Source organism: Marmota monax, unplaced genomic scaffold, assembly GCF_021218885.2.
Source record: "Marmota monax isolate L192 unplaced genomic scaffold, Marmota_monax_Labrador192_F-V1.1 WCK01_AAM20220418_F8-fsc00082, whole genome shotgun sequence".
Classification (NCBI taxonomy): domain Eukaryota; kingdom Metazoa; phylum Chordata; class Mammalia; order Rodentia; family Sciuridae; genus Marmota; species Marmota monax.
The window spans coordinates 3,388,444-3,532,622 of record NW_026695207.1 but is presented as its reverse complement, the minus strand read 5'-3'; the positions used below and the strand labels follow the sequence as shown (position 1 = coordinate 3,532,622).

The 144,179-nt window shown below is 47.1% G+C and overlaps 2 protein-coding genes across 2 annotated transcripts; one reads left to right on the top strand and one right to left on the bottom strand.

The window, feature by feature from the left end:
* Positions 1 to 57,133: 57,133 nt before the first annotated feature.
* Positions 57,134 to 90,341, bottom strand: Nsun2 (NOP2/Sun RNA methyltransferase 2). Its single transcript, XM_046430363.2, has 19 exons — positions 90,183 to 90,341; positions 89,910 to 90,067; positions 89,310 to 89,414; positions 85,862 to 85,967; positions 83,082 to 83,153; positions 82,201 to 82,285; positions 80,655 to 80,847; positions 80,198 to 80,272; positions 78,956 to 79,086; positions 68,170 to 68,243; positions 67,565 to 67,695; positions 67,069 to 67,165; positions 64,352 to 64,533; positions 63,983 to 64,075; positions 63,446 to 63,581; positions 62,697 to 62,777; positions 62,415 to 62,553; positions 60,784 to 60,823; positions 57,134 to 58,107 (listed from the first exon to the last, which is right to left on the bottom strand). The coding sequence occupies exons 1-19, from the start codon at positions 90,276 to 90,278 to the stop codon at positions 57,825 to 57,827; spliced, it is 2,277 nt and encodes a 758-aa protein (XP_046286319.1). The 5' UTR covers positions 90,279 to 90,341; the 3' UTR covers positions 57,134 to 57,824.
* A 690-nt stretch (positions 90,342 to 91,031) lies between these two features.
* On the top strand, positions 91,032 to 128,052 carry Srd5a1 (steroid 5 alpha-reductase 1). The gene is made up of 5 exons (XM_046430343.2): positions 91,032 to 91,312; positions 113,776 to 113,942; positions 116,401 to 116,502; positions 121,756 to 121,906; positions 125,677 to 128,052. The coding sequence occupies exons 1-5, from the start codon at positions 91,032 to 91,034 to the stop codon at positions 125,741 to 125,743; spliced, it is 768 nt and encodes a 255-aa protein (XP_046286299.1). The 3' UTR covers positions 125,744 to 128,052.
* Positions 128,053 to 144,179: the final 16,127 nt, after the last annotated feature.

Genomic DNA, 144,179 nt, shown 5'->3' with positions numbered 1-144,179 from the left:
GGCCTCACTTCTCAGGACATTTTAAGGCACAGAAAGTTACATTCAGATCCAGGGTCTTCAGCTAATATATTGTGATACTGGGAGCAGAAATGAGAACCCTGTTCCCCCTGGTTACACTGCTTTGGAAATTCAAAATGTATCTACATAAACACACGTGAGATGCAGCTAAGAAGTAGGCATGATCTTGGAATGTGAAGGAAAATCATGTATATATGCATGTAATTATACATATAAATGATGCACATGTAATATGGAATGTGTGTGTATGTGTGTGTATTGAATAGTGGCCCAAGAGGATATATTCATGTCCTAAAACACAGAGTCTGTGAATGTGACTTATTTGAAAAATTAGTCTTTGCAGATGTAACTAAAGATATCAGAATGCTAAGATCACCCTGGATTTAGTCTGGACCCTAAATCAATGCCAGGTCCTTACAAGAGAAAGGAAATTTTGAGAAGCAGAGATAAAGTTGGGAAGTCCCAGGAAATGGGTGGACATCACTGTGACACTCCATACCCCAAGAGCACCAAGGGCCTCCCTAAAGACAACCGTGTTACACTCTGTTCCTGAGAACTCTACAGGCAAATTTCTGTAATTTTAAACCACCGTGCTAAAAAGTACCTCATGGGAAAAGAATAAAAGGAAGAAATAACTTCTCCCAGTGAGCAGAGCATGCTCACTTCAAGCCGTGTTCTCTCATATAATTATTTAGTCTGACTGTGGAGGACACAAATTTGCTTAAAATATAACTTAGTTTGTCAGAATCTGTCTGTTTGGGCTGCTATAACAAAGAATAAAGGATTGGTGGCTTAAACAATTGACATCTATTTCTAATAGTTCTGGAAACTGAGAAAGTCACGGTCAAGATGAAGGAGTCTGCAGATTCTCTATCTGGAGGAGACCCCCTTCCTCATTCTCATCTGGTGGAAGCAGAACACTCCGGGCTCTCTCAAAATGGCACTAATCCCATCACAAAGGCTCCCTCTCAGAATAATCCTGATTCCCTCCCAAAGCTCCTGCCTCCCATTACAATCACTGGGGCTGAGAGCCAGGCAGGGTTGCAATGTTTGAATGTTAAGGGGACACAGACATTCAGTCCATCAAAGACCACAACATCAGAAAAGTATTTACTATCAGGCTCACAACAATAAGCAAAGGTCTTTGTTGATGGCTGGAGAATTGCATCTGAAACACACTGAACCACTTTCAAAGTGCCACTCAAACCAGGACCTCTTCAGATGATGGACTTCCTGTTTTGGTCCAAAGGAAGCATTAACCTCCAAAGGAGTTCCCACCCCGACTAGGAAGGAGTAGAAATGATGGTCAAGGGGAAATTTGGATTCTCTTGGGGGCCCGATTGTTGTGACATGACTCTTTGAGGGTAAGGATCAAATGGGATAATTCTTTTGATTCAATTTATTGGGAGTTTCTGGTTCATTTGGTTAATCATTTCTTATTTTTTTGTCTGTTTGGACTTGCCTTTAGAGTCTTCTGCCATAGAGCTGGTATAGTAATGAAGGCCATTTTGCTTATCTTGCTTGGGTGGAAGAAGTCAGAAACCACATGGGATGCAGGAGATGGATGAATGATGGATGAAGTGGATGTGCAGGTGGGTGGATGGGTGGGTGGATGAATGAGTGGGTGGATGGAGAGGGTGGATGGTCGATGGATATATAGGTGGAGTGGCTGGTTCAGCCTGACCTCTGGCTTTATGTGGAAACAGCCTCTATTTTCCCCTTCTCACCTCCAGCAGGATTGATCTTTCCATGGGGCCTTATGTTCTTAGGCTGTGAGGTCCAGGGAAAGGACAGACAGGCAGATCCTCCTGCTTCCAGAGCACCGAGTCCAGAGGCACCCGGGAGCGCTCTGGCCTCGTGGGAAAGCGCCCCAGCTCACCAGTCCTCGGGCTCCTCTATGTACCAGGGCAAGGCTCACACCAAGAGCTCCACTTGCCTCTGCCTTAGTGTCCCCTCAGGGTCCAGGTGGTCCAGACCAGAATTTAGTGTCCAGTCCCATTTGTCACATTCTTAATCACCTAATCCCTCAAAAGATACTAGTAATGCTAACTCAAAAATCTCAGGCATATGGAAATGTGTACTTTTGGCTTCATGTCATGCCAAAATTGCTGTTTGGGCAAAAAATAATAAAAAATGTAAAATAGAAATTGCTAGATACTATGCTTCTGTATCAATTTGGTTCTTACATTTTTTTCATTCTTGTTCTTTTAATAAGACTTTTCGTCTATCGTTATTGTCTACTGGTAGAACAGGGTTTAAAATTTCACCCTCTTAGGACACTTCTGCCCTACTTCAAATATACCTTAGAAGCACAGAGCAGGGTGTCCCTCTTCTCCTAAGTCCCTGGGTTCTGGGACAGAAGGCCACAGGTAAACACTGGGTCTTTTTACTGGATGTTCTCTGGCACATGGCATTCTGAAATGGCCCTGTCCCTGTGACAGGCTCAGGAAGAGAGGCTGGGCCATGGGAGACGGTGGCTGCTGGAGGGAGGGGAGAGTCAGAGCCACCCTCAGGCTCTAGGTTAGACACTGGACCCCCATTGTCCCCTTTACCTCTCACATGAGATCACTAGTAGTGTCACATGCAGGGGACACAGGTGTCTACACCTGGGAGGAGAGGAGAAAAGTCAGAGGGCCAAAGTCCCCCCCTGCCTCCCATAGCACAGTGACAGAGCCCAGCCGAGCACAGGTTCCACAGGACTCCTCCCTGGAGCTAGGCAGATTAACTGGTAACCTGAAAGTCATTTCTTTGAACTTCACCCTTTAAATCCTTGAAACTCTGGGTGCCGGGGTTCTAGTGACATTGACACTTTCTTCTGTTGGGAGTGAAGACCCCAGTGGTGCAATGCTCTTAGGCTCGGGGCAAGGAGGGAGGGGCCTAGAGAGAAAGTGAAAGCTTGCCCAGAGCCAGGAAGACAGACACCACAGGTGACCTGAAGGTGACCCCAGTGAGACATGCTCTGGTAGAACCCTCTCCCCTTGAGTGGGGCAGGCCAATAGCACATGGAAAAGGTAATGGGATTTCACCTGATGTCTTTCACTTGATGGCAAAGATGAGGAAATTTTGACGGTGTAGTTAAGGCCTCTAATCAGTTGACTTAGAGAGATTCCTGTGGGTGGGTCGGACCTAATCAGATGAGGCCCTAGAAGGATGCCTTGAGCCTCCCTGAAAAGAGATCATTGTGGTCTAGGCTGTAACTCAGTGACAGGGCACCTGCCTAGCATGAGCCTGAGTGGACTTCCCAGCCCTGAAAGACAGAGAGAGATTCTCCTGCTGTCCTTGAAGGTATGAGCTGCCAAGTCATGAGGGAGACACATGGCAGGGCACTGTAGGGCCTCTTGGAGCTGAGACTAGCACCCAGGTGACAGCCAGCAAAAACAGAGACCTCCGTCCTACAGCTTCAAGGATCTGTGTTCTGCCAGAAACCTCCTGAGCTTGGACACAGACTGAGCTCCAGCAAAGAGCACAGCCCAGCTGATGCCCTGGCTGCACATTGCCATGTCCTGCCCAAGGACCCCGCTGGCCCATGAGCCTGTCCTCCTGGCCTGTGCAGATGGGGAGGTAATAAACGCCTGCTATTTTCAACTTTGGCATTTGTGACTGGTCACACGGCAAACCTCCCATTCTGTCCTGATTTATCCCTACCCCAGACCCAGAACTCAAGGAGGAAGAGAAGGTCACTGGTTTTGGGCCCACATAGATAATCCATGATGATCTCGAGATCCTTAATTTGATCACGCCCGCAGAGACTCTTTCTCAGGTCACAATCACAGGTTTCAAAGTTTAGGACATGGATAGAACCTCTGGCCTCTATTCCACCCACTTTGGGCATCGTTGTCAGCAAGGATGTGGTCCCCAGGCCCACGTCCCAGCCCCATCTGCCTCCATCTGCCGACAGCAGCCCTTCTCTCCTCTGTGATCTGCTGACCACCCTCATCCCTAAGTGCCCACTGCCCCATGAGCATCACACCCGAATACCAGAAGCCCAGTTAGGCTCAATCGCAAAGTGTCCCTCTTCTGGGAAGGGGAAGGGGCCCGGAGGCAGCCTCCAGGTAAGCAGGAGGTCAGTTCCCCATGGCCAGGGACAGAGGGGCCACTGCTCCTCCACTGGACACTGTCAGGGGAGAAAGGCATAGGCAGGGCTGGGTGGTTCTGCTTGGTCTAAAGACCCACAAAGGCGTTTTATTAGGAAGCCCCAGGGTGACTCTCCAGGGGGTAGTGAGTCACCGTGCACCTTTTCCCTTTAATTGGATTTTTCTCTAGCTAGTTTGTTCAAAGTCCTTAAATGTTTGCTGTGTCAGGGCCCACAGCCCCAGGCCTGCCACTTGGTCCTGGCTCATCAGCCTCCTGAGAGGGCTCCCAGCCTGACTGGGAACAGATGTCTTGGGGCAATTAGAGCACAGAGGGAAGAGAATTTGGGTTTAAAAAATCAGTCTTCTCAAAGCTCTGTAAATGCATCACCAATAACCCTGAAGATCATCATTGCTAGACTCTGAGAAGCAAGCCTCCTTGGTCCCCCAGACCCCAACCCCTCCCATTCCACCCCCAGACCCCCCACCTCCCACTCCAGCCTGTCTCCCCCACCCCAGCCCACCAGCCCTGAGGCAAATACAGACCAGCCACTCTCAGAGTCTCTCTCTGCAATAGAAAGTCAAACCTCTCCCAGCACAAGGCACCTCCCTCCACTGCACAAGTGACCTCTGCCCCAACAAGGAACACTCACATCCCTGGGGCTGAGGTCCAATCTCACCCTCCAGCCAGAATTCAGCCATGTGCGCTGTCTGGGTCTGTCTGTCTCCCACTCAGGAGCTTCTGTAAGGCCTGGTGAAGACTTAACAGAAAGAGGAAACTTCTTAGTTAGAGGGAGCTGAGGACGGCCACCTGAGATGGGAGAGGCTGACCCGCCTCTCCTGAGGCTGGCAGTGTCTGACTGCAGGCAGAGGCGTAGGGCAGCGCTGCGCCCTGCCACCTGCTCAGCTTCCCAGAACTCACACAGGCCAGGACTAAACACGACACCGACTCATATGTCAAGTAATCGAACTGCACGTGGGATCGGAGTCTCTCCCAGGGCCACTGTTCCTAGGGGTCTACTGGAGGCCTATGCTCAGGTTGGGTGACATGTGGTGTTGTCATTGGGTGTGGAGGCCTCGTAGCTTACTGGGTCTGCTGGTGCCTTGTCATCCCAGGACCCACATAGAAGGCTGGCATTTCTCAGCCACAAGTAGAACCCAGGCAGCCGCACAAGCAAGACCTGTGCAAAAAATCCGTCTAGAGCCCGCCCTATAATTTACTTTCTCTCATTTTTCTGTTTCTTTCAAAAGCTCCTTTTGCTTTCCCCCATTCTGAACACTGGGTGGAAATAGGGATGCTCAGTAAAAGGCTCTGATCCTGCTTGGGGTCACAGAGCCCCCATCTGCATTTCACACAGGACACAGCAGGGCCCATCCTAACCCAGAGAGCCCGGCAGGGAGCGGGCTGCGTGGGCCTGGACATGAGAGAGCTCACTCAGAACGGCCCAAACTGTCCACTTGAGCCGCCTGATGTTCTATTTATGTGGGTTCCTTTTCTTTCCTTTTCAGTAAGGGAAAGCAGGGTATTTCCAGCATTTTTTTTTTAACTTAAAAGGAAAAAATACAAAAAAAAAAAAAAACCAAAAACCAAAAAGAGGGTGGGGGAGTGAGAAAGCAGAAGGGGGAGAATGACTGCGGATGGGGAGGCTGGGGCCTCGGCACCTGAAGGAGCTGCTCTGCTGCTGTCACAGAACCAGGGCTGCTGTACCCCGAGGCCTGGCCGCGGGGAGTGGGCGGGGCAAAGGGAGGCACCCACGGGACAGCAGCCCCAGGAGTACCACACAAGGGTGTGACACACCTCATCAGGCCCTGAACCCGCCCACCAGTGACTCGGGGCTGCCAAGGAGGTCCTGTGAGGGCAGGCGTCCTCCTCCAGGTGACCAGGCTCCTCCTCAGGTGACCAAGCGTCCTCCTCCAGGTGGACAGGCTCCCTCCTCCAGGTGACCAGGCTCCTCCTCAGGTACCCAGGCTCCTCCTCAGGTGACCAGGCTCCTCCTCCAGGTGGACAGGCTCCTCCTCAGGTGACCAGGCTCCTCCTCCAGGTGGACAGGCTCCCTCCTCCAGGTGACCAGGCTCCCTCCTCCTCAGGTGGACAGGCTCCCTCCTCCAGGTGACCAGGCTCCCTCCTCCTCAGGTGGACAGGCTCCTCCTCCAGGTGACCAAGCTCCCTCCTCCAGGTGACCAGGCTCCTCCTCAGGTGACCAAGCGTCCTCCTCCAGGTGGACAGGCTCCTCCTCCAGGTGACCAGGCTCCCTCCTCCTCAGGTGGACAGGCTCCTCCTCCAGGTGACCAGGCTCCTCCTCCAGGTGGACAGGCTCCCTCCTCGGGTGGACAGGCTCCTCCTCCAGGTGGACAGGCTCCCTCCTCAGGTGGACAGGCGTCCTCCTCCAGGTGACCAGGCTCCTCCTCAGGTGACCAAGCGTCCTCCTCCAGGTGGACAGGCTCCTCCTCCAGGTGACCAGGCTCCCTCCTCCTCAGGTGGACAGGCTCCCTCCTCGGGTGGACAGGCTCCTCCTCCAGGTGGACAGGCTCCTCCTCAGGTGGCCAGGCTCCCTCCTCCTCAGGTGGACAGGCTCCTCCTCCAGGTGGACAGGCTCCTCCTCCAGGTGACCAGGCTCCCTCCTCAGGTGACCAGGCTCCCTCCTCAGGTGACCAGGCTCCCTCCTCCAGGTGACCAGGCTCCTCCTCAGGTGACCAGGCTCCCTCCTCAGGTGGCCAGGCTCCCTCCTCCTCAGGTGGCCAGGCTCCTCCTCAGGTGGACAGGCTCCTCCTCCAGGTGACCAGGCTCCCTCCTCAGGTGACCAGGCTCCCTCCTCAGGTGACCAAGCGTCCTCCTCCAGGTGGACAGGCTCCCTCCTCCAGGTGACCAGGCTCCTCCTCAGGTGGACACGCTCCTCCTCCAGGTGGACAGGCTCCTCCTCCAGGTGACCAGGCTCCCTCCTCCAGGTGACCAGGCTCCCTCCTCAGGTGACCAGGCTCCCTCCTCCAGGTGACCAGGCTCCCTCCTCAGGTGACCAGGCTCCCTCCTCAGGTGACCAGGCTCCTCCTCCAGGTGGACAGGCTCCTCCTCCAGGTGACCAGGCTCCTCCTCCAGGTGACCAGGCTCCCTCCTCAGGTGACCAGGCTCCTCCTCAGGTGACCAGGCTCCTCCTCAGGTGACCAAGCGTCCTCCTCCAGGTGACCAGGCTCCCTCCTCCAGGTGACCAGGCTCCCTCCTCGGGTGGACAGGCTCCTCCTCCAGGTGGACAGGCTCCTCCTCAGGTGACCAGGCTCCCTCCTCAGGTGACCAGGCTCCCTCCTCCAGGTGGACAGGCTCCTCCTCCAGGTGGACAGGCTCCTCCTGAGGTGACCAGGCTCCCTCCTCCAGGTGGACAGGCTCCTCTTCAGGTGGACAGGCTCCCTCCTCAGGTGGACAGGCTCCCTCCTCCAGGTGGACAGGCTCCTCCTCCAGGTGGACAGGCTCCTCCTCCAGATGGACAGGCTCCCTCCTCAGGTGACCAAGCGTCCTCCTCCAGGTGACCAGGCTCCCTCCTCCAGGTGACCAGGCTCCCTCCTCGGGTGGACAGGCTCCTCCTCCAGGTGGACAGGCTCCTCCTCAGGTGACCAGGCTCCCTCCTCAGGTGACCAGGCTCCCTCCTCCAGGTGGACAGGCTCCTCCTCCAGGTGGACAGGCTCCTCCTGAGGTGACCAGGCTCCCTCCTCCAGGTGGACAGGCTCCTCCTCAGGTGGACAGGCTCCCTCCTCAGGTGGACACGCTCCCTCCTCCAGGTGACCAGGCTCCTCCTCAGGTACCCAGGCTCCTCCTCAGGTGACCACGCTCCCTCCTCAGGTGGACAGGCTCCCTCCTCAGGTGGACAGGCTCCTCCTCCAGGTGGACAGGCTCCCTCCTCCAGGTGACCAGGCTCCCTCCTCGGGTGGACAGGCTCCCTCCTCCTCAGGTGGACAGGCTCCCTCCTCCAGGTGACCAGGCTCCCTCCTCGGGTGGACAGGCTCCTCCTCCAGGTGGACAGGCTCCTCCTCAGGTGGACAGGCTCCTCCTCCAGGTGGACAGGCTCCTCCTCCAGGTGGACAGGCTCCTCCTCAGGTGGACAGGCTCCTCCTCCAGGTGGACAGGCTCCCTCCTCCAGGTGACCAGGCTCCTCCTCAGGTACCCAGGCTCCTCCTCAGGTGACCACGCTCCCTCCTCAGGTGGACAGGCTCCCTCCTCAGGTGGACAGGCTCCTCCTCCAGGTGGACAGGCTCCCTCCTCCAGGTGACCAGGCTCCCTCCTCAGGTACCCAGGCTCCTCCTCAGGTGACCAGGCTCCCTCCTCCAGGTGGACAGGCTCCTCCTCAGGTGGACAGGCTCCCTCCTCAGGTGGACAGGCTCCTCCTCAGGTGGACAGGCTCCCTCCTCAGGTGGACAGGCTCCTCCTCAGGTGACCAGGCTCCCTCCTCAGGTGGACAGGCTCCCTCCTCAGGTGGACAGGCTCCTCCTCAGGTGGACAGGCTCCTCCTCCAGGTGGACAGGCTCCTCCTCCAGATGGACAGGCTCCCTCCTCAGGTGGACAGGCTCCTCCTCAGGTGACCACGCTCCCTCCTCAGGTGGACAGGCTCCTCCTCCAGGTGGACACGCTCCCTCCTCAGGTAGACAGGCTCCTCCTCAAGTGGACAGGCTCCTCCTCAGGTGACCAGGCTCCCTCCTCAGGTGGACAGGCTCCTCCTCCAGGTGGACAGGCTCCCTCCTCAGGTGGACAGGCTCCTCCTCAGGTGGCCAGGCTCCTCCTCCAGGTGGACAGGCTCCTCCTCAGGTGACCAGGCTCCCTCCTCAGGTGACCAGGCTCCCTCCTCCAGGTGGACAGGCTCCTCCTCCAGGTGGACAGGCTCCTCCTGAGGTGACCAGGCTCCCTCCTCCAGGTGGACAGGCTCCTCCTCAGGTGGACAGGCTCCCTCCTCAGGTGGACACGCTCCCTCCTCCAGGTGACCAGGCTCCTCCTCAGGTACCCAGGCTCCTCCTCAGGTGACCACGCTCCCTCCTCAGGTGGACAGGCTCCCTCCTCAGGTGGACAGGCTCCTCCTCCAGGTGGACAGGCTCCCTCCTCCAGGTGACCAGGCTCCCTCCTCGGGTGGACAGGCTCCCTCCTCCTCAGGTGGACAGGCTCCCTCCTCCAGGTGACCAGGCTCCCTCCTCGGGTGGACAGGCTCCTCCTCCAGGTGGACAGGCTCCTCCTCAGGTGGACAGGCTCCTCCTCCAGGTGGACAGGCTCCTCCTCCAGGTGGACAGGCTCCTCCTCAGGTGGACAGGCTCCTCCTCCAGGTGGACAGGCTCCCTCCTCCAGGTGACCAGGCTCCTCCTCAGGTACCCAGGCTCCTCCTCAGGTGACCACGCTCCCTCCTCAGGTGGACAGGCTCCCTCCTCAGGTGGACAGGCTCCTCCTCCAGGTGGACAGGCTCCCTCCTCCAGGTGACCAGGCTCCCTCCTCAGGTACCCAGGCTCCTCCTCAGGTGACCAGGCTCCCTCCTCCAGGTGGACAGGCTCCTCCTCAGGTGGACAGGCTCCCTCCTCAGGTGGACAGGCTCCTCCTCAGGTGGACAGGCTCCCTCCTCAGGTGGACAGGCTCCTCCTCAGGTGACCAGGCTCCCTCCTCAGGTGGACAGGCTCCCTCCTCAGGTGGACAGGCTCCTCCTCAGGTGGACAGGCTCCTCCTCCAGGTGGACAGGCTCCTCCTCCAGATGGACAGGCTCCCTCCTCAGGTGGACAGGCTCCTCCTCAGGTGACCACGCTCCCTCCTCAGGTGGACAGGCTCCTCCTCCAGGTGGACACGCTCCCTCCTCAGGTAGACAGGCTCCTCCTCAAGTGGACAGGCTCCTCCTCAGGTGACCAGGCTCCCTCCTCAGGTGGACAGGCTCCTCCTCCAGGTGGACAGGCTCCCTCCTCAGGTGGACAGGCTCCTCCTCAGGTGGCCAGGCTCCTCCTCAGGTGGACAGGCTCCTCCTCCAGGTGGACAGGCTCCCTCCTCAGGTGGACAGGCTCCTCCTCCAGGTGGACAGGCTCCCTCCTCAGGTGGGCACGCTCCTCCTCAGGTGGACAGGCTCCTTCCTCAGGTGGACAGGCTCCTCCTCAGGTGACCAGGCTCCTCCTCAGGTGACCAGACTCCCTCCTCAGGTGGACAGGCTCCTCCTCAGGTGGACAGGCTCCTCCTCAGGTGACCACGCTCCCTCCTCAGGTGGACAGGCTCCTCCTCAGGTGACCAGGCTCCCTCCTCAGGTGGACAGGCTCCTCCTCAGGTGGACAGGCTCCCTCCTCAGGTGGACAGGCTCCTCCTCAGGTGGACAGGCTCCTCCTCCAGGTGGACAGGCTCCTCCTCCAGGTGGACAGGCTCCCTCCTCAGGTGGACAGGCTCCTCCTCAGGTGACCACGCTCCCTCCTCAGGTGGACAGGCTCCTCCTCCAGGTGGACACGCTCCCTCCTCAGGTGGACAGGCTCCTCCTCAAGTGGACAGGCTCCTCCTCAGGTGACCAGGCTCCCTCCTCAGGTGGACAGGCTCCTCCTCAGGTGACCACGCTCCCTCCTCAGGTGGACAGGCTCCTCCTCCAGGTGACCAGGCTCCCTCCTCAGGTGGACAGGCTCCTCCTCAGGTGGACACGCTCCCTCCTCCAGGTGACCACGCTCCCTCCTCAGGTGGACACGCTCCCTCCTCAGGTGGCCAGGCTCCTCCTCGGGTGGACAGGCTCCCTCCTCAGGTGACCAGGCTCCTCCTCAGGTGGACAGGCTCCCTCCTCAGGTGACCAGGCTCCCTCCTCAGGTGGACACGCTCCCTCCTCAGGTGGACACGCTCCCTCCTCAGGTGGCCAGGCTCCCTCCTCAGGTGGACACGCTCCCTCCTCAGGTGACCAGACTCCCTCCTCAGGTGGACAGGCTCCTCCTCAGGTGGACAGGCTCCCTCCTCAGGTGGACACGCTCCCTCCTCCAGGTGGACAGGCTCCCTCCTCAGGTGGACACGCTCCCTCCTCAGGTGGACACGCTCCCTCCTCAGGTGACCAGACTCCCTCCTCAGGTGGACAGGCTCCTCCTCAGGTGGACAGGCTCCCTCCTCAGGTGGACACGCTCCCTCCTCCAGGTGGACAGGCTCCCTCCTCAGGTGCCCAAGCGTCCTCCTCAGGTGGCCAGGCTCCTCCTCAGGTGGCCTGGAGCAGATTCCTCCATGGTGAGCATAAACCTAAAAAGATGCCAAACAATCTACAGCTGAGACAGCAGCAGGCAGGCCCGAGGCCCATGGAAAGGCACACCCTGTGGCCACCGCAGAGGTGTCCAGGGTGGGGTCATGAAGACACAGGTCTGGTCTGGGTGGTGGAAGAACATAGGCCCAAGGATGTCCTAATGGAACTCATGCCCCTCATGAGGGTGCAAATCGGGGCTTGAGACGGGGTTTGTGCTGAATCGTTGATGGGCCCAGCGTCAGGTCAGGGTCAGGAGAGGGAGGCAGGGCTCAGGATCAGAGCTGTGAGAACAGAAGGAAGAGCCTGGAGTGACACAGGAAAGAGCCAGGGGCGAGGCACACGGGCAGCGCCAGGCTGGGAAGGGCCAGGAGGGGACCTACCCTAGGAGCTCCTGCCACTGCCCACTTGAGGGTTTGTGACCTCCAGACCCCCAAGATGACAAGCCTGTGCTGCCCTCGGCCTCTGTGTGTGTTGTCTGCTGCCTCAAGAAACCACAACAGCTGGCCCCCCAGAAGGGGCACAGGTCCCTGCAGGCATCCTCAGGAAGGGCCTGGACAGTACCCAAACATCCAGCAGTGCCAGGGCTGTGTTCATGGTTATCCAGGTGGCCATCACACAAGGGAGCCCTGGGAGATGGGGTGAGGAGCCTCAAGAGGCGGATGGTCCAAGGAGAGGTTAACAAAGAGGTTTTAACAAGAGCAGGTCAGTGACAGGGTCCCCAAGACACAAGGGAAGACTTGGGTCAGGGAGCACCTGAGCCATGTGCGCCCCAGTCCTGAAGGCGGGGGAAGCCTCAAACCTGACCACCTGCCAAGCCCGGGGATTGATAACACAGCCCTGTGTGCCCTGGCAGAAGCTGGCCAGGGAGGTAAAGACGCACTAGATGGGGCAGAGGGCAACTGCGGTCAGGTGGGGTTCGTGGGGACTCAGCTTCCACGATCCAAGTCACTCCTGACTTTGGACTGCCTCAGCAGGTCCATGAGATGGATTAGAACAGAGGCAAGATAGCTGGCACTGCTGAGGGACAGGGTGTGGCCAGCTTCAGTCCAGAGGACAGGTGCTCCGGGCAGGCAGGGGGAGGGGCTAAGCTGTGATCTTTCAGCCACAGGAGCCATGGTGCAGGAGTGGGCAGAAGACAACACAGGCCATCGGCTGGGACTGGGGGCAGAGGCTGAGCTTCCTCCTGCTCAGGCCAAGGGGGGCCCCACCGCCCCTGAGCCCCTGCACACACCCCCACCTCCCAGATGGCCTCCCTCTGACCTGTGGGCCTCATGGACAGACCTGCACATCACTGGGGAGGACCACAGAGTGAGAGGCTCCTAAGAGCCCCCAGTGCCTGCTTAGGGTCACCCTGGGAAGATTCCAGAATCCAGACCAATAGGAGAAGCTCTTCCAGAAAAGAAAAAGTGAATAAATGCTGACTCAAGTTCCTGCATGGGTCTGTTCAGAAATGACTGCCCTATAACTCCCAGCACGTAATTTTATAAAACCTTTGTTATGGTTTTGATGTGAGGTGTCTCCTGAAAACTCACACGTGAGACAGCGCAAGAAGGTTCAGAGGAGAAATGACTGGGTTGTCAGTCAGTGATCAGTCCCCCGATGGGATTAACTGAGTGGTGACTGAAGTGGCGGGGGTGGCTGGCGGAGGTGGGAATCGGGGCGTGCCTTGGGGTGTGTATTTTGTGTCTGGCGAGTGGAGTCTCTCTCTTTGCTTTCTGACCACCGTGTGAGCTGCTTCCTTCTGCTACACTCTTCCCCCCACAATGTTCAGCCTCACCTGAACCCTGAGGCCTCAGGTCCCCATTTCCTCCACAGGACCTCTGGAGTGGACGGTGGTCAACAGTCAGGGTATTACCCAGAGGCCTCCTGGCAGCAATTGTGGTGCTTTAATATTTGAAGAATGGTCCCTAAAAAGAGGAAGCAGCCCTTCACGGCCCTTCACGTGTCTGCCCGTGAGATAAGGGAGGCTAGCAGAGGAAGAGCTCTCTGTGAAGCAGGGCTGTGGACAAGCGAGAAGCAGCTCTTGGAAAGTGCTGAGCTCCCAACACAGGGGCATCCAGTTGCCATATACCCATCAATGAGGGCTCCCCTCTCCCTGAACCACGTGGTGGGAGGGGTGAGTCTGAAAGCCCCTTTCTGATTCCGGTATCCATGCCAAGACATTGGCAGCCTCAGTATCACAGACAGGGCAAAAAACATGAGGCCCCACCATCTTGGAAAGGCAAGAGACTGCTGGCGGAGAAGGAGAGCCATGGACTGGAGGGAGCCAGCCCCAGGTCCAGAGAGACAGAGCAAGATCCCAGAGGACAGCATCCCAGACGGCAGGAGAGAGTCTCCACTTGGCCTGTGCAGAATTCACTCTCCCCTGATCGGCGGCTGTTAGGGGCAGAGGTGCCACCTGGCCTGGCCCAGCTTGGCTTCGCCCATCCACAGGACTTGCGTGCCCAGGCGCCCCTGGCCGGCTTGGGGAGCATGGGGGCCTCCATCTTCCATGTGGCAACTCTGGGTGGAAATAAGTAACAATGGTGAGGAACGAGGATGATGTCTGAGAGGTGACAGGTGGGTGAAGACGGTATAGACATTAGTCTAAGAAAGGTGAGACCAAGCCATTTCTTGATTTTCTTTAAATCCATTCAAACTTTGGTCCTCCATCTTCCATGTGGACAGAACCTGAATCCCAGCCTAGCCCTACCCTAGGACCTCACACAGCCAGGGCACAGAAGGTTATGGAGTCTCCGCTGGGGTGCCTGTCCGGGCACTGTGAGCACACCCACCCCCAGCCCAGTACAGCCCTCCATGGGGACGCCTGAGACCCCTTGTGAAGGCCATTCTCACTGAGAACAGAAGCCCCCAAGTGGCCATCTTCCCAGGGGTCCCCAGGTCCCCTGTGTACTGTCTTCGAGGTCTACTTCCCTTCTGAACACCCAGCAATCCTCCACCTTTATCAATGGCAGCCGGGAGTTGCTTACAAATGACTTCTGCTTTTGACCATGAGCTATAAGTCACCCCCTCCTGCTTGGAGAAGAGAGGCGGCCTAAGAACCAGGTCACCCCATCAAAAAAGGAAGGAGCACCAAAGGAGCTGTTCAGGGAAAGGACTGCTACTCACATCCCTGGAGCCAGTGCAGGGGTCAGCGTGGGCAAGCGCCCTCACCAGGTGGGCATAAGGTGTGGCCGCCTTAAGTGAGTTCCCTGGGCTTCCCAGCAGGTGATGCAAAATCAAAACACCACCCTGTGGCAGAGGTCTGGAGAGCTGGCCCTCCCCTTGTGATGGTTCATGTGTCAGCGTGGCTGGGCTTTGGTGTCCGCTATTTGGTCAAACCCTAGGCTGAATGTTCCATAAAGGTATTTTTGATGTGATTAACATCATAGCAGTGGACTTCAGGTAAAGCAGATTGCCCTCCATCACGCGGGTGGGTGTCATACAATCAGTTGAAGGCCAGAAGAATAAAGACTGGGGTTCCCTGGGAAGGGATTCTCCACACAGCAGCATAGGAACCCCATCTTAGACTCCAGACCCAAGACACACATCAGCTCTTCCCTGAATTCCAGTGGGTTGATTCTGCCTCAGGTAAACCCCGGTTGTCTCCCTATCTACATGCAGGTGCTTGTGAATTCTCCAGGTGCCTCATACGCATGGTCAGAGAGTTTGGGGAAGAGAAACCACTTGGAGCCACTTCACTATGCTCTTGGTCGCAGGCCAGGCATCTGTGCTCAGGATGGGATGTCACCACCCAGTGCAGTAAGCCTTGTAATGTAGGGACAGCCTGAGGGCTGAGTGTGAGCTGCATCTCAGTGCTCTCCGTCACTGGGCCACTTCGCGGCGAAACCAGCCAAGCAATTTACTTGGATGCAAACAGTGACAGAGAAAATGTGTTCAGTTTTTAAGACATTATAACCCACTGAGTGATCGGTGTGTCATTGTCTCCTGTGAGAAAAAAACTTGAAAAAGATGACTTTACACTGCTAATACAAGGACATTGCTGGAGTATTAGAGAAATTCATTGCCCCAAAAGTCTAATCCAAACAAGAATCATCCATTCAAGGGTCCTCACGGTGCCCTCAGCTCCAGCGAGCTATTGAAATATTTAGAAGGATTTGCTTGTATCCACCTGAACACACCTTGCTCTTTTGGAGTTTTTACGCCTTCCCCTCGATACTGAGGCCAGGGTCAGTGCAGACAAGGCGCGGAGTAAGGGATGGTGGATGAATCATGGCTGGGGACAGAAGGGGCCAGCTGAGGCCCCGTGTCTATGCCAGACAAGGTTGGGGTCCACGAATTCCTCAAGAGAGACCCCCTGGCAGCCCCTCAGGGTTTGCGAAGCCATGGAAGGCAGACTGGCTTGGAGGGAGACTCTACCAGGATGGAGGGACCCGGGGGACAAGGAACTGAGGGTGACCTGTGAACAGGAGCAGCAGAGCTCCTCGTTCAGCAGCCCACAAAGAACAGAATGTGACAACAGTCGCCAGGAGTGGGCAGCTGATCCTTCTCCTGCTGATCGTTGACATAACTGAAGTCCAAATGGCAACTTGATCAGCAAGGACCCCGGAAAGTCTCCTCCTTCCCGGTCCAGGCAACTGTGATGGAAAGTCAGGAGCAGCTTGAGCAGCCAAGGTTGGGGTAGTTTGTAATGCAGTTAGGAATGACCCGTGACCCCCCCCCCCCCAAGCAGAGCGAGGCCTGCCCTCTGGTCTCTGGACTTGGATTTTCACTGCAGAGATGGTCCTTCTTGGGCAGGACCGAAGCCCAGGCATCTGGGTTTCACTTATGTCAAGTGACTCCAAGGAGCTGATGTAGACTCAGCCTGAGCGGAGGGATTAGTGCCCAGGGCGCCTCAAGCCACAGGTGAGCAATGGGTGCCCCTTTGTGGTAGGCAGCCCTGAGCTGCAGAACCAGCCTCTCTGGGAGAAGGCCCTGAGGTCTGCAAGGCCTCGGGTGTCATAGTTCTATGGTGGAATGATTAAACCGAATCAGATGCTCCTCCCCTCTGTGATTTTAAAGCCCTGGAGGGAGACTCCTGCCTGCGACCCTCTTTTCTGGAGGCTGCGGAAGCCTCCACACTGGTATTCATCCTTGGTCATCAGGGACCCTGGCCCCACCTGCCTCCGTGGGGCAGGTTTGTGAGGTGCTGCCCGTTCAGCTTCGTTGTGGAGTTCCAGGATGATGGGAGCTGAACCGGAGCAGAGATCTCAGCTGGGTGGGAACAGCACAGACCCTCCCAGACAGCCTGAAGCTGGCTGGCTCACCACAGCATGCCCCAGGACAATGTCCCTCCTAGTCACTGAGTGGCCACTCAAGGGTCTCACATCTGTGGAGGTCCCTGGATAATGAACACACCACACACACACACACACACAGCATGAGCCACAGGAGAGCAGAAACAATTCATCCCCCCAAGGATGGATGCCACAGGCCGGGAGCTGGTCAGGGCCTGGCTCCTCCTTACCCCTGGGGCATCCTGCACTTTGGGGGATAACTTGATGACAGACCCAAGGCCCTCCTCAGGGACCAGCATGAGCCCGGCCTCACCTGTTGCTGGTGGGAATGTGAATGACGCAGGCACTGGGGAGTCCAGCAGCTCCTCCGAGCGGGATCAGGGCTACCACGCGGTGCGCTGGGTGGTTGTGTCCCCTCAGTGCGTGTCCTCAAATCCTGACACCCAGGGTGACGGCATCAGGAGGGAGGTCACGAGGTCATGAGAGTGGAGCCCTCAGGTGCCACAGTCTGGCTAGGCACAAATGCCGCAGTCTGGCTGGGCACACAATCACGAGCCACCACACAGCTTGTAGATTCAAACAGCAACTCTTTATTCCCGAACTCACACCAGCCGTCTACAATCACGTTCTGGGGAAATCCACGTTCTCTGCCCAAATCCACGTTCTCTGCCCAAATCCACATTCTCTGCCCAAATCCACCTCCACTGGGCTTCTATCTCCAAAATATACTGTCTAAATCCCGTGAGAACTCAAGGGGAACTCAGGCAGCAGGATACGCCCTATTCCCAGCAGGAATAATCTTAAACCTTAAACCTGGAACCTAAACTGGGAACGCCCTAAACACGATTATCTTAAAACCGGGAACACCCTAATCTGCCTTGGTCCTTGAGCAAGGTCACCTACATTCAATGTCACTGCAACATGTCAGCAACATGGGGTACGCTGGCAAGGAAATTGTCATACCTACTTGGCTAATGGCTCCCAGCACTCAGGAGGGCATCAGGGCCCTTATCAAAGAGGCCCCCCTCAGCATGTCGCAGATACTCTGTCTCACAGAAAGGGAGTGTGGACCTCCGTGACATCTACGAATCCTTCATACCGACAGCCAGGTGAGTGCAAGATCGGGTGACTGGAGTTGACAGTCTACTAAGTTGCCACAGAAAACTGATCATCACAGTGTGCCTGCTCCACAGTCTGCCCAGAGCCCTGGAGACGACTCGCTGTGCCTCCATCCTGCCCCACGGCCTCCATCCTGCCCCATGGCCTCCATCATGCCTCATGGCCTCCAGCCTCCTCCATGGCCTCCATCCTGCCCCATGGCCTCCATCTTTCCACACAGCTGCTGCCCTTCCACATCCATAAAAAACACTGTGGTGAACACCTTCATGCAGACAACCTGTCCGCAGATTCCCTTAGGGACCTTGCTTCGGCTCTTCAGAATCCCACTATAGGTGCAGCGCTGATGGCTGTAGGTGCACAGATACTTTGTTTCACTAAGTTCTGGTGGATTGCTCTGTGGCATGACCACAGCTGTCTACACTGCCTTCCCAGCAGGAGTGGGAGGGGCTTCTAGCCCCCAGCCCAAGAGGCCCACCCAGCTTCACACATTTTCAAGTCAGCGGGTGTGAAGTGAGAGCCTTGGTGAGCTAGCGGATGGTGCTTCTTAATTTGCAAGCCTTAATTACCAATGGCTTCAAAAGGCTCTGTTTTTATATGTCTTTGAAGTCCCTTCTGTAAATGGGCTCTTCGTACCCTTCGCTCATTTTTCTGTTGGGATTGGGGTTCCTTCTTTTCCTGACGTCAGGGCTCCCTGTGATCTCATGGGTGTAGACAGCCCACGCTGACAGGGATCTCTGTGACGGAGAACTGCATGCATCAGCACTTTTCCCTGTGTGTATTCCAGGGTTTCTCCAGTGATCCCCTGTCCACTCTATGATAAGGACACACATTTACCTTGTCTTCTATGACCTGGGGGAGGTGCCCCAGTTGTGTGTCACACTCCCATGTGTACAGGGTCTCTCTGAGTCGGTCTTCTGTTTCACTCTTCCTTTCTGTCCTTAGAAAATACCATGTTGCTCTTATGACCACCTCCTTATATAATGCCCTAATATCTACCATCATGGTTTGGAAATGGGGTGTCCCCCCAAAAGCTCATGTGTGAGACAACACAAGAATCTTCAGAGTGAAGCATTTAAATCATGAGAGGTCTGACTGCATCGGTGGATTAACCAATGATGTGGGTGAATTGGGCAGTAATTGTGGGCGGGCAGGGTGGGGCTGGAAGAAGTGGGTCACGTGGGTGTGACTTTGAGGCCTATATTTTGTCCCTGGGGAGCAGAGCTGCTTTTCTCCTGCATGACCTCCTGCCGCAATGTCCTGCCTCCCCTCAGGCCCAGAGCTGTGGAGTCGGCTGACCCTGGACGGACAGTGGACTGCTGCCCTCCTCCCTGGGGCTGGGTTCTGTTCTGGTGACGAGGAAGCTGTTCCTGCTCCAGAGAATGCCCAGGACTTTAGCAAGGCTGGCTTCTCCAGGGCCCGAGGACAGGGAAGCTCACTTTGGGAGGCCTTAAAAGGGTGCCACCCCTCCACTGTGTCTGCTGATGTCTCAGGTTGTCACTTCTTGCCCTGAGGTGCCAGGCTAGTGCCTTCTAAGTGGCCCTGCAGACAAGGAGAGCCAACACCAGCTGCCTCGGGACCGGTCCTCTGTCGCCCACTCCCAGGAATCCCGGCCTCTGGGCCAATGACACTCATGCGGAGGTGCAGCTTCATTGTCTTCTGGGAGGGTTACATGGGTCTTGGCAGCACGTCACTTACGTACATGACAATGAAGCTCACACATACCCGGTGCAGACAGTTTGGAAACTCCTCTGCACAAGGAAAGAACAGTCAATTCCTCTCGCCACAGGCACCGTAACATTGCAAGGCACGACCCGTCTGGCTTCCATGGTGTCTTCTGAGCTCCCTCCCCACAGCCCCACTCCCAAATCTCTGCACAAATGACACCACTCAAGTCCTACGACTCCTTCCTGCTGTACTGGCCAGGGCCTCAGCTCCTGGTAGCTTATGATGGTCCACTAGATGTGTCCACTTGCCTGGACCCTTAGGTGCCCACACACTAGGTCACACTTCATGCTGGGAGTGTTGGGAGGGTGCTTTTGGATGATGTTCTCATTCATGTTAATAGACAGGGTGGAGCAGATGACCCTCCCAATGTGGGTCACCCCAGCCAAGGCCTGAGGAGTTCTTCCATCTCAGGGACCTTCAAACTGGGACATGAGCACTTCTACCCTCTCCAGACTTCACCTGAGCCCGTCTTGCATTCTACAGGTCCTTGAGTATGATCACCTCCCTAATCATGTGAGCCAGCTCATGGCAATAAACACGCACACATGCGCTTGCACACACAGGCGCACACACACACACATACACACACTATTGATTCCTTCCCTGGAGAACCCTGACTCATGACAGCCAGCATCAGCACTTCCTCACCACCTCTGCCCCTGCCCCTTCACTGTGGTCACGTCACTTTTGGTGGCCTCACGGTGTCATCATTAGCAGGAGTGAATAAGAGGAAAAAACTCCTTCGTGTCCTTTGATTTCTAACATTGTCTCCAGGTTCCATGAAGTCTGTACCCTGGTCTGTCTTGGCTGCTGCTTATTATCAAGTGCCTTGTTCTTGGCATGGTAGGCGCTCACGAGCAGGTGTGGATGGAGGGAGGGAGGGAGGTTTGAGAGGGAGGTGGGAATTGGGGGCCTGGCTCTGGGGTACATATTTGTATCTGGTGAGTGGAGTCTGCTGTCTGATGATCATGTGAGCTGCTTCCCTCTGCCACACTCTTCCACCATGATGTTCAGCCTTACCTCCAGCCCTGAGCAATGGAGCCGGCCTTCTATAGACTGAGACCTCTGAAACTGAGCCCTCAAATAAACTCTTCCTCCTCTACAGTTGTTCTGGTTGGGTCTTTTAGTCACAGCAGCAAAAAAAAAAAAAAAATGACTAAAACAGCACCATCCACCCCTTACCTGGACCATGAAACTTCCTCCTGATCTGGAGCCAGCACCCATCCCCCTCACCAACCTCACCGCCTCGAGCCCAGACCCCTCCTGCCCCAGACCCGCTAAGTTGTGGCTGGATTTGCCTCCTTTTCTACAACCATCAAAATGGACTCTCCCCTCTGGGCTCTCCGTAACCGGCCAGCTAATGAGGTGGAGAGATGAGTTGAAGGGTTAGGGCTAGAGGAAACTTCATGGGATTTCCCTCTGCTGTGGGTGGGATTGTGTCCCCCAAACAGATATGTTGAAGTCCTAACCCCTTATACCTTTGGATGTGACCTTTTAGGGGAATGGGCTCTTTGCAAATGTCATTGAGTTAAGGTGGCCCTAATCCAATGACTGGTGTCCTATATGGAGAAAGAACTGGACACGGACCCAGAAAGAGGATTCGTGTGAAGATGGAGGCAGGGACTGGAGTGGCAGATGCTGCCACAAGCCCAGCACAACAGGGATGGCACAGAACCAGCCACAGCAGAAAGAGGCAGGAAGGACTCTGCACGGAGCTGGAGGGAGCGCCCCCTGGCTGACACCCCGACTTTAGACTCTGGATCCAGAAATGTAAGAACGAACCTCTGCTGTCTCAAGTCCCCAATCTAGGACCATCTGTTACAGTTCCTCCAGGAAGCCAACCCACACTGCACAATGTCACTGTCGTCTTATCTACAATCTCCAACAGCCTTGCCAAAGGGACCAGTGACCTGGACATGGGGAGACCTATTGGAGATGTGGAGCATACAGGTGCCCCTCAGACCCCATCAGCATGGCTCCCAGCTGTGGGTCAGCTTCTGGGGACTCTGTCACACAGGCCACCATCATCCCCACTGGGCCCCCAGCACAGAGCTTGAGGATCCCTTGGTTGGCTCTCGCCTCCCACTGCCAGCACCCCTGCCCCTCTCCAGACAGACTCAACTGACCCCCACCCTTGGGACATTCACCAGACCCTCCTGCCCTTGCCCTCTAGAAGGAGCCAGAATGGACAATCAAGCAGCTGGGTGGGAGGCGTCCCGGGAGGCCAGCCCTGTGGAGGGAGGACCTGTTCTTAGCTGATCCTCCTGAGGGCTCACCTTGGGCCCCCTAAGCCCGGGGACTCCCAGCTCATCAGCAAGGCTTCTGCCTCATACTCTGCTATGAAGGTTCATTCCCCTCCTTTCCCCCCAAATGGGGAGGGTTGCTTTTCCTGCAGGCCTCTGTGCTCTGCCCCCACAGACCACTTCCTGCTCTGGTCCTCCAAGACCCTGCCCACTGCTGTTCCCCGGGGACCCTAACCCTAACCCAGCGCCTCACCTGAGAGCCTGCTAGGGGCAGAACCCCAGGCCCCGCCTGGGCCTGCTGAAACAGCCTGCAGCACTGGGGTCGCGGGGTCTGCTCAGGAGCTCACGTTCAGGAAGCACTGCCCTCCGCTCCCAGGCGCTCGCTGGCTACCTCTCCCTCTGCCAGTGCTACTAATGATTTGGGGGATGTCTCCACCCACCTGGACTCTCCCGGCAAACCCCCAAGCCAGTTCAACCCGACTTTCCCGCTCTGCACCTCCACCTGGGCAGCCGGTGGGTGGGATGGTCCTGTCCACAGTGCCAGCTGGCCGACTGGCTGCCCTCAGGCCAGGCTCAGCCAGAGCTCAGCCCACATCCTCCTGGCGGCAGGCCTCTTCCTACACCGTCCGCCCTCCGCTGTGGCCTGTCTTCTTACTTCACTGGGAAAATGAAACTTCCCCTCACTGAGAGCATGGGAACTGGCCACCCACAGACACGCCCAGGGCCCCTGCACCAGGCCACTGCCCCATCGCCCAGGAAAGTGGCTGGATCCTCAGTGTGCCGCTCTGCTGGGGACCCCTCCTCTCTCTACCTGAGGGTTCACCCCACCCCGTCTCTCCCCTTGATTAGTCCCTGTTCCCTCTGGGCTGACTCACGCCCATCACAGACACAGTCTGGAATTTCTCCCACCTGAAAACAAACCAACAACCCCTTCCTCATCCCCAGGACCCCTCCCTGTCCCCAGATGGATTCCTCAGAAAGATCACCTGTCCTTGCTGTGGCCACCCTCCCTCGTCTGGTTTTCTTACTTTAACTTGGCTTTCTTGCTCATCCTGAAAGCCATCTTGCAAAGCCACCAAGTAAGTCCAGTGGCAAAGCCTCCCTTCACTTGAGGACCTGAATTCAGCCGTCACCCTGGGGTGTCAGCCAAGTGGAGCAACAGGTCTCAGGGCACCAGCACTTGAGTGTGGTGAACTTGCCCGCAGTCCTAGCCACCCACAGGGCCAGCCACCCCTCCCTTACAAGGGCCTAGCTTGGTTTGAAGATCTGCTGTTGCTCTCTTGACTTTGGGTTCATTTTGTGCACTCCCACATGGCACAGGCAGCACCAGTCACCCATCCAGAGCCACCACCGTGGTCTCTCAGTGTTCAGGCAGGCTCTGCTCACCGTCTCCACCCTGCTCTCCTTGCAAAACAGGAGTCAGACCCAGTCTCCTCTGCCCACTGTCCTGGACATACAGCAACAGTGTCACCAGGGCTCCACGTGATCAAATCCCTCCTCCCACGTCATTCCCCTCCTCACTGTTTCTGCCCCTGGCCTCCTGGAGGTCCCCGGATCATGCCCAGCACATTCCAGCCCTGGGGCCTCTCTATGGACTGCTGCTTTCCGGAACGTTCCTGGTATCCACAGGCTTGTGCCTTGGTTCCAGCCCCTGCCCCATGATCACTGCATCAGAGGTGATTCCTCAGCACCCAACCAAACAGCGCCGAGTCCTTCCCCTGCCTTGGTTTTTCTCCAGAATCCCTTCCTCACCTAGAGCCTGCAGATGCTGCAGATGCCCTGGGTCCACTGTGTGACACGGCAGCCCCCTCGATCACACAGCATGGCAGGCGACACAGGGATGGGGAATCCTGTCTCCCTAGCCCCATTTTAATTGCTCGTGCTGGCAGCCTCAAATCTGCCCCTTCCCTTCCCTTCCGGCCCTGCTCCCCTCAGAGAGGCTTTGTGTGTGCACCAGCCAGGAGCCCCACCCCAACCCCGTCTTCTCCATCATTCCCCATCCCAGGCCAGTTGGGACACACGGCCTTTCCAGCCCATCCCAATGCCTTTGGTGCCCAATGAAGCTGTGTACTTTTCTGCCTGGCCCCAGATGTATCTGAATCTGACTCCAACTCTGTGCTTGCCTCATCACTGAGCTACCAAAAGCTCAGCTCCTTCCCTTCTCTGTCCTCAACTCCTAGGACCCAAGATGGGCTCCCAAGACTTCCACCTTCCCCAGCAAAGCTGAGACCTGTTGCCCTGCTCTGCCCAGGGTGGCTGCTGGGCCCAGAGCCCCAGCCCTTGGGCCGGGTGCTTCCTTTCCTTCCTCCTGGCTCCCGTGGTTACTCCAGCCCATTCCCAGCACCCCCTGCACTTCTGAACCTGCGTGCTCCCAGGCTGCTTCTCCAACCTGCGCACTGAAAAGAACCAGGCCTCCCTTGGGGCTCCGCACCACAGGGAGCTCAGTAAATGTCCAGAACAGCGGCTTGTCCACTGCTTCCCCTCCAGAGTCTTCACTGGGGTGTTGCTCAGATGGTTTGTAAGTGTCCTGAGAAGAAAAGAGAGGGATGCTGTAGGAGAGAAGAAAGTCGGGTGGAGGAGGCCAGAGGGCATCGAGGTCCCTCGAACGTTTCAGGTCAGATTCATCTTTTCTATCTCCGTGACCCTCTCTGTCTCTAGAATGATCTGCAGTCTTTTTGTTGGCTGCCAGTCTGAGGTGTTCATTTATCTTCTCTAATCTCCCTGCCTGGGCTAAGTCACGTGAAGGAATACTTGCATCTCACCTGTCTCTTTGCTGTCACATTGGAAATTGACGGGAAGCTGGCCCACAGCAAGGTAGGGGCAGACGTCACCGGCACAGCCCAAGACCAGCTCGTCTTTGTTCCAAGTTGCACAAGAAGAAAGCAAGAGGAGACTCGGGCTTCTGCTCTTCTGCCTTCCACAGTGTCTTTGTGCGTGGGTGTAAGTGGGTGAGCATGTTCGTTGCTACACATCAAGGTCAAAGGCAATGTCAGAGAAATAAGATCAAGAAGGTTCTGTTTTCCCAGGAGGGGAAGGTCTTTGCTTGACCTACTGGGATTTGTCTTAGCTGCAACAGCAAAGGAAAATGTGCAATGTGGAAAATATCGGGGGGAGTCCCCTGCCTGCTCCTTCAAGGGTCGGCTTTTTAATAAAGAGTTTTCTCTCTTTCTTCGCTGCTGTTCTGTAAAATGAATCATCAAACAGGGGCCGCCGTGACCTTGACATAGCCATTGTATTAGCACCCAGCAGCTTTCAAAGACTTGAAAGATACAAACGCTTCAGAGTAACATTAAAAAAAAAATCATTCTAAGCACAAACAAGTTCTGGAGAAATCCAAGTGCCCAACGTGGCTGCACTTGGGCTGTGTTCCCATCTGGCTCTGCCACCTACCTGCCACTTTGAAAGCACATTCCTGTCCAAATCCAGAAAACATCTCAGACTGGAGAGGAAACCTTGAGACACAAAGCCCAAGGGTGGGAAACAACTTCTCCCACCTAGTTTTACTCTCTGCAGGTCTGTGGCTGAGTCCCTGCTCCGGCTGGCTGGTCCACCCCTCACTGTCTTCTGTTGCTCTGTCCATCCCTCTGTACTTTGGAGCCCATGAAGCCTCTGAGGCTGAATAGAAGTGGAGGAGAGTTAGGCAAAGCACATTGTGAACTTCTGCCCACAAGATGCCGCCCCTGTAGCCCACAAGGCTTTTCCTCCCTCCCCCATACCAAGGCTGTCAAAAAGTTCTACCAGTGCTTCCTCTGACATTACCTTTTGAAACCAGTTTTCTGAGAAACAATTCTTGTGCAATGTATTCCTCCCATTTAACGTGTACATAATTCAACAGTTCTTGGCATAACGTGAGACTGCCATCAATTTTAGAAACCCCTTCACCTCTATGGACAGTCCGTGCTGCACATTTTATAGGATGGAATCATACATCATCTGTCCTCTGAGACTGTCTCCCAGTGATTGGGATAATGTGTTCAAGTTTCCCCTCTGGTGTAGCAATTAAGGGCGCCGTGTTCCTTTTCACAGCCAAATAGCATTCCATGTATGCGGAGCCTTTTGGCCTTTATGAATAATGCTGCTACGAACATCCCTGGACAAGCCTTTGTGTGGCCGTAGCTTTCACTTCTCTCGGGCATATGCCAGCAGTAGAATCACTGGGTCACACAGTAAGTCTGTGTTTAATCACTGGCTTTCTAAAGGGGCTGCACCAATTCACATCCCCTGCAGAATGGGATGACTTTTAATTGCACGAGGTTCTCATGCCCACTACCAACGCCTAAGCCTGGCTCCCGCAGCCTCGTTACTGCTCTAATGACCCCTCTGTCCAGAACTGTGTGCCCCCTCCACCAGTCCACACAACCTGCTGCTCCAGAGTGGCCTCCCACTGCCAGCGCTGTCACCTGCCAACACCTCTCCAACACTGGCACTTTACCCTACAACCCCACCAGGCGGTGACCCGCCAATCATGAGCCCCCAAGGTCTGGGCCAAGACCCTGTCAAGGCCACTCCAATCCTGCTCCTCCCCACTACCTGCTTCCCCAACATGGACCTTCACCTCTAGCCCATGCTTGAGCTCGCACACCTTGCCCCCAGGACAAGAAATTCCGGCATCCCCAGAAACGCCCCATGTGTTCTGTTGGGGACATGCGCACGTGCTCTCCAGGTCACTTCTGCCCGGGCCCTGCCCTGCCCCAGTGGACGAGCCCACTCTGTCCCTCTGCTCACCAAAGGCCATTCCCTCTCCATTCCAGCTTGCGCCACCCCTCACCCTTGAGGCTCCACCAAGGACCCCGTCGTGGCCCTCCCCCAAAGCTTGCCTGCATGGTCGGGCTTTCGTCCTCCTGTATTGGGCGCATATTTCACACTGCCAAATGTAAGAGCTACAGCCTCCTGTGTACATAGCGACTGTGCGGAGCAAGGAGACAGAGTCAGTGAGCGAGCCCGGGAAATGTGCTGTGAGAGAGTCAGACGGGGCCCAGGGAACACCACAGGAACAAGCTCAGCGCAGCAGGAAGGGCGCCAGTTAGAGCCCAGCCGGTGCTGACTCAGAAGGGCCACCAGTGTGGGAAATGCCACAGAGTGGTGTGAGGAGGGCCGTGTGTCCGCCTGGGGCCCACTTCCTCATCTTCCAGGGGCTGGGGGCCAGCGTGACCACAGGCTTGGCTCGAGTTACACAGCTGGCATCTTGTCCCCGCCACTGCAGGACACAGCCCCCATCCCAGGCCCAGGAAGGCCCCAGGTCTGGCCTGCCTGTCACATCCCCTCCAGCCTCCTGCTCCAGCAGCTTGCCGTCTGGTGAGCCCCGTCAGGTCTCAGCCCAGGCTGGACGGCCTTCCTGCCTGGCCCTGCAGAGCCGCTGCCCCCTGTCATGGTCACCTCCTCAGAGTCCTCTGGACAGCCAGGCTGCAGCGGCTGCCCAATAGCCTGACACACTCCTCTGCACAGTCTCTTGTCACCCCCTGCCTTCCCCTGCCCTGCCCCTCATCCCGGAGGGAAGCTCCCCTCTGGGAGCCGGCCCCAAAGGTGTGTCCTGGTCACCGTGGTATCCAGAGCACCCCGGCACTTGCATGGGACGGGGGTCCAATGGATGCTTGTGGGACAGATCAATGACCCCAGGAAGGAAGGGGAGCTGGCTCAGAAGGCAGCGGCTGCTGACGGCGATGCAGATGGCTGGGTGATGACTGACCCTGGCCAGAACCCGCCTTCAGGAGGTTCAGTCGCTATCCCATGTTTCAGATGAGGCCACTGGGCACAGAGAACTCCGGCAGCTCTTCCAAGGTTGCACAGCTAGAAAGCAACCTCAGGGACTCTGGGTCTCTGAGCAGCTCTGGTACAGAAACATCCCTGCGCTGGGGGCCTCCTCTGACGGCATTTAGAGAAGGAGGCAAAGTGAGCTCCCAGTTGGCACTGTGCAGACCAGGCAAAGAGAAGCCCATCCTGCCTGGACGTCCTGCCTCCCTGGGTGAGCTTGAGCAAGTCACGTGACCTTCCCTTTGCAGACACCCAGGCATTGCCTAGATCATTGAGCCCCCACTACAGAAGTTGCTGAGCTGGGCTCCAGGGGCGTGGGAGTGAAGAGACCCGATGTCTTCCTGCAAAGGCTCATGACCGGGCAGGAGAGAGGGGCGTCGCCTCCCAGGACAGCTGTGGGGCACTGCTGGGACAGCCCCAGAGCCACAGCACCCACTGTCAGACCCGCTTTACCTTCCTGGGAAGCCAGGAAGGTGTTTGGCAAAAATATGGCTGATTTTGGAGTTCATGAAGGAGCTCTGCATGCATCTGTATGTACGTTATGTAGGTGAGCCGGTACATAGGTGTGTGTGTGTGACTGTGTGCACGTGTGGGCGGGTGTGCACATGCAAGCACATGCACATGTTCACAGACCACACGAGGGTGGAGGTGTGAGGCCGCAGTTTCTCTAGAGGACTGCAGCACAGAGGCCCTGGGTCTGGAAGGGACAGTGCCCATCTGTTAATTATGAGAAGCCCAGGACGGTGACAGACAGAACAGCAAGGAGGTCAGGGGGACAGAGCCTTTACTCTTTGCTGAGAACCTTGGACTTGACCTCAGATACCCCATCCTCACTCCCTAGTGAAAAAGCTTTTATTCCCCCAGTTCCATCACCAACTCCTGCCCCTGGTGAAGATTCTGGACCATATCAAGTCATTCGTCAGGGTTCTGGATCCCACTCCCGTGAGCAGCCAGCACCAGCAAGCTTAGCCAGCCTGCTCACCCATCCACATGGGGCCGGCTGGACTCCCGCGCAGGGGCTTGTGCCACTCTCACTGCTACTTGTCCTTCTCCAGTCCCTGTCCTGCTCCCCACACGCCACCCCAGGGCACTTCTGTCCATGTCTCTTTGTAGCATCTGCTCTAGACAGCTTCTTTGCTGCTGTGACCAAAAGACCTGACAAAAACGATTTTGGAATAGGAAAGGTTTATTTGAGAGCTCACAGTTTCAGAGGTCTCAGTCCATAGACAGCAGACTGCATTCCTCAGGGCTCAAAGTAAGGGCAGAACATCATGGCAGAAGAGTGTGGCAGAGGGAAGCATCTCACATGATGACCAGAAGCAGAGAGAGAATCCACTCACCAGACACAAAATATGTAACCCCAAGGGATGCCCTCAATGACCCCCCTCTCCAGCCACACCCCACCTGCCTTCAGTCACCACTCAGCTAATCTCATCAGATTATTAATCACTGACACCTCTAAACCTTCTTGCACTGTCTCACACATGAGCTTTTGGGGGACACCTCACATCCAAACCATCACAGCATCCTGTGTCATCTGCACAATCTTGGATGTCCCTGTGCATACAGCTGTGTGTAGGTGTGCATGTCTCTATCGTATAGATCTGTACATGTACACATGTGTGCAAGTATCTGTGTGCACATGTATACATAAGTGCATTTCTGCACATGGGGTGATTCTGTCATCGTTTGCCCCTAAACTTGTCTTGTGTCATCTTTCCTCTTTAACAACAGCTCCCAACCACACGAGCTTCTGCAGTGTAGATGAAACAACCCTTCCCACCATTCACTGATTCCCCACAGCCCTGCTGCGTTACAGACCTGAGGGTAACATGCGGAATAACAGCTTTCAAGGACAGTTTCACACATATGATCACTTATTTCCAGTGGGCTGGGATCTCAGGAGTGGAATGTGTCAAATCAAAATCTATACATGTTTTTGCCGGGTGCAGTGGCACATGCCTGTAATCCCAGTGTCTCAGGAGGCTGAGGCAGGAGGATTGAGAGTTCAAAGCCAGCCTCAGCAGCTTAGCGAGGAACTTAGAGACTCAGAGAGACCCTGTCTCTAAATATAATAAAATTAAAAAAAAAAACAGCTGAGGGTGTGCCTCAGTGGTTGAAAACCCCTGGGTTCAATCCTCAGTACCAAAAAAAATAAAATCTATACATGTTTTTAAAATTCAATCAATGCAAACACACTCCTTTCCAAAAGGTTGTAAAACTACATCTTCATAAGCAGGGCACCAGAGTACCCTTCCCCACACCCCAGCTGGTAGAAAGATACAAGAGCCACCTTGAATCTTTGCTGGTGAGAAAGTACAAAGCAATAGTCTCTCGTTGCTCTAACCCATATTTTCCCCACTACTGGAGCATTTGAACAACTTTTTGGTGATTGTTGCTCATTGGGTTTCATTTTTAAAGCTTTGTCTTCTATGAACCTTTGCCCATTTAAAACATCAGGTGAGTTTTCCTTTTTAATTAATAGATGATAGAAATGAACATCTGTCATCTGTCTCACTGATGTTTTTGTGATAGATAGCTATTGTTCCAATATTATTTGTGGCTACTTTTGCCATATTTAAAGTGTTATATTAGATATATTAAAAATAAATCACTACATTAGATTTCCTTATAAGATTTTATTTTATTTGCTTATATAAGTCTTTATCCCATCAAGAATATATTGTGATTTTGGGGGTCAAATGATGCTGTTCTTATTTCCTTCCAGTTAGCCGATGATGCTAATTAAGTAATTGTATTTCTTCCACTAAATTAAATTATCAGTGCTACTGTATATTAGCTTCTCCAGGATGGGAAGCCTCCCTGGTCTTCTGCAGAGCTGTCTGTCCTTTGCACGTCTTTGTGGACTGTCTACCTGGCCTCCTAGCAGCATCCGCCTTTGCTTAGACAGCTCTCCTTTGTCGTTGCCCTTTAGGATCTTGGCTTTTCTCGAAGAACTTTCATCTTCTCTAAAATTTCAAGACCCATGAAAATCCCTGCAGGTCTGATAATTGCAATTGAGTTAAATTTATAATAATAGCATTAGAAATGTGATACTTTTGTGATATTAAGCCTTCCCATCTAAAATTATAATATGCCTTTCCATTTATTCTTATCTTTTATGCTTTATGTCTTTTAATAAGACTTTACAATTTTCTTTGCTATTTATAGCTTTTGTTATTTTCATTTCTAGGAACATTGCTAACATAGAGAGCGATTATTGATAATTACACTTTTATCTCATATATGAAGTCTCATATTAATTCTAATAGTCTCTTGGGTTTTTTCATATACGATATCTTCAGCACAAAAGACGTTCTTCTGTCACTTTTCTCAGTGTTTATGCCAATTATTTTACTTTATTTCATTACTCTATTTTTAGAACCTCTGAGAAATGTTAAATAAAAATGATAAAAACAGGCATTTCTGTCTAATTCTTGGTTTTAATTAAAATTGTGTAGATATTTTGCTACTTAAAATAATATTGCTGGTGGTTTTTAATAGGCAGTGTTTGTTGTAGTTAAGCTGTTTTGTTTTGCTTTTTCTTACTATCCATTTGACTTTAAGTTTTTAGTAGAAATGCCAGATAAGTGTTATCATCGGATACATGGCTACTTATTTATCATATGGTTTTTCTCCTGTAATATATTGATATAATGAATTATGTATTTTGTTTTAGGTTGGGATTTTGTTTGGTTTTGTTTTTGGAGTGCTGTGAACCTAAGGCTTTGCACACCTGCTAGGCAAGCACTCTACCACTGAGCCTCACTCCCAACTCGGAATTATGTATTCTTAGACATCTAGGTCCCTAACACTCTTGCTGAAATTTGTTGGGTTAAATAACATGATAATATATAATGATTGTTATATAATATATAAGTAGATAGATAATCCTGTAACTGTGATACAATATTGGTATCAAGATCATAAAATGAATCGGGAAAATGTCCCTCTTTCCCTATTGCCTGTTCAGAACAAGCTGAGAGGCCAAGACTGGTCCTGGGCCTTGGTCAATCACAGTCCCATCTCCTGTGCAAATTTGCAGATGCAGTTTTTCTTTATTCTTTGTGCCTGGTCCCCTCATCGCCCCCGATTCTTCGCCCTCCCCCAGCTGTGCCCATTCCTGCACCTGCTCCAGGCACATCTGCCTTAGTGGTCTCCTTGAGATCTCACCTTTGGGAACGATTTGTCCTTCTTGTTCTCCACTTCATTCATTTCATATTTATATTAAACTCCCATTCTCTGTTTATGAAGGCTTATTTTTTTCTGGCAAAATTTGCAAAATGATTGTTTTGCCTTTTATGGCTTTGACATAATAATTTTCCTATTAATCTCTTGCTGATCCAAGATACACAAATGTGTAACTTATTCCCAGCCACATTAAGTTTTTGTCACCACTTATTTCCAGCTTCCTTGGTTTATGAAGGTGGTCTGGTCACTTTAATTTTTATAATATGTTAGGGTTTTCTTTCCTGCAAAATATTTGTTTGTTGGTTGGTACCAGGTATTGAACCCAGCAGTACTTCACCCCTGAGCCACAATTCCATGCTCTTTTTCGCTACTGCACGAAGTTTGCCGATGGCACTTTTCAAGTCCTGGATATCCTGACTCTCTTTGCTATTAATGAGATCTAATTCTGAGAAAGGAGTATGGAAATTCTTAATCATGTCGAGGAGCTTTTGCTTATGTGTTTCTGCTCTGTGTTTTGCATACAGATGCATCATGATGTTATTCCACCAACTCGGGTTTCCATCCGCACGCAATGTTTGAGCACTTATGTTTACACGGGTAGTACTTTTAAGCTAAAATTTGAATTTGGGATTGTTCACTGGATTCTAATGCTGTCACTTCTGCCCAAACGTCTTCCTACCCAATCCTTTATCTCACCTCCACCCCTCCAGGTGTGCTTCTTGGGGTTTGCTGGCTAATCAGTGGTGTGGCCCTCCAGTGGTCCCTCCATGGTGAATCCCCACCCCAGGAAGCACCAGGCCCGGTGTTCTGGATCTCGCTGCTTCCGTCCCGGTTCCTTGGTGCTGATTTGGACGGCTGTTCTCTCTTTCCTTCTCACTCCTGCTGCCTCGGCTGGCTGCCTTTCACCCAGGTCTCTCCTTGTTGGCCTGGAGGGCCTGCTGGGTTTCCCCTCCCACTAATGGTCACTGCCATTTCTGCTGTCCCAGAGAGGTCAGCATGCTTGTCTTTCAGTGAGCAGCGTGTCACCTAGTCTCCACATGGTGACTCTTTAGTTCTCCCCCTTCCTCTTGACTCTGGGTTTTCAAGTGTTTTTCTTTATCCCCAAGAGATTTTAAAACATGTACCCCCCCCCGCCATGTCAATCCTATTCGTGATTTTTGCCTCACTATTGTGTTCTTGGTAGAATTTCCCTTATAAGAACCCTTTTCACGCGTCCTCAATTAGCAATCACGTTACATACACACACAGTCTGTTCATGTATGTGGACCCTGAGCTCAGCCCACATGAGTCTCCGGAGAGTCCCCTTCTTCTTCAGTGTTCCCAGCCAGGGGGCTCATGGCAGATTCTCCCTCAAACTGCCCCACACTAAGGGTATTCCTTCACCCAACAGCGGACCTAGGCCATAGGGCTGTGGACTTGTGGCCCCTTCTCTAGATGCTATCCCAACACCAGGCCGACAGTGCTGTCATTTAGGGATCTGGGGTCAGTCTGATGTCCTTTCGGTCATAGGAATCTTTCTCTTTTGGCCTAGAAACTTGTAAATTTTTTTTTGTTTTTCTTAGGGCTTATAGGGGGCTGAATAATGCCCCCCAAAAGATAATCCGGGTCTCCTGCACCTGTTTGAAAATAGTCTTTCAGATGTCATTACACTTCGGATCTCAAGATGAGACGGTTCTGGGTTTGGCTTGGTCCCTAAATCCAATGATTGGTGTCTTTAAGAGAAAGGAGCAGGGACACAGCTGAGGGGCCTATGAGGACAGAAAGACGGCTGTCACCGCCAAGATACCAAGAACCACCAGACGCTGGAGGAGGCAAGGGAGGGCACTCCCCTCGAGTCTCAGAGGGACTTTGTGTCCTGTGCTGGGAGAGAAATAGGAAAGGGCCATCCAGAATGAGTCTGCATCTGTCCTAGAACTTCCTGACAGCTCCTGGCCCACATTCAGGCTGAGGGCCAAGGATGACGGTAGCATCTTTTCCCTGTTTTAGCACGTGGGCCTCGGGAACACGCTGGAACAAGAATGGTGTGGAAAGGGGTGCTGGCCCAAGAGAGGGAGCCTGGACTACATGGGCCTCCCCCAAGGCCTGTGCTCCAAGTGTGGAGAGGCCTCCTGCCGCAGGGACCAGCCCCATGCCACAGAGGCCAGAGTCCTCCCAGCTGACTCTGCCTCGCTGGACGGACCACCACAGACGGACAGAGGTTCACCAAGAGGAGGGAAAACCAAGGGCAGCCACTGTTACCAGCCTACGAATGGCCTCCCTGAGCTTCCTGAGACCTCGTGGGTGCCCTTTGAGAACAAGTCAGCCCACAGACGCTTCTGGGAACAACCCTGCCCCCACTTGAAGCCAGCGGAGTCTGCCCTCAGCCTCCTCAGTTCCAGGCCAGAGCCACCGTGGGTCCATCTGAGAGGCCAAAGGCTCATCCTCAAGGAGCCAGAGTGCAAGGTCACACAGAACCAGAGGGTCATTTGAGAGGGAGCAGCAGTGAGCCCAGGGCTGGCAGCCAGAGTGAAACTGGGGAGCAGACCAAGCCCCCTGGGGAGTAGACCCCAGGATGGATCTCCTGAACCTGCAGAGTGACCGCCTCCTGCTTCCCCCTCCTTGGGAAGCAGCCTGCTGGCCCCAGGGGCCTCCCGCTTACCCCTGCCCTGGCTGACCATACATGGAGCCCACCATGGATCTGGCCCCTTCGACTCCAGGCTACTGTCTCAGGTGGATGGAGTGTGAGGATTCCCTGGGAAGGAGGCATCCCACCAGGACACGTCCCATGGCCAGGGGAGTGCAGGAGGGAGTCAGGACCTTGACCAGCTCCCTGAGCAGCCACACCCTGTCTGCCACCTCCTTGTCACTTGATGCGGGCTCTGGGTCTTGGCAAGCCGGCTGTCTAGACACTGGGGCTCTGGCCAAGAAGAGCCTTTTGGAGACTGTTTTGCCAAAAGAGATTGTGGCTTTCTTGGCAGAGGTGGAAAAGAAGGGCCTTTCTGCCGCCCAGCCTGGTAACGCTCTGAAGAGCAGCTGACATTAGGACTCACGGCCAAGGGCTTTGCTCCAGCTAAAGCCAGAGAACTGGCTTCCCTGGGAACCAACCTTGGCTCAGACAGTCCTGGATGCAGCAAATGGAGGAGGTGGGACCTGGCTGGGCTCCAGTTTCCTCGGTGATGTCGCCATGCGGGTAGGTGGGCATGTTCTCCGAGAACACGTCTTGTGCTCCCAGCCCACGGGGCTCAGACCAGCTCCTGGTGCACTTGGTGAGGAGCCGGCAAGCTTCCTGCTTCTCCAAAGGCTGTGCATGCGACAGTCAGCTCTGCTCTACCCTAGCTGCCTGGGGCCCTGGGAACACTCATTTTTCCTCAGAATGTGGCACTGCTTCAGAAGAAGTTAAGTGTCCATTGGCAAAGTCTAGGGAAGTGGACACTGGACAGGTAAGCCTCAGGGTCTACCCCAAATGCCAAGAAGACCCTTCAGAAGCCCAGTGACTCTGCAATAGAGGGGACAGGAATGCCAGGCTTCTGTGAGCTGAGGAGCAAAAACACCCAGGAGGGGCGGGCTATGTCCTCAGGTGGCACAGGAAGGTGGGGATGAACACTCAGAGGTCAGATGAAGGACATTTTTCTCTGAGGATGGTGAAGGGTGGCATCAGAGCTGGTATTGGGAAGGAGCTGGGGGAGGCAGTTTGAGGGTGTGGAGGAGGATAGAGGGCTCCAAGAGCAGAGGGGCTGTGGAGCCCACCCCAGGGAAGGACAAGAGGCAGCTGCACCTCATGGGGGTGGTGGCTGGTGAAGGCCCGGGTTGCTGCCCACCGGCTTCCACTTCCTGCCTGAGGTTGGGGTGAATGTTTGAGGTCAGCCCAGAAACCAGACCTCCTCCCATTCTGTCCTTTCCAGTCACAGCTGAGCAGCCGAGCTCCAGCCCAGAGCCCGAGGCCGGTGGGGAGGCGCCCCACTGGAATGGAGAGTGGTAAGCACGTCGCCATCTCTGGGAGGAGTTCAGTCAGGACTCAAGGCCCCCAGGCCAGACCAGCACAGGCACAGGTCTGAATCGCCAGCCTGGCACCTAGGGACTGACCGGGGACCTCGGCTGGGCCCTTTGTCCACTCCGACTCAGGGGCCCTTAGTCCACTCCCAGCCCTTGCCCTTCTCCTCCCCCAGACGTCCAGGTCCACAAAGAGGCAGGATCCTCAGTTTTCCAGGGCTGTGAGATGACTCCCCCATCTGCCCTGGTCCACCTGCCCCTCACCAGGTCTGCTCTGTGGTGGGAACAGCCCCTGGAGCCAGGGCCTGCTGGAGCAGGAGGGTGAAGTGATGGCCACCTCCACCCTGCTGTGATTGCCCACAGTGTCCTCGTCCCTAATGCCAAGCTGGGAGCCTCTGACCTCCCAACAGGCTGGGAGGGGCTGATTGGAGGGAGCTGAATCCCCTCCTGGTCAGTCTCCTGAAGGCCTTCCAGGATTCCCCAGGGAGACCAAGCCCTTGCAGGCTCTGGGGCACCACAGGGATCACCTGCCAGTGGATCTCACAGGCACAGGAGCGAGCATGGTGTGTCCTCACAGTGGATGGCAAGCAGCTGAGGGCCACCCAGATCGCTCTGTGTGGGCCCGTGGCATGGTTTTGGCACCAGTGCAGGGTCTAGCATGTGGGTTCACTGGACACTCACTGGACAAATGAAGCCTAAACTTCCTGAAGAGAGCCATCCAGAGCTGTGTGCCGCCCCATGCGTGTTCCCTGTGCCACATGCCATTCCAGGCACAGCTAGCTCAGTTGGCAGAAGTCGAGTCCCCCTTCTCTTAGAAGCCGCCCACGAGCCCTCGTGGAAAGTCTTCCTTGCCTGAGGACGCCCCTTTCCTTCTTGTGCACGTGTTCTGTCCCTGGCCCTGCAGGACCCACAACTCCCAAGCCGGGCCTCGAGAAGGAGGAAGCTCTACCTCCTGGGTCTTGGGACTCGCCCTGGCCCAGCAGCTACGCTTTCGGGAAGCCATGAGGAGGGGCTCTGGCCCAGGGTCCCAGCTGACGTCAGTCCCCAGGTGTGAGTGAGGATGCCCCTGAGACCACTCTGTCCCATCACCATCTGACTCAAGAGGACCCCTCTTAGGAACCCCCAGCAGAGCCCATGAACTCCCCAAAGGAGCAGGAGGAAGAGGGGGAGGGGAATAACATGATTAAAAATAGTAATAAAATATTTTAAATAAAATAATTTAAAAATAAAATGATTAGTTTTGTTTTAAGTAACTAAGGTGTGGGATGACTAGATATTCAGCAATAATAAGTGGAGCACATGGTAGACTAACGGGGCTGTCAAAACCTCAATGACAATTCAACACCTGGACATCTTCAAATAAGCCTGCCCAGACATTCTACCTTAGGAGAAAGCGGTGCACCTCTTCTCAGTGAAACCACCGTATTCTTTTTTATTAAATCATTTTGAATCTCTTCTGAGAGATACTGTCATCCTTCGCCAACATCGTGTGCTAGAGCAGAAAGAAGGGAGGTCATTTAAAGGATCATTAAATTTTAAAATGTCCATTTGCAAAGCATGCCCTGAGGGCCACTCGCTAATACCTGAGAAAGTCTATCCAGTTTGTTCATTAGCATCATGTTTTCTGTCAGGTTCTTTCTTTGTTCAATGTAAAACTGTTTGCTCAAAGACCCAATATTTGAGCTTGAACAGGTTGTTTTAATAATTGATCATTAAATAACTTCCACATAGAGTGTAAGTCAGAGTTAAATGGATGAATAAAAATCAACTGGGTTAATAGTATCACTGAAAAAGACACCCAGATGTCAAGCAGGCTAATGTGCTCCCATGACAAGGAAAGTCAGTCACCTCAGAACTCCTTAAAGGGGTCAGACTGGGTCAGCCACAAGCAGAGAACAGGCCAGGGCCGGACAGTTTTATGGGAAGGAAGTCCTTGGCGAGGGAGCAGAGATATCCTCAAACCGTCCGGTGTTTGCAGAGCATGGTCTCCGGGCCTCAGCTATACCAGACCCTTGGGGATACAAGGCTCCTGTCTGTTCCCAGAAAGACAGAAAAAGTCAAACCTGTTTCAGGGAAGTTTTTCACAGTTGCACAATGGCTCCATCCAGACTCTGAATCTAAGTTCAGGACTAGCGTGGAAGAAAAGGTGCACCACTTCATGAGGATAATCAAGATTGTTGGAAAGACTTCACTGCACTACATTTCAAGACTCTTAAATTTTTTCACAATATGCCCCTAGAATCAAGAGTGGCTGTTGATCTTGGAAGATGGATTTTGAAGTTGAGGCCAATCACAAACTTTATAAAAAGTGCATTTGCTCCTGAGATTCTTGGAAAGTGACAAGTCAACTAAGAAGAGGTTTCCATTCTCTTCTTCTTGCTTTTTTCTTTTTTTAGAGTGTGCTCAGATGAACATAACTGGGGTCAGCATATTTTTCGATTCACCTTAAAACATCAGTAGGGCCCTTCACATGTATCTGTTTGTCCATATCATGTATTATGGTGACACCCTTAGCCTGCCACTCAACCCAAGGAGGAGAGCTCTGCAGATAACCACACCTGTGTGCCCTCTCCCCAGGCTCTTAATCTCTGTTCCCAGAGGCAACCATTATCTGGAATTTGGAGTTCATTATGCCTTTGCTACTTTTTTATGTATAGACGTACATATCTTTGTTCAAACATATTTTGTTTGTCTATGTATTTTAAACAATTTACATCCTAACCAGAACACCAAAGCAAGAAGAATCTCTTTTTGCAAATGATATTATCTCATTTGTAGAAAACCCTAAAAATCACACACCCATTCATGCAAAAACACTTAGAGCCAATATCGTTCACCACACCCCATCTCCTAAAGGTGCCACCACCCTCCCCACAGTGCCCCAAGCTGGGGCCAAGCCGTTAGCACATGCACCTTGGGGAGACATTCAAGAGCCATACTGTAGCACCAGGTCAGAAACATTTACTGTTAATCCTGGTTTAAAATAAAGCTTTTATTTTTTATTAGGAATGGGTAATTTTATCAGCTGCTTCTCTACATTTACTAAGATGATTTTCTCTTTCAAAGTGATGATCCTTTTTGGATTTTCTTATATTAAATTTTTGGGTTCCTAGGCATCAATCATCCTTAGCTTCCTAAGCGATTCCTAAGTATCAATTATGACCATCTTTAACACTGTAGGGTACAGTTTGCTAATATTTTTTTTTTTAGGATCATTGAATCCATCTTCCCAAGGGAGACGGGCCTGCAATTTGACTTTCTTGTACTGATGTTATTTAGGTGTCCAGGTCAGACCTGGCTCATAAAGTGAGCCACTGACGGGAAACCTCAAATAATTTTTTCTGTTTCAGCCCATTGGTCCCACAAATTAACCTACCCATCCCAGTGAGCAAGATGGGAAGAAATTCAAAACAAGGCAAGAGGGTATCCTATAAATTATCAATCTATGAACAAGCATCTGCTTTATATGAGCCCAGTGTTCTTCAACTTCAGCTGAAAATCAGAATCACTTGGGGAATTCTTTTAAAAAAATGCTTCTGTGGCTGAGGATGTAGCTCAGTGGTAGCAAGCTTGCCCAGCACGCCTGAGGCCCTGGATTGGATTTCCTTCACCACAAAATTTAAAAAAAAAAAAAAAAAAAAAAAGATTGCTCATGAGGGACCCACCTAGGCCAATTAAATCTGAGTCTCAGGGTTGAGGCCAGCCATTGCAGTTAGCCATGGCAGCCTGAGGAAATCCAATCTGCAATTAGGATTAGCAACAATGGCTCATAAAAATCCAGATTTTTCTTCCTCGTAGCGCTCTCACAGATTTGCCATCTTACAATGAACCAGTCCGTGGATTTATCAGTGAGCATTTGCCAGCTCTGGAATATTTCTGGAAACACTTCAGGCTTGATAGTGCTCCTGGGATAGGGTCTCCACCTCCGAGTGCAGGCTCATTGGGAGGGAAACCCGCCTGAGCTTTAGAGAACAAGCCCTGAAAACTCACTGTTACAGGGAAGCTGGACACAGAACAGACTTCATGATACCCTAGAATAAATGAGGCTCATGCAGTCAATGAAATCTATACAGTCACAGAAAGTTACACCAAGATGTTCACGATCTGATGTTTCTGCAGATTCCAAAACTCTGGGTGCCAGTAGTCAAATAACATTTTGATACAGGAGACAAAGTTAAATGAATAAGAAACAAATAGTATGTTAATTGATTTCTGCTTAAAAAAAGTGATATACAGTGTCAGACAGAAAAATAAATTTTAGTGATCAATTGCACAGCATGGTGACAATAGTTAATAACAATCCATCGTGTATTTCAAAACTGCTAAAGAAAATATTTTAAATGTTCTCACCAAGAAGGAATGATAAATACGCAAGATAGACACACAAATCAGCTTGATTTAATCACTTCATAAGGCATACCCTGTCCTAAGATCACAGTATATCACATAAATATATGTAATTGTTACTTGTCAATTCAAAGCAAAAAAAAAAAAAGAACATCCTAACCAGAACACCAAAGCAAGAAGAATCTCTTTTTGCAAATGATATTATCTCATTTGTAGAAAATTGGGTTCTTGTTTTTTCCTCTTTGCAATTGGACTTTACATTAGAATTTCTTATGCAATGAGGAAAATAAATAAATGAAAAAATATAATGAGACAGTAATCTGGTAGTTGATTCTGTTTAAGGTACTTTATTACAAGAAAAAAATTTTCCCATTGTAACTCCAGGTAGAAAGTTGAGGGGAGGGGTACGCAATCTCCACAGACATTCAGAACTAACTAGCGCCAAGTGTAGACCCAGGGACACTGAAATTCAGGGTGGCACTGTCTCTGGGCAACTCTGAGAGCCGACTCCTTCCTCTTTCTCCTCAGAAGTCATTTGCTCAAGACTGTGCTTTGCCTTGAAGGGACAGACTTCAGCCATGACAATGTGACCTTCCAAACCCAGTGCCCACCCTTTAGGCAAGTTGCAAAGTTCTGCAAGCCTTCATTCGTCATGTGTAAGTGGGTATGGAAGAATGCAGATACTGTGCAGAGACCAGGAGTCCAAGGGGCCTTGTGAGAGGAAGCAGACGTGCAAAGTCCCATCTGGGGTAAAGGACAGGTGGGCCTGGAAGAGTCTGAGGCCACAGGCAGAGGGTGGTCCAGGCCCCATCCTGGGGCTGAAGCCCCCCTGCACCCCCACCCTAGGACAATCTCACTCGTAGTCAGTTCATGAGGAGCCGAACAGGCATGCCTCCTGTCACATCCCCGGTTCTGCTTGCCTTCCAGGGACAGGAATGATGCAGGGTCTGCCCCATAGGGGCTGGGGAACTTGGGGGCCATCTCAGAACGTGGTGGCCCACACATCAGAGGAGTCTCAATGACTCTGATGTACCCTGAACAAAACAGCGTTGGGGCCTGAGTCCTCAGCTCGGCTTATTGAGCCTGGTGGCAAAGAAGAGTTCACTGCGAGAAGTCAAAGGAATAAAAAGGCATCCTTTCTGGTGGGCTCAGCCTGTTTTTAAGACCTGGGGAGCCTCACTGATAAGACCCAGGCAATTGGAAGGGTCAGCACGAGTCCCTCCATCTCCCTGGGAGGGGCCCCTTGTGGTTTTCAATTAGGCTGTGCTTGCTGCTTAGCAGTCAGGCTCCGGCTGCTGCCTGGTCGTGAAAGGCGTAGAACTGGGTCAAGCGAATGATTGCAGGCAGGCCCAGCAGTAATTTCCACTAACCAGCCTGCCTGTCTCTGTGTGCTATCGGTGCTTTGAGGATAAGCAATGGTTCCCCAAGGGTCACCTCTCAGGACCTCTGGAGACCTGCCCACCCAGCCCTATCATGACGGATTCTCTAGTTGGGCCCAGGGTTTTCTCAAAGACATGCGGGTGATCCTAGTGGGCAGCCAGGGTGAGGAACAACTGGGTTGGATACTCATTTGGGGAACAACTTCCAATCAGATAAAACTTAGAATACAAGTTGACTTCATTGAAGGAGTATTCAGTTTATTAAGCAAGAAGGGCAGCCCTGCAGGGAGGGGAAATGTGTGTTGGAAAGAAACTGACTGAGTGCAACTGGGCAGGGAATGGCCTCTTTCTGGACATGCAGACTCATCTGATGGGCACTTACTGAGTGCCTCTAAGTGCAGGCCGCTTGACCTGCAGCCCATTGTGCACCAGATCGACAGGGGCCCTGCCTCTGGGAGCCTTCGGTCTCCTAGAAATGTGCATGATGTGCCCTTTAAGATGCTAAAAGCCTGGGTTTCTTTTTAACTGGAGCATAACAGGATTCAGCTCTCCCGCCTGGCACTTTGTTTCAGGTGAGAAAATCACATCAAGGTTGTTAAGTCAAAACACATCCTGTGCTCCTTTCTCCTGGAACTTATGAATGGAATGCTAGAGGTGCTTGGGGTGATGGGGGACATCTTCATGGACATAGCAGGATTATATCAAGCTGCTTCCCGTTGAGTGACGGCTACATGACCCATGAGGTTCGTTATACCATTTCCCCAACTTTCGTATGTTTGAAGTTTTCCATAAAAGTCAAAAATTTTTTTAATTAAATCAATGAGTAAAGAGACCAAAAAAAAAAAAAAGTCTTTAAAAGGTTAAAGGTCAATTAAAAGAAAAATGCCAAGAATTCAAAGTGAAGCAGAGGAGTGTGGCTGCACAGGGCTCTCTGCAGTGGGATTTCGTGTGTGTGATGCTTGGACCCGAGGGTGAAGAGGGGAAAACAGGTGGCCGTGAAAGTCCTGTGGCAGGCTGGAGACTGCACCCTGCCTGGTGCTGCCAGGACCTGGTGGCTCATGGCACAGAGAAGGCCGCTTCTAGTGTGTTCCTCCCGCTTAGTCGGGTGCTCATGGGGCTCAGCATCGGGACCCCACATGCCCCCACCACTCAGCAGGCAGCACAGAGAAGTGTTGGAAAACTGGTGCCAAAGAGTCACAGAAGTGACGTGAGCACTCATTTCTTCTGCTAAGTCCTCTCAGGCTCTTGTGGAAAATGCTTTTAATTTGGGGATCCACATTTTGAGAGGACGTAAGCACACTGGAGGGGGTCCAGAGCACACTCCTGGGGGCCAGGAGGGAAGAGCTGAGCGTCCCCGCTGGCTGCCCTCCCCAAGGTCTCCGTGTCAGTCGAGCTGCCCCGCGGGCTCCAGTGGGTGCAGCCCGGGCCCTCTGGTTTAGGGAGACCATTGCCATCCTGTTGTGCTGCCCGTGGCTCCCGCTCCCAGGGCCCTCAGAGGCCACCCTCTGCCCTGCCTCCTCCGTGACTCGGCTCCTCAGCGCGAGCTGACTCCCCATGAAGGCCTTGCTTGGCAGCCAGCCACAGAGGTCAGAAGTGACCCACAACCTCCGTCACTGCTCAGCCTCCCTCATTGGCTGCCCTCTCACCTCTGCCCCAGGATGTCCCCACAAGGCCCTACCTGTCTTCCCACGCTCTCGGCTCATCTTGTCCCTGGCACCCTTGTCACACACCTGTGGCCCTGCTGGGCTCACGCTCCAGAAGCATGGGGACTGCCTGCTTCATCCACCGTCATGGTCCCCGTCCTGGGCAGGCGTGGAACTAGGGAGGGAACAAATGGAGGCCATTTTCCTCCGGGTGCCCCGGGGCCTCGTCTAGACCCCTTCTGGAGTAAGATCAGAGAACACCAACAGTGACGCTCGTCCTTTGTCCCAGGGAACCCAGTGTTTGAGGCAGAGGTACCATGAAGTCCAGCGAGTGACGGGTGGACAGAGACTTGGAAGATGAGAGGTGGGCCACCAGGACCTTAAGCACTTGGTGTGGCTGGGGACTCCAGCAGGGTGAGGTGCTCCATCCTGGTCTTGGTGCGAGGCCACCCACGAGCTCCTGGTGGCTGGGTTCTCTGGCCACACCAGGCACCAGGACAGCTGACCTCATCTCACTGGTGAGGCGGCCCAGAGGTGAGACTGGGAAGGCTGACCTTTGGGGCAGGAATCTGGAAGTTTCAAAGCACTGGTTAGGAACAGCGTGTTTTGAGATGGGCCAGAGGTGGGAGCTGGGCTTCCCAATGCCTGGCCCAAGGGGAGGGAGGACACGGCCTTTGAGCAGATCTGAACACTCTGTGGGGCTGCTCGGTGCGCGGCAGGATGTTCAGGGCCGTCTTGGCCTCACCTGGAATACCAGCAGTGTCCCCTCCACGGAGAGCGCAGTGCCTCTGGGTGCTACCATACCCCCAAGGGCAAGACCACACGGTGGGGCGCTGTTGCCCTAAATGTGCCCTAGACAAGACAGCTCCCTGGCTTAGCAGGCTCGGCAGTTCCCTCTGGGGTGCGAAGTGATCTGTTCTTCCTCGCCCGAGCCCACAGTGACGATGCAGAGAGGCCACAGGGAACAGGATGGCATTCCCCAGGTGCACACGGCATAGGGACGGCAGCACGTCTGCCCACTGTGCTGGGCCCCCTCCTCCTCTGAGGGACTCCTTCTGACCAGCCTGGCTCTGTGCCTCCTACTCTGTCCTCGTCCGCACCCTGCACCGTGCCAGTCTCATCAGTTGACACCACTAGCCTCAGGGCCCTTGGGGTTGTCTCTGAACTGATTCCTCCTTGGACCCAGAGACACAGATTTACATCCTGCTGCAGGAAGCAAGCCAGGGCTCCAGGTGGCTCTCTCCAGGCACAGACCAGGGCGCTAGACAACAAATGGCCTCAAACGGCTGGGACTTGATTAGTAACTGACAGTTTCTCTGTGTTGTGTTCCCACTTCCAACTCAGGACCAACGAGACCCATGCCATCAGATACCCTGCTTCCAGGTGGACCACGGGCAGCTCCCCACTCCACCAGCCCATATCGGGCACACGTGGAGCTGTGCCTTCCCCCACCTGGGCCTGGGCCCAGGGCCATGACAGGGCTGAAGCCCTTGTGCTAGCAAGCTCTGGGTAAACAGCCTGTGCTTGTCTCCTGTGGTTAATCTCCACTTCTTTTTACAACCCTTGCCCCAGACTTTCCTCCCACTGGGCACACCGTGTGGCCAGCCCTGGCCTCCGGCTTCTCCTTGGCTACCTCTCCACAGGCTGCACTGTCCTTTGATGGTTCGCCCCACACTGAGTCCTGGAGATCCTGAGCAAAGCAGCCCTCTTCCCGCTCTCCCTCGTTCTATTCTTTCTGCTCTGACTGGTCCCAAGGTTAGGATCACCAGAGAGAACACAGTATGAGAGTTAAATCTGAATGTCAGATAAGCAACAGACACATTTCTAGTGTAAGGATAGCCCAAGTATTTCATGGTACATACTTATGCTTACCAGATCTATCTGCACAGCAAGTGTATCCCAGCACCACTTCTCCCACAGGCTGAATAAATCTCTGTTCCTCAAGTGCTCATTAAGTCAACTGGACCGTCCCGCCAATTCACTCATCGCTGAGTAAAACAAATCTTCAAAGCATCGTTGACACACACTTACTAAATCCTTCTCTGAGATCTGCATTTTGAAAAATTCAAATGATACTTGGGCCCCATGATGGCATATGTCTTAGTCTGTTTTCTGTTGCTATAACAAAATACCTGAATCTGGATGATTTCATAAAGAAAAGAGGTTTAGGGAGTTCACACGTGGAGGCTGAAAGTCCAAAATTGGTTGGGCTCCTTGGTTTGATCTCTGGTGAAAGCCTTACAGATGCATGACAACATGGCGGACAGCGTCATGGCAGAAGCATGTACAAGAAGGTGAGATCACATGATATACCAGGAAGCAAGAGATTCAGGGCCTAGGCTTGTTCTTTATAGAACTCACTCTCAAGGGAACCAACGGGAGTCCCATGAGAACCGTCAGCCCCTTCCTTCTGAGAATGCTGCTCCCAAAGACCTAATCACCTTCCCCCAGGCCCAGCCACACTGCCATGCTGGGGATCTGGCTTCTGGCACATGGACCTTTGGGGGCACACTCAAGCCACTTCCAAACCAGAGCAGCATGCCTGTGCTCACAGGTGTTAAGCACACTGAAAATCAAGTCATGCTTAAAAAGCAAAAGATTAATTAATTAATTAAAAATAAAAAAAAAATCCCTCGCATTTTTAATACAGGTCTCACGTTACGATTCATGGATAGTCTAATATTTGTCTTGTCTTCAAATACCCACATTTTTTAAAGAGAGAAAAAAGAAAGCTCACCATGGCCTGGAACAAATGGCAGCAGAGCCTTGCGGCTGCCTCTGATGGAAGGTTGTCCACTGAATTTGGTACTGCTGCCTCGTGTCACCATGGGGCTAGTCAGACCGTGTTTCACACCTCACTCTCTGCTGCTGAGAGCCCACAGGCCAGTTCCATATCTACAACCCGGAGTCGGAGCTCATCCAAGGAGCAATCGTAGCAATCATTGCAAAACGTCCTCTCAGGTAAGCTAAGCAGAATGGTAGGGAAGCAGCCCACAGGAGGGTCTCCAGCCCTGGGCCAGGAGACCTGGGCCAGTGGACAGGCAGCTCTAAGACCAGGCATGGGGAGAGTCCATTTCAAACTTCCAGAAGCAAAGTCCCGTTGTCCCTCAAAATTACTATCAAAACCAAAAGCCAACAATGCTCCAGGAAGCCCTGGTTCCCGCAGGCCTTGGCCGTCGCATAGAACAAGGAACGTTTCCTCGGGCAGCCTCTCCGTTTCCTTCTGCCCAGCTCTGGAGGGCCAGTTACCCATGACATCACTCTTGTTCTCTCCACTCACTTCTTCCTCCAGCAAATTTTTTATGATTCATAGCACTAAGAAAAAGAAAAGCCATTTCCCCTTCCCCGTACCTTTCTCCTCCTAAGTGATACCAAATGTGACATAGAGTAGCAAAACATGTAAGAAATAAACAGCATGTGCCTTGAATCACAGATGAAAACCAAGGCACCCGTGTGGCCCGTGGTGGCCCAAGGCTCCATCAGGGACACAGAGGCCAAACCCAGTAGCATACACAGCCAGGCGCCGTGTCATGACCTGTCTGTCAACAAAGGGCCCCACGTGCCATGTGGGGCCCATAGATTATAATGGAGCTAAAAAGCTCCTGTCACCCAGGGACATTGTAGGACCACAGTGTCATGGTGCAGCGCATCATTCACGTGTGAGTGTTGATGCTGGTGCTAACTGTTCTCCTGCATGGACAGTCATATAAAAACACAGCATAGCTGGGCACACCCCCTGTGATCCCAGCCACTCAGGAGGCTAAGGCAAGAGGATAGTAAGTTTGAGGCCAGCCTCAGCAACTTAGCAAGACCCTATCTCAAAATAAAAAATAAAAAGGGCTAAGGGTGTAGATCCATGGTAAAGTGCCATGGGTTGAACCCCCAGCACCAAAAAATTTTAAAACAATTAAAGTACAGCACATATGATTATGTACTGTTCATCATACTTGATAATGATAATAATGACTACGATGCTGACACTACACTTTACCTTCATCTTTATTTTTGGGTTTTCCTTCTACTTATTAGGGAAAGGTCCACTGGGAAGTGTCTGCCGTCCCGCCAGCAGCAGCCTCCCCCACCCCTTACGTCCCCTGAGGCTCTTGATAGCATCATTTCTCTTGGGCTTGGTTGAATCTCTTCTTGTTGGGGTCATCATGGCCTCAAAGAAGACAGAATCACTGCTGTGCTGGCAGCAGGGCCACAGTGAGTGAATGCGCCAGAGAAGACCTCACAGGGTCAGTGAGGGAGGCTAGTCGGTGGTGGTCACTGTCCACCATTCCACCATAGCGTTGTCCAGCTCCACCTCAGCTAGGACAAGAACAAAGGGTGAAAACAGCATTTTTTATAGCAAGCACATAGATTTCAGACCAGCTGGGGCCTGCGATGCTCAAGGACGGTCCTTCCACGTGCAGCAGGCACTGGTGTGTACGTGGGGCCTGCTGCTGTCTGCCTGCTCGACACTCCCACCAGGAACAGCACAGAAACTTCTGTCTGAGAAGAGGAAGACCTGCCCGCCCATGCCCTGCCCAGCAGCCCCCAACTCTGTGCCAGGACAAATGCCCTCTGGGTCAAGAGCCAAGGCCTCACCTCTGAAGCCAGGAGGGAGGGCTGGCGGGTGAGCACAGACGCTCCTGCTGGAGTTTTGTTTGGTGGCTTTGGTTTGGTTTCAGCCATGATCTGTTGGATGTCACGTCCTTGGAATGTCAGGGGCCCTCATCATTTATTCCATCTCTATCCCCATGGTTCCTTGGGGAAGTGCTGCCTGCTCTCCAAGGCAGTTTCTAGAAATGCACCGCTGCAAAGTGCCTGCAGGGCTTGTCCCTCATCCGTCCCTGTCAGCTGGAGAGAGCTTTTGCTAAGTCAGAAGGATCCATCTGAGAGTCCTCTGCTGTCCCAGGCTCCCTAAGATAATGCTCCAAAGGTGCAGAGGAATGGAAGGGTTGGAGGGAAAAGGCCCTGAGGTTACGCCACCTCAGAGTCACCTCCATGTCACAGGGATGCCATGGTGGAAGTTTACAAGCACTTCTCAAAACCACCCTTAATTCCAAAGCAGTCAGTCCTTCAGAAAGCTCGCAAGGGTCTTGGAAGTTGTTGGAACATCAGCAAGTTGCAGCAAAACACAGTTATCTTGGGCCAAATAGAGGAAAGTCTCTGATCCATGGCACACACTGGTCCTGGTGTGTGTAGGACCTTGGACAAGAGCTGGTGGCCGTCACCACAGGGGTTGTGTGGGCATTGCTGGTTAGGACTGAGCCAGACTGTGAAAGGTCAGAGGTCAGAGGTCTGGATCTGACCATTCTTGCCTCCATCATGCCTTTCCATCCCAGGCTGCTGCCAACCTGCAAAAAAAGTGTGTGGGAGCCACAGGTGAGTCCTGATACCTGTGGGTGCCAGGTAGCCCTGTCCAGGGCAGGCCCAGGTGGCCAGGACATCACTCCTGAGGCCAGCTTGGTGAGGTCCAAGCAGCATTGGAAACACATGACACAAATGTGCCATAGACATTCATTGTCCCTCTAAAAGTCAAGAGTGCCAGCTCGCCAAAGGCCAGTGCAGCCACCTTGCCGCTGGGAGCAAGCAGCAGGCAGCACTGTGGGCCAGGCAGGGGAGGCGGGGCTGCGCTTGTCCCCGACAGTCCTCGCTCCCATCTGGAGCTTGAGACGCGTTTCCTTACCCCGAGTCCTCTTCTTCCTCCAGGGCTCAAGTGAAGGCGTGGTCTGTCCAATACTAGTACAAAAGCTCCCTCGAGACCCCTTCATTTTGGCCACATGAAGTGTGTTGCCCTATGAATTATTCCAATTAAATGTTCTGTTATTTTTAACAGTATTACATGAGCATGAAACAAGATTTAAAAGGAAACAATGTGTTCTGGATTCCAGTGCACCAGACGCCAGCCTCTTTCCAGACCAGCTGCGTACACACCCTCCAGCATGAGGTAGGGGCTCCCGGTGCTGAGGCTCCCGGTGCTGCCTGGCACCTTGCTGGTTTGCACTTACTTACTAATCCGTATAGAGAAGCACATCGGGAAACAGGGCCGCCCCCCTTGGCAACTGCACAGTGTCGTTTGCGTGCTGTGGATGCGTGAGGATGGATTCAGTCAGCTGCCTGTTAGCATTCCTTCCTTTGCTCTTTCAACACCGCGGTGATTAGCTCTGCACATCTGCCCTCTCACATTTACCAACATGGATGCTGGGAAAGTTCCTAGAAGGATAATTCCTAAATCAAAGGGTATGAACACGTTAAACTTGACAGGTATTGTCGAACTGCCACCAGAGAGTTTTGTCAACGCGCACCCCCATCGCCAGTGCTCCAGGTTCCCAGTCAATACAGTGTGACAGGGACAAAAGCCAATTGTTTAAATTTGCATTCTCTAATGAGATTGAGTGTATTTCCACATGGTTACGGGCTGATAATATTTATACATTTTGTCTGTTTCTCTGTTCGGTGACCTTTTTCTGTTTGATTGGGAGGCAGTCTTCACTTATTAAAGAAATTAGCCCTTTGATATAGCATGCTTTTCAATTTGTCTTTTGTCTTGACAATTTTATGGGCCATTTTCCAAACAGGAAATGATGGTGTAGTTGAATTTATTAATCTTTTCTTTCATGTTTCTGGTTTTGGGGTCATATTTTAACAATCTTCACCATTCCAAGATTGTAAAAATCAGTCGACTTTAAATCCCCAGCTCCCTACCTACCCCACATGAATAAAACGTAAGTACTGCAGTGAAGTTGCTTAGTCCCACCCAAAGAATTGCTGACCTTCTGAGCTGGAAAGGGTATGGAAGATCAATAAGCCCCGCCCCCTGATTTACCAGTTAGAGACCCCATGAGGTGATTGTTGTTTCTAGAGGCCACCCAGGGAGTGACCCCAGCAGCAAGGCTGTGGGGCTCCACCCGGTGGGTGTCTTCTCCAAGTTTGCACAGCCTTACAGCCCTTCCTTGATGCTCTGGGGAGCCCAGGAGACCCATGGAGCAGCTCTGCTGGGTAATATTCACATACTAGTTGAAATTCAATTGACTTTAAAATGACACAGTGCCTTAGATCCTGACTTTGACAAGAATTCCTAGATACTGGTAATGTTCTGGAGCAAAGGGGAGATAGGTGGTTCCTGTCAATCTTTTCAGGGACTAGAAAAGAGTGTCCTTGGGAAGACTGGCCCTGGCCTGGCTCTCCCTGAGAGAGCGACACATGCAACAGACAGCATGGGGCAGGAGCTCAGGAGCAGGCCCACACTGCGCCACGCATGGATCCCGGCCCAAGGTGTCTGGGTGCCTGACAGCTATGGGGGGTGGCACAGGGGAAGATGGCCCTTAAGGCTGATGGTTGCAGCTCAGTGGTGGCCATTCTTCAGATCACCTAACTGTGGTCTGAGAGGAGCCCCCAGACTGGAGTTGGAAGGTCACCACATTGGTGGTTTGCTTTCCTTTGATCCTCTATAAGGCAGAGCCATCCATCACCACCACCACCACACACACACACACACACACACACACACACACACACACACGGGTGGTTTTTATGTGGCTCCACTGGCCAAAAAATTCGGATGAGCTTAATGTTCTGCAGCATATATTATTATTTTAAAAGTTTTTAGTTTCATCTTGTGAATGCAGCATTTATCTTCCTTATGCTGAATAAACATGTTTGTAAAACTACATGCCCTAAGACCAAGAAATCTCCTCCGAGGAAGAAGACCCTCCCACAGCTCCTGCTCCCCACCCATTCCTGAAGCCCTCGGAGGCAGGGAATTAGGGGATTGCCTCCCAGGACATCACTTGACTTCATCATCACCACACACAGTCTCATACACGATACACGATATGTTGACTTTATAATTAGTTTGGCTACCCAACGAGCCACTTTCGGGGAGGGCCACCTTTACTGATGGTGCCACGCTGGGCTGTGGAGGACGGGAGGGGAAGGAAGGAGGGAGGGAGAGAGGAAAACAAGGACAGGAGCCTTTCCTAAACAGTGAGTGGACCAGGCTGTGCCCGAGTCAACCCGGCCAGTGGGCCCCAGATACTACCCTCCCCTCCAGACCAGACCAAAGGTGTCTCAGTCTCAGAGATGAAGTGGCCCAGCACCTGGCCTGTGGCGATGGGAACAGTCCTTATTTGTGTCATCACGATCAGGGATTTCTGCTCTAGGGAGATGCCTCAAAACAGGAAAGAATCTGAAGGGAGGAGACTGCGTGGCTGGGAACCCAGCAGAGGGATTCTGGGGTGTAGGATGGGGTGGGGGAGGCTGGCTAGGCACAGAACTGCAAAGTTCTTGGCTCAGAGGCAGAGGCCCCAGAATCGCTGAATCAGGGATGGGACACCAGGAGAGTGGGTGGGGCCCACAGGACAGTGGTGGGGGCACACAGGACAGCTGTGGTGAGGTGGTGGCCTTTGTGGCAACAGCGAGGAGTTTTGACATGCTTGGAATGTCTTCATTACCACCTCTGCTTCAACTGTCTTCTAATGGTTCTTCATTTGGGTAGAAAACCTGAGCCCAAGAATCAGGATTCAGATCCCCCTTGAATCTGCCCTACAGTCTTCAATTTCCTCCTGGAAGCCAGAGGCATCTCACAGGACTTGTGTGAAAATAAAAGTGAACACTGTATGTCAAAAGCCCTCTGGAAGGTTCTGCCGTCCAAGGAGAGTGAGGGGCCAAGCCCACCCCTGGTGGTCTCCCTGCATGTGTGGTCCCTGAGAAGCCCAGAGGCCTGGTCCCCTCCCCTCCCTCTGCTTTGGCTCATCCTTGACGGGCCAGGAAGTGATGCTGCTTGGGCCTAGGTGTTTGTGTCCCTCACATGCTCACATGGAAGCTTGGCCAACAAGGTGGAATGATCAGGTGGGGCTTCGAGGGTTAGGTCATGAGGTGTCCTTCAGCCCTCATGGATCAGATTCGGTCATGTAGAGAAGAGACCCAGAGCTGCTGTGACCCTTCCGCCACTGAGTCCTCAGTAAGAAGTCACCACCTATCACACAGGTCCTCACCAGAGCAGAATCCGATGGTGTCTTCATCTCAGACTTCCAGCCTCCAAGAACCGTGAGAAATGATTGTTGTATATAAGCCACCAGTTTATGGTGTTTTGTTAAAACAACCAGAATGGACTCAGAAATTTGTCAGAGCAAATTTCCATGTTGAAATGAGACACTAACACTAAGCTCTAATGAGATACTAAGCAGATGTTCAGGGAAATTCAAGAGGGGAACTCCCCCTCCCCGCAATCCCACTAGAAGACGCGGTTGAGGAGCACCGCCTGCGTCAGAGGTCAGAGCCGACTCCTCTGACCGACAACATTACTACTGTGCTTTTCTCTTGTTGGAGTAGAAGCATGCTTTCCTGGGCATTTTTACTCCCCCACACTTTCAAATCCACTGGTGTGAAAATAGATTTAGTATGTTCTTGCAAGCTTAAGTTTCCAATGATGGAATGGACTTCTCTCTCTTACTGAGAAGTTACCAAAGACGTGATCTTCTCTTGGACACAATGCCTTTGTTTTCATGTGGTGCTAAGGAACGAACCCAGTACCTCACATGTACCAGCAAATGCTTTATCACTGAGCTACAACCCAAGCAAAGGCTTGGTCATTTTATTGGTCTTTTATAAGAATGAGCTTTTGAATTATTAATAACCCTTACTGAGCATGTATTCTATTTCATGTCTTGGTGTTTACTGAAGCTTGCTAATTGGTACCCAAATTCCTACATTCTGATTTGTTATTTTCTGATAGATGCTATTGTTAAAGTTTTTAGTATCACTGGGTTTGTCATTTTCTTCTTGTATTGTTAACATCACTTTTCTCCATATGTCATTGCAAAGCGTTTTAAGGTTAAAGGCAGTTACATGTTTTTGCTGGGTTATTCCTTTTATAAACATAAAACACATAGCATTTCCCTGTTTTCCCCATTTACCGTGTCTTGCCATAAATTCTATTTTATATTAGCACCCAATACCTATCATAATTTAAAATATACATACTCCCGTTTATTCCAACCTCCACGTGTTGCAGGCTTTTGGAGAAATAACCAAAGCCTGGAAACAACCTCAATGTGCACTCACAGGGGTCTGGTTAGGTGGGGTAGCCTCTGTCACTCTGAGAATGAAGCTCCTCTGTACTTGACAGGAAATGATCCTGGAGATCTCTTATTGAATAATAATAATAAAAAGTCTAGAACAGAACATTCTGCGTACATGTCAACAGTGGTAGAAAAGGGGGACATTGTACCTAGCCATTTCTATCTTCCCATTCTATCTATGGACGGCCAGGCAGGAAATTGCCGACGGGGTCGGGGAAGGCACAGAAGGGAGGCGGTGATTGACTGGAACCTCGGGTAGTGAATTGTGTGAATGTTTAGCCATTCAAACATAATTAAAAATACCATACCCACATCTGCATCTTGCATTAGCAAATTCGAGCTGTTTTGCATTTTTATAGTTTTGTTGCATTTCTACCATTCTCCCCTTGTTCCTTCCTTAGACTGATGCAATTTGGCTACTTTTTCTTCAATGGTTTGGAAATTATGCTTCCTATTTCTAATTACCATCTCATACTACAAAGGGACATGCTGAAAAGTGAGTGGACACGGTGGTGTTGGAGCGTAAAGCTGTCCTCGTCAAGCTGCAGGTATTCAGGAGCCCGTGGTTGTCACTCTGGGGGTGTTGCGCTAAGAAGAAGGGTCTCCTTTTCTCAGGGCAGCTCCCACCTCAGGACTGGCTTGATGGTGAGATATGAAGGCCCAGATCCCAACTCCGCAAAGCCACGCCAGCTCCCCACGTGACCCACTAGAGCTTTGTCAAGTTGTGACGGCCTCTCTCCCTGAACCCATCTGCTCCAAACCTGTTACATTCGAAGTCCCAGGTTTGGATCCAAACTTCCTCTATGCAAACTCCCAGCAGAGTCTGGTTTCTGAGGAGTCTGACTTCTCCAAAGATTGATTTGCCCAACAAATTCCAACACAGGCAAATGGTACAATGCTGGTCATGGGAGGTGCCCAGTCATGAACAGGAACATGCATCTATTGGTTCTGGTATGGCCTCGGTAGCACACTTGGAGAGCTTCGTATAGCTTTATAGTTGTTGCTATTTAAAAACTGGTTGGGGGCTGGGGTTGTAGCTCAGAGGCAGAGCACTTGCCTAGCACATGTGAGGCACTGGGTTTATTCTCAGCACCACATATAAACAAATATAAGGTCCATTGACAACTAAAAAAAAAAGTATTAAAAACAAAAAACTGGTTGGGTATGTAGAGATCTGTTATTGGAATATGCTTTGTTGTAACCAAAATCCACCCAGAAAAAAAACCACAGGTATTTGTTTCTATTATTAAAAGTGGTCCTTCTCCTAACATCAACAATTTTATAAATAACCAAAATGGAACATGAATTAATTTGCATCATGGTAGTTTCAACAGAGGACCAATGGTTTCTAGTTTTTATTAGTTTTTCTTTATGCTTAGAAAAATCTATAATATGGAGGTTTAGCTTTAAGGATGGGAGATGTAGGTGGTAGAGATCGGTGTTTGAAATGCAGAGTGGCTGTTATGTAATTTCATAGTCCCTGCTGTGTCCAGCTCCTGATTTTCTGCCACTGGCAGCTCAGGAAGTGTCACGAAACATCCCCTCCCCAGCAGATAAAAAGAAATTAGATTCTAAGGGCTTTGATTCAATCACTACCTCAGTCACTGCCAGTATTGAAAATTTCGTAGTGGCAGAAAGTGAGCAAAAAAATGACAATTTAAGCTCGATACATTTCTCCTAATCAAAAGGTTTTGTTCACTAGCAAAAGAGAAGCCAGTGATTATCAAAGTGCACCATCTCAGCAAATCCTCTCCCTCAAATCGGCTTCCACTTCAGAACACTTGCTGCTGGGCGCTGGCCTCTCTGCTGCCTGTGTCTGCTAACCAGGCCACATCAGGGGACTAGCACTACACCTACTTCACAGATGAGGAAATGGAGGCCTAGAAACTTGCCCAGGGCCACTCAGTAGGAGTATCTGTTAGCTATGGTGTCTCGGTGAAGGACCTCAGGATTTAGTGGCGTGAAACGGAACGGCTATGTAGGTAGGAGAGCCTGCAGGACTTGAGGGTCTGCTTTGAGGTCCCTCGGGGGTGTACCATCCCACAGCTCACCTAGGCCGGGATACGCTTCCAACAGCTGTACAGGGGAAGCCAGCAGGACTCAGCACCAAGGGCGTCCTTGGGCCAAGGACCCGAGTTCCTTTCAAACAGGGCATCTTGCTGTCACCTGGGGACCTGGATTTCAGGAGTGCTCCCACCACAAGCCATTTAGGCACCTTATGCCGAACACCTGCTTTCCTCCTCTGGGTCTGGAATTTTGGATGTGCCATGTAGAAGAGCCCACGATCCTAGCAGAATCCCTGGCAGGGACTCTACTGAGCCTCCCCAGAAGAGGTTTCACACATGTGGTCACAACTTCCCTGGGAGGACTCCAGGATGCCCCCCACCCCCGGGTCTGCTCTGCACACCACCATCTTTCCCTTTTGCCACAGCTCAAGGATGCCTAGGCCAAGTCCTCCATGTCCCCCTGGAGCAGCAGCATGGAGGGGTGGTCTTAGAGACCCCGACACAGGAAGGAGCGTGCTGTCAGAAGATGGGAACCAGTCTTGTGTGACCTCATCTTCACAGAAGCACCCACTACTGCTATCATCCTTGCACTAGAAGCAAGTCACAGGTTCAGCCCACACGTGGGAAGGCACGAAGGCATGAGCCCCAGAGCTGGGGATCACAGAGGGGCCACTGTTGAGGCACACAGGCCACAATGCCTCCCCACACCAGCTACTTGGCATTCCCCAAAGTGAGCAAGAACAGATGACAGCCCAGAGTTCCATTACTAAAATGAAATATATGTTCCAGAAGCCGCGGACGCCACTACAAATTCTGTCCTCTGGACTCTCATGTGTGCACCACGCGTTCATCATTCACTTATTCATTTATCAAACAGGCTGAAGACAGCCTTGGTTCAGCTTTCCTCCAGCTGGTCTTGGCCCATGCAGACCCCCTCCTGGGAGGCCAACCAGTACTGTCAGCTTCTGTGTCCTTCAGCTGTTTGACACAAATTCGAAAGGACATCATGTGCTTCTGAGTGCAAGGCTTCTTCCCCCACACAAGGGGCGGCACCCTGCCTTCTCAGCAGTCACCACTCTAGAACACTGGGCAGCTGCAGTGCTCCACGCAGTGACCAGGACGGACTGGACACCAGGGGTCTTCCTGGTTTTCTGTTGTTATAAAGATGCTATATCAAATGACTTTGCTGACAGATCATTTTGCACATTTGCTGGTCTGGGAAGTGGTTAGGGCTATGCATATTTGCCATTCTTTTATTCATCTTTTCAGTATCATCCGTAGTTCAATGGGAACAAGAGGCTGTAAGTAAAGTGTGTCTCCCTCAGTCCCCACCCACCAGGTTCCTTTGGTGACACCCCCAGCAAACACCAGCCTGTGTGGAAACCAGAAACCCTCACCAAAACATTAACTCAAATGAGAAGAAAACCTCCTCTTTTGTAGGTGTTAAGAGTATCTTTTTTTTTTTTTTTAGCTGCCCTAAATGTCCCGGCAGCCAAGGGAAACATGGCCCAAGAGGAGGACAGTCACTGACTCCCTACACCTCTATGGCCCCAGGCCTTCCACCTCACCAGCAGACGCATCTTAAAAACCAGAGTCCTTGACTGTTAGGTTTGAAAGTATTTCAAAGGAGATATTCAGAAGATGCATCAGTCGAGTGAGATGTGTGGCCGGTGTAAACTTCCATAAGAGACTGGGGTCAAACGGCCAAGTTATCAGCACCGAAGAGTGGTCCTCTCTTGGTGTGAGGTTACTGGAGAAGGCTCCTCCTCTATGGGAGGAGGACATTGAAGTGAGACGGGGCAGATGCTGATAAAGGAAGACTGTTGGCAACTGCTGAGGCAGGTGACAAGTCTTTCTGCTGAATCTTGATAAGCAGTGTCCCACCCCCAGCACCCATCAGCAAGTGCAGCCATTTCAAACAGGCTCCTGTCCACCCAGCATCAGTGACAGGTTCCCTGTCAAGGCCCTCCTGGGGCCTCACCCACATGACCCCGGCTTCTTCTGAGCTGGAACAGTGAGGAGCAAAGCCATTGCGAGGTGGCTCAGAAGACACTGACAACTTCACAACAGTCTGCATCTGAACATTTCTTTCACGGGGTAAGACAAGAGGGTTTTGAGTCCAACATTTCCTTTCGCCAAAAATAAGTTTTTCTGCCTCAGAAGGGCAAAAATCGAGTCACCTGCATATACGCATCATCATTAATAGCTCTTTATTTAAACATCTCAAGGGTTCCCAACCTCATTTAAAATAAAAAAGACCCCAACCCCATTTAGAAATAAAAACTGAATAAAAGCACGTAAAGGCCCCGTAATTAGTATCCCAATTCACAACAGAGTACTTACTCTGAAAAGTTATATTCACCTTTTATTACAAAGGCACAGAAGTCATCTGAGGTCCAGATAACAACCCCACTGCACATCCTCTCCACACTGCCCATGTGCAACTCAACACTGCTAGGAAGCCAAGGGACGTCCCCAAGACTTTATAAGGAGCTATAAATTCTTCCTATAAATAACTTAAGAGACTGGACCTTAAGACCAATATAGGTCTAAGAAAAGGGACCAGACATTCTACAGGGGCAACTTTCTTGAGAGGAGGATGGCTTAAAGGTGAAAACCTGTCACCATGATAGACAAGCGACTAGGAGGGGAGCTAAAAGACACTTTCTCACGAGCTCCACCCAGAAGCAGTACCAATCCTCCCAGACTGCTTCATCGATCTTTCCATCAGTTTTCAGTTTTAAAAAATATATACTTTACAGCTCAGAAGACATTCTTAATTTAGTTTGTCACCAAGGGCCAACGGAGACCGGCCCTTGATGATATATGCATCATCATTAATAGCTTATCGTGGTGGATCGTGCGCTGTGGGGTATCCTCATCGGGGTGGATCGGGTGCTGTGGGGTCACAGCCAGGGGTGGCATCTGGAAGGCCTGCCTCCTCTGCTCTCAACTCCTCACCCAGCCCATCCTCCGGCAGTTCAGTGGTGGCTGTGCTGTCTTCAGTGAGAGCAACCCCCTCTTTCTTCTTTTCTCCAGACACCTCCAGCCCCATCATCCTGAGGTAATGGAGTCGTTCATTCTTGGGCACGAAAGTTCGAATGGAGGCCTTTCCCCGCCAGCCACACAGCACAATGGGGCACTGCAGGGCATCTGGATTCCTACAGAAGAAGACAGCTGCATGTTACATCAGCTGTGTTCATAACTGCATCCAAAGAGACATTAGCATGCACACTACACCCTCAAGGTGCTGGAAGGACATTGTGTCTGGTACTATGGCAGGTCTTCTTGAAGAAGGATCTGGAGATCACTTCCTCCTCCTCATCCTGAAGCAGCTCACCTAAGCAGGCAATGGGATGGCCCCACCTCTGCAGGCTGCATGCTAGCTCTGTGCTGGAGATCTACCCGCCCCCCCGCCCCCCCCCCGCCTTGAACACACTCCCCCAGGGGCAGCACACTGTGGTGAAGAAGTGGCCTCTCCCCTGGAGCCCTCCTGCCCACCTCATGGTGGAGTCAGTGAACAAGCTTTGGGCCTCAGAGGCTGAGTGACTCAGGAGTGGCAGAACCCAGCCAGGGACCATGGTGCATGTTCTTTCCCACTCCAAGCTTCACGTGACGTGGTCTCTGGTGAGCACATCATGACTTGAACCCCACGGCACACTGCACAGCTCTGTTGTGTTACCACCTCCCCAGGCCTGCTAGTCCCACCTCGCAGTCCCCACTCTTGCCACTGGGCACCTTGCCCCCTCCCTCCTTGACCCAGACAACTGCCCCCCAGCCAGGGTTGTAGGCATCCAAGGGGTAGGCTCCCAAAGGCCATGTTTAAACACAGGCTGAGGAGGGGATGCAGAGGGCTTTGACTGAATTTTTAAAACAAATAGGTGAGGAGAAGGACCCAAACAGGAAGCGGGGAACCACTAAAAAGAGTAAGAACCACATCAACCCCTTCCCATTTTTCCTGGTATAAAGCACAGACAGTAAGTTGACAAAAATCAAGAAAAATGCAAAAAATTCCCAACCCCCCATCTTCTTAACCCCAAAAACAAGCAAACAAACAAAACCTAATAATTTCTGAAGCTGTCATTTACCTGTGTGGAAACTAGTATTTATGTGTGGAAAGTGTATTGGCATCTTAGAATACCCCAATGTTTTCCAATCAGAGCCAGATGTCACTGCTATTTTTTTAAAAAAACATTTCTGGGTCTTGATTCAAACTTTAAGAAAACTGCCTCATTCAAAATATGCTGGTGGGCCGTGCTCTGTTTCCCCGGCTTGCCTACGAGCACACCTAATAGTCCTCCTTTTTACATCTTCTCCCAAGCCCACAAAACCCTTCCCATTACACACAGCAGACCACTAGCTGCCCACATCAGCGCTGCACTCCTCTGCCCCTTCCCCAACTGTCCGTAGCACCCATCCACCCAGTGCCACCAGGCTATCACAGACCACCTTGGCAAATTGCAGGGACACCCGATGTGACTCTGGCACCCACATGTCCTCACCTGTGGCTTTGCTCCTGCCTCCCTGAGCACTCCCATCTTCACTGACTACTCTCCTAAAAACCCAGCTCCTCTAAAGCCTAAGTTACCTCACCAAGTGCCAGGACTCGGAAGAGAGCTGTACGCTCATGAGACCTGGCCTTCTTTCCCCTTGATTCTAAAACCTCTACCCAGGAGCCTGCCCTAAAGTCCATTTCCATGTCCATTCAAGCACCTCAAAATGAGTGTTAAGTGCACCCCTTGTTCCCAGTCCTGGAGACGACACATGCTCAGCTGTGATCTCCACGTGCTCCTGCCCTTTCACTGCCCACACTCTACCCACCTCACATGCTGCAGGGCCACCTGCAGTACTCCTGGCATCTAATCCCCAGTCACCTGCCTCTGCCACCCAGCTCATCTGTTTTTCACCCACTCTACAGTCTCCCCTTCTACTCCTAACTCCCACATCAAGACCTCCTTTTCCCCACAGAGCACACACCAGACAGCAGTCAGTCTGACACCTGGGAACACAAGGCACCTCAGATCCTGCAAGGGGCTCAGGTCTTGGCTGTATATCCATCCTCTCTCCCTCCCTCCTTGTGGCTGAGCCCCAACCACACAGCTCTCCAGTCTGCTCCTGCCTCTCACATCTGGGCTTTAAAGGTTTCTCCTTGCCCAACTCACAGAAAACTACACAATGGCCCTACACAGCCACTCCCCAAATCAACTCAGCCCTGGGCCCCACCGTATTCCTTCTCTTGGAAGTGGTCCTCTATTTTACAAAGAAGCAGTGTTAGAGGTGAGGCTGAGATGCTACCACTTAGGAGGAAGCCACCTAACTCTTCACCCCGTTTCCTCATCTGGCAGCTGCCGCTGATACTAGGACCTATGCCTCCAGGGATCCCTGTGAGGCTCCAGGGTGAGCAGGTACAAGCAATGGACAACCTAGAAGTGAGCAACAGCAGGGCTCAGCCTGTCTTAACCAGCCTTGGAACTACGCCTGAGTGTGATGGGGACCACACCCAGCTGAACCAACAACCTGACCTCACTGTGCAACACTCCAGTTTTCCACATAAGTCAGAAGTCAAATCAATTCCTAATGCCTGGAAAGTGTTACGTATTTTGTTCTCCACAAACATGAACATATCACACCTGCCTCCCAGCCGACTATCCTACAAAGAAGTATCCTCATGGTAATCTACAAAGACAGTATTTCAGTTCTGAGGTTTTCATAGTCTTACCTTCGGTGTAACATTCTTAAAAGGCTTTCAAGGGCCCCGAGGTTCCCACCACCCCTCAAGGTTTCCCTCGCCCGAGAGAACGCAGCACAACCAATGGCAATGGGGTGCGCTGACTTACGCAGAATCCGGCTCATACTTCAGCACGACACTTCCTTTTGCTGGAAGAGAAAGAGAACTAAGTTTGCCAAGTGCCCGAGTCAGTGGACACAACTGATTGTGCTTCTACATTATGCTGTTTTGAGGAAATAGCAAATAATCCTCTCTTGACTAAGAATCTAGATGGAGTGGATGGGGCTGGGGCTCAGTGGTAGCGCACTTGCCTGGCATGTGTGAGGCACTGGGTTTGATTCTCAGCACCACAAAAAAAATAAAGGTCTATCAACAATCAAAAAAAAAAAAAGAATCTAAATGGGATCCTATGTGCATGTATAATTACATGGCCAATGTAATTCTAATTCATGTCCAACCAGAAGAATGAGAAGTTATACTCCATATAGTATAATGTCAAAATGCATTCTACTATCATGTATGACTAATTAAAGCAAAATATTTATCATCTTTAAAAAAAGGAATCTGGGTGGAGAAGCCCTTCTGAATATATACAGCTGCGCTGAGAACACAGCAAGGACAAGGGGACAGAGGCCCAAGGAAAACAGAATTAGAAGACCTTGCCAAAATTACTTTTATGCCTTGGAGAAAATGCCCCAAGAAGGACCTGAAGTGGAAGTTTATGAAATATAAAAGGAAAATGTAACCAAAAACCTATCCTGGTGGGTTAGCAGAGCAATGGCCTGCTGGCCAGATGGCAGTATTTTGCTTTAACAAGGTTGGCAAAGATACCAGGTGAACCAGATACCCCATTAGCTGGTCCTATGTGCCTTACAACACAGGTGAACTCGAGTACCAGAGCCTGTCCCCCTGGCTACCTGCTGATGAGTGCTGGTTGGTGGCATGGCCCAGGACTCCTGCGCTCAGCAAGCTACCCCGAGGGCTTGCTCAAGAGGCCAGCCCCCAATGCCCACAGACTCCTGTGGGTTCTGGGCTGTACCAGGGGCTTGACCAGGGATAGGTAAACAGAACAGCACTCCTAAAGATGCCTTTGATCTTTAACATTTGGAGATGCCAGATTTCTCCAGAGCCCTGCGGAGACTGACATAGTCAGTACAGAGTACTGCGATGCACAGCCCCCCAGTCTATGCTGATGATGGGTTCTAGGACCCCAGCAGAGACCAGAATGCCAGGACACTAAGGCCTCCATACAAAATAGCTCATAGTCTGCACAGAAACCACACACATCCTCCTACATCCTTTAAGCGAGCTCCAAATTACCTAGAACTCTTAACTGCTAAGTCAAAACTTTTGTTTTGATACCAGGGATTGAACCCAGAGGCATTTAACCACTGAGTCACATTCCCAGTCTTTTTTTAATGTTTTACTTAGAGGCAGGGTCTTGCTAAGTTGCTTAGGGCCTTGCTAAGTTTCTAAGGCTGGCTTTGAATTCGTGATCTTCACATATGACAAGTGAAAAGGTTTTGTATATCCATAACTGGATAAATCTGAGGATATAAGGCAGACATGGAGGCATACTCTGAAATATGTGGTTGAGAAATATGCCAAAAAAGAAGGAACGCCTGTATATATATATATATATATATATATATATATATATATATATATATATATATATATATATTTTCATTCTTATAGAGACAACCCAAGTTGTGCCTCTATGTCATCCAAATCACTTACTCAGGTCCTTGGCTTGACTGTATGTCTCATTGCTGAGTTTTCTAAAAAATGGATTTTCTTGAGTCAACAATGTCTTCACATCTTCCATTGATATCGTAATAATTCTTGAATTAATAAATGGATACAATGTATATATTCCCTGTGGGAAGAAAGATCACCATGATGCAATCCATGACATCATCACCTGCTCACAGACCTGTGGGTGGCGTGCCCCACAGGAGGAAGCCCAAGCCCACCTGTACAAAGTCCCCTAGAGGAGCCAAATGCTTTGCCTAGAATTACCTCCTGTGCCAACCGGAAGGCACAATCAAATTCTTCACCACTGTTATTTCGACACCAGACTTTTATCCCTGTGTTAATAACCTGTAAGAAAAAAATATATATTCATGAAACACACAAACAAAAATCAGGATAATCAAAACATTCCCTTCTACTATGAGGTGGTAAGCTGTATGTGAGCAGCTCCAGGGAGGGGAATGGGCCTTGCCACAATGGGTTTTCAAGAACCCACCAACAGCTGCAAATGGCCTGTGTCATTGGCTCATGACAAATGATTAGAGATTAAAATTGGATATTTTGGAAACGCAAGAATAGGTCAGCATGCATTCTGATGGCCATTAAAGCAAGGAACTGTCACAGCATGTAGTCTTTGACAACCTAGCAGAACCACCTGGAGAGGAGCGTGCACAAGGCAGATCAGGTCTTAACACTGCTATAAAAAATGTGTGACCTGTGAGACTCAAAAGCAGGAAAGGAAATGACAAAAGGTCTACAAATGGCCAATATAAGGAAAATGTACAACAGGACAAAGTACAAGGGCCCGCCTGAGCACAGCCAGAGCTTCCATGCCCTTACCCTCCCACCCAGAGGACCAGCTCCAGGAGGATACAGTAGGGATCCAGACTTGTGCCTGCCACCAGCTCAGAAATCACAGGCCAAGTGCAGGGGCCTCAGCCACTCTGCACATGGGCAGAGCAAGTGCCAAGATCTTGCACACCCTGAATCACAGTCACAAGCCTGCGCAGTTTTACCTTCATCCTCTCACTGTTGTTCAGCAGCACATTCCTCAGCTCCTTAGAGACCATGTAGAGTTGCCTTTTCTTCCCTTCTGTAGTTCGAGTTAGCAAATTCATTCTTGGGAATGACGGATCCAAAGCATAAAATTTCCTTTAACAAAATAAAATTGTTACATCTTACTCTCCCCAACAGCGTTCAGCTTCCACAACTGCAGTGTGGGTTAAGAGCATCCAAGCTCTGCTCCGGACTTCTGCTAAACTTATCTACCTTCACCTAGAACTGCCGGGCAGTACTTGAGGCACAAGGTCAGGGTCCTAAATTAACAAGGGCAGCTTCTCTCCTTCAAGTGCTACTCCAGTGACAGGGACATGAGACACCTGCACTACATAGGAGCCTCTCAAGAGATTTTTACAGATATGCAAAGGACCAGTTTTCCAAAAGGCAGTGGAGTGACCATCTAGTAAATGCTGCTGTACAGAGTGCACACGTGAGCAGGGGTGCATGTATCACATGAGCAAAAGAAGAATTAAACAGGCTGAATTAATCCTTACTCAATAGGTGGAAACAATGGGTCATCTTCAGGAATGAACACAAATGGATCCTCTTTAAATCCAAATAACTTCATTTTCTTTGACGGAGGAGGACTAAGAAGAAAATAAGGATGAGATAAATGAATGGGTACCCCGCACAGTAACCAAAAGCACATGGTTCCTTAGCTGAAGGCTGAAGGCAGAGGCAGAAGGCTTCTAGCTGCCCAATGGATCCCAGCAATCATGGTGCATGCCCACTAAACTAAGGCCTCTGTGTGCAATGTTCTTACACCCCACCTGTACAAAGTCCCCACAGGAAAGGCCCTGGGCCCAACAACTCCTTAGAAGACTGTAAAGGCACCAGATGATCAGGATCAAAGAATAACTCACCCACACACGCCATCTTTCTTATTTTCATTATTCTCTAAATTCTCGGGTGTTGTTATCTCTGAGTCACCAGTTCCAGTGACCAGCTGACTTTCTGGCTCTAAGGCATCCACAGGTTTCCCCTCTGTGGGAGTTGCAGTGCTCAACTGTGTGGCTTCTCTGGTCTCTAGAGATTTACCCTGTACCTGTTGTAGGGAATAAATGTGTTTTTATATAAAGATATGTAAACTTCTCACTGCTTCAAGAAAATAAAAGTTGTCAAGTTCACAAAATCAATCTGCTATAATTTTCCATAGCACTGTTAAAAAAAAAGTTTTTCTAAAGTAGAGCTTTTGACCTGTCTGCTGTTATAAATGGAATTCAGAGGCAATATGCCCTCAGGGTTTAAGCTGGTCTCCTAAGGAGCACACACTTCTTGATCCTCGGTAGGGCCCGCCAGGCCCGAAGTACCAGTTCCTTCTCAATTATAAATGCTTCCTATGCATCAGCTCATGCAAGGCACAGTGAAGTACAGGATGAGTCAAACACAATTCCTGAACTACTAGGCAGGTGCAAAAAGATAAGCACATAAAGAAGGGAAGCAAGAGAGAGAGAGGTGAAGAGCTTCCAGGGCATCTGGAATTAGGTAGAGCACACACCTTAGGGTCCAAGAGACACCTGACAAGAAGCACATTGCCGATTTAGGGCAATAGTATAATTTAAATTTGGTTGGGTATCAACAAAACGTTTCACTTATACTAAACTCTTCTAGGGCTTGGGCATAGCTCAATGGGAGAGCACTTGCCTAGCAGGCACAAGGCCCTGGTTCAATCCTCAGCACTCAGGGGAAAAAAAAAAAAAAATTTAAAAAATATGTATCCTTTTGATCCTTGTGAAGTAAGTTTACAAATTAGGATACTTTTAGGCAAACGAGTTTTATTTCCCCAGGGTTACAAAGCTATTAAGCAGAGGAGCCAACACTCGACTCAGGCCTGAGTCCAAGCTTTTAAAACAGCTCGGCACTGCCTCTCAGAGCACCTTCCATTTCAGCATGAAAAGCATGAAACCAACCCCGTGCCCTGGACAGAGCTGTCTGTCAAATCTTGAAAAGTGCCTTCTGTCTCTTGGCCCATCTCAGATGGCCTGTTCTCCACAGTGCTTCCTCTGTTCCACAACCTTTCACTGCCTTAGAAATACAGATAGCTGGTATGAATTCCAGGAGGTGACTCCAAATAGATTCTAAGACCCCACCTCATCACCAGACAGCACACACTATGCTTGCCAGCAAAACTACTGCTGAATTGAGTAAGGAACAGATGAAATGGCAGAAATGGAAGAGCAGTGTTAACATTTACCTGAGCCAGTAAATGTTTTAAAAAGCAAGACAGTAATCATGTCAGGCTAAATAAAGTCAAAGTCAAAACTCAAGTATGTGACAAAGACATAGGCAGCCCTTAATGCAAGTAAATCTAAACCATGAACTTGAGCAGGCTTCGAGCCTCAGCTGGGAAGTTTGAAAGCCACTAGCCAGTTGAGAATATACTGACCACGTAAAATATACTAGTGCAAGTCACATGAATAGTTACAACTAAAACATGCTACCAGGGCTGGCATGTAACTCAGTGGTAGAGCATGTGCTTAGCATGAGTCCTGGGTTTAATCCTATCAACAAACAAGCAAATAACAAATTATGTGTTATTGTTAAAACATAGTATGGAAGAATGAAAAGTTTTCTCAATAATAATTTCCTATACTGGTTACTCAAAATTAACATTTTAAATATACTGGGACAAATAAAATACATTAGTAAAATTAACTTTGACTTTTTAAAATGTGGCTATTAGAAAATAGATTACACATGTGGCTGGTGCATTTCTATTAGAAGCACAGCTCTAAGCATGCAGGGGCTCTACCTTGGAAATGGGAGCTGGGACACCCCAGCATTAAGATCCCAGACGAGGCTGAATCATAAAAGGTGCCCTGGAACACGTGCCCAGGAATATGGGGGCCCCTAGAAAAAACACTTCCTGTTTCTCCAAAGGCTAAGCATTGTCTGTCCTAATTTTCAAGCATGGGTCTTAAAGAAACACTCATTTTTACCCTGATTCCAAGGCCATATTCTATACATGGAAAGCTGACTTATGAGATAACTTGTAAAACAAAGATAGGAACAGCACATGTCAAATGGCACCACGGGTGGAGATGAGGGGGGTCGCCTTCTAACCCCACCTGCCTCCCAGCCTCCTTGTTAAGGGTACCAGAAGGCAAAGAGGATTCTTACAAACAGGCAAGGCTGTGTCTCCAGGGCGGGATGAAGCCTCCACAACTCCTCACAGTCAGTGAGACGCCTTGTGGTGTGAAACAAGTGCCACAAACAGGCAGTGGGCTGGGGTGCTAGAGCAGAACCCAGAGGCTTCAGGTTTGGGACCATAAGGCAGCCTTCATGTTTTGTCTTTTCAACTGTTATTAAATACCTCCATTTAGGATGTAGAAGCAATGTGTTCCCCCCAAATAGCCTTTTCCACTATCTATCTCCAGGGAGAAACACCTGCTTTTTGGAAAACTCAAAATTGAAATGAATTCTCCTGTGCAGGTTCAGACCCTCTTAACTCCAATGCCCCTGCCTCCCCCTAACCTCCCCTTTGCCTCTACACTTCTGGCACTGGACTCCTATTACTTTTTGTCCTAAATGTACAAAAAGATCAAATGTCCTATCATGCTTTTTGGAAAAAAGCCCTTACCTTTGGTTGACGTTTATTCCATGGCATGGAAGATTTTTTCACTAATACTGCCACAAAGAACCCTCCAGTATTTTGATGATGTGGTAATATTCTAAGGCTAAAAAACACAGAAAATTCGAGTTTTATGATTGATTCAAAATTTGTTCTCTTTAGTATTAAAATAAAGATGATATAACAGAAAATTCATGTCTTAACTGCAAACACTCACAGCTCACCCTCGTAATGGCCAAAATGCAATCTTTAAGAGCACAGGAAGTTTCCAAGGGAAAACTTAACACTGCAGCTCAATCAATGCCACTATTTATAAATGCTCCATACCACAGCCAAGAGACACTAGGAACACCTTGCTAGCTGGAAAGTTCCTATGTGGGGATGGCCACACTTAGCCAGGCCTCACAGCAATATCACCGGCTTGCCTCCAACCCTCCTGCCAACCTCACGGCTCTCCAAGAGAGCACACCCCCTCTTCTCCAAGACCTGGAGCCCACACACCTACCACCGCTCCAAGTGCATCGCCTCTAACTTCTCCGGTTCCTTTGGTGGGAACATGGTAGGTCGAATCTGGGTATGCCTGCTATGGGGAACATCAGCCCAATCCGCAAACCACTGCCCATCCCTGGTCATAACCTGCAAGAGAGGGCAGCTTTCTAGACTAAAAGCACAACCAATGCTAAGAAAACCACAGGTGCAGGGAAATGCCCCCCAACCTCACCCCGCCAAGAGCAACTCAGTCTGTCCAAAGACTGGACGTTTGCAAAGTCAGAAACAAAACCACCACCACAAAAGAACCATTTTCCACATAGGTTTCTTTTTACTTTTAAAACAAGCCTGACTGTTTCTGACCTAAGACTGTAAAGTGAAATTATTTCACATTGAAAACAAAGCTTGAATTCCAGACCATCAAATAAAAGCAAAGCTGTACTTATGGAGATGATGACAAAGGTTTCTGTACAATAAATAAAGGCAAGAAAACTTTTCCACTGCCAGAGAAAGAAACACAGATAATACCATTTGTCATTAAGTGATTAACTGATACCAAACCACATAACAAGATGTAGGATTCTTCACATTATCCAAACATGGTCCTTGTAGCAGGATTACCTTCCACTGTGTAACGCCTGGCATCCACTTCAGCCCTGGCAATTCAGCAGACACATCAGCGAGTTCAAGAGCACCTTCACAGAAAGAAAAAAGTTTCCAAAAATGCAAGGCACATTATGCCCAGTGACAGAAGCCAGACACAAAAGATCATATGCCATTATGACTCCATTTATAGGTAATGTCCAGGAAAAGAAAATTCACTGACAAAATAGATTAGCAACAGCTATGGACTGAGGTGGAGCAGGGAATGCATGTTAATGAGCATAAGGAACCTTTTGTGATAGCAAAGATGATCTAAAACTGGTGAGGAGTACTCAACTTGGTAAGCTTGCTGAAAATCATTTAACTGAACACTTAAAACAGATGCATACAGCTCAACAAAGTTGTGTATATGAAAGCAAGGCTAACCCCTCTGAGCAGCAACCAGTACCCAAAGCAGCTAAAATTCATAATTCCCTCTTCTTATAGCTACACACCAGTCAGATGACTGGGGTCTTCATGCTGTTATATCTAAAACACACCCCAGAGCCAAAGAGAAACTCTTAAAAATGAACTGTGGAAAAATTTTTAAACAGTTTTAGATCAAAATAAATTTTCTAAAATTGCCAGTCAGGACACAGTCACCCCAATGTTAAAAATAAAGGGACAACTGTGAACACACACTCTGGCATTAAGTGTTTATAATAGTGACATTACAAGAATCTGTAATGTGGGCCCTTTTGGGAAACGATTTAAACCAGTTAGTAGGCACAGATCACCAGTGTAGATTTTCCAGCTTCACAGAAGAGAAAAACCCAATAAAGTAAAAGAATTCCCAAGGTGGACGTGTGTCAATGAGAAATGTTATGTAAGTACCTTACTGACCTTCGTCATTTCTGAACATTCTTCTGTTAAAGTTTAAAACACTCAATAATCACACAGGCACTAAAAAACCGCTTTCCTGAACTGAACCCTGCCCTGAGGCCCCGTGATGGACCTCAGGGTGACCTCCAGCCAGTAAGAAGGTTAGGAGCTGCCAACACTGACCCATTATTTGTAGTCTACATAGTACTGGCTGCCTTCTTCCAGCAAAAGCTTTGAGCACTGTCGCCTGGGGAACAGACACCTCCAGTCAGGACACCAGTGACCACTAAGATTGAAGCTCTGCTCTCAGAGGAAGCCCTATCTCTGTGCAGCGCCTCTGGCAGAGGATTAAGGCAAAGCACCCGAGTGTGGACTGAAAACAACCACACGCAACAATTACCATCAGACAGGTGCATGTGGGAAACTCATCTTCCCAATAAGAAACACCTATAGAACAGGACACTCAAGTGACCAACAGCAAGCTGCAACAAATCTGTTCAGACCTTTGCTAACAAGAAGAAAAACTCGGACTACATATCAGGTAAGTAAAAAAATCACAGTATAAAATTTAATATACATAATCCAAACTCTTCAACACAGTAAAGATTAGAAAAAAATATTGCAAAAATCAATCAATTACTCTAAAAATTCACACACAAACACATATCTGCCCCACCCCTTAAGAAACTCTCCAAACATAAAATGAACTGGGCCAACAGCACTGACTGCTCTCTGAAAAGTCCTCCAAGGAGGCATCCCTGCCCCACCACAATATCTGCCCCAGGACCCTGGAGAGCTAATGATTCTTAAATGTGGATGAAGGCACACACCCCTGGGTTTGCAGAAGAATGAAGCTGTGCCACAGAGAGAGACCTGTGGGAAGAGCCAAAACTGAAACTCTACTTTCAGAGAACACTCTCTCACCTGGACTGCTCCTGCAAAGGCTGGCGCATTGGAAATGGATGATGTCAGAGCATGTGGTGCTCAGGTGAGAACCTGCCCCTCTAAAACAGCAGCTATGGAGCAGGCAGGTTGGTCCTGAGAGGGGACGATCTTATAAGACATGCGGACAGGAGTGCAACAACAAGTACTGCATGAATGTCACCACTGGGAGTGAAGCAGACTCGCTGCTGCAAGAGCTTTCTTCTCCTGTAATCAGGGGTCCTGGCTGTTGGTCTTAGCCATGAGCTTAAAGCAGAAAAAGGAATAACCGTAATGACCCGAAGTACTCAGGCAACAAGAGACTTTGCAGAAAACACCAAATAGTTTAAAAGAATCTACAAAAAAATTTTACATAAAGAAGCACAGGATGGGGACACGACCACCCATTCCAAGTTGAGAAAACGTTCACAAAGAAACCAGAGAAAGTCATTTTTACACAAAGGCACTAGCAAAAGAAGCATTTGAGAACCCTCGCACAAAGAAACTAGCCCTCAGGTTTAAGGGGCAAACAGCAGCTAAGCATGCCACCAGGGAAAGCACGGTCCATCCTTTTCTTTCTCAGAGATCTGGGAACAGACCACGGCAAGGGACATGTGAGAGTTTGTGTTATCAAACAACCTAGACTCTCATTTTTCCAAGAGTCCTGGCTAAAGCAGGTGTAAATCCAAGTAGGTTAAGACTTCTGACACTTGACCTAAAATGCTTAGAAGTCTGATTCATTAATAGTGAAACTACTAATTATATTTCCCCCAATCCTTTTCACATACCTTCTGAAGCAAAGTACTACCCCAAACATGGTGTGACCATGCAAAAATCATGGTTCGGAAATCTTTTTCCAAGGACAATATATAAAAAAACAAAATAAACACGCTATATTAAATCCTAGTCTAAAGTGCACAACCAGACCAGCCACAGATGAGATGAACCCAACCAAATGAAAGCCAAGTAGTGGACGCTACCTTAGAAACACACGCTTTGTCACTTATAGTTCCACTTGCTTCATACCTGGGAGTGTAGGAAACTGTTAACTTTCTATTCTGAAAACATGACAAGTTTGAATCTTCTTACTATTTGGTATTAAGAAAATATGATGGGGAAAGTGAATGCAAAATGATGTCATTCTATAGAAAATAATATGGAGGGGTCCTCAGGAAAAATATCACCATCCAGCTGCAGACCTAAAAGAACTGAAGCCAGGGTCTCTAAGAGGTATTTATATACCATGTTCACAACATCCAAAAGGTGGAAGAAATCCAAGTATCCACCTGCAGACAAACAGGTAAACAAAATATGGTCCGTATATAAATTACTACTTGGCTTTAAAAAGGAATGAATTTCTGACTACAACACAGATGAGCATTGGTGCTGGGAGCCATTAGCCAAGTAGGTATGACAATTTCCTTGCCAGCGTACCCCATGTTGCTTAGTGGAAGGACTCGTGGAAATAGGACATTTTGCAGTGATATTGTATGTAGGTGACCCTGCTCAAGGACCAGGGCGGATTAGGGCGTTCCCGGTTTAGGTTCCAGGTTTAAGGTTTAAGATTATTCCTGCTGGGAATAGGGCGTATCCTGCTGCCTGAGTTCCCCTTGAGTTCTCAAGGGATTCAGACAGTATTTTTTGGGAGATAGAAGCCCAGTGGATGTGGATTTGGGCAGAGAACGTGGATTTCCCCAGAACATGATTGTAGACGGCTGGTGTGAGTTCGGGAATAAAGAGTTGCTGTTTGAATCTACAAGCTGTGTGGTGGCTCGTAATTGTGTGCCCAGCCAGACTGCGGCATTTGGCGGCCCGTGCGGGGAACTTCTGAAGCTTGGAGGTAAGTGAAATTGCTCGCCCCTGAGGAAGAGCAAAAGAATGGGTGACCATTTCAAAAAAAAAACAGTGCGTTCTTGTTTTGATTTATCTTGTTTTTGTTTCAAGCTGCCTACCCCTAGAAATTTCTCAGGCAAACTGGAAAAAATGGTTGACTAAAGGTTTGAAGTTTGTCGGCCCTGAGGAAGAGAAAATTGATACAACGATTTTTTATTCCATTTTTGTTTCATTCAGTTTCGGTTTTGTTTTGGGTTATCTTATTGGGTTGCGTTATCTTTATAGTAGATTAGAAATTAGTGAAAAACAAACCGAAAAGATGTTAAGTAAATTGTTAGAGGTTCAGACCATGGAGAAAGACATTTTAGATCAAGCAAAAGAGAAGGTCTCTCGAGCTAGTCAGACGGAGGAAGAAAATTTAAAGGAAAAGGGGTTGTTAGGAAAAAGGCCACAACAGGAGGCTGTTACTAACTCCGTTTTATCAAAAGAGGGCGTAATTCAACCAACAGCCCCACCGATGGAGACAGCTGAGTGGCCCTCAAACCCCGTAGTTGATAAATGGGATCCTGAGACAGGACCTCAAAGATTAGCATGCCCTGTACTTGAACAGGCAGGAGGGCAGCGAATTCACCGTGCTTTAGATTTTAAAACAGTGAAGCAATTAAAGGGGGCTGTAACAACCTATGGTCCCCAAGCTCCCTTCACGGTAAGCATGGTCGAGTCCATTACTAACTTGGACATGACGCCAGCAGATTGGGCTAGCATGTGTAAATCTGTACTAAATGGAGGACAATATTTGTTATGGAAGGTTGCCAATGAGGAATTTTGCGCAGAGACAGCTAGGCGAAATGCAGCAGCCGGTTACCCTCAAAGAAATCTAGACATGTTGTTAGGAAAAGGACCTTATGAGGGTCAACGGCAACAAACTGATTATGATCCTGCTATATATGCACAAATTGCTGAAGATGCAGTTAGGGCATGGAAGACTTTACAAGGACATGGAGATTTACAAGGTCAGCTATCTAAGGTAATACAGAGAGCTAATGAACCTTACGCTGACTTTGTAGATAGGATAATTCAAACGGCTGCCAAAATTTTTGGGGATACAGAACAAGCAATCCCATTAATAAAACAACTGGCTTATGACCAAGCAAATCGTTGCTGCAGAGAGGTTATTAGACCATGGAGACATGAAGATTTAAACACATATATTAAATTATGTAGAGATATTAATGAACAAGGGCAAGTCTTGGCAGCTGCAGTACAACAGGCTTTAGATGCCAGGCCAAAAACATGCTATGATTGTGAACAAACAGGACATTTTAAAAGGAATTGCCCCATAGGAGGAGGGTTTAACAAAAGTAGGTATCAAAGGAATAGAATACCGGGTATTTGCCCACGATGCCGTAGAGGGAGACATTGGGCTAATGAATGCCGTTCTCAAACCACCATAGAGGGTACTCCCTTATCAAAAAACGGACAAAGACCAGGTATTTATCCACGATATTGTGGAGAAAGGCATCAGGCTCCATTGCCAAAAAACGGACAGGGGGGCCCAATGCTCCGGGGCCCACAACCAGAAATATATGGGGCAGTGGAGGAACCCAGCAACACCATCAGGGTAGTGCCCAGGACACATTGTCCATTAAATCCCTCATCAGACAAACCCGAGGGAGCGCAGGGTTGGACATCTGCGCCTCTGCCAGAGCAGTATTAACTCCAGAGATGGGAGTTCAAATCATTCCCACAGGAGTAAAAGGACCTCTTCCCCAAGGAACAGTAGGCTTATTATTGGGACGTAGTTCATCTACATTAAGAGGACTTACGATAAGTCCTGGGGTAATTGATCCCGATTATGTAGGTGAAATAAAAATTATAGCTAGTTCTCCAAGAGGTGTATCAGTAATTTCACCTGGAGATAGAATAGCACAGTTGTTAATAATACCCAGCCTACATAATAAATTTCATAGTCATAGTGTAGAAAGAGGTTCCAGGGGATTAGGCTCCACAGGTGTAGATTGGGCTATGTTGTCTTTAAATTTAGATTCTCGCCCAATGCTAAAACTAAATATTCAAGGTCATGAGTTTAATGGGCTACTGGACACAGGAGCTGACCTTAGCATCATATCTCGTCAAGAATGGCCAAAACATTGGCCATTACAACAAGCCACTCAAACGCTTCGTGGCCTAGGAGTGGCGACTAATCCCCATAGAAGTTCTATGATATTAGATTGGAAGGATCCTGAAGGATGTGAAGGAACTATACAGCCATATGTATTGGATCATCTTCCTATAAATTTATGGGGACGAGATGTCCTAGATCAATTAGGTTTGACGTTAACAAATAACATCAATCCTAATGCGCCCACTACTAGGGCTAGACAAGGCTTTAGGAAAGAAAAAAGATTAGGAAAACAAGGGCAAGGTATAGCAGCACCAATACAAATAGATCAAGGAACAGACAGACATGGGTTGGATTTTCAGAAAGGGCCACTGAGACAATCAAAATTACTTGGAAATCAGAAAGACCAGTATGGGTTCCTCAGTGGCCCCTGACTAAAGAAAAGATACAAGCAGCCCATGACCTGGTCAAACAACAATTAGCAGAAGGACATATACAACCTTCTGTATCTCCCCATAATACTCCCATTTTTGTCATCAAAAAGAAATCTGGTAAATGGAGATTATTGCAAGATTTAAGAGCCATTAATAATGAGATGGTTATTATGGGACCTGCTCAATCAGGGATTCCTCAATTGTCTGCTTTGCCAAAAACTTGGCATGTTTTAGCTATAGATATTAAAGATTGTTTTTTTCAATTCCAATTCATCCCAAGGATAGTCCACGTTTTGCATTTACTATCCCTGCATTAAATCATGAAGGTTCTGATCAGAGATATGAATGGAAAGTACTCCCTCAAGGGATGGCTAACAGTCCAACTATGTGTCAAATATATGTTAACAAAGCAATCCAGCCACTTAGAAATCAAAATCCTGAACTACAAGTATTTCACTATATGGATCATGTATTATTGGCACATAAAGATAAAAACATATTGCTGGAATGTTATGCCACACTTACAAACTAATTAAAGAATTATAATCTAGAGATAGCAATAGATAAAGTACAATTAAATTTTCCAATTAATTATTTAGGAGTTCTATTATCCTCAACCATGGTCCGTCCACCAAAAATTCAAATACGAGTAGATCAACTCAAATCACTTAATGACTTTCAAAAGTTATTGGGAGACATAAATTGGATAAGGCCTTATCTAGGTATACCAACAGGAGAGTTGGGACCTTTATTTGATATTCTAAAAGGTCCATCAGATCCAAATTCACCCCGCATGTTAACTCCTAAAGCAAGAAAGGCATTAAAAATTATTGAAACATATATGGAAAATATACATTTGGATAGAATTGATATGTTTGCCTTTATTATTTATTGTACTACCAACAAAAAATATTCCTACAGGAGTATTTTGGCAAGAAGGTCCATTATTGTGGATACATTTATCTTATTCTCCTAACACTATTCTTACTAGGTATCCTGAGGCTGTAGGACAATTAATACTCAAAGGAATAAGAGCAGCAAAGGGAGTGTTTGGAATTTCTCCCAATAAAATTATTACTCCATATACTATGGATCAAATTGATGAGTTAGCTAATGAGTTAAATACTTGGGCAATAATCATGTGTAAATCTAATGTTTCATTTGATAATCATTTACCATCTAATCCTTTGTTGTCTTTTTGGTCTAAGCATCCTGTAGTTTTTCCTAAAATGACAAGAAAAACACCTATCATGAATGCTCCAAATATATTCACTGATGGGTCAAATAATGATACAGCAGCAGTAGTTACCCCTGATCAAACTTTTACATTTTTAGTACCCAAACAATCAGCTCAAAAGGTAGAGCTTAATGCAGTTTTACAAGCTTTTTTGATGTTTAAAGATTCTGTATTTATTTTCTGATAGTCAGTATGTAGTTAATGCTATAGTATCTCTTGAAGATGCTGGTAGGATTTCACCTTCTACTGTTTTCTCTTTGTTTTCCACTATACAAAGTCTAATCTGGGACAGAAAAGATCCATTCTTTATAGGGCATATTAGGGCACATACAGGATTGCCTGGAGCCCTTAGTTTAGGCAATGATTTAGCAGATAAAACTACACATGACATACATATTTTCTCTACATTTGAAGAAGCTACAAATTTTCATAAAAGGTTTCATGTTAATGCTAATACTTTACAAAAGCGTTTTAAAATAACTAAGGAACAAGCCAGACATATAATAAAACAATGTCAAAATTGTGTGACATTTTTACCACAAGTTAATCTTGGAGTCAATCCTAGAGGACTGATACCTAACCATATTTGGCAGATGGACGTCACACACTTGCCAGAATTTGGAAAATTAAAATATTTACACGTTACAGTCGACTTCTGGATTTTTGATGGGCTCCCTTCATGCCGGAGAAAAAACTAAAGATGTTATAGCTCATTGCTTACAAAACTTTGCCACTGTGGGCGTTCCTAAACAGTTAAAAACCGATAATGGTCCTGGCTATACCTCTACCTCTTTTAAACAATTTTGCTCATCATTTGGTATTACTCATATAACAGGAATCCCATACAATCCACAGGGACAAGGCATAGTTGAAAGAGCTCATCAAATTATTAAAACGTACCTATTAAAGCAAAAAGAGGGAATTGGAAGGGGGTATATATCCCCCAAAGATAAACTTAAAATAACGCTTTTTACTCTAAACTTTTTAAATTTGGATTCATCAGGACTTAGTGCTGCGGAAAGGCATATGTATCCAAAAAATGTACATAAGCCTAAAGTACTTTGGAAACATATTCTAACAAGACAATGGAAAGGTCCTGACCCAGTGATTGTCTGGAGTTGGGGGTCTGTTTGTGTTTTTCCACAGGGAGAACAGCAGCCAATTTGGATTCCAGAGAGATTAAGTAAAACAATTTCTACAGATCGAAAAGAAGATGATTTGACTCAAATCTATAACAGCTGATATCCAGAACTCCAGCTTGGCCATTCTTACATCTGCGACAGTGATTAACCAGGATGCTTTTTTCAATAGCTATTTTATTATTGGATTTTTCCACATCATAAGGTTCTATTTTTATTTTTTGAGCTCATACAAACCTAGGTTAATGTTTTTCTGATCAGTTTTATTTTTTGACTGTGGAGTTTTTAAACATTGCAATGGAGATTTCACCTAGGTAAAGGTACAAGGCCTTTACTATTTTCTTATGTGTTGTACGTTTGTGTGCACATTTGTGTTTTGTGTTGTATGTCTGTATGTGCGTATGTCCATATTTCTTATGAGGAGCGCTAATGAAAAAATGGATCCGAATTATTATTATTTTTTTTATTCACGTGATTTAAATGGTTTAATTTAAATTAGGTAAACAGCTGTTAAGGATTGTTTTTAAAGTAGGTTAACAGATCTGTTTGTTTACTTTCACCTTTCCTTTTCATTATATTTAATAATTCTTTTCAGGATAATGTCTTTTTAGCATCATTGCCAGAATTCCTATCTTCATCCCAGTGCCGGTGAAGACAAAGATAAAACCAAACTACAGCTTCTATGATAGCTATCACAGTAAGCTGTATAAACTGATGCATCAATGAATATAACTCAACAAGTAATGCTCAATCAAGGAGTCAACTTACTTTGGGAGGAAACGGATTTTGGGAGGAAATGGACATATTGATAGATTCCTCTGCTTTGAACTGCTTGCAGAACTTGCCTGGACTATGTAACTATCGTTTGGTGCAGCGAATTGTGGTAATGATGGCATATCTTTGCTGATGGTGTCACTAGTGATGCAATTTTTATTTCCTTGCCAGCGCACCCCATGTTAATTGTGGTAGTGCTGACATATCTTTGCTGATGGTGTCACCAGTGATGCAATTTTTCCCAAGGAGCCGTCAATTGGCTTGGTGTCGTGGCATTTCTGTATCCTCCTCCCTTCTGCTAGTGATGGTCTAAAATTTGGGGGCCAATGGCTATATGCTGGACCGGTAGTCAGTGACGGGTATGATCCAATTGCAGTGGTATCAACCTAAGACAGGAGGCTGACGCCTAAAGGTCAGTTTTTCCCATGACGGGTAAGAACCATATGTTGAATTGGACAACATACCAGGCACGGTCCTTAAGCCACATTGCTTGTTGTTTAATTAATCAGAAGGGGGGAGATGCTGGGAGCCATTAGCCAAGTAGGTATGACAATTTCCTTGCCAGCGTACCCCATGTTGCTTAGTGGAAGGACTCGTGGAAATAGGACATTTTGCAGTGACATTGTATGTAGGTGACCCTGCTCAAGGACCAGTGCGAATTAGGGCGTTCCCGGTTTAGGTTCCAGGTTTAGGGTTTAAGATTATTCCTGCTGGGAATAGGGCGTATCCTGGTGCCTGAGTTCCCCTTGAGTTCTCATGGGATTCAGACAGTATTTTTTGGGAGATACAAGCCCAGTGGATGTGGATTTGGGCAGAGAACGTGGATTTCCCCAGAACATGATTGTAGACGGCTGGTGTGAGTTCGGGAATAAAGAGTTGCTGTTTGAATCTACAAGCTGTGTGGTGGCTCGTGATTGTGTGCCCAGCCAGACTGCGGCATTTGTGCCCAGCCAGACTGTGGCACATTGGGTGCTCTGTAAGGTACAGAATTCAGCTACAGAAAGACAAACATATGACTCTATTTCTATGAGGTAGCCAGAGCAGAAAAACTGCCACAGACAGAAATCAGAACGGTGGCTGCTAGGGTGAGAGAGGGGCCATGCTAACGGGCCCAGAGTTGGCTTTGCAAGATGAAGAATTCTAGAGATAATGGTGGACATGGCCGCACAATAACATGCACTTACAAATGGTGAATATGACAAACTTTATGTTCTGTGTATGTCAACACAATAAAATTTTTAAAAAATAAATCAGTTTGGTTAGGATCTAACAATTTTCCAATTTACACAAAAATGAGAAAAGCTGCTTGTTTTGAAGTCCCATATTTCACAACATATGACAAATTCATTAAGGAAGTGTTTTAACTGAAACACGTCACTTTAGGAGTCCTGGTTATAGGTTACAGATATAAACAAATGCCCAGGAAGAGATCTACAGAACATAAACCGTAGCAAAAAAAACAAAAAAAACCTCAATTACGTACCTTCACTTTTCTCCAACAGAGAGGCTATGACTGCTTCATCCTCGATGGGGTTCAGCGAGCATGTTGAGTACACCATCCTCCCACCCTCTGCCAGCTGCTCAGCTCCTCGGGTGGCAATCCGTAGCTGTAAGCTAAAGGTTGACATCAGGTCACCATAAGACTGAATATACCCACAGGGCACAGATATTGTAAGCACACATTTACTATGTCAGTTATAGATTTTTACGGCATAGTTATAATTTTAAAAAGGGGCTGGGGGTGAAGCTCAAGTGTACAGCACTTGCCTAGCATGCATGAGGCCCTGGGTTCCATCTGCAGCATCACAAAAAAAAAAAAAAAAAAAGAAACCAAAAAGCAAACAATCCTCCCCTCCAAATAAAGAACTTTTTAAGTTTATCAGTATAAACTTACATGTGCTGTTTTTGTTGGTCAAAAAAAAAAGGGGGGCACCTATTTATGTTTTTTCTATTTTATTAACCTTTCCTACCATGTCAGTAAGCAAAGACAAAGCTAATACTGGAATTGAAAATAACAGGTGAATTTCATTATTTAAAAGCCTCCACATTTGAAGAAATACGTGCTTTTTCAATGTAGAAACTGTCCTTTCATTGACTCTTATCCAAATGCTTGCTTCCATTTCACACACACACAAAATGCCAATAAGTATTTGGTAGAGAAACAAAACTACCTATTAAAGTCATTTGTGGTGAATTTTCATTAGATCATCCACAGTTCTGTTTAAAAATGTGTGATTTTTCATGTTAAAAGTACAATCTAAGCTGTTTAAAACAGGTATTTAAAAATCCCTATGTAGAACACCGAGTTATCATTTCAGTTTGAAATTAACTTTTTACTTAAGATTTTTTCCAAGTTAAGTATTTTTCTATTTCTAAAATGTCAGAACATTAAGCAAACTAATAACTCAACATGAAAAAACAAAACAGAGAAAAAAGATGGGAAGACCACGAAGATGGAAAATGTCATTCAAGGAAAAACGCATGTTTGAAATGTTCTGGAAAAATGTTATAAAAATGTTCTTTAATACACGTGTATCTGAAATACACACAACTTTCTGCTAACCTTGAAAAGTTTTAAATAAGCCCAACTTCTGACACATAAGCAAACTCTCAAGAGGCAGCATCAAATCTCACTTGCCAAAGCTGAACTCTGTACTCAAGTCCTGGGTGCTCAGCCACATCATTTCACATGTCACTGAGGGCAACTAGGTACCAGCTTACTAACCCATGCAGCTGCAAGCTGTTTAAGGTGGTCCACTTCTTCCAAACATCAATGTTTTTCCTCATAGTGCCATCTCCGCTGGAAAGAAGATATTTGAGAGCTTGATACTGCACAGATTAATCAATGACTGAAGTGTAATGGCATGTATACTCAAGATGGTTAACACAACAGGCATTACTACGAAAACCAATTAGAAAACAATCTGCGTTCTTATCAGCACAACCAACTTTCCATGTCTGTTTTAGGGACACTCTAATAGCATTATACTTCAATTTTTAATCCAAAAAGGAAGTAACAGACTAGAACAAGAAACCTCATTCAACTCCTAGAGCAATTTCCTTGCTTCCATCTGGGAGAAACACAGGTTGGATAACCCTTAAATGAAAAGCTTAGAAGAAGTATTCGGGATTTGTTTGGACTTTTAAATATGGGCTTTCTGCCCTCTTAATAACATACCTACCTACAAGGGACATCACACAGAACCCGGTCATAGAAGAGAACCTCTTTCCTTCCATCCACATCTATGGTGAGTCTAGGTATGCTGGATGCGTCATGGTTGACCACCATGATGCAGGGACTGCTCAACCTTTTGGCTTGATGAACAAGCAGATAGCAGCGTTTGTTGTCCACATCATTAGCAATCACAAATCCCTCTGCGAACATAAAACTGCAGTTGTCATGTGAGATACAGCAGAAGTTGAATTATTCACTGAAACACACTGTTGGCAAGCGAGAGGCAGCGATGTGTCAACCTAAGACCTGAGGTCAAGACTTTCTAACAGCATTTAAGGGGTCCCAAAAAAGAAGCCAAGTGGTTCTGCATGGATTTTATGGACCCATGAAATTTCAAACTCTCAAGATTAATTTGTTCAAAAATTATTCTCTTTGTACCAATTACTATGCCAACAATGTCTTTTCTGTGATAAGCAACTATTAATTACAAAGGAAGATGAGGAGAGAAGTAAAGGAACCACCCATCAGGGGTTAAAATATTGCACAGGGCTTTGATAGATGGACGAATGGGCTCCTGGAGTAGGGTATTAACATTTGAATGCATAAACTGTCCTGAGGCACCCAACTGGTCAACCAAGCTAAGAAACACTGCCTGGAAGTTTATTGCAAGCTGCCTCTGCTCATATCTGATTCCTCTCATGCCTCCAGCAAAAGGACAAATATGCTCAATAACATTTATCATCAGGATCATTGTTTAAAATATGAAATGCAAAACATCAATAATACAAAGAGGAGAAACTGCTCCTACCGGTACAACCAAGGCTCTTTATGACTGATTTGGAGAAAACAAAATCAGTGAAGTAAATAAGACTTCTTAACAAAAAAACCTCTGAACAATATAAGAAGGCTTAAGAAAACACCATATATATGCAGTAAACCAAACTGGAGCAGTTGTCTCAAAAGGACGGAGCCAGAGACTAAGGTGGCTTAACAAGCTCTATGGAAAGTATTCTGTCTTGTGCTTCTTTAAAGAACCCTGGTAAAGGGGTACTAGCGCTACTCTGATACCAGCTTCCACTTCTCGAGCATTCCTCAGTCTTACAGTACTCCTGCAAGGTGAGCCCTGACATTCAGTTTCAAATGTGATGTCTAAAACTGCCACACAACTTGTCAATAAAAAGTGGAGTATCTGTACCTAGAGAGCCTGGCAGCAGCTCTGACCACACCTCACAGCCACCCACATGACGTGAGTCAACAGACAACGGGGGAATGGTACCACTGAAATTTCAAACGACATAGGCCTAACCAAAGACACTATTGCTCTTAAAGAAAACTCATACAATCCTAAAAAAAAGGACCCTCCAAATCATGAATGTGGGATTGCGAACTCTTGAGGACACTGTTCAAAAATGCTCAGCTCCACCTTCGCTTAATAGAAAACTCATCTGTGTGTCCGAAAGATTTCAAGGCCCAGCAAGCAGGCAATGCTAGGTCTCTTCCTCAGCTATGAACCAAGATAGCTCCTACCCCTTCTAAACAAGCCCAGGGAGTACCTGGAAAGGGAACACTCATGTCAGCATGCAGCATTTCAATCAACTGCGTGGTCTTTGATCCAGGTGCTGCACACATATCTAAGATCTGTTGAAAAGCAAGAAAATTATGGTTGATTTCAAAAAAATCAAATATTTTACATTAAATTTAAAACAAATTTCGTTATTCTAGTATTTTGATTTCTAATTCAAGAATACACTTTTTTAATGGAATGAATCTACAGCATATCCTATGTCACTTATAGAAATCCCATAATAGCTAATGCCTGACTACCATCCCCCCACCAATTCCAGACAGGAACAGAATGGCACCAGAAACCAATGAAAGCAATTAATTAAAGATGAACAGCAAGAATCACTAGAGCAGAGAACACCCTAGACTCAAACCTCAGCCCAATCACTTGTCTCTGTAACCCTGGGCCAGACTACTTGGTTTCTTCCTCCTTTCTTTGCTTCATCTGGGAAAACAGATAGTGACGGCATCTTCCTTCACAGGATTGTGTGGGTGATAAAAGGAATTAATTTATACCAAGAGTACTGGACAATGTTTGGCATATGAGCTCACTGTGATTTTCAATGTGACTTGACTAATCAAGATCACTGAAGATAATCTGTATAGTAAATAAAGGGGTACTAGCGCTACTCTGATACTAGCTTCTACTTCTCGAGCATTCCTCAGTCTTACAGTACTTACTAAATTTTTAAAAGGGGGAAAACAGTCATCTGACTTGTGCAAATTAAATAGGACTTAAAAGTATAAAAAACCTAAAATACATGCCATTCTCTATCCAAAGTGGAAAAAAAAATAAGATTACATATTTTCAACAAAACAAACAGGCATGACAACGCGATGAGCTACTGGCCCCATCTGTTCAGGTACATACCTTATGATGTGGCTGAACGTTAAGCAGCAGCGGTGGGATCATGCTGACGGCTTCCTGTCGGCTGATGTTTCCCTTGAGGGAGAAAAATCAGCAACCATGATAAAAATGGCAAGAGTTTCAACACTGGGCATTGTACCAAATGCAACAGGAAAAGATCATGCAATTTTACACAGAAAAGAAATTACACCATTACACAGGATATTAAATGAGAACAGATTTTTATACTTGTAGATAAGTTGCTACTGATGGCTAATTAAGAATGAATATTAGAAATTCAGGTGTAATACTAAATTTTATTACAGCCCAACTCCTCTTCTTCAGAAAGCACAAGGGGGTTGGCTGAGCAGCTCTCAAAGGTGGACCTGCTATGCAATACTGCAAGCACCGACTTTGCACAGGACAGAACATTCTGTCAGGCAAGTCTTCCTTCTTGACTAAAGTCTAACCTCTATTTTTTGATCCTGCTATTTTCAGTAACCATCCATGTCAATTTTCTATTCCTCACAACTGCCTTTCAAAGTCACTGCTCTCCTCTTCATTCTTTGGACAACTGATATCCAAAACTCCTCACTAACTGCAGTCCTCACACCTTCTCAAGGGGGCATGTGACAGGTGGATGATGTTCAGATACAGTCCTGCTGCTTGTAGGTCAGCACTGCCTCCACCACAGACGAACAGCCTGGAAGCTCTGCCAGCTGCAGGCGGCGCCTGCTGCACACGACTCCTGCCTCTGGCCTGGACTGCAGGCCAGCAGCCACCACTCACCTTCCACCCAGGAATCCATCAGTCAGAGCCTACTCTTAGCTTGTACCTGCAGCTTTCACCTCCTGGTTTATGACCAGCAGTGAGTCTGTGGAGACTCTCTGAATCTTGATTTACTCACTAGACACACTGATGCCAAGCTTTTGGGTTACTCTGGAGTTCTGATAAGTCTGCCTTCTGTTTCTATCCAAGTTTTCAAATAAAGCATTAAGTAGAATGGGGACATCAGGCCCTTGACTACAGACATCCAGCACTTAGTCACCTGAATCACAAACACCCTGAAGAGGTTCTGCAGCCAGCTCTGAGTATCCTAGAGGGTACCAATGTTTATTTTGAGAGCTCTCATCACACTGGCTCCTGATCAGAACACTCAACAGGATCCTTACCAGTTGCCACGCTGACTTCCCATCTCCTCCACCTCCCAGAGCTGCCAAAACCTGGCAGTTCAAAACTTACCCCATGTAACACAGTGATCCCGACAAAGCTTCTGCTCTATTCACCTGTTCAGTGCACACCTGAACAGTGTGCAACTGTTTCATAACAGTTTTGCTTATCCTTACTGGATTTACCCTCTAGATTAAAAGCTGATGAAGGGGGCTGGGGATGTGGCTCAAGCGGTAGTGCGCTCGCCTGACATGCGTGCGGCCTGGGTTCGATCCTCAGCACCACATACAAACAAAGATGTTGTGCCAGCCGAAAACTAAAAAAAATAAATATTTAAAAAATTCTCTCTCTCTCTCTTAAAAAAAAAAAAAAAAAAAAAAAAAAAAAAGCTGATGAAGGTGTATGTAGCAGCACTTAGTCTTCGTTAATATTCAGGAAGGAATACCCGGGAGGAAAAGCCAGGCAAACGTAAGTCCAGTTTAACAGTGTACAGAAAGGTCACATTAGTAGAAAATGGCTAAGAATCAAGTAGAAGTAAGAACTGAACGAGGTGAGTGGCATCCCAATTGTTTAAGGCTTCAGGGAAGAGACTTGGAAAGCACAATATTTCCATAAGCTCATAGTGAAAAAGAAAGAAACATAACCTGGTGATGCACGCACGCTGAACTGGTCAAAAAGAAGTACACTGGAAAAGAGGAAACCTGGGCCCTGACTTTACATGTGAAACTAAGAAATTTCAAACCAATAAAAAGGAAATAGCAAAGTTTATGCCAACTATACGGGTACTCATTTAACTACTGCATGAGGGAAAACTATTCTATTGGGGTAAGTTGATTCTTAAGAAAATCAGTCATTAAGTGAACTGAGTTGAAGGAAATGTGCAGCAGCAAAAAAACTGAGAAGAACATCTCTTGAGAACCAAAGATATACCCAGGTGTTTATACTTTCTGGCAAAGGTATAGGAGCTCTGTGTGGGAAGAGACAATAGAAATGATTAACACTGAGATCAAGTCTTACTTTTTAACAAAAAACAGGTTTTTTTTAAAAAAATCCTTTTGTCACACATTTGTCAGATGTGATGGTACACACGTGTAATCCCAGGAATTTGAGAGGCTGAGGCAAAAGGATCACTAGTTCAAAGCCAGCCTCAGCAACTTCGCAAGACCCTGTTTCAAAATTAAAAACATAAAAAGGGCTGGGGATGTGGCCGAGTGTTTACGCATCCCTGGATTCAATTCCTGGTACAAAAAATAAAATAAACCCTATACTCTACTAATATGGCCCCCAAAACCTATTATTTTACGTCTACAACAGGAAAGTAGAAGGTGCTGGGAGTGGATTAAGCAGTGGTCTCATACGTGATACTACCTTTGTCCAAGTTGTACAAATCCACAAGAGGAGGCAATAGATCAAAATGACACCTTTGACTCACATCCTTACTAAATTTCATAATCAACAAAATCCACGTTAGGGGAAAGGTCAGAAACCAAAGCTGGGCACACACTTATGGGTGTCCTTACAGTGCGCACTATCTACCCATGGCTCCCAGTGACAAGCACAATACAAATCTGACCATGATACATTTCTGCACTGAATGCTTTAAGGAAACCAACAATCCAGAGAGACCTACTTACAGATTCGGTTTCGCTAACCAGGAACTGATGAAACCTTTCCAACTGTGGAGATTTTCTCAAGATTTTCCGACTTAAATTTGTGTGCCAGGCAAGTTCTTCAGGATACCTGAATGAAAAGAAAGTAAACAGCTGTGGACTACACACTGACGTGCTTTCCTGACAACCGCTTTCTTCTACAGACCACAGGCCAAAGGACGATCCCCGTTGGTTTTACTTGCTCATGCACATCCATCTGCTCTCTCAAATGCACTTGGGAACACTCACTAATGTCATTGGGCATGAGGAGTGTTTAAGGAGACCACAGCCTTGTAAGAAAGTGGTGCACTGTGGGTGGTGTGAGAAACATGTGTATGTTACTATAAAATTACAATGGTAAATTCTCTACCTCTGAGCTACATCCCCAGCCCTGATTAGGTCTTTTTAAAAATATGATTTTCTTTTCAATTTTCTTAAAATTTGTTTTAGTTAGTTATACATGACAGTAGAAGGCATTTATGTACTTTGACGTATCGTACATAGATGGGATATAATTTCTCACTTTTCTGAGTGTACATGTTGTAGAATCATATTGGTCATGAAGTCACATATACACATAAAGTAAATAACATAATGCTTCATTCTACTATCATTCCTACCCCCACATTCCCTTCCCTCCCCTCATTTCCCTCCATCTAATCTAAGGTAATGCTATTCTTCTCTAGTGTCCCCCACATTATTGTAAATTAGCATCCGCATATTAGAGAAAACATTTGGCCTTTGGTTTTGTGGGACTGGCTTATTTTGCTTAGCATGATATTTTCCAACTCCAACCATTTACTGGTAAATACCATAATTTCACTCTTCTTTACAGCTAAGTAATATTCCATTAAATATATATACCACATTTTCTTTATCCATTCATCTATTGAGGAACACCTAGATTGGTTCCATAGCCTAGCTATTATGAATTGATTTTTATTATTTAGAAAACAAAATAATGTGCTAAAATGTTTAATATACCAAAAACCATTTTTTTCACCAACCCCCGCAACAAGGCATTAATTTAAATTCCTAGGTTCACTGTAAATCACACCGATCTAAGAATAAAGCATCTCCTGCCAATTCTGTGAATATATCTGTACTTTATATAAATAATGACATCACTGATAAGAAAAGATATGCTTTTTAAATTTGACCTGCACCTAGCCCCTAATCTACAACTACCCAAAGAGTATGCTATGACACAGTAAGTACCACACTCAATCTAATATCAAGCCATGCACAACATGTCATGTGGCAATAAATCTCACTGTGGCTCTGAGTCTGAGGTGTAATAATAATGTGCTCAATTTAACAATGCAGGGTCACAATGGTTCTGTACATCAAACTGCAGTCAGAGCAGCAACCAAAAAAATGAAAACGAAACATCTGGCAAACATAAATACATGTGACTAATTTGAAACTGATATGTTGAGAGAAACAAACTTAGGCCTTAAAATTCAAAACACCGTTTGGGAGACAGAATGACTCTCACTCAACTACAGACAAGCACAGTGCCTTTCTTGGAGGCATCGGAACTGCCTTTTCCTATATATGATGTTCATTCAACAAAGTGAGAAAGGGGCTGTTGAATGTCAAAAGAGCTGAAAAAAACAAGTTTGACTGTGGCTTGCAGAGAACAATAAAAAACAGCAAAACTTATTTACAACCCATGGTTTCTCAGTTTGTTGGAACCTGCAGCAGAAAATGACCACAATGACTGGCCCCGAGAACACACCCGTCCCTATGGAGGCAAGCTTAACCAACCTAACTGCCAAGATAAGACAAAAATGCTGTTATCTTCAAAACCTCCTCTACCCCATACCTGCACTCCTAGACAGAGGCTTAAGGAACAAATGTTTTCAGTTGATTCTATGAAGTGGCAAATCCATGCACAACTAAAAACGCCAGTCTCCATTTGAAGAAATGCATAAGAGTCATTACCATCAATCACATTTTCAAATCAAGGGAAGAGAAATCTTCAAGAGGAGAAAAACTGGATACCATGAAGGCCACCTTACTAAGCAAAGCCATAACCATGGCAGCTGAAAAAATCTTTGTTTTCCACTGACATTAGTGACCACCAACAGCAGTCCAAAATCTGAGTCATCTACCTGCACTATACTCTTCAATTTTTAACTGAAAATCTGACTAAAATTTGTAACAAAAATAAAAAACATTGATTTTTGTATTGCAGAAATGTACTCTATGATGGTGATATTTCATTTTGATCTTGGCTGCACGTATGTTTTAGTATGTGACCATTCCACATTCATTCAAAACGTATGTGCTATGCATATCTGTGTTACCAACACTGAAAATCCAAATGGCTAGAGAAAGAAAAGCAAGCAAAGCTAAACTCCATGACTAATGAAACCTGACGCCAGTATATGATTACTAAAGCCAGGCACAGTGGTACTTGCCAGTAATCCCAATAACTTGGGAGGAGGATCTAAAGTTTGAGGCCAGCCTCAACAATTTAGCAAGGGACCTAAACAACTTAGTGAGACCCTGAGACTCAAAATAAAAATTAGAGGGCATGGGATGTGGCTCAATGGCAAAGTGCCTCCTCTGGGTTCAATCCCCAATACCAAACACCACCACCACCACCCCATTTCAATACTCCAAAGTCTCAAAAGTTGCCAGAAAACACTTGTTAAATTCATCCTCATGCAGCAATTACTTAAAATGTTTGTGGTTTTCTTGGTGGGAATTCTCAATATCTCAAACTCAACCTTAAATACAGAACAATCACAATCTGCTTTGACAACTTTTATAAGTTAACCCAGGGCTGGGCATCTCCAGATTGTTCAAGTATCCCAGACATTTCACAAGACTCCTGGGTCCTGCAGGAGCTGCCCTCGCTGGTCTGGCCGCTCTGCGAGTGCGTTCGCGCATCCTGTGCTGTGGGAACAGGGGATCCCCTTCACACAACTGAAACCAGAACAGGTAACCTACAGACCCCCCGCCCCGCCCCCCGCAAGTACAGAAGGCGCTGCACTGGCACTGTGAGAAAAAGTGCTGCAGACCAGCTCTGCAGGTAAAGTCTGGGCTGGGGCGCGACATGATCCATCACTTCTGTCAGACTGAGTCTGTCTTTTTTCTGAATGAATGTGGTGTAGCCACTTTGCAATAATTCTGAGGTGAGAAAACAAAGGCTGTAAATGGAAACAAGAGTGGTAACATCAAGGAAGAAAAGATACTGGACCTACTAAAACAAACGAAGTGAAGTTAGTGACCGAAACAGAAAACTGCAAGTCATTTGTGAACACGTGCATACCAATGTTCTGTGGTGAGAAGCGCTCTTTGAGGATGTCCACAAAGTCACTTTTCATGATAACAGCAAATGCACTGCCGAGAGATACATTCAGGGGACAAAAATTAAAATCTCAAAGAATTATCCAACATGACTAAACCTTGTGATACTTACCAACTTAGTGGCTGTGGAACTTCAACTTTCTGACCATCCACCTCCAGGTCTTCCAATTCCTTGAAATACTTGTTCTTCAAGCAATGGAGAATTTCTTTTGCATGGCTATTAAAAAACAAGCAAGCTTCATACACTGCAGTCTTTAATACTTCATGTGTTTTAAAACTGAAACCAACTGCATGGAGAGAAGATGTTCCTCAGCCATTGCCTTTACACCACATTCCTTAAAAATTTATGAACAATATTTATGAATCACTAAATGCCTTCCTTGCATTTATTACTTGCGGCTCATTTTTACTTGCATCTCATCTTAGAAAGCTCTTAACTACAGTGATTGGAAATAAACACCTAGCTATATCAGGCAAATTCAATGTCATATATTCTCTTGTTGCAAAGGCAGGATCCTCAGCTCACCAATTCCTCACCAAACCTTTCCCTCTGGCCACCAAATGCAATGCCTCCTTGACCTATACTTATTTCACTAACCCCTGAGCCCCTGGTCAATATTTCCTGAATGCAAACGGCCGGAAAGAGGCAGCTCTGCGGCGCTCCAACATTCCCCGGAGGAACCCCTGGGCCTGGACCTGCCGGCAGCCCTACCTCTTGTAGCCAGTAATTCTCAAAGTGGCCGGAAGGGGTTCCCGGAGTGCGCCCATGAACTGGTCCCACTCGCCCTCGGGCACGATCTTGAGCTCCTGGTAGTAGTGCTCGAACAGCTTGTTCTCCTTGACGATCTCGGGGTACCCGCCTTCCCAGCCCTGGGGAGCAAACGGGAGTCTAAGCAGGGCGCAAGGAGCCTCCCCTCGCCGGCGCCCGCGGGCCCGGGGGTCGGGAGGACCAGGCGGCGCCCGGCCCGCCGCGCCCGGCTCCTACCGCCTCGCTGCGCTTCCCGCCGCCCTCGGCGCCGTCCTCCACGCCCTCCGGCCGCTGCTGCTGCTGGAGCCGCCGACCCCGCGCCCGCCGCCCCATGGCCCACGCGGCCGCGCACGCTGCGCGCAGACACCGGCCCGCCAGGCCGTGACGCTCAGGACTTCCGGCCTGTGCCCAAGGCCCCCGTGAGGGTGGGCCTGGTCCTTTCAGGGGTCATCAAGAAATGTGCCCAAAGCGCCACAACCCGTCCTCCCGGAAAACGAGCGCGAGAGAAACGCAGCACGCCGCAAGGAAGAGAGGCTCTTGAGAGGAGCTCCAAACACGTCTTTATGAGAAGCACGCCGCTCTCTCCCAAGCGCAGGCATCTCCGCGGACCGCCTGGGAACGGCGCGTGCGCAGAGCAATGCGGGACCCCGTGGAGGGTGCTCCTGCAGCCCTGGAGTAGGCGTGGAGAGGAGGGCTCTGAGTGCGGGGGCGGGGCTCCGGTCGCGTGGGGGCGCGGCCGGCTGTATGGGCGGGGTTTCGCGAGGGCCAGGGCGCTGCTCCAGTGGTGTGGGCAAGGGCCGTCGGAATACGCGGGCGGGAGGGCGTGGCTCCGGCTTGTGGGCGGGGCTCCAGTTGTGTGGGCGTGGCGCGCTGGGTCCGCCGGTTTGGCGGGTCCTACTGGCCGGCTGGGTGGCGGAGCAGGTGGCTGGTCCCACTCCCGGACCCCTGCTTCTACCGCGGGCCCGGAGGAGGCTGAGTCGTAGGCGGCGCGCAGGCTTTGCGTAACCAGGCCGCCCGCCCCCTTCTGCCGCCCTATATGGCACCCGCCGCCGCTTCCTGGCATGGAGCGAGCGGCCGCCTGCCGGGATGGAGCTGGCGGAGCCGCGCCTGCTGGACGCGCTCGCCTGCCTAGAGTGCTTCCTGGGCGCCCTGGGCTTCGTGTGGATCTTGCTGGTGGGCGCTCCCTATGGCCGCTACTCACCGCAGTGGCGGGGCCGCCGCCTTCCCGCGAAGACCGCCTGGGTCCTGCAGGAGCTGCCCTCGCTGGTCTGGCCGCTCTGCGAGTGCGTTCGCGCGTCCTCGGAGCGCCTCCGCAGCTGGCCCAACCGCATCCTCCTGGCCATGTTCATCGTCCACTATGTGCACCGGTAACGTCCCCCGCTGCCGCGCGCTGCGCCGGCGGTGCGGCTCCCTGTATCCCGCGACCCCGGAGTTAGTTCAGAAATACTGGGGGTTGGTCCGGAAAAGACGTGCGACGGTTAGAAAGGGCAGAAAAGGCGAGATGGGAAAAGGCGTTGGGACTTTGACCTGGGAAGTGACAGTCTCACATGGATTGAGTTCCTCTGGAGGTAGTCTGCAGTTTCTGACCCCAAGACATGGCGCTGGTTGCCTTAAATCACTATTGCAGTTGTGTTACCCTTTGGGATGTTTGTCCCTGGTGGAACGTTTCCCCTAGTCAGATGACCCCGCTGCAACTAGAGAACCTGGTCCAAAAATTTATACTCGCACACCAATTCAGACTTTCTCCAGCACCTTATGCAAGGACTATGGGGATGGCTTTCCAGGCAAGGACCCTAAACACATCTTAAGAGTGACTTTTAATTTGGGGGGAGTGGGGGGCAGTTGTGAAGATTTTTTAAATGATTATCTGAAGTCTTTAGGTCTAATAAGTTGGGGTTTGTCTGGCTTTTAAACAGCTAAAGCAAATAATTGACCAGAAATTTTAAATCAAAATGTTAATGTTTTCATTCAGGCTCTGAAAAACTGCACAGTTAAAACAATGTGCCTGCATCTGAGAAGGCTGAGTTCAGCTGCTGTTGGAAAATAGGCAGGTTAAGCAACCTCTCTGATTTTTGGAACCTACCTTAAAACACCCACCTCCTAGAAAGGTTGAGAGAATTCAACTTGTGTGTGTTTACAAGACTTTTTTCTCTGCTGGTGTCTTACATTCCACTGGAGGAAAAGGACAGAGTTTCAGATCCAGTGACCAGAACAGGTGGCTGGGACCCAGAGGGCTTGCTGTACAGGAGTTAACTGGAGACAGGCACATTACACCTGACCAACTGCCTCTAAGCTCTCATTGCAGGAACGTTAAACCAGGCCAGAGTTGAACAAAGGCTAAGTGAGTACTATGTAATTTAGGCTCCTAAAGAGTATTCTGTTAAGCAGAGTTATTGTCAGGCTGCTTGATCTATTTTTTTGTTATGTGATAGAGCTTTACTGCAATTTTAATATCAATGAGACTCCTGTCTATATATACTTTTCCATAAATTCATCAGAACTTGTGTTTCTCTACTGGATAAAAGCGAGCTCTGGAGTCAGACTGTTAGATATGTTGACCTAAATAACAGATATTCTCCAAAGATTAATAAATTTGAGAATAGCAGAGCATTGCAATGAAGTCTGTGGATATGCTTCCCTGGGGGAAGTTTTCAAGACAACAAAACAAGGATTTATGTGAAATATTTTCCAACAATGGTGCTTGGCTACAAAGGTCAACAACAAGGGTAGTATCAGCACAAGAATAAACAATTGTTGGACAGACATCCTTGCAGAAGTTATATTTTGGGTAAGGTTGTGGTGGCCATTGTTCAAAGTTGTAGGTCTGGCAGTCTTTTTGCTGGTTCTTGGTACTGGGCATGTATACATGAGATCTCCTTCCTCAAAGCCATCTGCTGCATGATCTGCTGGTGGTGTTTATCAGCTGTATGATCTGCTAGTGGTGTTGTTAGGACTTGACAGAAGTGACTTGTTGCTGATTTAACACTTTCACATTTCTCCCTTTGGGTCAGGCTTTTTCTCTGAGAGCATTGCCACTCGATCATCATGGACTTGGGTTTGATTGTTCTTAGGTGCCAGGACTAGCCTGTCTGGTTGTTGGTTTGGTCTAGTCTGTCAACACTGAGTAAAGAGTAGTTGAGAAGTCTGTCAACATATGACCATATTTTAGCCACATCTGAGCGATAGATAAAGAGGTTTAGAAAAAGTGAATCTCAGACTGTTTAACTGAGTCCGCTATTAGTCATTTTTTTCTCCCTATTTTGTAGACATTGGCTATCATCAAAGTCCTGGGCCATCATTATTCTGTTGTACTTCTGTAGAAAGTTGTCAAGCAATAGGTATGAATTCAAAGTGAAATAATATAAAACAAATCCAACAAATCCAATTACATAACAATTTAGGGGCCTTGAACCAAGGCATGTGTGAGGCCCTGGATTTGATCCCCAGTGCCACACACACACACACACACACACACACAAACACACAAAATTAAATGTCCAATGGGAACTGTTGTAACCATTGAGCCTATTCGCTTATTTCTCTTATTTTGTATGGTTGGGTCTCAATATTCACAAAAGGATTTATCCAGATACAACATGTGGTATTACCACTGGCACAGATAATTTTATCATTCAATAGCCTGTAGCTAGGTTGAATTGAGAGCGTTATTAAAACGGACAATTAGAATAAGTTGAACGAAAAGTTGAGTTGGGGATGTTGCCAGAGCTACCTTCTAGGTGAAGTAAAGGATTCCTTAGATTCTGCCAGGTTACTTACAGTAGGGAGATTGTGAAATATTAACTACAACAGTATCCTATCGTGTGATAGCAACAAGGAAAGATTCAGAGGGCAAGGACACTGCATTGTGATAGGGAGAATTGTTCCACCATCTTGGGAAAAGCTGCCCCCAGGCTGACCAGCCAAACTTCTCATATTGATTTGTAGTTGGAGTCTCTGGTTAAAGCATCAGGTGGTTTGATAAACTTGCTGTGAAGCCTATACATCAAACACAAGGCTTATTTCTTGAAATTTGTATCAAGCTGCATCGTTTCAGCTTTTAGCTCTTTAGAAAAGAGCAGTTCCCGTTCTTAGTTGGAGAATTGTAGCCAGATATTAGGGAAAAAGCTAGGATGATTTAGGATCTAGTCCCATCTAGAGGTAAATAGTAGGAACCCGAAAACAATGAATAAAGATGCAGTCTAATAGTGAGTGTACTGTAGTTTGCTTCTGAAACATAATTTTGTACTTGCAGTCTTACCAAAATTGGAGCAAAAGTAATCAAAGAAAAACTAATTATTTTGCAAAATAAGCTTAGTCTTACCAATTTGGATTATTTACATTAGCTCAGCAGGACATGTGAGTTGCCATATTGTAATCTCAGATTTTGAACCCTCTGAAGGTAGGCTTCAGGTTTCACATGTAGCACCACGATGCCTTAGAGTCCCAGGGACTACAGAAGAGTGACAGTTTTTATTTGCTCACTATAAGGCTGGGAACCCTTGAAGCCGGGAATTCTACACATATTTTCAAATATGGCATTCCAATTGAAGCCATTGTTCCCATCTGTAGACTATAAAGAGAACAGATTCTTACTAAACTTGTACAAATTACTATATTTGCATAAAAAATAAAAGTATGATTAGTTTCTGAATGTTTGAAGTACCAGGTAGGGAAGAAAAATGTGTTTCTGTGTTCACAAAAGCGTACTTTACTAAATTGCTGTAGACTATAAGAAAGATGTTTTCTCAAATCTAGAAGACAAAAGCATTTAAGTTAAAAAGCCAAAAACTATTTAAATAAAAGATGTAAAAATGTGTAAATTGTATCAGTTTAGTCCATCTCACATGAGGGGTCCGATTCAGTTTGATCTTGGCTAGTGGTTTCATGAGCCCCTCAGTTTCTTCATTGAGTCCTGGAAATTCCTGTTGATTCCATTGATCTTCAGGAGTGCTCTTTAGAGTATTGGTGTGTTAATGCTCAATGATTGCAATCGTGTAGGAAAGAATCAGAATGGGGGATGACAAGAGACTTAGAATAGCCTGCTTAGCATCCTGACAAGAGTTCAGCAGAGGATGAGGAAGTAGTGATTTTCATCACATACAGGATTTTAAAATACAATCAGGACTGTCAGCATGACTGACACTAGGAATATCAGAATTCATAAATTTTACATCAGTAATCTGTCCATACAAATATAACTTTAAAAAGATTTAGCATTGCTTTATTATTTAAAGTGTTTCCCATTCAACCCAACGTTCCAGGTAAGCAGAGTTGGTTTATTACAAAATAAGGTTTGTTTCCCTTTGAGGATGTTTGGTGGCCTGTGTTAGTCAGTTTTCCATCCCTGGGACAAAATACCTGACCTAAGCAACTCACAAGGAGGATAAGTTTATGGTTTAAGGTTCAGAGATTCAGTTCATGGTCAGTTGACCACGAAGCATTGGGTCTGTGTGAGGCAGAATATCATGGCAGAGCAAGTGGAGGGGGCAGCAAAGAGAGAGGGCAGGGCCCTGGTCGCACTCTCCCTTTACGTAAGTTCCCAGTGACCTTCCTTCCACTAGGCCCTGCCATCTAAAGGTTCCAGCACCTCCCAGGGGTACCATCAGCTGGGGACCAAGTCTTTAGCACATGGACCATTAGGGGACACTCGAGATCCACAGCCCAGCTGGAAAATCTCCGTTAACTCTACGTGAAAAGACTCATTTAGAACTTTGATTCTGGGCAGAATGCTCCACATGTCAATATTTTAGAAACATTCAAGCAAAATAGGGTTAATATCAATATCAAATAATAATCAATTATTGTTAAACGAGAATGACAAGTAAAATAATTCAATAGCAAATAGATGTGGAAAAAAAAAGAGGGCCAATTTTCCTAAGTAACCAAAAACTTATAAAGACACCATGAAACACAGGAAATCGTCTTTTTTTTATATATATTTATTATTTTTTTTTTTTGGTTATAGTTGGACGCAATACCTTTATTTATTTTTATGTGGTGCTGAGGATCAAATCCAGGGCCTCGCACGTGCTACGCGAATGCTCTACTGCTGAGCCACAACCCCAGCCCAGGAAATTATCTTGATATAACAAAATCTTTGTTTCTCAGGTTGGTTGCCAAAAGGTAGGAAAAAGATCCTCCCGTGGTGTGCTTGCTTCTGTTGGTAAGCCTGGGAAGGTACCTGGAAGTCAAGCCTGGTGAGAAGGTGCTGGGGATTAATTAGAGCCTGGAGGAGCATGTGTTGCACTCCAAGAGTGCAAGTCATAGTGACAAGTGAGAACCAGCTCCGTTTGCAGTACCCCACGCTTCTCAGCACCTCTCATGGAGGTGCATGAAGTCATCTGGTTTCAGGACAGTATGTCAGGAAAACACATTGTTAGCACCAGGCTGCAGTAGCTGAGCCAGGGCTGGGGAGGAAATCAGAATCCCACAGGAGCTGACTCAAAGCTAAGAGGTACAAAATCCAGCGGAGACTACAAGACCAGAAAAGTTGCCCTGCAGGAGATGGTCGAAATTATAAAGACATCAATTTCAGAATTAGAAATTGAAACCTAGTGCAGGTGGCCGTAGCTCAGTGGTAGAGAACGTGCCTGGAAGGGCCTGGGTTGAATCCCCAGCACTCTAAAGGAAACAGAGAAGAGCTCCTGTGCATCTTCATGGAGAACAGATGGGCATTTCCAGAAAAACCTATTGCTTCAAACAGAACAGTAGATTCTGGTTTTGTATTGGTGTGTTAATGCTCAAGTTTTAGAAAAACCTGTGAACGTTTTTCTCTACTTAGCGCCAACTTATCATACACAAAGTTTCTCTCGTAAGATTCATCCTTCTCAAACCTCCCACTCCACCATCTGCCCAGACCCGCTTCATCTCTAGCTTTGCCCTGTATTTATTTTTTCCCATTCTGGAACAATCTAGTTGATACCAAAAGCTTGGTCCTTGTCCCCAATGCTTAGGACAAAGTTTTAAGAAAACAGAAAAAAAGAGTTTAATTGCTTTACTAGCAGACGGGGAGGCAAGGGGCTCTGTCATAGAGGCTGCCGTTCTCACTGCCAGGGGAACAGAGGGCTCACAAGGGGCTGCGGGTGGCTGTTCTCCCAGCATCATTATTAGCAGATCCAATTACTGGTTGACATGCTAGGTCTAGAGTTTCTTTAAGCTTGTGGATAGCGAGCACACTCACAGTAGGACAGGAGGAAGGGTACCCCTGCTTCCCGGCAGCTGGGGAGGGATTGAGGGAAAGAGGGAGCAAAACCTGCCGGTTTTAAAACAAGCCCCCAGTGGTTGAGCAGCAGGGTTTACCTTCAGAAGATGAAAAGGACCCTGTTACGTGACAGAGGCCCTGTGCACAGGGTTCTGCTTGGACCACAACTTCATCCTCCCACACAGAATTCCCTCTCCCCTGTCCCACCCCTCTCTCACACACACATACACTATGCATGTATCATTTTAACTTATCAAAAGTGCATCCTGATACCTACCCCTGTTTTCACATCTCTTTCCAACTTGTATGTTCCTTTCTGTCTTGTTTTTATTTCCTTCCTTAAATTTACATTTTGAAAAGCTTTTTTAAAAACACTCCCTTTTAGACATGAACTTAATTTGTCATCAATCCATCTTAATTTTCTTACATTCTTTGCATATAGAATTACAGTTTTAATAATTTTTAATTCTTACTAGCTTTAGTTTCCAGTGAAGACCCAAAAGGAAAGCAGTCAGTCTTGAATTGTTTGTTTTCGACCAGATTTACGTCTAGAAACACCTGCTCCCTCCCACTTGTTCGGTGTGGAACAGGGACATGAGGATAAAGGCTTCTCTGTGGAGACAGGTTTAGACTTTTATGAGTATCTTACTTAATTCCACGTAACTTTAACATTCCAAGTTACAGGGAAAGTTCACTTATAAACATTTATCTCATTTACGTTCACCTTATGAAAACTTGGAAGTTGCTGCACCTGACACACAGAACAGTGGATGTTGCATTGCGCTCTTGTTCACACATTTATTTTTAGGTAAAACTTACACCTCATGACCTTAAGCATCTCACGGAGAAACCCCAGCAAGGATGTATGCTAACACAGTTCAGAGGACACTTTCATTTTTACTGATCATTGTGCCACATCCTAATTTCTGTAGAGCTCCACAGAAGTGACTCCATTTTGATTCTGACGGCCTTTACAACCCATCACTTGTGACCTGGGGGAAGTTACTGAACCATGTGCGCCAGGGTTTCCCCACCTCAAAACAGGCACAGGGATGGCGCTGCCTGGCATGCATATTACACCAGGTGAGTCCCTGGACTGCCTGTGTGGAAGGACCCATCCAGTGCTCAGTACTTGGCATCAGTACTTGGCCTCGCTGTGTGATGGGCACATCCTGCATGTACTCTGCATGGTTCATGCACACGGCTGCCAGCTGCAGTGCCAGTGAAGACCTCTGAAGGCGTGGCATTGGAAACTAAGGGGGCACTTCGTAGAGTCTTGTGTCAGTGTAGGCCTTGGGATGGGAGGCATCACTCAAATGGAAGAGTGAACACTGACTGCCCCCCAAAGACCCAGAGTCGTCCCTAGAGTGGTAGAACCTGAATAGATCCTTGGGCGCAGGCAAGACTGCACAGAACAGGTGTGGGACCAGGGCTGCTGAATGCGGGAGTGCTGGTATTGAAGCCCCTGATCCCTGGACTAGTGGGTTAAAACGCCATTCCAAGAGGATTTGCTGGGCCAGGTGTAGTTTTTAAAACTGCTGTATATGTTGCACAGAGCCCATGTGGTTCAGGGACACTTATGTTGTCCAAAAAGACAAGAACATTTTCTGTCTTATCCAAGCAACTAACTTATTAAATAGTCATATGACCCGAGTCGGCGAGAACTTGGAAGAGACCTGGGGTGGAAACAGCATTCGGCACTGGTGATAAGCCCTCTTCGCTGGCCTTGCAAACTTTAGAGAGCCCCTCCACCTGGACAGAGCACCACAGATGATACAGGACCCAGCACAAGAACAGAAGAAACCAAGCCCAGGTGGGCACGGGGACACCAAGAGGGCAGCAGGAGGGCTGAGGTCTAGAACGAGGTCCTGGGGCTGGCCACAGGCAGGGGCATCCAGTGGTGGCTGCAGAATGACAGTTCTTCCAAGAGCCAGTGACAGAACCTGGACAAGGAAGATGGACCATAATCTCAAAGAGGGAGGGCAAGTAAGGGGCGGGCGTGTTTATTTCTAGGATAAGGGACCCTGCCTGCTGATGTGCTTGCCAAAAGACCTTGGCAGGATCTTTTGACCGGAATACCAGGGAATAAAGGGCAGCCTGCCTGGAAGGGGAGAGGGTATGGTGTGATGAGGAGCGATCTGTGGAGGGCCTGTCTAGTCCCCCAAGGATGGCAAAGGACTTTTGGGGGGATGTCTTTAATATGTGACATGCAGTGGCCCTCAGTAGTTGTAGCTGTCCCCTGCATTCTGTCTGTGCTGAGGCCTCCTCCTCCTGCCCCCAGGGTTTGGGTCTTGAGGACAGACACAGCTTCCTCCCCTCTGTCCTGGGTCTTTCTGAGCAAGGAACAGTGTCTGATGTGCTGCCAGCTACCTCAGACAGGTGCTTCCTCACGGCCTCTTAGCTGGCCTCCCAGGTTTTCATGTAGGTGAGTGCATGAGGATTACGTGAGTGACCTTGACCCCAAGCATCAGTAATGAGGGTGGCGTCTGCCTAAGATGAAGCACTCTAAAGTTGGGCAGGCATCTTGCCCAGGGTTTCCTGTGCGGGATGGAGTGGCTCCTGTCACGCTGTGGTCTGGTGGAGTCGCCCTGCCCAGGGGGCCTCCTGGTGGGCAGCCAGTGGGCAGGCAGAACCCTCCCTCTGCTCTCCTGCTTGCCTGAGACTGAGCTCGGGTTGCAGCAGCACTCCCTCCGCTGCCTCCCTGTGCTCATTCGGTCCCCAGCCCTCTCCTCTGCCTCCATGCTCTTCTCTCCTGGGCCAGCGGCCTAGCCAGCTCCTCCTCACCTGCTCTCTCTCCTGCTGGACTTCCTCCTCTTCCCCCTGCTCGTTCTCCACTGTCACCTCTAAACCTGGTCACCTGACATTGGCAGTGGTGTCCTGGTGGTACTACTCCAGCTCACCGCAGCTCTGCATGTGTCCCTGGGTAGCTGCTGGCTCCACAGACTCATGCTCTGCATCGCCTCCTGCTGGCCAGATCAGCTGGGGCCTTACCTGACCAGCTGCTCTGGCTCACGGCTCTCCCCTCCCACCCTCAGCACTGACTTTATCAGGGGGTTATTTCTTCACTGAGCTACAAAAAGGCTGAGCACGAGGTACTGATGCCATGGCTCTCCCTTGGTGGCCACCTTTATTATGGCTGGCTGTGGTCAGAGGTCTTCAAATGGCCCCAGTATGCAGGGGTTCAAATGCCCAAGTCCTGACATCTACACCAAGGTCTGTTCTCAGCCATAGCCACGTGGATCTTGATTCTCTTATTCCTGATTTTGGTGCCTTCAAGAATCTTACCTGCTTCTGACTCATGTTTCTCCTATGAAACTTAATGTCCCTTCAGAGAAACCTCAGTGTTTTGTTTTTTGCTTTTTGTTTGTTTGCTACTAGGGATTGAACCCAAGGACACTGACCCTCATCCCCAGCCCTTTAATTTTCTTAATTTTTTATTTTGAGACAATGTCTCCCTAAGTTGCTCAGGACCTCACTAAGTTGCTGAGGCTGGCCTTGAACTTGCCTCCTAAATCGCGAGTACCACCATGCCACTTTTAAACATGTCATGTGACATTTGTGATGCTAAAAAAGCAGGGAACTGAGAGAGTATTAAACTAAGGGTATTTAAGGGTATCAAAAGATAAATGTGAGTGCACTGAATTTTCAAAGACTATTTGAGCAGACAACAATTCATGAATCAGATAGCTTCAACTCCCAGGTGGTTAGGGCCCCCCTGAAGGGGCATGAAGGGAAAACTTTTATTAAGTGTCCCAGAAGCAAGACAAAGAAAATATTTGATTGTTTAGAGTGGACAGTCCCTTGTTAGCGGTTAGTTGGTGGTTTCTGATTGGTCAAATCTCCTGTTAGTAGTTAGGTGATGATTTCTGATTGGTTGAGTTTCCAGTTAGAGGTTAGTTGGTAGTTTCTAGTTGGTCAAGTCTAATTTTTAACTGTTTATACTGAACTGGGTTTGGTTTTGTGTATAAGAATCCTAAGAACTGGAACTGTTTGAGCCTAATGTCTTCCCAGTTAATTGTGTGTATCAAGGCATACTGACTCCTCTGCCCTGACCTTGTGGATCCCAATGATCTGAGGGAGAAAAATATCTTTTATGCTAAGTGTAGAAGCGTGAAAAACAAAATATTCATTGTGACCATAATGTTGCCTTGAAAAAGCCAAGTGCATATTTAAGTCTTACATAGTGAGATCTGTGCAGTTTCACCATTACTGCAGAAGTGTCCAATGTCAGGCCTGTTGAGAGCTTAGATGTCAGTTTGTTGAGGAAAAAAAGTAATAGCATTATTATCTGTTTTAAAGTTAAAAATGGTTAAATCTAGGCTGTGATAGTGGTTCAGTGGTAGAACACTTGCCTGGCATGCATGAGGCCAGCACAGCCCCCCCTCTCCCCCAAAAAAAGGACTGTCAGAATATGGTGACTAAGATGAGAGGGAGGACGCACTTCCCAGCAGTTCCCAGCACCAGACTTAGAAAGCATGAAGCTTGCTCCTCAGTGAAGTGGGTAACTAAGAGAAGTCACTGAAATTTAATACTGGACAGTAAAGAATCCCTATGGACACAGAAATTTTGAAACATTGGACATAATATAAGAAATAGCCCATTAGAGACGTGCCCCCTTAGCTGGGTGGAGGGGTGTGCAGGCGGAGGGAGGACAGCAGCATAAAAAAAAAAAAAGTGGCCTGTGGAATTCAGAGGGAGCTGATCTTAATGGACCAGAGTTGGTGGGGGAAGTTGTTGAGTGGAAAGCAACAAAAATCACTCAGCCCACAGGCATATAGCTCAGCGGGAGCCAGGGTGCGGTTGCTGTGACTGTAGACTGTACAGTGAACAATGTAGTAGACACCTTGTGTTTAATGCCTGATCTGGCTCCCGGTTTTTATTGTTGGTGCTGATGTCAAATGCTGGCCTCGGCATTCCTATAGAGGTGGCCATAAGTTTTATAGGTGTCGAAGTAGACACTGGACAGATCTTAGGCTGCACATGTGTTGCTGTCATGAGTGCTACCCCTGGCTCGCCCTCCCTCTAAGAAGGGCTGGGAGTGATCAGTACACTTCAGGTTCACAGAGTAAAGATTCTGCTGCTGAACAGTACTCACAGCTCAGCCAAGCAATAGCAAATCTAACACAAGATCTAGCCCCACCTGAACCTCAAAAATACTTCAACACATAGAACTAGGGAGACAAAAACCTCAAACCTCAAACAGGCCCCAAGTAGGAACAAATAGAAGGGGACCTCCGATCCTACTCCTGAACATCTGCCTGTACATCAGAAATAGAGAAGTCCCAAAAGAAAAAAGATAACCACACATAAAAGGACACATGTATAAAAAAGTAAGGGGAGTCCATCTCAATTGATGCGCAAGTTTGAGCTTTCTGAAAACTTGAGGAAACAGGCAAATCTCCCCCCCCAAAATTCACAGTACCCCATTAAAGGATCCCACAGATATGGAAGTGGATGAAATTTCAGAGGAACTCTAAAAAACAGATTATTAAAATATTCAATGAAGTTAAAGAAGAACTAAGGAATGAATTGAGAGAGCAAATATAGGAGATAAAAGACCATTTTGATAAAGAATTAGAGATTATGAAAAGAAACCAAGCAGAACGCCTAGAAATGGAGGACGTAATGAATCAAATTTAAAATTCACTTGAAGGCATCATCAACAGATTAGATTGTGTAAAAAATAGAACTGTAGATCTTCAGCAGAACTTCAGGCCTTGAAGACAGGGTATGTGATCTTGAATACACAGTATGCAATAAAGGAAAATAAAAATAAAAAACCATGATCAGAATATTCAAGAGCTCTGAGACAGCACGAAGAGAAGAAACCTGAGAGTCGCTGAGATAGAAGAGAACTCGGAGATACAGGCTAAAGGCATTAAGAACATTTTCAGTGAGATAGTAACGAAAAGCTTTCCATATATTAGAAATGAGCTAGGGTCCACAGATATATATATAGGACCCCCAGATAGATAATATCATAACAGAACCTTTCAAAGACATCATAATCAAAATGCCTAACATAGAAAATAAGGAAAGAATATTGAAAGCTAAAACAAAATCATCAAGTCACATTTGGAGGTAAACCAAAAGTCTCACCTCTGACTTCTCATCTCAGACCCTAAAATCAAGGAGGGCCTGGAATGAAATATTCCAAGCTCTAAAAGAAAACAATTGTCAGCCAATATTGCTATATCCAGCAAAATTGATGGAAAAATAAAAATTTTCTTTGATAAGGATAAACTAAAAGAATTTGTGATCACTACAAAGAATACTGAAAGATACACAGCACACAGAGGAACCAAACACCAAATAGATGATCTACCAAACAGATGGAGGTCACTAGAAGAGCAACCAAGTAAATGAAAATTAAGACAGAATTAGATATAGTAAACAAACAAAAACGTCAGGAAACAACAAACACACACTCATAGTAACACTGAATGTAAGTGTTCTCGACTACCAAATTTAAAGACATAGATTAGCAGAATGAATTAAGAAATAAGGTCCAACTATATGCTGTTTACAGGAGACTCATTTCATAGGCAGACACCCATAGACTAAGAGTGAAAGAATGGAAAAAAATATTCCATTCAGAAGGGGTTAGGAAACAAGCAGGAGTAGCTACTTTTCTCATATCTGACAAAGCCGATTTCAAGCAAAAATTAATCCAAAGAGACAAGGTAACTACATACTAGTAAAGGGAATGATCCAACAAGAAGATTTGACAACAGTGAATATGTATGCCCCTAACATCAGTGAACCTAATTACATTTAAAAAATGCTTCTTGACATTTAATCCCAGATAAACCCCAATAAAATAATACAGGGTGATTTCAACATACCCATATTACCAATATATAGGTCATCCAAATGTAAAATCAGTAAAGTTATTTCCAACCTAAATACTGTAAATCAAATGGACCTCATAGACAAGTATAGAACATTTTACTCTAGAACAGCTGAATTTACTTTCCTCTTAGCAGCTCATGGAAGCTTTTCCAAAATAGACCACGTTCACAGTGTTTTATATCACAATGTAAGTCTTAGTTGATATGAATTTTAAAAATCCATAGAATCATGTGCAGCCTATCAAATTCTAATGGAATGAAACTAGAGATCAATGAGAAGAAAAATAATAGAAACAACATAAACACTTGGAGATTGAATGATACACTTTTAAATGAAGAATGGATGATAGAAGAAATGAGAGAGAAATCAAGAAATTCTTAGAAACAAATGAGAACAGATATGCAACATATGGAATTCTCTGGGACAGTATAAAAGCAGTTCCAAGAAGAAAAATAGGATTGAGTGCCTTTAGGGAGCAGCAAATGCATCATGGGTCTTGACCTGCCTAGAGAGAGAGAGAGGCAATCCTTCTCTTGGGAATTTCACAGTATAAAGGTGTCAATGGAAGATTGCTTAATTGCTATGGTAATGCCCTCTTCAAAGGGGACTTCTGTGCCAGCCACAGAATTTATCAGTTCATGACCTAATGTTCAAATACCAGGCACCCTGGGGTATAGAATTATGGGTGTAAGCTGATAACTGTCATTGAACTGCTCATACCTTTGACCTCAGTTCTGTTTGTTTTAAAGTAACTTTCTCACAGTAAATCCCTTTGATTTTAAAACCTATATAAGAAATGTGCCGAGCTTGCTCATAGTCAGTCTTCCTCCATTGGAGATTGGCTGGACCACTGGGCCCTGCTTTTTCTCTACTTTTGTGTGGGTCGGTCTGTTCTAAGTCCGCTCACCACCCAGTTTGGTAACCTGAATAAACGGCCTTGAAGGATGTGGCAAAGTGCCTACATTTAAAAAAAAAAATCCAAAATAAATAAGTTTATGCTCTACCTCAAGGACTTAGAAAAGGAAGAACAAACTAATTCCAAAATCAGTAGAAGACAGAAAATAATTAAGACTATAACAAAAATCAATGAAATTGAGAATGAAAAAAATACACAGGATCACTGCAACTGAGAATTGGTTCTTTGAAAAGATAAATAAGATTGATAAACCCTTAGCCAAACTAACCAAAAGAAAGAGTGAGAAGACCCAAATGAACAATATTAGAGATGAAAAACAAAGGGACATATCACCACAGACACTTCTGAAATCCAGAGAATCTTCAGAAACTTGAAAATTTATACTCCAATAAACTGGAGAATCTAGAAGACATTGACAAATTTCTAGACACATATGACATGCCCAGATTGAACTAGAAATTGAACAGAAAACCTAAACAGACCAATATCAAGTAATGGAATTGAAACAGCAATTAAAAGCCCTTCAACAAAGAGAAGCCCAGAACCAGACAGATTCTCAGCTGAGTTTTACCAAACCTTAAAGGACTAACACCAGCCCTTCTCAAACTGAAAGGAACAGAACACTCACAAACGCATCCTGAGTGTGGGGCTGGGGGTGTAGCTCAGGGTAGAGTGCCTGCCTAGTATGTGTGAGGCACTGGTTTGATCCTCAGCACCACATAAAAATAAATAAATAAAACAAAGATATTGTGTTTATAATTAAGAAAAAAATAAAAACATGCATTCTGTAAAAACAGTATAACCCTGATATCATAACCAGACAAAGACATCAAGAAAGAAAACTATAGATGATGAACATAGATGCAGAAATTCTTAGTAAAATATTAGCAAACCACATTCAGAAACACATCAAGAAGATAATGCACCTGATCAAGTGGGTTTCCTCTCAAGGGTGAAAACTTGTCTCAACCTATGCAGATCATTAACTGGAATCCACCTGCTAAATGCAATTAAGGACAAGAGTCATATGGTCATCCCAATACCAGCAGAAAGGACCTTTGAAAATCCAGCACCCATTCGTGTTAAACCACTGGAGAAACTAGGGATAAAGGGAACTTTCCTCAACACTATAGAGGCAATATGTAACAAAGTGAGTGAGGAAAACCCGACAGCATTTCCTCTCAAATCAGGAACAAGACAATGATGTGCACTCTCACCACAATTATTCAATATAGATTTAGAGAAGGAAATTAAATGGATACAAATAGGAAAAGAAGAAGTCAGACATGTACAATTAAACCTATATTGAATGACTCTCACCAAATCTTTATATTGAATTAATGGGCATCAGAGAAGTTAAATCTATTTAGTTGTGCCATAATCCTGTGATTCTGTATCTAGAAGACCAAAAATTCAATACAAAACTCCACCAAAAGACTTCTAGAGTTGATAAATGAATTCAACAAAGTAGCAGGATACACACTAAACACCCATGAATCAATAGCTTCCAACAGTGATTCTTCTGAGAAAGAAATCAGAAAAACCATCTTGCTTGCAATGACCTGAAAAAATAAGATACTTGGAAATTAATCTACCCAAGGAAGAGAAAGCGCTCTACAAAGAACATTATAGAATACTAAAGACAGACACTGAAGATCTTAGAAGATAGAAGGATCTCCCATGTTCTTGAATAGGCAAAATTCATATTGCCAAAATGGCTGTACTAGCAAAAGCAATATACAGATTCAGTGCACTCCCCATCAAAACACCAATGACATTCTTCACAGAACTAGAAAAAAACCAGCCTTAAATTCATTGGGAAGAATAACAGACCCAGAATAGCCAAAGCAATTCGGAGCAAGAAGAGTGAAACTGGAGGCATCACAATACCTGACTCAAATTATTCTACTGAGCTATAGTTACAAAACCAGCATCTTACAGGCATAAAAACAGATATGACCAATGGAACAGAGTAGAAGACACAGAAACCCCCTTCCCGCCTCCCATACAGCCGTCTGATGCTTGACGAAGGTACAAAAAAATCTAGATTGGAGGAAAGATAGCCTTTTTAACACATGGTGCTGGGGAAACTGGATCCATATGTAGAAAAATAAAACTAGACCCCTACCTCTCAGCCTGCACAAAACTCAAATCAAAATGGACTTAGGAATTAGACCAGAAACTTTACAACTGCTAAAAGAAAACACAGGGTCAACTCTTCATTATAGAGATGCAAGCGATTTCCTCAACAAAACCCCTAAAGCTCAAGAAATAAAACCAAGAATCAATAAGTGAGATGCCATCAAATTCCAAGCTTCTGCACAGCCAAAAAAAAAAAAAAAAAAAACCAAGAGAATGAAGAGAGAGACTATAAAACAGAAGATAATCTTAGCCAGCTACTCCTCTGACAGGAGATTAATATCCAAAATATACAAAGCACTCAAAAAGCTTAACACCAAAAGTAAATAAACAACCCAACCAATAAATGGGCAAAAGAACTAAACAGACATCTCTCAAAAAAGAAACACAAATAGCCAGTGAATATATTCTAAAATATTAAACAGCTCTAGCAGTCAGGGAAATCCAAATCAAAATAACACTAAAATTTCATGTTATACTAGTCAGAACAGCAGTTATCAAGGATACAATAATATTAAATGCTGGTGAGGACGCGGGGTGAAAGGTACATTCATACATCGTAGGTGGATTGTAAATTAGTATAAGCACTCTGGAAAGCAGTGTGGAAATTTCTCAAAAACCTAGGAGTGGAGCCACTGTATGACCCAGCTAGCCTATTCCTTGGTATTTATCCAGAAGAACTAAACCTCATACTGTAGCAATATATAAGCTGCATCAGGGTTTATAGCAGACAATTCATAACGGTAAAGTTATGGAATCATCCCAGGTGCTTGTCAGTAGAAGAATGGTTTAAGAAAGTGTAGTTTATATAACATAATGAAGTTTGACTCCGTCATAAAGAAGAATGAAATTATGTCACTTACGTAAATGGATGGAACTGGAGAGCATCATGCTAAGTGAAATAAGCCAAGCTCAGAAAATAAAGGGACACATGTTTTCTCTCATATGCTGAAGATATAAGAAAATAAGGGGGAAGGTGGGGATGGATATCATTTAAAATATAGGGGAGATCAGTGCAGTAGGACAAGAGGAAGGGGGAGGACAAGGAAGGGAAGGAAATGGGGAATGAATCTAGCAAAATCATGCTCTGTTCATATATAAATATAGCCCAGAAGATTCCACCTTTGTGTGTATGTAAAAAGCATCAATCAAAAATACATGATGAGAGGAAGAGCAGTGGAGTAGAGCAGGGCGAATCAGGGAGGGAGAAGGGGAGAGAAGTGGGGAATGGGGACCGAAGTGGACTGAATCAGATCACACCCATGCACGAGTGACTCTGCCGAGATGAACCCACCACTGTGTCTAACTATAATGCCCAAATAAATAAATAAAAGTGGTTAAATCTACTCTAGCCTAAATTAATGCCCAATCTCTAGATATTTGATATTCCTAAACTGAAGGTTGCAACGTTTCGAGTAGGGTGTGGTGCCACTGACGTTATTTCCAGAGTCCAAGCATTTGGTAAATGAGTACCTTGTTTGTCCCTGTAAGAGATCTGGGACATTACTATTCCAGTTTGTGGGAAAAATACTTCAAGAGATAATTTCTTAGTTCACAATGTGACTTCACAAGGCATGAAGTTTGCCTCCCAGATTAGAAAACCCCAAAAATCTCACTGTAAGTTTTTAAGGAATAGCTGTTCCCTAGGCATGCTTGCATCTCAGCCCTCAGGAGGAAAGCTTTCCCTTGGCCCCTTCCCCTCTGGAGCAGAGGAGCACAGACATTGCTGACCAGTCGTCGGGTCTGGAGGAGGCAGCCACTCTGCCGTGTAGGAGAAGCTCAGAGCTCCCCATCCTGTGGGGACACCTGTGGTCCTCAAGGAGCGCATAGCGAACACGTAGGGTACTCTGATGATTTCCTAATCCACTTTTCTTCCTCAGCATTCATAGGGTACTTTTACTTTCCTGAGATTTGGAAACTTCTCAGATGAACTGAGCCTTTGTTTATTGCTTTTGCCTGATTATCTCAGCTTTGTCAATCAACAGTGGCAGCTCTTCATCTCAGGAGATGTAACTTCCCTGTCTCACTGATGGAGTCTCTTCTGAACCCATTAGTTATCTCAGATAGGTGCCAGTATTGCGTGTGAATGAGCTCCAGTTGACAGCCACACTCACCGTACAAAATTTTTAAAATTCAGAAGAATCCAAGGAAGAAGAAAAAATCCCTCATAATTCCATGACTTAGAAAAAACAAGGTATATCTTTTCCCCATCTCTTTTATTGTTCTTCATGAGTTTTTATCACCTTTTTTAAGCAGAAATGGTACCCACAGAAACATTCAAATCATGTAACCTACTTTTGACATTTGGTATAAGTGTGTTTCTAACTTAATAGGAATATTTAATAAAAATGACTTCTGGTGACCACTTAATGTGACAGAGCACTGCCCGCTCTGCTCCATCTTGGTACTTGTGACATGGTAGAAGGGACACCTAGAAGGTGGTGTGCCTCCCAGCCGTGCCGCTGCCCAGCGTGCAGTCTCCATTGGCACGTTACTGGTGTTTTAGTCAGCTGTCTCGCTGCTGCGACCAAAAGATCTGATGAACAATTTTAGGAGGAAAAGTCCATTTTATAGCTCATGGTTTCAGAGGTCTCAGTTCATTGACAGGTAGCTCCATTCCTTAGGCCTCAAGGTGAGGCAGAACACTGTGGCAGAGGAGTGGCAACAGAGAGCAGGTCAGGACATAAGATCAGGAAGCAAGGAACGAGCTCTGCTCAACCAGGACAAAATACAGAGCACAAAGGCAGGCCCCCCCAGGGACCCACCGCCCCCAGCCACACACCACCTGCCTACAGTTACAACCCAGTTAGTCCCTGTCAGAGGATTAATGCTCTGATTAGGTTAATATTCTCGTAACCCAGTTATTTCACCTCTGAACTTTCTTGCCTTTTTTCATACATGAGCTTATGGGGGACACCAGTATTTAAATAATAACATTCCACCCCTGGCCTCACAAAGCTTATTTCCATTTTCAATGGCAAAATACATTTAGTCCATTTCCAAGAGTCCCAGTGATCTCACAGTTTTAGCAGTGCCTAAAAGTCGAAGTCCAACGTCTCCTCTGGGACTCAAGGCATACTCTCAGCATGAGCCCCTATAAAAATCAAATATGTCCAGTATGTAAAGGCACAGAGTAAACATTTCCATTCCACATGGGAGAAATAGGAACACAGAAAGCAGGGATGGGAGGAGAGCAAGACTGACATGGAACTGGGTGAGCAAGTCCTGTAGCTTTGTGTCCAGCATCTAGGGCACGTGGCATCCTGATGTCCTTTCCAAAGGGCTCATGTAGCTCTGCCCCTGTGGCTTTGCTGGTGGCAGCCCACGTGGCCTTATTTCTGCTCAATTCCTGCAGATGGCCTTGGCAGACATTCCCCAACACTGCCATGTCTTAATCTTGGTGTCTCCAGTGCCTCCTTGGCTTCCTCCTCACATCTCCATGCGTTGCCCTCTGGGGGCAGCCCGCAGGGCCTCCACGGCTGCGGCACTTTGCCTAGCCTCCCAGGCCTTCCTTTGAAATCTCCACGGCAGCCTCCACGACACCCTAACTCCAGCATCCTGCATTCCATGCAGAGCCAGCACCCCATCATCCACCACCAGGATACCAGGTTGATGCCAGGGTCCACCACCCCCTGGAGCAGTAGCCAGCTTCCAGGGACTGTGGCTGCAGCAGTCTCTGAGTGCCTGGGTGACTGGTGAATCAAGTTCCTTGGCTACCCTTGGCAAGCAGGGTGTCCTGTCAGTCTAGTCTCAAAAGGCTTTGTCGTTTACACCCTTGCGCCTGAAATGGGTGTGTTCTTGCCAGTTTTTGAGATGCCCTCAGACCATCCTTCTTATTGTCTCTGGGCAGTCTGTAGAGTTTCTTTAGTGGCGTTGATGTCATTAACAACCAGGATTCCTTAGCCCCAGTTTTGCTCCGTTTTCTGGCAGAACTCCAAGTTTTTCAGATCTATCTGCTTTGCTTTCCTCTCCTGATTATCACAGTGAACTTGGCTAAAAGCCATCACTCCCTGAATACTATGCTGCCTAGAAATTTCTTCTGCTGGGGTTGTGGCTCAGCGGTAGAGCGCTTTCCTAGCACGTGCTAGGTGCTGGGTTCAATCCTCAGCACCACATAAAAATAAATAAATAAAGGTGTTGTGTCCAACTATAACTAAAAAATAAAATATTAAAAAAAAAAAGTCCATTGCCTAAATTCAGCCTCATAGAAAGTCTTGGATACAGGCAAAATGTAGACGATTTCTTAGCCAGAATGTAACATGGATGGTTTCTAGTCCAATTTCTAAAGTCCTCCTTCTCCTGAAACCTTAGGAGCACCATGATCACTGTCCACAGTCCTGTTGGCATTCTGGTCTTCTGATCACCCCCCAGAATTGCCCATTAATCTCTTCTTACAACAATCTAAAGCTTTTTCAGCTTCCATCTCTAAATGTCTCAAAATTCCTCCCACAAAATCAAATAAGCTCCCAAAACTTCTAAGCCACATGGTCAGGTTAGTTACAGTAATGATCCCACTTCTCAGTACCAGTTTCTGTTTTAGTCTGCTTTTTGCTCCTATGACCAAAATACCTGACAAGAACAACTAGAGGAGGAGAAGTTTATGTGGCAGCTCAAGTTTCAGAGATCTTAATCCATAGATGGCCCACTCTGCTCCTCAGGGCCCCGGGTGAGGCAGAACATTATGGGGTAGAAGAAAGCAGCTCAGACAGTGCACCAGGAGGTAGAAAGAGAGAGAGCTCTGCTCAACAGGAACAAAATATAACCCCAAAGGCACATCCCCAGGGACCCACCTCCTCCAGGCACCTGCTTGCCTTCTGTTCCACCCAGTTAATCCTAGGGGAGCTTAGTGCACTGATGAGGTTAAGACTCTCATAACCCAGTCAGCTGGAGTGGTGCCTCTGAGCCTTGTATCCTGATCTGTGAAACAGTGATGATGGTAACAGTTTTGAAGTGTGAAAAACAGCACTTAGTGTAAGATCAGAAACCATTAGGAAGATGTATCAGGAACTTAGAAGCACTTTTACGTTGTGCCTATGCTGTCAAACTCAGCCTGCAAGAGACAGATAGCAGGGTGTTCTGGCCACTGAAGCATCAAAGAACTCTAGCTTCTTTCTTAAAGCGCTTGGCTCCGCGCTTTACACCCGTCTACAAACCTGTGGATGCAGAGGTTAGCAGATTCCATGGGGTGAAATTTGAGTCTTGATTCTTTATGTGGAAAGGAGAGAAAATAGAAATGTTAACAGAGAAAAGTGTCACAGGTTATCTTATACGTAATCTGATTACTTGGAAAATACAATTTCTTTGTAGCTCCCTGGGAACTGATTTTTTTTTTTTTTTATATCTTTGGCTAGTTATCAGAACAGAAAATAGACTTGTGACATATTGCCTGGATAAAGTACGTGTTAGTCCAAGTACTTCATAGTTTCCCTTAAAGATAGTTTCCATCTTATGGGATTTCCATCTTCTTGGTCAATCCTTCTTTTCTCAAAGAACAGTAATAGCCATTTCCCACAGTTCCCTGGGCAAGGGTGGCTGAGTGTGAAGGCATTTTTAGTGATGAGATTTAAAATGCATGTTAGTACCCAACATGCACAAGGCCCTGGGTTCATTGCCCGTAACTGCAATAGAAATGTGCACTTGCAGTTTCTATGTGTTGTGTGTACATGTGTATACATGTGTACATGTAATTTACAGTGCTAATGAGAAGGACTGTAAGGAAGAGGAGTGTGAAGATAGAGAGAGGCTTGGGTCTCACCTTCACAAGGTGCAGCCAGCATTTGCCACTTGTTCAGATTTCAGCCTGAATTTGGAGCCATACTGGAAGATATTGACCAAAAGTTTGCAGTTTACAATTCCCATGTCCTGGAGGGACAATCCAAGTGTATTCCTTCTGAGCCAATTTTGTTCATCTTTTGTCTTTCAGGGATTTTGACAGTTGCATCAGGTTGTCAGAGTTACTGGCAGAAGTTGCTATCTGCTTTTCAGGACTGTAAGATTTATAGTGACGTGCTCTCTTTGGATATATGACACATTGACATTTAAGAGAAAATGCAAACACAAAATACATTTTGCGTCCTCTTTTCTTGGTGGGTTTCTAATTCCTGATCCTTTTGTGCCCCTCCTTAACCCCCTAGTAGGGTGCCTATAGGCCAGCGGGCTGTAACAGTGTAATCAGCCAGATTAGCACTTGAACTCAACCTCTCACTAGCCTGGTGACCTGGAACAGATTACTTCACACTGAGTTTTCCTTTTATCTGCTCAAACATGGTGACAGGTCCTCCTGCCAGGTAGCTGGGAAGCCTTGCAGCGCTCCATGCTTGGTGGAGGGAGCCCTGGTAGCAGGGATGGATGACATGGCAGTGTGGCCCAGATCCTGTTGCCCAGTAGAACTGCCCATGGTTTTAGGATAGTGGAAAACTTAAGAACCTCCTGAGGCCTCCCTGTCTCTAATTCAGTGTGTCTGTTCCACATGCTGCACGCACGACTAGAGTCCTGAGCTCGTGCACTGTGGTGAACACTGCCAAAGCAGGTCAGTTCTCTCAGTGGACTTCTCAGTTACCATGATGTACTCCATGCCTTTGGCACAGAGTGCATCTATGCGAGTGTGACTAAGGATGATGTTAACCAAGAAAAACCAAGACAAGATGAAAATGCCAAGCCATTTAAACAGAATTGCAGAAGGTGTTTTTTATTTCTTTTTAAATTTGTTTTTGTTTCCTTAGCACCTTGATTTTCCCATATCTGATTCGAGGAGGAAAGCCCACACTGCTGTATTCATGGGCGATGGCGTTTGTTTTCTGTACCTATAATGGCTACTTGCAAAGCAGATACTTGAGCCAATATGCAGTGTATGCGGACGACTGGGTCACCCAGCCCCGTTTTCTAACAGGTGAGCATCCAGGAGATCAGCTCTACCTCCCTTTTCACCAGTGAACCCCCAAGGGAGAGGGTAGCAGGGAGTCCAAAGCAGCCAGAGGGCAAGTCAGGCTACCCCAGAGCCACTCGAGGGTAGGAAGGGACGGTACGCAGGACACCTGCCCCCACAGGCACTGAAGCACAGGTGTTCCACAGAATGAGGACCCATAGGGAGCAGGAAGCTGGTGGTGAGTAACAGACAGACTGGGAGACCTGGGGGCTGGCTGACTGTGTAACCTAACCCAGCCCTCGACTGTTTCTCCTGTCACGTGAGATGCAATCAGACTGGGTTACCTTCCAACAGTGCAGGTAGACTTTTATGAGTATTCTAGCTTAAGCCAACTTTTGGGTTGGGAAGTTTTGAATTTTTAAAATGTATACCAACTAATATGAATTAATATGCATTTTAGAATTTTTCAATTTCTGATTTTAGCTTTATAAATTCTGAGCAAAAGTGAAAAAGAAAGCATTAGCAATCAAAAATCTTTGCAAGAGCAGGGGCAATGCTTAGTCTCAGGGTCTTGTATGGAAGGGAGCTTTTCCAGCGCTTATTTAGCATGTCCTGGAGCATTTAGAAGTGGTAACAGGCCAGGTGCCATCACCCCATGGCGGCTGCCACAAGCCTTCACTCAGCCCATCAGATTTTCAAACTTCACCTGATTACATTTTGATTTCTCTCTGTGTATGAATTTATAATAATATAAAAACTAATGCTCACATAATTCCTTGTTGCCGACAAAGCACCTTCACATTTCTCAGTCTTAGTTTTTCAAAGAATTAAAATTTATTCCAAGGGCAGTGCCCTCATTGTCCTGAGAATTGCACAAGGAGAAGGCCATGTCCTCCTCCGGAAGGTGAAGTTTGGATGAGAAGCTACAGCATCCTCTACCCCCAGGGATAGGGGCCTCCATGGTAGGCTGGACTTCACCACATGGGTCCTATGGCACTATGAACTTCTGATCTACCTGCTTCGCGATTACCTTATTTTCTCCTGCACCAATAGTCAGAAGAAAAGAACAGGCTTTTGGGATCTGTGGGGAATACACTCGGTGCCTCCCCACCTTCCTCCAAGGCAGACACGGCCAGAGGTTAGCAGCTGGTCCAGGCCTCTGTCTAGTAAATGGCCGAGCAGTGACTTTAACCACCCACCCTGCAGTGGCCTGAGAATGGGCAGGGAAGAATGAAAGGAAGGGGAATTTCTTTTCTTAACAGAAAAACAGGTTTTTAAATACTTAGTTAAGATTCTTGTAGGAATCGTTTTTATGATGAATTGTTTGGGTACTTTTGACCAACAACAAAAGCAAAACAATCCTCCTGACCCGTGAATTTAAGGATCATTTAAAGTAGCTCTGCACACAGATCAGGTCACCTGAAGGCACCTTTGAGGCTGGTCTACAAACTGAGACACTGATCAGTCGTAGACAAACCCTTCGATTTCTCTACCACTAAACAGAAGAATTTGAAAATGAAAAAAAAATGTGTCAGTGGGGGACAAACTAGGTTATCTTCTTTTGTATATGTATATTTTCACAGAATTATTTTTTGTAAGGAGCCTCATGAAATTACATGGATAATTAGTTATACTTGATAGTTACAATTAAGGGCTAATAAATAATAATCAAATTCTAACAAGTTTTCTAGAACAGTAGAAGTGGTTAACCTGAAGAATTTGTCACCTAAGTGCAATCATAGATTCTCAGAAGAACAGTGTCATATACTTACAGATGGGATAGCACTGCACTGGGATGTGTGTGCCATTGTAGACCACGTGTACATTCAGGGAGGTTAAGGCAGGGGGAAGACTTCAGGGCAAAATGAGGAGGATTGAGAAGATATTTTGAAACAGTGTCTTTGAGGACAGGGATCAATAACAAGGGTGGCATCAGTCCACGCTTAAGCAGATGTTTGGGGCCGGCGACCTTGCTGAAGTACTTTCTGTGTAAGGTGGGTGGCCACGGTGTGAGGCTGCGGTTGAGTCTTGTAGTTCTTGTTATCAGGCACACATGCGTGAGACTCCCTCCTCCAGGACCTCCTGACTACTGACTACTTACTTTTGTTAGGACTTGACAAAAGTGACTCCATCCTGACTCTACAACTTTCTCAGATTTCATACAAAGATTTTGTGATCCCTACAAATGGAATTAAATGTTGGATGCACATAAGCAGTAGTCATCTTTCAGTTTAAGCAACAGAGAAATAAAGTAATCGTGGAATTGAGACAACAGGATTCTTCTAGACCCTTGTTATCAGTGTTGGAGAGCAGATCCCTCACAGCACAGCGGGCGGCAGCACTGCGGAGCTCACTGGCAGCACCTCAGTGTCTCATGCTGACAGTGGCCCTCGGAAGGGCTGCTGAGCTCTGCCAAGTCGGCCTGGGGTTCTTAAGTCTTGCAGTTCATTCGTGGTAAGGATCTTGTGGGTTTTCTCTGTAGGTTTTGCCTTGTGGTTATTGGGCATGCTGATCAACATCCACTCAGATCACATCCTGAGGAACCTCAGAAAACCCGGGGAGACTGGATACCGGATTCCCAGGGGTGAGTGCTGAGGGGAGATGGTGTTTGGAAGTCACACTACATGATGCTCGGCCGTTTGGTTTCTCTGCTCTGGTAAATCGGGCACAGCGTGTGTTAGCTGCAAGTGTCCCAGTGCATGTCACTGTTCTGACTGTTTCATTAGAATAGTGGAAGAGGTGTCTCTGGCCAAGGGTATGGTTACTAAGTACAAAGAAACATCTGTGTTTGGAGACAGGGTGAGGAAGAACTTAGAGCTCACAGGAGCATCTGATGCTTCTGTGTCCAGCAATATGAAGAAATAGATTCCTTGTCAGACACGCTCCCTGAAAAAGACTTAGAATTTTGTGTGACCTTTTTTTAAAAAAATCTTTTAAAATGCATCAATGTAATATTAGAAAAAAAGAAAGTAATCAAGAGAGGACAAAGCCTAAGTGGATGCCAGAATCTACATAGCAGCCCACAGAATGTGTGAGAGCAGCCAGTCACGGTGAGGCACACCTATAATTCCAATGAGTCAGGAGGCTGAGATGGGAGGATCACAAGTTCAAAGCCAGCCTCAGCAACTTAGCCAGGCCCTAAGCACTTAGTGACATTCTATATAAAAGTAAAAAACAGAAAGGGCTGGGGAATGTAGCTCAGAGATAAAGTGCCCCTGGGTTGGGTCTTCAGTACCAAAAATGAAAAAAACAACGTGTAGGAACCCTGAGAACGCGTGGCCAACAGGCAGCCTTCCTGCTAGCCCAGGTCCCCAGCCCTACAGTGGTCTGAGAGCCTTAAGCCTTTAATTAAGGTCCATTTTGTCCTAGGGAAGTGGTGCACTCACACATGTGGCCATCAAAAGCCTATGACCCCCAGGGGACCTGCTTTCAACTCAGGCTCCAAAAGCAAACGCACCACCTTCCCCAGATCCAGGGGCAGACGCACTCAGAAGCTGCAGCACCACAAGGAGATTCAGCACTGTGAGGAAGAGCCTGGAAGGCCTACAGGACTCACACCTTAGAATTAATATGTGCAGATTATAAATCGAGGGCTTGAGATGTTTTAGGAAGGCGGGGGAAGCACTAATGAGTAAGGAGTAAACCACTGTAAAAAAGGCTGAGCAGATGCAAAGAAACCAGGAGAGCTTCTAAAAGGAAAAGGGAAAAACATAGGTAAATATGCCTTAAACTGTGACCCAGACAGCCTGGAGTCGGCAGGACCAACCTCCAGAAACTGCAGTCCTGTTACAGAGGAAGCAGAGAAGAGAGGATCTCACGGGTCCTTGACTAGCTGCTGACGACCTGTGCAGCCTGTCAGAGAGAAGACTTCCTGTCTGAGTGCTGGGCTTGGGAGCAGAGAGCACCCGCATGTGGCTCTCTGAGGAGCCCTTCCCTGGAGGCGGCAGAGCCCGCTGGCCAGTGCCTTCCCTCCTCCCCTTGCACCCTACGTGCTGAACCCTTGATCCCAAATTCAGAAGTGGTGCACATACTCAGGAGGAGGTGCTCTGCGTCAGACTGAGATTGGACATGCCACAAGCCCCTGAGTCAGAATGAAAAGATGCTGGAAATGCCAGAAGCCATGAAGGTGGCCGACTTGAGAAACCTGGTGTCAGAGAGAGGTCATCCCCAGAGAAGGCAGAATCCCAGGGGAGGGTCCTGACCAGCCAGGCTGGTTGTAGAGAGGTCCAGAGGTGCCCTGGTTGCAGAGAAGCCCCGAACTTGCCCATGTACAGCTGCAGAGGTGCCACAAAAACTTCTCTGGCCCCTCCCTCTGTCTCCTGCTCCAGTGGCCAATTCATGTTCTAATCAGACATATTCAGACCTGGAGAACAGGAAAGCTAAAATCACGCCACCTTTGCAAACATTCTATAGTGAAAATACAGTTTCCGACATGATTACAAAATGTGAATGAAGCAATTGCAGGGGTGATGCCCGTTGATCAGAGAGTACCAGCAGAACCTGCTGTCCCCAGGCAAAGCTCATGACCTCTGCGCCTCAGTCCCGCAGCCCAGCCTCCCTCCCGCATTGAGGAATAAGCCCTCCTCCTTGGGCTGCCTCTGGTCCCTGGCCAGCACTTTCTGGGCATCCACCGCAGCTCTGAGCACAGACGAGGCAGAGATGCAGAGACTGGGCTGCTTCTGACAGCAGGAGGTGCTGCAAGTCAGTAGGGGAGAGCAAGTGGTAACCCGTAAAACCTACAGAAGATATCACTTTAAGATTCTTTATTTCTAATCCTGAAATTAAGAGACACCCGAAGAAAAGCAGAACAGCAAAAAAAAATAACAAAAACAAAACCGAGAGACCACAGAAAGGACTTAGAAGATAGAAGTGAAGAAACAGGATGAAAAGTGAGCTGTGTTCCGCGATGGCTGCAGAGGGTGGGAAGAGGGACCTGTCTGTCCTGTGCGTACTAGAGGATGGACAAGCTGAAGCATTGGGAGGAACACATATGTTTAAAACTAACCGAAGAAAACTGTATAAAGGAAACAAGCACACCTCTGAAAGAGCCCACAGTGTGGCAGGGAAGTCTTGTGCCAGGGGAAAGCCAGGGAGCAGGGGACAGAACCCCTGGGCTCTGGGAGCTCCTAGAATGAGGGCTTTGTAACTGATCACCTCCTTGCTCACGGAAATTCAGGAGGCTTCTCCATGTGACACAGTGGCAGTCTCTGACAGGCTGGTGTGCCACCAACAACTGCTCTCAGAAACACTCTCCAGACCTATTAATGGTAGTGTCATTGGCCAAGGCTAAAGGAGGGAGGGTACAGGGTGAACAGGTGAGTGGTTAAGAGCCAGTGCAGGGCACAGGTAGGATGCCCAAGTGTCCCATCATCAGAACATACAGGCTACACTAGGGCGGAGGACAAGTGCTGTGGGGTAGGCATGACAGCTGCGGTGTGCTGTCTTTAAGCCGTCTGTGTGTGAAGGGCACACTTTTAGCAGATTGGCATCCATGGGTTTTTGGTTTTTGTTTTTTTGGTTTTTTGGTTTTTGTTTTTTGGTACCAGGGATTGAACCCAAGGGGACATTCAACCACTGAGCCACATCTCCAGCCATTTTTATATTTTATATAGAGACAACTCTTGCTGAGTTGCTTTGGGCCTCACTAAATTGCTGAGGCTGGCTTTGAACTCACCATCCTCCTGCCTCAGACTCCCAAACTGCTGGGATTACATGTGCTACTATGCCCAGCTATGGGGCTTTTAAAAATATATATTCTTTAGTTGTCAGTGGACCTTGATTTTATTATTTATTTATTTGTAGGTGGTACTGAGAATTGAATCCAGTGCCTCACACAGGCTAGGCAAGTGCTCTATCACTGAGCTACACCCCCCCCAGCCCCATATATGGGTTTTGTTTTGTTTTGTTTTAGCTAATTGTATATATTGTTATCTATAGGGAAAGGTCACTGATGAAAATGTGGACAGAGATGTCTGGTCCCATTCTCCCCTCTAGCCCTGGCCTGGGCTGGCTGCCTTAGGTGAGGTAGCTTTTACAGAGGGGGTGCCAAGGCCCAACCACCTCTGGGATTTAGCTGCCGATTAGAGACATACAATTATGACAAAACTATGTAGAAAATGGAGGCAGTTACAGAAATAGGTAAATAAGAAAGTGTGATGGCCCTGATCTCCAGAGCTCAGAGGGAAAACAGCTTTAGAAAACAGCTACGCCTCTGCAGACACTCATGCCACCCTGGTTTTAGACAAGCGTGTTACATTTTCATGTATTGTGTTTGATAAGTTTACATTTTAATTATCACAAGAGACTAGTGAATAGACATTGGCATTATTTTAAAATTACGTATTCAAGCTTACCAAAAAGTAAAGAGCACAGTGTTACCAACTTACGCCCTCACTGCCTTCCTCGAGTAAGAATTGTCAAAGCATTTTTCTGTCTCAGCTCAGCAAGACCCATTCCTCTTTCGAAGGAATGGACTGTCCCTGGCCAGGCCCTCTACATTCAGTCGTTGCGAGCCCAGAGATGACGGCTCCACACAGCACTGGAGTTTCTGTTGACTTTCAGTGTGATCAAATTTTTCAGTTTTTTTTTTACACATTTTTATTGGTGCTTATAGTTGTACCTATCATAGGCTTTGTTGTTACATATTTGTACATGCACACAATAGAACCATATAATTTGGGCAATATCACTCCCCAGCACCTCTCCCTCTCTTCCTCCCTCCTACCCCTTAGCCCCTTTCCTCTACTGATTTTCCCTTGATTTTCATGACATCTACACCCATCTTTCTTTTCCTTTTCCTTCTCTAGCTTCCACATATGAGAGAAAGCATACGACCCTTGACCTTCTGAGTTTGACTTATTTTGCTTAACATGATGGTCTCTATTTTCCTGCAAATGCCATAATTTCAGTTTTCTTTACAGCTGAATAAAGCTCCATTTTTTAAAGGAAATTCTACCCATGGCTGCTTCACAGCCTGGGAGACAGTGGTGAGCAAGAGTCGGGAGCAGGCCTCTGTGAAATCTTTGAGCAGTTTTGTGCACTTGAAATTGTCACCAGCCACAGCCACACCCACCTCCTCCCACCCTAGCAGCCCCCACTGGACCTGCTGCCTCCTCCCTCATATCCTGGAGTGGAGAACAGCTATTGCTCTGCAGCCTCGGGGCCTTTGCTATGGCCCCTTTCCATACCTCAATTGCTCCTGTCCCCAGTGAATTCTGGCCCAGCCCTCACTGCAGCCTGGAGTGGACCTTCACCTTCTGTGAGCCTGTTCCCTGCCAGTCTCTGTGACTGCCCTCCCATCTGCACCCCAGGGCCCCCTGGCCCTGTCTGTGCTGCAGGTTCTCCTGTTGGTCACACTGGGGTTTGTGGTCGTGAAGGGGGAGGGACTGCTGAGCACCCACAGCAGGACCACTGTGATGGAGACCATGTGTTTGTGAAGATTGGATAAGTGAAGGAGCAAAACTCCCCGAAGGTGACCGTTTCGTCACTGTTGGTCAAGGGTTCTAGAGACATCTTCCTTGATACGCTGGGTCGTTGTGTCCCCTTGCTGCCCGGGTATGGTCAGCCTGACGCTGAGCTGGTCAGTTGGTGTGTGGCCGTGTAACCGTGGATCCGTAGCCGGGCGTTGAGGCAGGTGTGCAGTGCACCGTGGAAGCTGCGGTGTGAAACACTGGAGTGTAACGTGGAGTGTGTTTTGTTGCTTCATGTTCTTTAAAAATTGTATTTTTCCACAGTTGAACTTGTATTCTCTGAGTCAGTATTCACTAGTGTCTCTGAAGTCAGCGTTTGAGTGGTATTATGTTGTGATAAATGCACTATTTTGGTCTGTTTTGTCTAGGAGGCTTATTTGAATATGTAAGTGGAGCCAACTACTTTGGGGAAACCGTGGAGTGGTGTGGCTTCGCGCTGGCCAGCTGGTCCTTCCAAGGTGGGGCGTTTGCTCTCTTCACCTTCTGTATTTTATTGGCCAGAGCAAATAATCATCACCAGTAAGTCTGAAAACACTTTTACCATCTTTCATTTGTTCTTTGATCTTAGTGTAACAATTTCAGGTTGGATTTTTGAAGTGTTATGCTCACTTGCATTGCGAGTCCCAGTGTGTGCCTTACTTTAGCTAACCACGGATAAAACCACGCACCACCACAGGAACCACGCCTGCTGTGTGGCTCAGCATGAGGAATCATCGGATCTACATCAGCGCAGCCTCTTTGAGCTTGTGGTGCTGGAATCCATGGTCAAGTTCAGTGCCAAGCAGGTGATTCAGAGATCTGAGGTGGAAACACAGAATAAAATCAAGAATGTGGGCAGACAACAACATATTTACAAAAGGCTCACCTAGTCCCACAGCCTGCATTCATCAGTGGAAGGCTTGGTCCAGTGTTACTAAATACACCTAGCAAAGTCTTAGAAAATGAGCAAAACAAAGCCAGGTTTCAGGTCACATCAGTGACAGGGAGGCAGCTAGCCTGGTACCCATTCTGCGGCTCTAGGGTGCCCAGGGCCAGGGACCTCCCAGGGCCCCGCTTGTGGCTGTCATCACCTCCAGGGGAACAGGCTGTTCTTTACATTTGCAATATTTGGTATGAAAAAGCAAATAAAGGTTTGTTTCTTGTAATAAAAACTCATGTAATAACACTGACACTTTTTAAGATTGGATCAGGGGAAGATTGAACAAGAGCTTGCCATGTCTGTCATAAGGAAGTTTTTTCAGAGGAAGATGGAGCAGGAGAATCTTTCTCCATATTTGAATATGAAGCCAATAGAAATGGAAAATAAATAATCCCACTCCCCAGATGAAAACCTCTTTTAATGAAAACCCAAATGTGTTCTTTTTAGAGTCCTGTGTTGCAAAAGGTCTCTTTGTCATTCATTTGCTGTTTAAATTCCTATCAGTGTGAAATCATTTTTAAAATCCTAAAAATTTAATCAGTTTTTTTATGTTCAGAAATGTTGGGCTCATTAGCTAAGGACAAAATAAAAGCTATCCTTTTAAAAATAATCCAGTAAGCTCAACTAATTAAACCATCAAATTGATTTCAAAAGAAAGCACTCCATGGAGCTATTTCTTGTACTATATTTATTGTAATGTTCTAGAAACAATATTGGATAACAATGAAATTTTAACTAAGACAACTGGTATTTAAATTCATAAATATTGTGTTGACAGTCAATTTGTAGGTCAGGAACACTGGATCAGCTGTGGTGGGTTGCTGACAAATACTCTCACTTTAGGGTGAAACTTAAGGGAATTCTAAGGAAGTGGTTATCTCTTTCCCCAGCCTGGAGCAGCTATGCTTAGCAGAGGACTGTGCAGATGGTCACCATCTGCAGCTTTCTGTGACATGGTGGGCTTGGTACAGGCATGTCATTTGCTTGAACTTGAGGCCAGCCAGGAATAACCCTACTGAAGTTAAAAAAAAAAAAATGCTAATCTATGTGTTATTTTTAATGTCACTTTAAAAAACTAATTCAGTACATCTTTGAGACACTATGGATGATGGGGTAATGCTTTAGAAAAAACAAGGGCAGACAACCACATATTTACAAAAGGCTCACCTAATCCCACAGCCTCCGTTCATCAGACTCAAATGCAGGAAGCATGGTTTGTGAAGCCTGAAAAACATTTGCTAATCACTCAGTGACCTCAGAGCTAAGCCCACCCAGGAAGACATGGGAGAGTAATTGGGAGCACTGAACTGGGAGTCATGAAAACAAGAACTGCTCTCAAGAATAATTTGAAGAATGATCTCAGGTTTAGCATAATCCAAAAGTAATGAGCAGTCCCCAGCCCCACAAAAAATAAATAATGTAGCGGGTGGGCATCCCTTGGTTAGGTGGCCTATTTGGGTTTCAATGCAAAGGCCATGGAACATTAGTTCAGACTGAAAAGTAATGAATTCAAGGCAGATGTCAAAGTCAGCCCTGTTCAGGGTCCTATAAGTCACCAGCTAATGCTAGGCAAAGAAAAAGAAGTCATGCTGTTTGCCACTTTTAAAAAATCTCTACATGGTCACATTTTATAAGCCTTAACATGTGACCTCACCTAACAAAGCCTGTCTTACTCCTGTTTGGTGGTTTCTGTGAAGTGCATCCCAGCTGTCTGGCAGCAAAGCCACTGTGACCTCTCAGGGCCCCTTTGGCCTCTGGAGGAGCCTGGCCTGCGGCAGCACGGGGGAAGGAGTCTTCACAGCTTCAGCTGGGGGCAGGGATGCTGGCGTTGGTGACTTGGTGACGTGCTGCTAACACATGCTGTCCTGTTTGCCCACTAACGCATGCTGTCCTGTTTGCCCTGCCTTTGCCCTTTGAGGGCCACTGTGTCACCTTCCGCACTCAACCCCTAGGAGAGAGGAGCTCACGGTCTTTTCTGGGAGTGCCCTGTGCAGGCATCTCATGGGGCGGCTCTTAGGAACATGGTGAATGGCCGGACCCCTGCAGACCTGTGGGGGCCTTCAGTCAATGACAGGTGCATTGTCCAGGATGTGCTTCCTCATATTTGCCACTTTGTTATTCACGGCCTCATTGAAAAGCGGACACCTCGTCATCCAGGATCATCATCAAGGTCATCCCTGACCTATACAGCTGGAAAGGCTGTTGTCACTGGGCCTCCTGCCAAGGAGGTGACACTTGTTCTATTGGGGACTGACCAACGTCTCAGAATTGTTCTTATCTTGTACCTTTTGGATACATGGACCAGCATGGGAAAGTAAATGTGGCAGTCGGACATGTTGAGGTCTATCTTCGTGGGTTACAGAGTTCAATTTGTGTAAACTGGCAGGATTCTGCTGGGTCACTTTCAGGCCATTGTCTTCATGTGTTTCTGCCACATTAACAAAAAGCTAAATGCTTCCCATTAATAGGTGGCAGAGAGACCTGTGTGGGGGAATGTGAGGTTGGGGGTGGTTCTTTGGCCCAGGCCTACTGAGCTGACCCCACTTGCTGATTTTGAGGGGAACTTGCTTGAGACCCCTCTGGCCCTGCCTGGCTCCAGTGGGATAAGCCACATTCCTCAGCAAATAGCCTGCTATGCGGGAGACACAAGGGCCCTAGAGACTCCTCGCTGATGATGAGAAGAGCGAAGTTACCCTGGAGGGGGACTTTTGTGACCTTTACACAGACCAGATTCCAGGACTCAAGCACAGCCCCTCAGCCACAAAAATCTATGAAGCAAGTTCCAGTTAGAACCCATCAGCAGGGCCAAGGTGCCCCAGAGTAGTCTTGGATCTTTAGCCTGCCATTGTGACACTAAAATCTGCCCATTGTGAGTGAAACTGCAGTGGGGACTGGGGACACCGGGGGCAGTCCAGCTGTCAGAAGTCAAGAGGTGGGCTTGGGCGGAAATATTGTTTGTTTTGAGCACAGGGTTAGTTACAGACCACACCAATTCCCTTTTCCCAATTTATCCTGAGTCCTTCCTAAGAGCTGCCCAAGGACCTGGCACTGGCTGGCTGCCCTCTCTTCAGACCTGGTGTCAAGGTCACCTGAAGGGACAACCGAGCATCTGCCCCACTGCCCCAAGTCCGTGCAGTACCGGTATGCTGGTCAGTTCCTTCCCAGTGAAAAGATTATTGCACAAGTCACCTCTGGACCACACTTCAGATATGTCTGACTTCATGATACTGATGAAACTAATCTGTATTTGAAATGCCAAGGTCCTTATTATGATTTTTTAAGTCTCAGTATTTCTTAATAATGAAAGATATCGCTTTTACTAGTTGTGAAACGTTTAAGGGACCAAATGATGTTCTTTTTCTTATTTTAGGTGGTATCTGGAGAAGTTTGAAGATTATCCAAAGTTCAGAAAAATTATAATCCCATTTTTGCTTTGAATATGTTATCAATGAAATCATCTTCAACTGGAAGTTCTCAGTGGTGTTTTTCTGGGGACCTTATAAATGAGCATCTCCTTAATTTCCCTGCTTTTTTGTTGTTTTTATGATACGCTGGATTTTTCCTCATACCCTTGTGATCTGCCTAATTATAAGCTAATCAAACTGAAATCCAAGTTGAAGGATCGGGCTGCGCTCCACCTCAGGACTTCTGAACTAATGCTGATAACTGCTCAGTCACCGCTTTCCCTCTTTGGGCTTAATGTGTGTAAGACCAGAACGTGCAGCTGTCTTCGATGGCTTCTCAGGGGCAGCAGGTTTCACTGTCCCTTCTGCACCTCCCTGTGTTGATCGGTTCAAGGTCAGGGGCAGTGTGGACCGACCCTCCCCAGCCCCCTCCAAGGGGAAATGCTGTCTGCACACTTAGACCTGAGAGGCCCGGGTTCCAGCTGCACAGTCACTGCCCGTGGGGACAGCGGGGAGCGAGGCCACTAAGGCTGCGCCCTGGCATCTGGCGCTTGTTCCAGTCCAGCTTCAGCAGCGCAGGGCGGTGCAGGGGCTGCTCCACAAGAGCAAATGGAGGCAAAGGTGTGCCGGGGGCAGCCACTCAGCCTCGGGCAGCCTTGCACACTGCCCAGGTGCCTCCAGCGTGCTCCATGGCTCTTTTCTTCCTTTAGTCTGGAAAGAACTGGAATTTTCTAAGGCCCTTTTTTTCTTTATCTCTTAATATAACACAACAGAATCTTGAAACAGTTTAATTCTGATGCGCCCAAGGATACATGGAGACAAATGACAGGAGTTAGAGGTGTCAACTGCCTAAGTACAGATTTTGAAGCAAAAGCTCCATCTCGGAGGACCCTGAATCCCTCCGCGACTTTGTGAGAATCCATGAACACAGCCGCAAGGTCCCTCCCGCTGGATGCTTCAGCCTCACTGATGCAGAGGCCAGCGGCAGCTGGAGGATGTGGTGCTGAAGAGGCTGTTTCGCCCCGTGGCTGGTCCTGGTCGGCTCAGCTGGCCTTCAGCGCCGGGCGCGCCCTTCTCGGCATCCCCACAGACAGCGCTTCCTCTGCGCGGTGGGTGGTAGTCTCTCGTGGTTCTAGAGTCGACAGAAAACTTCATGCTGTGGCTGTTTCACTTTAACAAAAAGCATTGTTTTTGCAGGGGAATTTTGTTGTTAGATAAACTTCTGCCCTTTTTCTGTCCAAATAATTGCGTGAAACCCTAAAGCAATAAATATTCTGGATATCCTCAGGAACACTGGAATGTGAGCTAGTCTTCATTGATCCGAGCGGGTGTGTTCCGGGAGGTGCACCTGATGGGCGAAGGTGCTTGACTCAGAACCAGAGGTGCTCACTGTTAGGTTTACTCGGTTGGTGCTTTTCTGCCCCCTGGGTACCGGGGATGGAACCCAGAGGTGATCTACCGCTGAGCTACGTGCCCAGCCCTTTCTGCTTTTTACTTGGAGAAGGGAGCTTGCGAAGGCACCCAGGCTGGCCTGGAACTTGCAGTCCTCCTTTCTTGGCCTTCTGAGTGGTTGGGTTGACAGGTAGGCACCAGGGATGTCTCCTTTTTATTGAATGACTTGTGGGTACAAAAGTCTAGGTTAGCCACGGGTTGGATGCTGCCGCCCCCTTCCCAGACCCAGTAGGTGAATGATTAACTCAGGAAGAAATCCTGTCCTTCTTACATGTCACTGCCCGCTTTTTCCTGAAATTGTAGCTTGCATCATTAAGGAGATGAGTAAAGTGACAGCTAAAAGTCCAGTTGTGTGTGTTAGACTTGGTTGTTAGTCTGAAGGATCGCGTTAGTTTCAGCCCTGAAATCTGCCGGCTCTGTTTCCTAGTGCCAGGTGGGCCTTCCCCCTCAGTAAACTGTGGAACGGCATCATTCAACAAAAGCACGTCCTGGTGCATTTTTGTTAAGGTTTTATTTTTGCACATTTGATTTTGTTTCCTGTGAATGAGAATTGATCAGTGGTATATTTTTTAGGATAAACTAAAACTAATATATTTGTTAGCTATGCTACTGAAATTATATAGTCCATTTTTCCTTTCATTTTTCTATTTCTCAGGATTTCCAGTGTTGCCGTCATAATCGTTCACAGATATATTAATCATGTTTTGCAACATATGAAACTGTTAGTTTCACTGTCATTTGCTTCTGCTAATGAAAACTTGGAGAACAATATTGAATATTAGATGGATTGTCAAGATTCTTATGTGATTTCACCAGGAGTGGCTTTTTTGAGATTACTGTTTTGAGCACTCTTATTTTAGGATGATTATAAAGTCTTGTTTCTACTTTAACCATTGGTGTCTTTGCCCTTTGTGTGTGTGTGTGTGTGTGTGTGTGTGGTGCTGGGGACCCAACCCAGGGCCTTGTGCATGCAAGGCAAGCTCTTTACCAACTGAGCTATATCCTCAGCCCTCTTTGCCTCTTCTTTTTTTTTTTAAATAAAAAAATGCTTATTTCTTTCAAGATTTTCAGACGCCCTCCATGCAGACCAGAAATGTGGATGAGGGCTTCACAACAGTTCCAAAGGCAATGGAAAACTGGAACATGTCCATTTTGTTGTCTAATCTAGTGGATTATTTTCTCATTCGATTTTCAGAGTTGCCCTCTTCTTTTAGTCTAAGCTAACCATATTATGGCAATTGCCTCTGCGTGTCTTATTTTTTTCAGTTTCTGCTTTCTCTTCATCACGGTCCTAATTTGGGATGGGTGCTTCTGTTCCACCCAGAACTGCTCTGAAGAGGTACTGCATTTGTTCTGGTTTTGAGGTTTGTGTTTGTTTTTCTTAGGAATCACATTTTTTTTTTGTTTTGTTTTAAGACTGTGTATTTCTTATAAGTAATACTGTATTTCCTAAAGTTCAATAATGTGCTTATAGTTCTTACCCTAAGTAATGTCCAGTTTTACTTGTTAAATTTTCTTTGAGCCACAAGTTTTCTCAGGATAATAACTTTAGAATGATTTTTTTTTAACCTTTTACCCATCTGGGGGATTTTATTTAGGTTTTTTTTGTTCTTCGTTTTCTCATGTGCAAATGGAGTAGAGATTATTTTCTGTAAGTATTCTTCTTTGTGGGTTTTGAGTTTTCCTTTATTCCTTAAAGAATAGTCACATTTTATTGAACCTATTTTCAAATGTGGGCTCAACTAACTACTAAATTGGTGATCTAGGAGAATTCACTTCTCCGATGTCAATTTTTTTATGTAATGAAAAAATTAAAACCTCTGAACAGTTTTAATGTTTAATGTCTTTAGACTAATGCCTAACATACCATAAGATCCTAATAAATGCTAATTTTATTTGTATTAAGACTATTCATATTAATTATACTCTTTTGCCAAATTAGGAATTAGCCCTGACTGTGACTTATCTATGCCATGGCATAATTTAGGTGAGAGGGTGAGGATAGTAAAAATAAAGCATTTACTATTAAAAAAACAAAACAAAACAGTAGTCACATTTTATAACAATGACACAACCCACTTAAGTGTGTACTGTTTGTTCTTGTTTATTAATACAGACATATTTTTTAAAATTCTCTACAGTCTTATTTTTCCTCCACATCTGATTTTCCTTGCATTTCTAATGCTTTCTGTTTTATGATTTGAAGCTGTTGCTTTGCAGAACTTCCTACCTGATACACTATAACTGTTATCAACTCAAAATCATCTTCCTGTTCAATGTATCGTGGCTTGAATTCTACATTGATAAAAATATTGCCATATTTCTTTTTTTGATAGACAAATTCAGCTGGTATTCATCTGATATTTCCTTGCTTGTCTTGGAAGTTTTTAAATGTCATTTGTTTTCGTTGTCTCTAATAAAATAATAGATGGGCTTTGCAATTTAATAAGTTAGCTCAAATTCTTCGGCTAATCACTATTCTTTTATCTTGTTTTCTGTTTTTTTTTTTTTTAATTATTGTTTGGAACTCCTTTTGTTTACCATCTAATAATTATTTGGAAAGGAGACTTCCTTTAAAAAAAACAAACCTCATAGTACTGGCTCTTATATTTTTAGAGGTACCCTTGAGAGCTTCCAGTTCAATATGATGAACTCAGTATATGCTCTTACTCCCCTCTCCTCATCTGACCCCTGTTAAAATCACTACAAAAGAATTAAAGAGGGGTTGTGGCTTAGTGGTAGAGCACTTGCCTGGCATGTGTGAGGCACGGGGTTCAATTCTCGGCACCACATATAAATAAATGGATAAATAAAATAAAGGTCTATCAACAACTAGAAAAATACATATTAAAAATGCCAATGATATGTTCCTGATTTAATCATTTAAAAAAATAAGAAGAATTAAAGAGCAGGGAGACAGTCCTTAAGGAGAAAGAGAGTGCCCCCTGCCATGGAGCCTCAGCACACATGGGCTGGGGAGTGACAGAGCTGGGCAGAGGACCAGGGAGGTCCTACCTGGGCTGACAGGGACGGGAGGGAGATGGCATCTCAGAACAAAGGCCAGTCGGGTGTCAGTTCCTGCTTCCCACAAAGAACACATCGTTGGGGTGAACACTAGCCAGTGCCTGGGAAAGCTGCTTGGTCCAGACCCCTAAAGGTTTCTTTCTTGCAGGAAGAAAGGAAGTGGAGAGGGGAGCTGGCCACTGCCTTTGTCTCCAGCCTTCAGGTGAGGATTGTTAAGGTGACTCAATAACAGCAGAGTGGACTTGGTGGTAAAGGAATGTACTCATCAAACATCTGGAAAACTCCACCTGCGTAGTGGGCAGGTACCCCAGCCCATATATCCTCCCTGCGTGGAGGCTCAGGGTGGCCCTCCATTGATTCCGCCTGCTGCCCGCCAGGAGCAGATGAGTAAGGGAACATCCAAACCCTCTCCACTGAGTGCTCTCACTTCTTTCCTAGGGGTTGGAAAACAGTATGCTGGGGCCTTTGCATCTCTGGGGTTGAACACATATGAAGCCCAGAAATTAGCTATAACCTCATTCCCAGGAGAGAGCAAGGAGGGCAGAGGCCAGCAGGTCTTTCCAGCAAGAACTAGAGGTTGGCATCCCAGGGAGAAATAGTCTCTACGCTGGTCTTCAAGGATCATGCTCCATAATGTCTGGTTACCTTCTGCCTCACACTTCAGGGAAGCCTGGGGTCACGTGGTCCCCTGCTCACCTTTTCTGGTGAATTGTGACCAAGAATCACTGGATACTTCCAAAGTTGACCTCAAGAAAGAAAAATGAATGCCTCTAGGTAAAAACATCACCTCAAGAACAAAAGGGATGTTTTTTAAAAAACGTTATAAATTCAGAGAGATTGAGCATCAATGGATGAGTGGCAAATTGTCACAAACCATGGGACATCATGCACTGGAGTACTACTCAGCATTGGAATTTATGTTTATAAATTATCTGATGAGAGTTTTGCATCCACAACATGCAAAGTACTCGCAAAAATTCAATGATAAAAAATATGAGAACAATTCTTTAAAATGACAGAAAATCTGAACAGATACTTCACCAAAGAAAGGTACAAATGGCAAATAAGTCTGTGCCAAGATGCTTTAAGTCGTTAGGGAAATGCCAATCAAATTATGAGATTTGATCAACCTTTCTAAAAGTTAGAATCTACAAAAATTCATACTAAAAGTAAACGGAGGCACAGTAGAAATTTAAGGAGCTTGAGGAAACAGTCCACAAATTGGGCAGCACCCAACCAGAAGTGGATCGAGAGCCCCGCAGAGGGCACCAAGGTAAAGGTGTTCATAGGACTGGCGGATGGAGAGCAAAGGACGCACCTGCTCGGCCACCGGCGTGCACTGGCTGGCTGCTTCTGAGTGGCTGGGCTTAATTCCATTCTTGCTTGACATGGGCATTCACAAGAAAAAGCTCACGTTAAGTGTCACTTACGTTTGCAAATCCAGCAGGGCTGAGGTCACTCAGGGTGGTCTGGCTGGCTTTGTCTTTCCAAGGGTTCCTCAAATCAGATCTCCACTTTAACTTACTTTACAATTGTAAATGTAATAGATAACACCCAAATATGAACATTTCCCCCATAATACACATAGCCAAAACAAGTTACTTAACTTTCCTCTTAAGAGTTACATTGACTTCATACCCCTAACGGTGGATCTGCTCAAAGAAAGGTTCATGCCTGACTTACCCGAGAGAAGCAAACATGGCTGACTAACAGTGAACTTTTACTAGAAATTTATCCTTATAGGGGTCTCCCTTATGTACAGTTTTGCTTTCTGCAGTTTTAGTTATACCCTGATCAACCAGGAGTTGAAAATATTAAGGGGAAAATTATGGAAATCATTCATAAGTTTCAAATTGCACATAATGAAGTCTTGACTTGCCTCACCCAGGATGCTAATCATCTGTGTGTCCAGTGAATCCACACTGTATACCCTACAAGCCTTTAGTCACTCTGTAGCCATCTCAGTTATCAGATTGATCGTCAGGGTATGGCAATTCTTGCATGTGTCCAATAAACCTTTATTTTACTTAACATTGGCCCCCAAGTAAAGATCAGTGATGCTGGCAATTCTGTTATAATTTTTGTATTACATATTGGTTATTGTTATTAATTTCTTTGTGTTTAATTTCTAAATTAAACCCTGTCATACGTATGTATGTATAGGAGGAAACATACTATATATATATATATATATATATATATATATATATATATATATATAGGCATGCACTGCGGGGTCTTGTAAGACATCTCCTATAGAGAAGAGGGGATGACTGTAGTTTTTTCTAATTTTAAAAAAAAGGTTGTCCAAAAACTAGTTTCATTTTACAAAGATGCTTCTTTCTCAAATTACAGTAAAAGTGACTCAAGCAGTTTTCAATTTAATCTTCTGCCACATGCCTTAGCATTCCTTCGGAATCACTGACAACGGGAACAGTGTTTGCAGAGTGTGTGGGGGTAATGCCAGTCCGAGGCTAATGAGCAGGTACATATTCAACAACAGCAGAAGGCTGGAGCCAGCATGTTAAATGGTTTCACACTAAGTATTTACATAGACACGATTCATTAACATATAAAAAAAAGAAGTCTGGAGGCCGCTTCATTCAGTGTTCAAAGGGTTATCCATTCCCATTTTCTCCAAGCAGATCCTTTTATAAAATCTTATGTTAGACTGTGGCATTTTCCCAAGGCATGGCCTGAACCGCGAGCACTGCCACAAGGGCGGCTTAGCCTGGCCTTCATGGCTCACGCTGCATTTCTCCTGGACCTCGCTGCCCCCAGCCAGGGCCTACTGCGAGTAGCAGGCCATCTGTCTACCAGAAGCCCTCCCTGAGACCTGATAGGGAACCTGGGATAGAGCCAGCGTCCCAAACGCATGTGAACAACAGAAAGTTGCTCACACTGCTTCTTGCTTAGGCTTGGTGCTTTGCCCTACAGGGAGACAGAGCCAGGTCTGGGCCCTGAGAAGATGCCTGCATGAGTGTCCTGTAGGGAGGAGGGGCTAAGGAGCACCTGACTGTCCCTGCCCCTGGCTAACGGTCACTCACATCTGTCCAGCCAAACATAGCTGGTCTGTGAACTTTCAGGTCGGGACAGTCCTGTAACTGTCTCCTTAAAAGGGAATTAGTGAGTGTACAAGGGAGCCCCCTGGGGCAGAAGTTCAAGGTTGCCAGGCAAATCACAGCTCGAGATCCTGCAGCTTAAACCAGATCCGTCATCTTGGGTCCTTCCAGCCTCCTCTGCCCCCAGACCAGGTCCCTGTCTCAGTCTATGTGCATGCGGAAACAAAAGACCACATAACAGAGGGTTTATCAATGACAGAAATGTAGCTCTTCTAGCTCTCGAGGTGGGAAGTCCAAAACTAAGCCAGTCTGTCAGCAGTCTGTCAGTCCCTGCAGAAGGTCTTCCCGGGTGATAGTGGGCACCTTCTCACTGAGTCCTCACATGGTAGAAGGGAGGATCTCTCTGGGCCTTTTATGAGGACACTAGTTCCACCCATGAGGGCTCTGCCCTCCCAACCTGGTCACCTCCCAAAGGCACCTGCCCCCCCGCCCAAGCTCTTGCTGAGGGGGCCTAAGTTTTAACATCTGCATTTGGGGACACACACATGCTGGGACAGCAGGACAGCTGTCTGTTTTTCCCAGCTGAAAATGTTCCCCCATGCCTACCGTAGCCAGCTCTTTTCTAAAAAATTAGCACGGGAACTCTGGCCAATCCAGCAGCGTAACTCTGGACAAGCTGCTGCTGAACACCCGGACAGCCCTGTGCGGGCCCCAGGGCTTGACATCTCTGAGTGGTCAAGCCAGTAGCCCTTCTGCAGCCCCTCCTGGGCCCTGAATCCCAGGGGGTTTCCTGCCTCCAGGAGCCCAGCCCACAGAATGTGCCCTCCCGCCTGCACCTCAGCTTCTCACGGAGTCCCCTGCCGCGCCATCTGCAGGCCCCTGTGGCTACTGCTTTCTCACCCTGAGTGCTCCCTCGGCCTGTCCTGGCTAGAGACAGAATGGCCCTGCAGGGGCTGTCCACTCAGCTGGGACACCAGCAAAGCCCCTGCCACATGGTCCCTTCCACTTCTCTCCCCTCTTCCCTGCCCAGGACAAGAGAGTTCAGGGCAAGGTCTCACCCCTGTGGCTGCCTTCACTCCACTATACCCCAGGGCTTGCAGGCACAGGCTTCTCCCTCCTCTCATGCCTAGCTGGACTTCTTACTGATGTCCTCTGACTTCAGCCTTGTGTTGGACAGGGTACAGGAGAGAGGGACTGGCCTAGCAGGTATGGGTTTAAATCAGACAGAATTTCAGAAATTGTAATCCTGCTGTCTTGCTTGTTTTAAACCAAAGTGCCTTCCCAAGCCCCAGTGTCCCCCTTCCTTTACTGACTCAAAATCCCCTCAGCACTCTCCGGGGAACAACGCGAAGCCTCTGCCAACTTGACTGGGAGGCCATTGGCGCTCTCCTAGCACAGACTTCCAAAATACCCAGCACTGCTCCTCTTCCTCCCTGGTACCTGTTCTCTCTCAAACCACCTCCTTCCTGGCCTGCTCCCTCAGAGAGCGCCACACAAGACCCCTGTCACCTGATATCTGCAGAACTCGGGACCCGACAGACCGTTTCTCCCCTTTCCTCCTGTGTCGCAGGAAGACTGGCTGGCAGCTGCCTTGTCCAGAGCTCAGATCCAAAAGAACATAGCGTTGGACCTCTCCTTGCCCTAAGATTCTCCATGGCCAATGGCACGTGTGAACACTGTGTTTCCAGGCACAGTGCTGGCCCACAAACAGACCCTGCCCAAGTTAGGTGACAGCAAGAGACTACTAAAAAGGTGACCCAAATCAAAATGAGGCCAAGAGGGTTGGACCAGGTGTCTGGTCCAACCATCACCTCCTCCCCTGGCCACTGCTGTGACCAAGCCTCCCCACCTGATTTCCATCTGGCACATTCCAGGCCCTCTCTGCACCATGGAGCCCTGGGACATAAGAAGCTGCCTCCAAGTCCCCTTCCCTGCAGTGTGCAGCAAGCAGGGCTTCATTGCAGGACACCCCTTCTCAACTCCTCCAGAGACTTCCAACTCCAGTGGATCCAGGCTGGGATTCAATCCTGGATTCCAGGGTCTCGCAGCTTAGATGTGTGTTAGCTTTCCATTACTGTAACAAATTTGAGATCATCAGCTTATGAAGAGAAAAAGTTTTATTTTGGCTCACAGTTTCAGAGGTGCTACTCCATGACCAAGTGGACCCGTTGCTTTTAGGTCTCTGGTGGGGGATGGGAGCAGCACAGCAGGAGCAGGAAGAGTCAGGAGAGCAGAAAGGGGCCAGGGCCTCCACCCCCTCCAGGGCACACCTGATGACCAGAATGTCCACCATCACCATCTGTTAGAGCACCAAGCTGGGACTAAGCCTTGAACACATGGGCCTTTGGAAGCCATTTAAGATAGTGGATATTGGGACCACCGAGTCCATCCATAGCCCCTGCCTGTTGGGCAGGCCCCTCTTGGCATTGCAGACCAGAGAAGAGAAAGGCTGCAGGTACTGGATGTGGAATGGGTCTGTCATCCTGGGTAGCTCTGGTCAGCAGGCAGCAGCCCTCTCCCCTGGCCACTTACAGAATGGCTCCTGCTGACGAAGCCCTCCATGATACCTGCTTGCAACCTGTGCTCTGAGCTCTGCTGTCACTGCTGGGAGCCAGAGAAGGGACTTTGGGCTCTGAAACAGACACTTGAATCAAGCCTTTACAAATTCAGATTCTAAAAGCAATGAAATCCAGTAGTTCAGAAATCTAAGTAGATTTTAGAACAACTGGGAGGTGGGTAAAGAAGACATCAGATACGGTGCAAATAAGAAAGTGAATTCTTCAGAGAAAAATTCACCTCTTATTTTTTCTGGAGGTGTTGGGGACTGTTTTGAATGATCCTCTGAGGCCATGATTCTCAGTACTTTGACCCCAATAATCACCAGACCAAGCACCCTGCTGTCCTGCCTGGCCACTCTGCTGCAGCTACCCATGGCCAAGCACTCTGATTACAGGCTCTTCCATCCTGCAAGAATGCGGACCTCTCATGGTCCTGGAGCCACTCCGTCTCCAGCGTCCAGCCTCCCGCTGGGCTGCTCACCCAGTTCCCAGCACTGGCTGCACCTCCTCACCCTGCTCCTCTCTGGGGCTCAGGACTCAGACCCAAACACTTCTGCCACCAGGCAATGCCTCGTTCTTCCCTCATGTCCCAGCCTGCCCAGGGGTTCGAAGTTTCAGGGGACACGGATGAGCCATGAATGAGAGGAGCCTTCTCTCCACCTCTCCCATTCCCAGCCTCAGCCCCCAGCTTAGTGCAGAATGCTGGCCCAATGCCCAATGCAGCGATAGTGTGACGGCATACTTTGTTTGTAAGCCACAATTGATACAATTGATCAGGGATAGAAAGCTTTTCAGATCAGCCAAGACGTGCCTGACCCACGCGTCAGGGCACAATGTCAACTTCTGGAAGAACCGGCCTACTTCCTCAGAAGACTGCATCCTGTCTGTCTGCTCTCACTCCTGGGGCAGCACAGAATCTAGCACATTGTCCTAGCTGTCTTAGGTCATTTCAAAAGCTGACTTGTCAGAAGAAAATGAATGGAACTGCCAAGTCAGCAAAATAGTTGATTTGAACTTGTAGTTCTTCACAGGGATAGAATCTAATGAGCTCTATCAGTCCACTGCAAACCAGTTTAGGAACTGTGGGAGCAGACCACTCCCCAGTTTTTTGGGTCGTGTTTTTTTTTTTTTATGACATTCTGCACTTTTGTCTGAAAGAAAGAGAACTGAAAATTCATATCTGTGTCACTGCTGACTAGCAGGATTCCAGGACATCTTTCAGAATGCTTGCCTTTCATTTGCAAAAGCCTCATCTCTGTCAAAAACAATGCAGACGGAATATTGTATGTTACTTCTTCAAGCCCTGATTCTCCTAAAGTAGTCAGTTTTTCCATGACATGAAAATACATCCAATGGAGAAATAGAAATGCCTTTCAGCATTGGGTGTTCTCTGCGTGACTGTTGGCACGGGGACAGGTGTCTGCTGCAGAGATATGAAGGGTCCACTCTTTTTTCCTGCAGTTCTCAGTTCCTTCTTCAGGACAGTGCTCCTCAGAGCAGACAATTCTAGGCGTCCGTGACAAGCTAGAGACTGAAGCAACTCAAGGGCCACAGTCAAGCTGGCCACGGGAGCTCCTGGCTATTGTGCTATTATCTGCAGCTGGGGGTAGTCCCTGCTGTGCCCACATCAGTTCTTCCTTGCCAGTGCAGCTGTAAGCTCCTCGAGGTGGGGCACAAGCCACTGGTCTTTGCATCCCTCACTGAGGTGTCACCTTAAGATACATGTTATTTCCTCTGTCTTAATACATACTGTACAGACACTAAATTTAACTGCTTCCGTCTAAGAGATTTAAAACAAGTTGGTTCTCTCAATGAGATATTGATTCCCTTGCTTTCTTAAAATTTAGCTGATCTGGCCTAAAGTACATTTGAGAGGCAGGACTGAAAATATCTCCAGTTAATTAGTGTCTAGCTCACTGCAAAGTATTCAACAGCTGGGGCTGACTATTTTCCCCATTTCAAAACTGTAAAATCTGTTCTCAAAGACTGCATGTAGCTGGGAGAACACCATTCCCAACTCAGATCCTCTGGGAGGGCATCAATTACTCCTCTTATTCTATCATTCATTGTGCTGCCTCATTGAAAGCATCTAAAAAAGGAAATGATGCTTGCCATTGGTCTCTTTCCCTGTCAATTGTGAAAGATGTGTTAAGGGAATATTTGGCCCAATCAGTCTAGAACTATTTCTCCCATAACAATAAGCCAGTTCTTTTTACTTGGAATAAGAAACATCTCCAGTAAACCCATGGTAGGGGGGTGGGGAAAAACGGAACTGAGAGGCAAGCATATGAAAGATGCTCAATGTCACAGATCACTAGGAGGTGCAAACTGAAGCAACAAGGAGATTCCACAATACACCTGTAAAAATGGCCAAAATCAAACACAGCGAGTGCAAAGACTGCTGGTGAGGATGTGGAGCAGTGGAAATTTGATTTACAGCTGTCAGAATGCACAATGGTAAAGAAGACATTCTGGCAATTCTTTAATTACAAAACTAAACATAGTCTTATCAGTTGATCCAACAGTGAGCTTTTAGGTTTACACAAAGGAGTTGAAAACATATTCACATAAAAACCTGCAAACTCTCAAAATTGGCAACAAGGGGAAGCAAGGGGAACGTGCTCCAATACAACAGAGTTGGGCTAAGAGACTGTGATACCTCCATACAACAGAGACACTAAGCTAGGAAAAGGTAAGCCAGAACTAAGTGCAAACTGCTAAGTGAAAGAAACCAATCTGAAAAGGCTGCCTACTGTACATATGGTCAGCACTGTGCGATGTTCTTTTTTATTTTTATTTTTTATGTTTTTGGTACCAGGGATTGAACTCAGGGGTACTTGACCCCTGAGCTACATCCCAGCCCTAGTTTGTATTTTATTTAGAGACAGGGTCTCACTGAGTAGCTTAGTGCCTTGTTGTTGCTGAAGCTGGCTTTGAACTTTCGATCTTCCTACCTCAGCCTCCCGAGCCACTGGGATTACAGGCATATGCTACCACACCCAGTCTCTGTTCTTGGGGAGTCACTAGCAAATCAGGGATATAGGAATTTGTATATAATAAAATAAGGAAGAAATCTCCAGAGTCACAGCAGCTGCCAACGCCAGGCCAGAAGCACCAGCCAGTGAGGTCCCTCTCTGAGCAAAGTGGAGGGATAAAGGAATTAAAGGAACCCATTTTTTAAGAATCCTGAGGCACGTTGGAGGGGAGCATTTAGAGATCAAAGACATTGCACAATTAAACTGAAAGGTGTGCAGCACAGTATCCTTGTGCAGGACAGAAACCACCATGTCCCCAGGCAGCATGCAGAAGACAAAGGACGGAAGCATTGTGCAGCTGCAGCACAGGGGCCAGCCGCTGAGGGAGCCCACTCCTGCATGACATAGAGTGTGCTTAAGTGACCAAGGGGAAATTAAACTTGGAGAGAGTTTTACACAGGAGACAACTAGTCATGGAAACCCACGCAACTCTCCCCCTCCCCCTCCAATCCATCTGCTTGCAGGACCAGCTGGGAGAGACACATCTGGCTGTGAATTCCGAAGGGCAGGGGAGGGAGGGAGTTTGGAGACTGAACCCAAGACCAGGAAATGTGGGGGCCACAGGTGACGTCAGGGACTATTCTAGAATTGGCTCTTCCACCACGTGAGTGGAACCCAAGGGAGATCCTGGGGTACAGTTTTCCAGCATGAACTGGCAATTACTGAGCCCTGGACGTGTGCTGATTTAAAATCTCCAGACCAGTTGGCATTCAGCGAAGATCCTGTAGCCCACCTAAGCCTGAACCCTTCTTCAAGGAATTCCCCCTACCAGATTACCTCTCTCCCTCCAGCAATCCAGAGGGTGGAGGATCATATTCCAGATAACCCCACCTAAAACTGGTGAAAATTTTCTGAACTCCAAATGAAAGAATTCTTTAGCTTTTTATTGAGATTCTTTTTCCTCTTTTTTCTTTTTCTCTATTTAATTGTGACCTTAAGAGTACATGGACATTTATACATACTCATATTTGTCTTTTGTCTCATTTCTAGCATTTTTGAAGCCAGTTATTTTTCATGGGTAAGTTTTTTGAGGAATAGGATGTTTGAGATGTTTGATTAGTATATTTTAGTTTTAATGTATATATATATATATTTTTTTTTTCTTTTACCTGTTCCCCTAATTCTCCTTCTCTCATTTCTTCCACTAACAGCCAATCTATATTGTTCTCTCTTTCACTCTTCCTTTAATTTTTGCCTCTATCTTCTCTCCTTCTCCCTCATAATCATCTCATCCTATGTCACTTCTGTTCTTTCCCTGTATACAATCTGAAATTATAAACCCTTTTGCATACTTGCTGTTTTAATTGTGGACAATAACTGATCATATCATTTCTGTTGATTGTGATAATTAATATTGTAGGCATCATAGTAGGGACTATCTGGTTTAATGTTTTATATTTTTGCACTGGATGTTGTTATTATTTGTCTCCTGTGAAGAGTAAGGTATTGGAAAATTTAGAGACAATATAAATCCACAGGGCAGAAACTCTATTCCTTCAGATCCATACTGTTAAATGGGTAGACACAAAAACAACATGAAAAAGCAAGGGAACAAATAGCCCAAAACAAACCAAAATACTCCAAAAACAGAATCCATCAGCATGACAGTGGAAGAAATATAAGAGAAGTAGTTTAGAATGTACATAGTTAAACTGATCTGTGAGGTAAAGGAAGGAGTGAAATCAGAGAGAAAATGCATGGTGTGAAATATCACTTTAATAAAGAGAGAGTCTGAAAAAAATCATAAATCCTCAAAATGAAGAAATCAATAAATGATTTAAATAATTGAAAGCATCACCAGCAGACTAATCACTTAGAAGACAGTTTCAGACAATGATGACAAAATATATAATCTTGAAAACAAAGTTGACCATGGAGAAAAGATGTTAAGAAATCACAAACAGGACTTCCAAGAATTATGGGATAACCTGAAAAGACCAAATTTAAGATTTATCGGGATAGATGAAGGCTCAGAGATACAAACAAAATTTCTCAATGAAATAATGTCAAAAAATCCTAATCCTGAAGAATGAAATGGAAAATCAAATACAGAAGGCTTACAGGACCCCAAATATCAAAATTACAACAAATCCACACCAAGGCACAGTATTATGAAAATGCCTAACATACAAAATAAGGATAGAATTTTTTAAAGGCTTCCAGAGAAAAATGACAGGTAACCTTTAGAGGAAAACCCATCTGGATCTCAGCTGATCTCTCATTCCAGATCCTCAAAGCTAGGAGGCCTTAGAATAATATATCCCAAGCTCTGAAAGAAAATGGGTGCTAGACAAGAATTCTATACCCATAAAAATAAAGCTTCAGAATTAATGATGCAATAAAAACCTTCCATGATAAACAAAAGTTAGAAGCATTCACAACTAGCAAAGCTGCACTATAGAACATACTTGATAAGATATTTCTTGAAGAAGAAGTGAAAAATAAAATTGAAAACCAGCAAAGGGAGTAACTACACTAAAATATCAGTGAATCGATGGAGAAACAAATTCAAATTTAAAAAACAGAAATAAATCAAAATTGTAAGGAGCAAAAATCATATCTCAATAATAACATTGAATGTAAAAGGCCTAAACTCATCAGTCAAAAGAAATAACCTGGTAAAATTGGATTAAAAAACAAGACCCAACAATATGCTGTCTCCAAGAGACTCACCTCATAGGCAAAGACATCAACAGACTAAAAGTAAAAGGATGTGAAAAAAACATAACATTAACATGAATCTCATAAACAAGCAAGGGTTTCTATCCTCTTATCAGATAAAGTGGACTTCAAGCCAAAGTTAATCAGAAGGGACAAAGAAGGATGTTTCATACTGTATCAATGAGACACAACAATCGTAAATATGTATGCCCCAATAATGGAGCATTTATGTACATCAAACAAACATTTCTCAATTTCAAGACGCAAATAGACCACAACACAATAATACTGGGTGACTTTAACCATTTCTATCACCACTGGATAGATCCTCCAAATAAAAACTAGATAAAGAAGCTATAAAACTAAAAAATACAATAATAATAATCTAGACTCAACAGACATATTTAGAAGATTTCATCCATCAATGACTGAACACACTTTCTCCTCAGCAGCACATGGATCCTTCTCTAAAATAGACCATATCTTAGGCCATAAGGCAACTCTTAGCAAATACAAAAAAATAGAGACAATACTTTACATTCTATCAGATCATAATGGAATTAAGTTAGAAATCAACAATAAAATAAAAGCTAGAAGCTACTCTGACAACTGAAGACTAAATAATATGCTATTGACTAATGGATGAAGAGCAGAAGAAATCAGGGATGAAATTTTAAAAAATAGTGGTAAATGAGAATAGCAATGCAACATATCAAAATCTCTGGGACACTATAGAGGCAGTTGTTTTAGTCAGTTTTCTTACTGCTGTGACTAAAAGACCCAACTAGTACAATTGTAGAGGAGGAAAAGTTTATTTGGGGGCTGATGATTTCAATGGTCTCAATCCATAGAAGGCTAGCTCCATTTTTCAGGACTCAAGGTGAGGCAGAACATCATGGCAGAAGAGTGTGGCAGAGGAACATGGCTCACATGATGATCAGGAAGCAGAGAGAGAGAGAGAGAGACTCTACTCTCCATGTACAAAATATAAGCCCCATAGCCACACCCTCAATAAGCCATTTCCTTCAGCCACACCCCACCTGCCTGCAGCAAGGACTCAATTACTACCATCAGGGATTAACTCACTAATTAGGTTAAGGCTATAACCCAATCATTTCTCCTCTGAACTTCTTGCATGTTGTCTCATGTGAGCTTTTGGGGGACACTTCATATCCAAGTCATAACAGCAGTGCTGAGAGGAACGTTCTGTTGCATTGTGTTCATTCCTTAAAAGAATGGAGGGCTGGGGATATAGCTCAGTTGGGAGAGTGCTTGCCCTGCATGCATAAGGCCCCAGGTTCAATCCCCAGCACCATACACACACAAAGAATGGAAAGTCAACAAAAAACCTAACATTACATCTCAAAGTCTGAGGGCAGGGGAGATCAATACCAAAAGCAGTGTAATACAGGAGACAATTAAAATTAGAGCTGAAATCAAAGAAATTGAAACAAACGAAACACTCCAAATTATTGCCAAAATGGCCATACTACCAAAAGCACTCTACAGATTTAATGCAATTCCCATTACTATTCTGATTATGTTCTTCGTAGTAATAGAAAAAGCAGTCATAAACTTCATTTGGAAAAATAAGAGGCCCAAAATAGCCAAAGAAATCTTCAGTATGAAAAGTGAAGCAGAAGGCATCACAATACCAGACCTCAACTTACACTACACAGCTATAGTAACAAAATGGCATGGAAAGGGCACCAAGGTAGACGTGAAGACCAATGGTACAGAACAGAAACACAGAGACAAACCCACATAAGTACAGTTATCTCATACTAGACAAATGTGTCATAAACATACATTGGAAAAAAGATAGCCTCTTCAACAAATGTTGCTGGGAAAACTGGAAATACATCGATAGCAAAATGAAATTAAACCCCTATCTCTCACTCTCTCACAAAACTCAACTCAAGTGGATCAAGGACCTAGACATTAGACCAGAGAGCCTGCACCTACTAGAATAAAAAGAAGGACCAAATCTCCATCATGTCAGCTTAGAAACCCAATTCCTCAACAAGACTCAAAGTGCAAGAAGTAAAATCAAGAACCAATAAATGGTATTGAATCAAACTAAAAAGCTTCTTCACAGCAAAGAAAACAATAAAGAATGTGAAGAGAGAATCTACAAAATGGGAGAAAATCTTTGTCACCTGCACCTCAGGTAGGGCATTAATCTCCAAGATATACAAAAACTTAACACCAAAAAAACAAATAACACAATCAATAAATGGGCAAAGGAACTGAACAGACCCTTCTCAGAAGAATAAATATGAATGTTCAACAAATACATGAAAAAAATGTTCAACATCACTAGCAATTAGAGAAATGCAAATTAAAATTACACTGAGATTCCATCTCACTCTAGTCAGACTAGCAATTATCAAAAATACAAGTCAAGGGCTGGGGTTGTGGCTCAATGGTAGAGCTCTTGCCTCACATGCATGAGAAGCTGGGTTTGATTCTCAGCACCACATATAAATAAATGAATAAAATAAAGGTTCATCAATAACTAAAAAAAATACAAGCCACAATAAATGTTGGCAAGGATATGGGGGAAAAGGCATACTTACACATTCCTGGTGGGACTGCAAATTGGTGCAACCACTCTGGAAAGCAGTATGGAGATTCCTCAAAAAACTAGAAATGAGACCATCATTTAACCCACTTA

Bases quoted from the DNA above. Each gene is read 5' to 3' on its own strand.
- Nsun2 (XM_046430363.2), bottom strand. From the start codon at position 90,278: ATGGGGCGGCGGGCGCGGGGTCGGCGGCTCCAGCAGCAGCAGCGGCCG. The intron at 83,154-85,861 runs GTAAGTAGGTCT...TTCTCCCTCAAG, and splicing joins TGGTTAGCGAAACCGAATCT to GGAAACATCAGCCGACAGGA. The intron at 82,286-83,081 runs GTATGTACCTGA...GCTTTTCAACAG, and splicing joins ACGTTCAGCCACATCATAAG to ATCTTAGATATGTGTGCAGC.
- Srd5a1 (XM_046430343.2), top strand. From the start codon at position 91,032: ATGGAGCTGGCGGAGCCGCGCCTGCTGGACGCGCTCGCCTGCCTAGAG. The intron at 91,313-113,775 runs GTAACGTCCCCC...TTGTTTCCTTAG, and splicing joins ATCGTCCACTATGTGCACCG to CACCTTGATTTTCCCATATC. The intron at 116,503-121,755 runs GTGAGTGCTGAG...TGTTTTGTCTAG, and splicing joins TGGATACCGGATTCCCAGGG to GAGGCTTATTTGAATATGTA.